This window comes from Corapipo altera, unplaced genomic scaffold (genome assembly GCF_003945725.1).
Source record: "Corapipo altera isolate COAL_440 unplaced genomic scaffold, ASM394572v1 212, whole genome shotgun sequence".
In the NCBI taxonomy this organism is placed as follows: Eukaryota; Metazoa; Chordata; class Aves; order Passeriformes; family Pipridae; genus Corapipo; species Corapipo altera.
The window spans coordinates 1,031,923-1,176,101 of record NW_020884944.1 but is presented as its reverse complement, the minus strand read 5'-3'; positions in this window follow the sequence as shown (position 1 = coordinate 1,176,101).

Genomic DNA, 144,179 nt, shown 5'->3' with positions numbered 1-144,179 from the left:
AAATTTGGCACAGGAAAAAATGAAAACTGAAAGCAAGCATAAGGATGTGATGGAACTAAGAAATGCTGGCATACCATGCAGAGGAGAATAGCTGAAGGAAAAGCAAATATGCCTAGCAAGCTAAATACAAAAACATGTGCTTGCTGGCAACACTAGCAAGTAGTGATGCTACTTGATTGGAGTGTTAAGGAAGCATTTTATGTCACACAGAAAAATGTCCTAGACATGTTGATATTACTGTATTTTTATTGAACTAATACAACAGTAACAATAAGAAAGATTTAACAGAGTACCTCAGAGAGTTAAAAAGGAATTTTCTGTTTCCAAAGCATTTTCAATTCCTCAAAAAAAAAATTACCACAAAAACATTTCCTGCAGGCATTTTTAATTTTTTTGTCTAAATACCTCCATTATATCTTAGATGGTGAAACATAAATCACTAGGACCAATTCAGGCTTTTTTCTCCTTTTGGTTGAACTTCTTGTCTGAAGGTGATATTTCATGAGAACTTCATTATTTGGGGTATTTAAAAGTAACACTATGAACTATGCATGCTCGTAAGATCATAATTGTAACCTGTCACCACCTGGTGGCATCTTTGGTGGAGTCTCTGAGTGTTCTTATTTGTTTAGGGAGACTTTGTCATCATATTTATTCCCATGTCCTAGTGAAGAAAGATAATCTTGGAATCTTTCAGAGGAGTGTCCTTGAGGAGCCAATCATCTAAGAAAGGAGAAAGTTTCAGTTTCTCTTTTGGAATCTTAAGCTTTCTCTACATTCACATGGTCCACTGAAAAATGGGGAATCAGCAGAGTCCTCAAATAGAAACTTCTATTTGAATGTAGACATCCAGCATGTACTTAAAAAAAAAAAAATACCCCTCCTCTACTTCTACAAACATCAGGGAAGCCGCAATTAAAAAAAAAAAAAAAAAACAACCAAAAAAACCAAATCAACTGCAACTCGCATAAGCGATTAATGAAAGCAACCAGGTGCAAAAATACTTAATCTATGTAATTTGATCCCTTTTAGCTGTTTTATAAAATAATTCAGGCAGAGCTAAGATAATAATTCCACTACAGACAATAAGGCAGTCATAAAACAGGGCAGGTAAAGCTATGGTAATAATGAAATGATCTAAGTAAAGCCTATTATCTTCATTAATTTTCACTCACTTTCCACCACAGTGGGAAGATATTAACATGCTAATATCTTCTATCCTATTCAAAAGGGAATGCATCCCTTGAGCAAATAAGCTAAATTATCAATTTCTTTGTATTAGGATTTAATAATAATAATAATAATAATAATAATAATAATAATAATAATAATAATGAATTAAATGTGTTCACAAAGTTCCTGGTTGAAGCCTTTAGATGCAAAATGTGACTAATTGCTGTTTAAGAGAGTATACCTGTCTGTTACTTTAGAAACTCTAAAGTGAGAACCTTGAAAAAACCAGATGGTTTTATAAAATACATCAGTAAAAAAGCTTGACTCATTTTACTAAACTTGTCTTACTATAAACCTTTAGATATCCTCAAACCTTTCCATTTTTATAGTAAAGCATGTCATACGTGTAGAATTGTCACTACCAGTTTATTCTGTTAAACAAACTGAATAATAACTGTTGTACCTAAAGGTACAAGAAATGACTCATGGTTATGCTAAGAAATGTTGTCAAACAGTTGTGACTGGGGCTCGAAAACCAGTTTCTAAAATTAAATAGTCAGAAGTCATACTCCTTCTGTGAAATCTCCAATACCCTCATCTGAGAATACAACATGAGGAACTTGATTGAAGCTATTCATTTCAGGTTTCAAAACATGAATTAATGAATAAATGAATAAATAAATGGAAAATTCCAGGAATTAATAAGCACAAATCAAAGATCTAAATCAATTTCCTTTTATACATAGATTAAAAGTGTTGCATACATGGGATTTTAGTGTTCACAGAGGAAAATTATTTTTCTGTAAGATTCCTTGGGCCTTGTAAACCTCTTGTTACATTTATGCTTGAGAATACATGCAAAGCTACAGACAAGCATTTAGTTTTGCAGGTTTTCTTTTTTTCACCTGCTTTTAAATTAGTTATTTTAAAAGAAACATTGTAAAGATGCGACAATCTTTAGAATAAGTTCTCAGATTGTTATGAAAATATTTAGAACTCCAATTTCTTTCATCCTTGTTTCATTATTATTCACAACTCTCACTCATTATACTTTTAGTGACTTTCAAAAGGAGTGTGTATCCACTCAAGTGAGGCATGCAAAAGAAAACAAGCCCAATTTTACTCAGACCACCTTAGAATGTAGAAGTTTCCCTCTACGTTCTAAAACCTGTAATATTACCACAAAAGCTGTTAAATTCCCACAGTACTTACAAGACCAGTTTTAGGACAGCACAAAAAAACTTACTATTTTTTATGAACACAAGAGAAAAGAAATAACAAAAAAAGCCTATTAAGAACTCATTCTCTTTTCCATAACTTACTAAGCAAAATGCACAATGTAATCCTCAAAAATCTCTGTTGAATAACTTGTCCAGCACCAAAAGGGGACACCAAAACCTATAGAGTTAGGAATCAACAGTATTCAAGGATCATATGCAATACCTGCAAACCAGTGATACCATGACAGTCAGAAACTACAATGACTTCAACTAAAATGCCTGTGTTAACCAGAAATGTAACTATAGGAAGGCAAAGTCTCTCATAAGATCTGTCTGCAGTAAATGATTACAAAAGTTTATCAAACTGTATATTTGATATACTAGAAAAAATATCACCAGAGAGTTCTCCTGGTTGTAAAATTTTATTTCTATTGCAGAATCCACTAAAACATGAGAGACTAGAATCAAGATAAATTTCAACTTCAATAACTATAAAAAGTTTAAATCTGTCACTTGGAAGCCATACAAAATAATGAACAGGATCACAGAAGGCATGTGAATTACACTGTGGACCCCAACTGACTAAAGTAGTTTTAACTGAATAACAATATAAACCCAAACCAGAAAATTAGACATATCCCAACATATTTTATATTCATGCTAACAATGCTGTTATTGCTGATTAATTCAAAGATATCTCAATTTCAGCATCTTTAAAAACAAAAATAGACAACTGAAAGGACATTTTGCAACTCTCTGTAATGTACTGAAATTTCCCACAGCAATATTAGGGATCAAGACTTAATTTTGTCTCGAATCTTACTCAGCAAGATTGGCAGAGGAAAGACAGCAGGCAATGGAAATAACTACTGTGAAGTATCAGAAGTTGATTTAAATTGCACTCTAAGCTACACGCATTGCAATTCAAAGCCACACATACCAGTGATTATATTCTTCAAAAGCTAAACCACATCAGAATGATGACCTTGTTTTTTTTGCATTGAGGGAAACAAAGCACAGTAAATGCTCCAAAGATATTCTTGATACCAAGAAAATCAAATGTGTCAAGTCCTTACTAGAACTTCCAAAGCCATAAATTTTGTATGGCTACAAAACCCAGATGAATAGATCTAGTTTTTCTCACAGGTTTTGCTACTTTAAACAGTAAAGGTTTGGATCTCATGTTGAGAGCATTAGACACAGTGACTTTAGGAGTGGACTAAGGAAATGGAATAAAAATAATTATCACTTTTGAAAATCTAGTGCCGTGTCCTCATGTAGGATCAAGTCTGATTTCTTTGTCCCAGGGGTTGGTATTTCCCGAACAGTTAAGACAGGAGGCAATGAAGAAGGCAAATATAGAATCAAACCATAGTTTAAAGTATAAAATAAGCTTACTTTATTTATAATTTAGACTTGATTGAGAACAAACCAGTTGCAGCTAACTTATTTCTTGAAGCAATTCTCTATTATGTCCCAAGTATAATGGGCTGGAGGTTTTTACCTTTGGTAGTTGGTCTAGTGAACGAGAACTCTTCAAATGCTGACTGTCTAATACAAAGTAAAAAACAAGAAAAAAACTACAGCCCAACATCAAACCACTAAAAGTGTGCAAGTAGCAAAAAAACTAACAAAATAACTACATACCCCCCTCCCCCAAAAAAAACAACCATACAACAGTTACCAAAACACCCCAAAAAAAACCACACCTAAAAGGCTGATGCATAGTCTTGGAACCATTTTGTCCCTGAGATTCCATATTTTTCATTAGACCTTCCAAATACCTACTTAGAAGAAGCCCTTACACTACCTCCTGTCTTTCTCCTTTACACTACACAGGTCATAATCCTGACAGACTCCTGCTTATTAATTTATTTTCTGTATTGGTTATCATTAAACATGGACCTACATGGCCAGCTAGCTAAATGAACCTTCTGTATACATAGTGATAAAGCATATCGTATTTCCTGAATTCTGAAAAGCAAGTACAAGTTATTTAATGCTAGTGCATGCTAAAATAATTTCCACAGAGCTATTAACTTGATATTATATAGATGTGCACTTTAAATCCTTGCATAAGGGCTGATTGGAAATAGTTGTAGATAGAGATGAAACTGAATAGATGAGAACTCCAACAAGGAATGAGGTAGACCTTTGACAAATTACCCTATAAAGATAACAGAAAAAGAAACTGAAATACTTTAACTTCATGTATTTGAGTTTTATTTTAAAGTGAATAATGTCAAAAATACAAGGAGAGGTTTTTGCCTGTTTAAACTAATAAAACTCCATGAAAATCAAGTACTCTAAGAGCTGGGGTTAGGAAAGACCACAAACCCAAACTGAACCAAACCAAACAACCTAGCAAAAGCTCACCAGAACATGAGGATCATCACGTCTATTTTAAATTAAGAAAGCAAAAGTTAAAGAAGAAAAGATAATTCCAACAGCTCTATCTGTACACCACCTCTCTGATCATACATGATCCAAACAGCCAGGAAAGGATTTGGGGCTCTGTGGTGCAATTCTGTTCCTGTTTACTGAGATGCAACTCTCCCTCAAGTCACCAGAGGCAAAGTCTGAGAGACAGAGGGCAAACTAACTCTTTAAAGACATCACAGACTACTCCTACCATTGATCTTTAAGAAATGCAGAATCAGGGAACTGTTACTGAGGATGAGTCTTGAAGCACAAGTTGGCAGCTGAAATTTTCTAAAATTGCCACAAAATACACATATTAAAAAAAACCCTAAAAACTTCTTCACCAACCGAAAGGATGAATGGGAAATTACACAGTGAAAGCTGCTGTTGCTGAATTGCAGTAAACGTGACCACATATGTAATATCATGGGATAATACACATAAAGCTCCTTCTAGAAAGTGGGAGGAAAGAAAATGAAAGAATTCACCATTGTGAACAAACATAGAAGTTCTTTTATCAAAACTTCAATGGAAGTAAAGTGATGAATTTCAAAAAGGAGTTTTGCTTGGCTAAGGAGAATTTAAATAAGAAATGAATAGTGGGTCAACACCTCCACTTCTTATTAGGTACTTCACTGCCAAAAAAAATCCTACCTTCCTTTGTTTGTACATTCTGCATTCTGAACACACATTCTGCACTCTGAACAGAATGAAAACCTGCGTGAAAATTATAAATTCTTTTAGTGCTGTTATTTTGAATTAATATGTTATGTTAGCCTTAAATTATCATAGTGGACAAACTAGCTGAGCTGTCTTTCTTTCAATACCGGTGTTCCCAAGGGGAAAATGCTGCTTGTTAAAGCTAAAATCTCTTAATGTTTCCTTGAATGAGATGTAGAAAGCATTTTTAAAGCCTTAACAATGTTCTTATTATCCCAATATAGTGTTTACACAGGATAATGAGTTACCATACACTAACATAATACACACGCTAATAAGAATGTATTATCTGCTAGGAAACTCAGAATATTCCTCACACTACATTTCCAATGCAAGCATACTGTCCAAAGACCGTTTATTCTCTTGTGAGCTCATGAATTGTTCAAACTGTGCTGTTTACTTGACACTTTTTGATACCTGGAAAGCAAAACCTTGGAAGGGAATATTTGCTAAGTGGGATTCAAGAGGAACTAAGCAGTGCTGTTGGCTTTGGCGTGCCCTGTGCCTCTCTGCAGGAGTGGCAGAACTGCTGGTGCAGAACAGTAGCATGGGAAGGAAGCGAGGGAGAACGCCCACACACAGCTCTCAAAACCTGGAATTTGCCTTTTTAGGTGCTGTCTAGATCTGCACTGATTCAATGAATATATTTTAAAAATAAATATTGCCTTCAGCTTCCTGGACGCCCATCAATAACAAGTCACTAACACTCTGTGGGTGGAAAGATTAAAAAAAAAATAATAATAAAGTAACTAAAATGGAACTAGAACAGAATGTGGGTGTTTAGCATAACAAGTATGCTCTGACAGGAATGTAAGCAGTTTTCAGAAAGTATTTAACTTGATTGGCAGAAATCTCTTTAGAAGCAAATTAGTGATGCAAACTATTTAAAGGAAAATTAGAAATACGATTTAAGCATATTGGATACCCATTAAGGATTGAATTATGTAAAACCCATCGTACAGTATGATCCAGCAGTCCTGAAATCCACTAATTTTACTTGGATCATTTATTTCCATCACAATTTAATCTAAGAACAGTAGTTAAAGAGCAGGTTTGATGTGTCTGTATAAATCATATTATGAATTAATGGCCAAACAACAATAGTAAGTGTTCATTGGTCTGTATAAAGTGACTTTTGTGTCTTCTGGAGTTTGACTTAAGATTTTGCCCTATATTAGAATATCTTCATTGGCCTGAGAATTTTCCACCTTGATATTTCAACAGTCTTTTTATTATATGTCAAACAATGTTAATTATAATGATGAGAGCAACATGAGGTTAACATCAGTACTCTAAAAACCATTTTTTTCCCTGAATAAGATGTCTTTTTATTTCTTCTTTGTCATTATAGAGCAATAACTCAAAAAGATTGCCAACCTCCATTTACAGGCTATCAATTTTTATTTTCTCAACAAATTCTGTATCAAATATTCCCATTTTTCTGGGTAGAAAAAACACCTGCATAATAGCCATGGAAACCTAACTGGATATCAGAATATTCAACCACTTCCTTTTACTTTTTTCTATTAAAAAAAAAATTAAATTTTTTTCCTATGTTTTGAAGAATTACTAATTCTGGTAGCATTGCCTAATTTAGCACTGGAAAGGCTTTATTTTTTGTTTGTTATTTTGTTGTTTACTTGTGGTATATTTATTAAAAAAAAAAAGAAAAACAACCAGAAACCCAAAACAACTTCAAACAAACCCAAATCTGCTCCATAAAATTCAGAGAATTTTTAACGAGTAAGAAAACACACAGATCTCAAATCTGAATGTATGAAAAGATATATAAAATAAAAATCTAATTTTTTTTTTGCCGGTGGATTAAAAGATGTTATAGATTTAAAAATATTTCTGAAAATTGTTCTTTACAGATGTTGTAACTGCAACATCAAAGAAATTCACCCAGCCAAAGGTGGGAAAAAAGGAGGAAAAGAAGACAAACCAGTAGTATCATAATCTTTGTTGATTGAGTTTCTGATAAAAAATAATAAAATACTAAGTCTTAAAACACAGATGGAAGACATCTCTAGGGAAGGATCCAGGTTAAGTAAGGACCAAAACATTTACAGGAATGACCATCAGGTGATTTGTCTCCTACCCACAGAAGCGGTAAACCTGAAGTAGTCTCTCATTAGCACTCCCATCAGATTACTGCTGATGAATCCCTGAACTGAAATATGTTGACTAAGAAACATGTTATTTTACTGCTTCACTGATTCTAAATGTTTGGAATGTCAGATTAAAATAATGCGATATTGTATTTAATATTCTAAATTGATAACCATGGTTTACCTGCTGTTCCAAATAAGAAATTCTTTATGATAAACCATAATACATTTGAAATTATATTATTTTTTTCTTCTTCAAGCAGAAGAAGAATAAAAGCTACGTGTACACAGCTACATGTACATAGCATTATGTACATGTTCATGTCAATACTACAAAATAAATTGGGCAATATATGCAATTCCTGACTTGTCATGTCATGCACCTATCTATAAACATATATTTATTATGTTTAATTAACAAACTGGGAACATGCATTTCATACAAACTCTTATTTATAGAAGTGCTTGTATAATTTGGGTATATAATTGAAGTCAGAAAGGCAGAAACATGTCAATCAAAGGAGAACTGAATGAGGTAAAATTCCCAGAGGATGTAGTAAATTTTAAGTCTTTGTATTCTTCCCTTTTTCAAAAAGTTGTCTGAAATAATTCCTTTAAATACATAGTTTCATGTTGAATTCTATTTCCTTGTTCCATAGAGTTTCTGCAAACAGCAAGTCTGCACATACACAAAGGGATCATCCCCTTCTTGTCTAATACTTCTGAACTTTTGTATCTGGTGAAAAATTACTACAAGAAAGTGGCATCTAATGCTAACGTTTTCTTCCTGTTTAAAAAAAAAATAATTTAAAAAAAAAAAAGAGAAAGAGATAAAGGCAATACAAGGCAAGAAGTTTTCAGAAGAAACAATTATTTTTTGATTCCTATATGAGGCATGGGTAGAGATTAGGCTACAAAGGTCAAGTTAGATAGGAGTCTCTGAAAAAAGGAGGAATCTATGGTGTTCAATCTTGCACAGCTCCTAAAAACCTCTCTAATTCGTGTGTTAAACTTTCCCATACAAAAATGTTTTTCAAGCACAACAGGCATTTGAAATAATTGCAGACAAATTCTAGATATACTAGATATATTAATATACTATTAGTAATATATTAATTATTCCACTTTCTGTAATATTAAAAAATGAAGATACTAGAATAAAACGTGTAATTTTAAACATGGAAGCATTTTAGCATGCTTTAAAGAGAGAGTGACTCTATATGAACTGATACACTAAGGATACAAAAATGAACACCTACATACCATTTATAATTCCTATGGTTCCCAAGCTGCCAAACACAAAAGCTCCTACTGCACTTCAAGTCAGCAGACTATTCTCTAAAAACACGTTATCAGCACATTACTGAAAAGACCTTTCTGTAATAAACATTAATATGTTAATATTCTCAATTTTATTTTTTAACTTCTGTCAGAATTCAAACAATTTTTTGACCAAGAAAAATGTAGGAAAGAAGAAAAAGGACAAAAATTGTGAACTGGAATGAGATAAATGCACAGTCTTGACAAATCTTCAGCGTTTTCTTGTTTAGCATGTCTGGGGCCACTTAGCAATTTAATGTAATCTCAAAGCTAGGCTTTTTAGTTCTACTTGTGAATACAACCATCAGAACACAAACTGAATCAATTATCCTGGAAAATCTATAACTCATACTGCCATGTCCAGTTATTTTAACAGGTTTCTAAGTTCATTTAAACGTTTCTCCACTTAGCTGTAACTGTTCTTATTTTTTAAGTTAAATTGGTAACCTTCTCTTATCCATACGAAGATGGATTTTCTAAAGCTGCTGACCACACACACTGTGACTCAAGGTTAACTTTATTAGTTTTACCTCGGACCTTAGCAGAAAGAAAAAAATGTTGGTCAGCTTGACAATCATATGCCTGCCATGGTTTTTTGTGAATTTACTATGAAAAAAGTGAGGTGATTTCTAACTTTCTTGAAAATGGATATAGACTAACTTAGTCAATGAATATGTAAAGGGAAGCAAAAGTGTTTTTATTCTGAGGGTAGACACTGCCTCAGCATGCCAGTTTAAGCCCATTTTAGCTAACAGATGCACATGCAGTGTAATACAGTATATACGCACAGAATTACAGTAAACACACTGTAGTTCAAAGATTAACACTATCACAAGCCCTTTCAAAACCTCAAAAATCAGAAGCTGACCATATTTTTGTCACGTGAAAGTTTTAAAGAGCCTCAAGATCCACAAATGAAAATAAACAAAAATAATGAGATTACCAAAAGTTTTACTAATAATCTGTTTTAGAAGGTTATGTAAATTAAGGAATAATTCTTCTTTTCAAAATAAGGGATTTTTTTTAAGCAGACTATCACCAATAATCAAAATTGAGTACCAATTCAATAGTTATCAACACAACTGAAGGAAGTATCATCCCCTTCATAAACCACCCCTAATGCTAATTTACCTGGGGTTTGGGTTTTCCAATGTTGCTTTTAACACACACATGACTACACATCTGACTGCTTCCATTCTCAGTATTTGCACAAGTTAAAATGAGAAAAATAGAGATTTTGCCACAAGTGCAGTTGTGCCAGGTAATGACCATTTCATTTACACCAATTATTGTATCTTCTCAAATGTAATGACATCAATCCCTTTATCTTGTCCATTACCACAGCTCATGAGAAAGTTCAACAGGAAGAATGGAATTACACATGCGTAATATTGATGGGAACATAGGATCAAGTGCAGCACAAAGGTGAGATCAGTAGTCTACGTCCAGATACTCATTAAGAAATCCTCAGAACAAATAATTGGAAAAGTATATCCTAATTAATGTAAGATATTCTTCCCCAAACCACAAACACTTTAAGCACTTAACATCATGAGTTAGTTTTTCCAGTAATAAAAAAAAAGAAATGTTCAGATATGAGGAAACTTCATCTTGGAAAATTTTATTACATTTGAACATCAGGTTCCTACTTTCAAAAGATATCCTACACCCCAAGTATAGAACCAGAATGTCCTGTTCTCTCACCTTGCATCCAATTCTTTGTTCTTTTCATGCCTATTTGTCCTGCAAAAACATTTCTTAAGTTCCAGCTGGTGTTAAGAGGACCATATAGGTCAAAGGACATGAACCTTCTGAAGTTAAATAAAACCTTGAAATTAAATAACTGAATGCCTAGGGCATGGAGAAGAAAAAAAACCTCACTCTCTATATTTTGTATTTTATGTATTCGCCTGCTCCCCTAACGATACATATCTCACTAATTGTACTAATTGTCACTAATACAGTACCAGCAAATTTATTCTCTGCTGGGAAAAGTTTTAAACACCTTTAATTTTTTTTTTTTTAAATACTCGTTCACCTTTTTTTTCTTCATTTCTTATTATAGTATAACCCTCTCAAATTTTAGTTTAAGACAGGAATGAATTTACAATAAAAATAACCAACTTCTAATTCTGTAAACATTAACACACACATGCAGTGCTAAGGACAGGGTAAACCCATAGATGCCAGAGAGTTGCTCACTTGAGGCCAAATATTTCCTGTAGCAAATCTCCTGAGTGGGAAAATGCAAGCCAAACATTTTATATTGCAATTATTTATATGCATGAATATCTAAAGGGAATAACTACTCACACATATGAAACTACTTCAAGTTAGGGGAAAAATAACCCAACCACAATTAATACCCACACTATTTATAAAATACTTATCTTCAATACATAGCATTTTATTAAATTTATAAATATGTATTCAAATTTAAAGACAGTACAAAATAGAAATTGTATTTTAATTAAAATATTTTTATTAAAATAGTGTTAGTTAAAACTACACAATAAATACATAGATCATACTTTGATTTAGATTATTGTGCTGGAAAATATTTTGAATAAATGAAATATATATATGTGAAAGACTACTCAAATGCTAACTAAAAATAGATATTGGAAGGAACCAACTCATTTTAAAAAACAGGTTCTTTAACATAGTTTAGGGGTTTTTTTTCTAATTACCTTTTTTTTTAGGTTTGTCTTTGAAAATAACATGATTACCCAGTCATATCACTTTGTGAAGAACTCAATCTCTAATAACACAAATGTCAAGACTAGTCCTGGTAAAATTAAAAATCAGTCAATATATGTAACAAAATAGTCTCTTTGCTGTGACATTTCTTTCAAAAATTGCTGCTTCTTCCTCTATGTGGTATTTTTGGAAATGAAGAACTAAACTCAAAGCAGTCATATGAATAAAGAACAATTAAAAAAAGGGCACGTTAATTTAGGGAAAGCAACATTAGAGACTGGCATCATTGTTCAGATAAACAGCACAACACGACAGCAACTAAAAATCTAGAAAAGAGGGGGAGGGGAAGAAAATAAGGAGGTAAAGAAAAAAAAGAGAAGCCCCGAGGATACGGAATTCAAATAGAAGCCTGAAGAAAATGAGTAAAAAACCCAAATGGAAAGTTGAGAGGAAAAAATTCATAGGACAGCCAGAAAGCAAGCACTGTATCCTGGGAGCAAAGAAGTGAAATGATGCATGCAAATAAAAACTAATTACTTGAAGACCTAGAAAGGACAATATGAACAAACATATAGAAAAGAATATCTGAAAATCTGGCACAAGCCTAGCATCAAGGCTTGGCCTTTGCAGCAAAATGAATGGTGTTCCATTAGGTTCCTGTAGAAGACAGTCCTCCAATTTTAAGTCATATAGTGGGTTTTCCTTTCAGAGATTTAGACTGAAAATAATTGTATCCTATAACCTCAGAAAAGGGACAAAGTATATAAAATAGGGGCTTTTGAGGAGAAATATTCTGTGCTGGTGAAATCTAGCAAAAATACAAAGCCTGCAGAATGTCTTAGGCTAAGTAGTAATAGGGAGAAGAGGGAAAAAGGAGCTTCAAGCTCTTTAGGCCAGAAATATTTTACTTGGGTTTTTGGTCCATTTCTGTTTCTCTGCGCCTCCAATGTTACTAAATTACAGGCACTGTAAGTAAAACAGGTTTAGCTGGTGATAAATGAGCAGGAAAAAAAAGGGAGTTTAATTTCTGTAGGATGCAGAGACAGGAAATGAAATTCAAAGTCTCAGAAACCTTAGGTCATTCCTTTGTAATAACTTTGGAAGTATTGCTAGCAACCATTTTTCAAATTCATCAGTGATGGTAGCTTAAAATGATCTAACCCACAGAGCAAGAGGTTTGGCTTTCTGTCAGAAGCTTTGTCTTGAACTGGGAAGAAAAAAAACAAAGAAAAAAAATCAGTGTATGCTCATGATGTACAACATGATTGCCATAGAATATACTTACATTCTGGATTCACAATATTGTCTCCAATGAAATCAAGGCTGACATATGGTAAGCTTGCTCTCTTTCTCTTAACATAGTTTAATCTTCTATCCCTAAAGAAACCAACCTAGATACATCTTCAAATTTGGAACAGAAAAGAAAAAGGATAAAAAAATAAATTAACAAACAAACAAAGAAAGAAACAAACCCACCCAAAAACCACCAAAAAAACCCCAAATTAAAACAAGTCAACTGATTCTGGCCACAGCTTAGTGTTGTGGAAAACGTGGAAGGCAAAGATCCTAATTAGCCAGCCCAACCACACATTGATAAATTAATGTTGAACATCCAAGAGCAACTCACAGTCACTGTCCGAGGCAATGATTCATAGAGGATTATTCCCACAGAAGAAACACTTTCAGAAATGTGAGGTATATGTTGGTTTTTTGAACTAGGAATTGCATGTAAAATGAATTATGAGTCACTAAAAAAACCCAACTTAGCAACTAAAAAGAATATTAATTTCTCCCTTACCATATTTGGATAGAGTTTGACCTAAAATAAAAATCTTCTTGTACATCAAATATTTTGTGACTGTACTTCTTGCTTTTTTTCTGTAGAGATTCCTACCAAGCATAAGCATCTTAGATCTCTTTGGTACCAGTAGATAAATTTATCGACATTTATGGAGAAACTTCCCCTTCACTCCATCAGTCCCATCATCTTATTTCAGATAAAATCTGAGATTGGAAAAATAAACACAGGAGAAATTCAAAAGCAACCAAAGCTCTACTTCTTGTTTAATCACAGAGGCAGAAGCACAGGAATTTCTCCAGGGACTGGGTTCAGGACTTTTCCGTGAGGCAAAACAATATTTTTACCGGGTTAAAGTACTCTGTTTATGTACCTGAAGAATGATAAATTAGAAGCCAGATCTACTGTGGAGTTTTTAAATACTCACTTAAGTTTTACTACCATGAAACAGAGTAAATGATAAAGCTGTTGACTTGACCTCTGTGCATAGAAGCATTTCTCCAACTATCAAAAAGCAAACTGGGAATAGTTTGGATGACAGCATAGTGGCATCTACACTGAATTGCCTGTAAACACTTGTGGGAAACACAAACGGGTAAGTTTTTTTGGGTTTTTTTGTGATCCAGTTCGTATCACCTTTATTCTGAAATTAGCAGTCCCGACCACGCTTTAACACTTAAAAAGTTTCACAGGTTACATCAAATTCAAAACTCCTGAAGAGTGTCAAAAAGGGTTAATCCCACTTATTAAAGATGCCTCAACACACAGAGGCAATACTTGTAGGATTTTATTTTTTCAAATGACTGTAGTGCTTTTAACTTCATATCATCAATTAACTGTTACCCTTTCAGCCACAGGAAATTTGTTTGACCCACAGTGATGGATTGATTTACTTCAGACATTGTGTGGTTTATGAGGGTACCAATGTGTACTTTATATGAGGTAAACTTTGTTTTTCCTCAATCCCCTACCACTCCTCAAGCTCATTTATAAAACAGCAATCACCACGCATACACATGAAATTCAGACCAGGTCAACAAGGCATTTGCTCTTTGTTGTCCATTTTTGTTATCAAAAAAATGATGCATGTGGTGGTGCACATAGCATGAAAAATGAAAATGAAGAACTTACAATAGAACATGGAATAGAATGGAAACAAGGGGGGAAAAAAGTCTATACCTGCATCTTGATGTATCTGAAATCGTGGCAAGGAAAGAGAATTCATTTTGGTAAAGGGCAACTGGTAACATCTGTTTTAAAAACACATTTTATTATTTTTTCCACATATCATAGGGAAACACAGAAATATTCAAAAACTATATGTTTGACTCTGTGAGCACAGGTAAGAGATTTTTTGATGTTTCAAGGAGAAATCACAACATTCAGTCAGGGTAATAATGACTTAATTACTCTAGTAGCATTTAATCAAGGGGTGCTGGTACCTCTTCTGCATAACGAGTTTAAATTTTCAAGCAACACTGTTTCCTTTTTTTCTCAGCCTGAAGCAAAACTGAAAGCAGATAGAAATTTTATACTTTGAAAAATATTTACTTTAGTTAGAAAAAAAGGAGTTTCTTGTGGCTTTTGTAATCAATTTCAGACATGTTAGTGATTGTAACCAAGAAAACATACATCGTCCTGCTTCTTCAGTCTAGAGTTGCTATCGAACAACAACAACAAAAAGCATCCCTGAATTGCCAAAAATGTATTTTGGCTTTCTGATTTTATTGAGTTGTCAAGAAACTGCAAGAACCTGAGAGCAGCCCTCTTAGAGGATAACAACACTTGACAGCAAATACTTGTCTTTCTTCAAATTGTTTTCCTCTTGCCGACAGCTTTCCAATCTTCTCCAGAATTAGATTGAATTGGTTTTCTTTCCTTACAGTTCCAGTTTTCTTCAGGCTTCTGCTTAGCTGAAAGATAGTATTTTCTATGGTAAACTACCCTAATGACTACCACAGGAAAAGCTGACATGACATTTGTAGTATCCCACAGTCCATGGATGTGGCATTTGATTGACCTGACCTCTCTATTCAGGTCATGAGAGGAACTGAGAAGCTGGGAGTGATACTTCTGAGGGTCACTGCAACTTGAGGTAACGTTTTGGGCCCTCCATGGCTTGAGCATCAGCCCTGCTGTTCCATAGGGCTGGGCATTGGTTAACGAGGGCCGGCAGCTCCACGTAACAACAAAAGAACTGAAAAGAAGGGCTCATCAATTCTCAGGTCTCCACTACACTCTGCACAAGCCTAGGAAACAAGGGAGATATTTACCTCCACCCAAAGAGCAGTATACTCAAAAGGGCCAGACTTCAGGGACAGAAGCATCTAATCTGTAGATGTGTCACTAGGGACATGGTTTAGTGGTGAACTTGGCAGTGCTAGCTTAATGGTTGGACTCAGTGACCTCAGTGGTCCTTTGCAACCTAAATGAATCTATGATTTCACGGTCTGCTAGGAAATTGTAACTAGAAAGACATATTTCAGAATTACAACTGTACTTGAGGTAAAATGGAAAAAAAATCCATTGTAAATAGATTTATTAAAATTTATGCATAAAGGAAGCTGCAAAAGTCAAATAGATAATGTAATACGCTAAAGTAGCAATGTAGAAACATCAAAGCAAAATACAGCATGAAAGATAAACAGCTCTATCAAATATTCAGTAACTAAAGGGTGAAATTGTAGAACCACATTCTGAAGCAAGTCTGAGAATACGCTTGCTTTTGGTGGAAACGAAACCCTTCACTGCAGCTAGGGAATCTAGTTAGTAACATTAGCTGGACACCTTAAATTAATTCAGATCACTGGAAATAAAGATCAAGATCATTGATAACCTTGCTCATAATCAGCCTTCTAAAACTGCAGTAAAAATTCAAAACATGAGGTAAGTGTCCACAAAAGGGCACTTTATTCAAAAGGTGATCGAGATTCTCTTGTAGTCTTAACAAGCATGAAATATGCCCCTATATTTTAGAAGGGAACATAAGAAAATATTCAGTGTTCCAGAAATAAGAGGAGAAAAGCACTTTCTTCTATACATTTTCTAAAAATAAAAGGATAAAACTGTTTGTAATACAATTCTATTTAATTATCATAAAAAACTTTATTACATTATATCAAAGATATTAATGTTAATTGATCCTAAGCTAAAAGGAGGTAGTGTGACTAGATAAAGCTTCCTGGGATTTTTCAGTGGTTTGTGTTTTTTTAATGTGGTAGACAAGATAAAGAGTAGCTCCAAAAAAGGAAAGCTTTGAAATAGCTTTTTTTTTTTTTTTTAAAGGAAGAAAAAAAGGACATTATTTTCTGTGAAAAAAAAAACCCCAGCAGATTAATAATATTTCAATCTTATTTTGTAAAGAGAATCTCTGACATGCAGAATTTCAGCACGAATCTTACTTGGTTCTGTTCAGCCTTTTATTTTGAAGCTTCTGGTTTCTTATTAAAGAAAATGTAAATTGCTCTGAAAGTGTTCTCTCAGTACATGAACAGGCAAATCTCCCAGGGAACAACCTACATCTCTCAGGATGTGACCAACCATTTGGCTCTTGAAATTAAAAGATACTACAAAGCCTCAACTTTATAGAAAATGACAAGCTCAACTTCAGAAATATAAATCACCAAATAGTTGGTGTTTATTTACCATGGAGGAAAACTAATTCTTTCCTGGTTTTGTTTTGTTTTTTTTTTTTTTTTTTTTTAATTTTATTTTATTTCCTTCATACCCCGAAGGATCTCTGGCATTTTTTACTGCATTGTATGCAATGCCCTGAGGGTACTTCTATTTGTATTATTATAGGTGGCTTTGAGAGCACAAAGGGAAGCTGAGCAGTTCTATCCCGGGTGAACTGCAAATGAGACGCCCTGTAATACAAACAGAGGCACCCTGAGGGCACTGCTGAATTTGTGTGTGTGTGCCTATGTATCCTCCTGCGTGCCTGCTTTAAAACATAACCAGGACAGAACCCTTTCAGATGAACTGATCTCTAAAGGTTGAAGCCTTGCAAGAACTTTTTTCTCTTTTTTTTTTTTCCCATATGTGCCTTGGCTTGCTTTCAGCATTACCAGTTTCTCTGATAACAAAACTACTTTTGTTTTTTTAATGTATTCAAGGCCTTATGGTTTGAAAAATTTTTCCTTACAGTGATTGATTGTCAAACTTGTCATAAAATGCAACCTTAAGAAAAGTGATTAGATTCAAATGAATTAGAAAATAGCTCTTCCATTAAAATTCAAAAGAGTCTCTAAAATGCTTGTATTGAAAGCAAGCGTTTATGTTTTATATTAACTATTTCCTTTCCTTTCAAGGACAAGACTTAACATTTACATCAGGATTGTTTGATAATATTAATGTAGACTCAACTTTTCCCATTGGACAAATTTTCTGCCCTCATTATAGGTATTTGTTAAATAATATTTGCCCTCATTATAGGTATTCATTAATAACATTTGTTCTACCCAAACAAATAGAAAAACAAAACACAAATACCTATACTGAAATCAAAAGTTACAATTATTTTGTTTAAAGGAAGGTTTATTTTTCATTTACATTACTAGACTGTTAAAAAAATTCAACTGAAAACACATGGCTTGTATGTTCTTTGTAACACTACAAAATAGCAGGGTTAAAAACAAATAAAAAAAAAGGTGAATTTGATCTTGCAAATGTCTATACTAATAGGAGCCTGACTCCTTCAAAAAAATTCAGTATGAATGAAACAAATGATCCCCTGCAGCACTTGCAGTTTGGACCCCAGGAGGAATTCTTCACATCTTTGATCTAGTCCACAAATATGGACTTGACTTTATTACCAGCATAAGTGGATGCTTTTAATCTATCAATAAAGAAAAATAATAAATCTGATATTTTTCTTTTCTATCGTGACCCAGTCAGCTTTGTAGCTCCAGCACTGTCTTACTGTGGAATTGGACAAAACCATGTGTCTCTACCAAATAATAATTTCCATGCCTTAGGTATTTATGATCTTGTTTCCTTAAACAACCAAGGCAAGATCATTTGTAAGTTTTCCATTTGCCCAGAGGTCCTAGTAATGCATCCTCTGTGAACAGAAACATATTAATGAAGCACATTGTGCCCTCCAGCTGAAAAAGGCCAATGGAAGGTGGAGCTGTTATCAACAGTGGCTAATGGGGGCATGCTGATTATAAGGTACCTCAAAATGTCTAATAGTCATTTAAAAATGGAACAATTTTAGGACTGAATTTTTGCAATTAACCTTCCTTGTAGGTTTATTTACATCATACATCACAAAACCATTAGTAAAAGAATCTGGGTAAAAAACCTTATGCTGAATTCAGGAAAAACTGCAGTAAATGTAACTCAATTACTTGTAGGTGAAAAAGGAAGATGTGAGTGGGGATTCTTACAAAACAGCTGACTGTTCCTATAAGAATGCTGAAGAGTTTCTAGGACACCTGAATAATGACAACAGTAGTAAAAAACCCATTCTAGGCTTTGTGGTTTTATATTAAAAAATTAATAAATGAGCATGAGAAGTTTGGTCAATAATCTCTGATTTTAACATTCATTCATTCAAAATAGCACCTTTTGCTTTGAGTTACAACATGCAGAGGTTAAAAACAAAACAGACATAAGTTTTTCCTTTCATTTTTCTTTGTTAAAAGTGCTGCATTGTTCAGAGTTTGACACAACGATTATACATCCATTACAAGGATGGACTTCAGTAGCATAGGACAATCACACTGCAGTACAGCTTACAGTCAGACCTGTTTAATTATTGTTCATCCTCATAAGAAAGGCTTCCTAAAAGGCTATAGAAATTTATTCAGAAACTCAAAGACTTCTGTTTTTTTCTTTTCTTTGACTGATTTTTTTATTGTCAATTAATGAAGAAAATAAATATTTAAAGACTGAATTTTTCTTTTAAGATAAAAGATCAGCAACCTTCAATTCCATAAATGTTTGGAATAATAACAATTTTATTTTATCTGATAGAAAACACAGTCAAACCCAACATTCAGCATATTTACAGGCCTTTTTTAAAAACAGCCTGAAACTTTAATTCACAATATGATTTTTTAAACTATATAGAGAAAGGTTTTGCTCATCTGTGTTGAAATTCATTCCGTGCAGAGTACTCATTTGTATTTCTCCTAAAATTTAAACTGAGCTTCTCCCTCTCCCCTTAAGGAATATAATTATTATCTTTCATTTTTTGTAATTTCCATGATGTGCCTGTCTTCCAAATAGAGAATAATGCATTATCTGTGCCCCAGGGAATTTATATTAGAGGATAAACCATATTATTGTCTGTAAAATGAATTATTTTAAATAAAAAAAAAAAGCTAAGATGCAATTACTATGTTCAAGAGGACACATTTAGTTCTGTTTAAATTGATGTTGAAAAATTCTGCTTGCCTAATGGCACAACTTGACTAATAATATGCTACAATAGGAACTATGTTCATAAAGTCAAATGTAATTTGCATGCAGATAAAATGTCTACTTTATCTACCACCAATATTCTAAAATAGAAACTATAGATTGATATTTGCTTCCAGTGTGACACAACTGTGGATAAAGACTTAAACCTTTCCTTGATACTCACTGATATGTTAAAAATCTATGGGGTTTTGTGCATCCTAAAACTCAAATAGAATTTCCAAAACACTAATGCTATCACATATAATTGCACACATGATTGCAAAAAACAAACTGATCTTTCCCCCCCAAAACCCAAAACAAAACAAAACAAAAACAACCAAACCAACAAAAAAACTCCCAAATAAACAAACAGAACAACAATAACAAAACCAAACCACAAAAAGAATCCCAACGACATTCCAAAACAAACCCCAACCAAACACCAAAACATATATTTAGGGTAATTTTACAATATTTTTAAAACCTCAACTATAAAAATTTAAGTACAAAACTGTAATAACGACATGCAATTTCTGCATTATAATAGAGGAAAAATAGAAGATAATGTAATATATTGGCATAGACCCACACAGATCTGTGCAATTTTTTAAATAATATAAATGTTTTAATTATTTCAGCTTGCTGTCCCGTCTCATAATATATACATTTTACATATCTAGTTAATGTTTCTGACTGCCTGTATTTATTTGATAAAGCAATACATTTCTCCATTTTCCTCCTAAACCTCTTCTTCTCTTTGTATAGAGTGATTAGGAAGTAAGATGTAAAAATGGATCTTCGTGTCCAGGTAAAACCCTATTTTTAAATAGGAGGATGGAAGATAGGAACATGAGGAGAAAAGGATGCAAAATGCTAAAAGTTAACTAGGAGTGGTTGAAGACTCCTTCAGCAGCAGCTGTTGTGAACAACTTAGTTATATCCAGCAGGTATTAGTTGCATCTGATTCTGTACTGAGGTAGATGGATGAACAGGGTGATTGTTGGAAGCTGTTGACAGGTATTCCTTACCCTTTTTCATCAGTATAAATTTCTGAATAGATTCTACCTTCTTAAGGTGAGATATGGCTCCAAATGAATGAATATGGCAACACATAAGACTAAATCCCATTTAAAATAGTATTTTATAATAACATTGTGCATATTTGGAGCAGTACGAAACCTCAGAGATCTTATTTACAATTTTGTTTTGTTTTATTTAGCCTGCCCTACGTGTCATAGCTGGAAATCCTTGGTTACTCATGCAAATCCTAGACTTGAAATTCTTCATTTTCAGGAAGCACTGATGTGCTGTTTTTTCTCATATACTAGAAAAATGTTAAATGAATTGACCTGTACAGGTTTCATTTGAGTGGACCTATGACAGCTACAATTGCAGTACAGTTTCAAGCCTGACAACACATCTGTATATTTTCTAAATGTTGTAGTATAAGGAGCATCAGCATATTTTTTCCACTTTCTTTTGGATTCCAATTAACCATTTACCTCTTTCTTCCACAGTTAACACAATTGAACCAGAATTAGCTGAACAGTCTTCACAAAAAAAAGGTGTTAAATTTTTTTGTATTAGAATGAGCAATGCTTTTAAATTGAGTATGTTTTTTCTATTGTGCATAAAACAAGATCACATTTCAGAATAATTCCATGTATTTTACATGTCTTCATTTATAATAGGGGCAAACTCCTTCCAGAAACTGCTGCTGCTGCTGAATGGATGTGTTTCCAGAAGATGACAGCATCAAGAATGGCTGAATCAAAACTTCTATGCAACTCTTCTAGGAGAAAAAGAGAGGTTTTGGCCTTACATACTTAGAGTGGTAAAAATTCAGTTTTGCCTACACTACTGGAAAGCCTTTAGCTGCCTCTAAGACAAAATAAAATATATAAAAAAAGAAAAAAACAACCAAACAAACAAACATGTAAAAGAAGTAAATGCTCTCCAGATAGGAAACTGAAGCAGAATGCCAAATTGTTTCCTCGTACTAGATGAAGAAAGATATTTACCAAGCTCCAAGGCACGTGTCGTGTGACACCAAACTCCTCAGATCACAGCAAAAGCTTATTCAGGCTTCTATTTGACCTATTTGACCAGTGCAGGGTTTAAATGCAGTTGAAATAAAATTGCAGTCAGCCATTTAATCTATGTTCCAATTTAATCCATCTTCCCAGTTTCAGAGTCAGTGGTGCTTATGATCTTATCAGAACTGCAAAGTCATACAGGCAGACTGCCTCTCACATTTCTGTAGAAAAAGATTAGTTAATGCTAAAAAACAGTTTTCCAAGTCTTAAGTTAAAGTTTCCAAGCACAAATGTAATCTATTTATGAACATATATACACAAATATATACATAAAATATATATGTTTGTGAAGAGTACTAGTTTGTCACATTCATTTTTCAATATAAGGATTAATCTATATTCCCTTCAAAGGTTTAGCAGGATCTAATGTCTTTTGATCAGAGACGAGTGCAATACTCCTACTTTATAAAAACAAAGATATTTTATGGAGTTACAGTAAGGTCACTTGACACACTTCAAACAAGTAACTCAGCTGAGAGAATGATTTAAATTTAGAGATTTTTGTTTTATTTCTGAGATTAATTAATTATCATTCAGAATTTTATAAATATCCTTTTAATATTGTTGGACAATAGCAAAGCTAAATAGTCTTCAAGAAGGGATTAAGTCCCAGGATTCTCTGTCAGAGTGACTTAATTAAAAAGGTTTAAGAAAAGAAAAGCTTTAATACAGGAAATGAGAACTATTTGACCCCCAGAGGTTGACTGAAAGTCATCCCTTTCTTGAAAATGAGTGATCAATAAGAAGTCAAAAGAGGAATTATCTTTAAAGGTGGTTAAGGAGTTGTTACTGCTAGAAAATAAGGGAAATAACTGGGTCTGTATGAGCTACAAGTGCCACAGAAAGCACCCACAGAAGTGCTGAGATGTTGCATTCAGCAGCAGCTCTACACTGAGCCTACACAATTTTTTCAGTCTTCTGAGGGCTACAAAGAATTAAATGCAAGATCTCTTAGAAATTATAGGTTTCCTCTCTGTCATTAGTTTGTCATTGCTTCCTTATGACAGATTCAGTTGCACACCTAGCCCTTAATTCCCAAAAATGTTGGTAAACCCATATCAGCTCATGGGATTCATCCTATCTCAATGAGACTAGCAAGGAAACCAGAGCCAGCATGGGCTTTGTGGTCCAGCACTGCTACGGTTCTGCAACAAATGATAAGGTTTGGATGTCAGTAAGTCAGAGAATTTATATCAAAGCCAAAGGAAAACCCCAGATCTCTAAGAAATCATCTAGAATATATAAAACCTTAGAAATAAAGAAAAGAGAAAAAACAAAGGCAGCCAGTAGTAATTCATGGAACTGAACAATCCAAGTTATTTTGTTCTAGCTAAAGAAAGTTTACTAAAACTGCTACAGATGCTGGTGAAAGCTCTGAATGAGAGAGAAACAAGGGGACTGAGAGGGAGCACTGTGGGATTAAATTAAACCAATTTAAACAGAATAAAGCAAATGGTTAAAAAGCAGCTAGAAATAATGAGACTTGTGTTGGAACCAGCCTGCTGATGGAAAGCTACCAGGAAATACCACGTTAATGAAGTATAACAACGCTAGTTTAACGAATATATCCCAAGAACAGTAAGGGAAAGAAATGTACAAATATAGATACAAATCTACTACATCAATAACAACCATGACTTGAGTGTCAGTCATATGAAAATACAGAAAAGCTACTTGTTATAAAGATTTCAGGGAAAACTCTGCATATGTGACCTGGGAGAAACGTTAGCTCAACATCTATTTAAACTGGTTATGGAATTGTTATCCACTGCCTTCCTGGTACACATGGATGGGGAAAAATACCAACTCCAAATGAGTTGGGCAGATCAACCTCAGGCAAAAATATAACCCAACTCCCTTGCTAGAAATAGACCCAGATTCTGTGAATCACACAGAGACATTTGCATAGCAAGCACAAAGTCTTGAACATTCAGACCTTTGAGAACAGCTTATAGTCATGTGGAGATCAGCTGCCACTGCTTGTCACCTGTATTTCTGAGAAATGTCACATACGCAGTCTGTCGATGTGCTGTAAATCGTTTTCAAGGAATTAGTCCCCTGCAGCTTGAAAAGAATCTGTTTTGTAGCAAGCTGACTTAACATTGCAACGGCCAGTTTGGGAACTGTTTCTTTCCACAAAGGTGGCTCTTTTGTGTGCCCAAGCACAGGAGAATGAGCAGTGTCCATATCAGAGCTGCAGTGTTTCCTAACAACAAACCCCAGAAACATATTGTAAATACACCACATTAGGGTATTCCCTGTTTTATTTTCAAGCCAGGCATGGTCCTGAAGGGACAGAAAAATCTTTTACCCTACTCTAAATCCAGATTTAATAAAAAGAAAGAGAGTCTGGTCTGCTCTTCTGAGGTTTTTATCCCTCTTTCCCAAGGTTTCTCCAACAGCAGGGGTTGGTGCTGCTAATCCCAGGGGCTGGGAGGAGGATGTGAATATATGTCACTGTGCTTAGAGAATAGTAACTTCTTAGGACTTAGCTGTAGATCAGTGGTTAGAAAGTTTAGATTTTATTAATACTTTGTAAGTGTCCAATATTTCGTCTTTCTTGTTGCTGCTATTGATCCTTAGTGTATAGTTCACCAATTGCCAGTTGATTTCCAGTCATTAATAAATTCATAAACCACTTTGATCCTGATTTTGGTTTGAGCTATTTGAACTGAGTAATTTTTCTCTGTACCCAAGGCTGCTGCCCAGTCAGGAGATACCACACTGCCTGTCCCAAGGTACTGGCTCATCTCAAACACCTTACCCAGCTACTTTGGGCTGTGTTTTTTCAGGGCAGTAGTTACATAAGTGTTTGGATGACTTAATGCAACGCAACCACATTTTGCATTTTATTACACAACAGAATAATCATTCTATAGACACTATTTATTCATTCAAACCAGAGAACATCAAGTTCTCTTGACTGTACAGCTTTTTATCACATTTTAGATGCAGATACAGCCTCAAAAATTACAACACTCTCAGTTTAACTTCTATTTCAATTTTGTTTTTCCTGCCTATAACCTTCAAACAATATTTTTAGTTTTCATTAAAAACACATTTACTAGTACCAAATATCTTTTCAAAGCTTTGGAAAAGGGCCTCTTCCTCCCAGCATTTAACATGAAAATAAAATTTAGTAGAATAAAAAGCTCATCATATATTTGGTAAAGTAAGACTTCTTTTACTTCTCATGCTTCATTTGAGAACTGAAAGTTACATGTATACATTTCTACTCACAGAACAAAACTGTTACAAAACTAGAAATACTTGACAGCAGAACGTTCTGGTTGCCAGAAATGTGACAAACTGTAGAAGTCAGAAGCAGCTCTGGATGTTTCTACACAGTCATGGATGGCATCTTGTCACCTGATAACACAGGAGCTGCCGCTATTTTAATGGCATTTCAACACAGACTTGTCCTAGCAAAGAATTTGAGCTTGTCCTTTTTCTCACTTTCATACATCTTATGTTATTTTTTAGAATATTTCTTAGATTCTTAGAACTGGTCTTGGTATTTTTTAGGATTTTGGGGTTTTTTTTGTATTAGGGGCACATAAAAAAGGAGTAATTACAAACAATCCTAAATGAAGACAAAATTATTGTTCTTCCCCAAACCAACAAATAAGTCATGTGAGGGACAAATAATATTGGGTGTTTCATTTAGAGGAATTTGTTTCTAATTGCGGAAGATCTGAGCTAAGTTTGATATGTGCATGATTTGTGCACTGGATAGGAAAGTCTCCTTGTGAAACAAGTGAAACCAAACTTCTTCCATCCCATTTCAGTTTTTTACAGTCTGAGCCATTAGGTAGAACATCTACAGCACAATTTCCATAATTTCTAACAGATACACTAACTTAAGCATGTGTTTCTTTGACACTTGTGGTATATCTAAGCAAAGATTGAGCTTCTAGGTATTTTCTTCTAAAGTAGAAACTTCTCTAAGTGTATCTTTCAAACTTTTTCAAAAATACTGTCACATCTCATTGCTGAAAATAGATTTTCATTCATCAAATAAGCATTTATCCATAGGGTTTGTCAATTTTTGCAATATTTGTATTTAATTTTTTTAAAGCTGTTTAAATTTAGGACTTTTAGTATGATACATATAAGGTTGTCATAAATCAGCTTATGAGATTACTCTTTAATTTCCTTTAGGAGAAGTTAACGAGATTGATTTGAAACATGATCCACTCCATTGGCAGAAAGGTGTGGTCTTTCCTACCAAAACAGCTGCACCTGAACAGGATTTTTGCTCAAAGTTAAAAAAAACCCAAAAACATTGAACATCTGATTGCTGGGATATTTAGACTTCACAAATAAAGATTCACATACTTCCACTAGGTGTCTAATTGCGCCAGAGAAACATGTGGAACAACATGAAATATAGTTAATCAGCTCTTATTTAATTTAAGGCTTTTAACTTAGAGCTTTTCTTTAAAAAAACAACCAAACAAAAAAAGCCCAAACAAACAAAAAACCAAAAATACAACACCACCAAAAAAGCTGTCTTTTCTCACCACCAAAAATGTAGCTATATTTTATACTAAAACATTGAACACAAAAAGAAGAATTAAAATTAAAAAAACAAACAAACAAACAAAAAAAAAACCCACACAAAAAAACCCCCCAGAAAGATAAAAGAGATAGAAACACCTGGAAGAAGAAATTCTCTATACTCATCATCTCTCTTGTATAGGAATAAGTATTTGCTCCAAGCAGCACTGTAGAGATTTATTTTTTGTTTCTCTTGGAAAACTAACATTTTCAGAGAATTACACTCTGGATTGGACTAGCAGAGAACAGGCTGTGAGAAGAAAATTATTAATTGAAAAGGATATTCTTAGCTGGAGTGAGATTACATACACAACCTCTGTACCAGTTTTTTTCTCTGCAGCAAAGAAAGACTTGGCTCAACAATATAATGTCTTCTCCTAAAACAAATCAAACAAATTTTATGGGGAAAGAGAAGACTTAAATGTTTCTTACATACCCCAAATTGCACAATTTTTCTCTTAGAACTAACGAGTTTAGATTGAAAATAAAGGGAAATTAATCTGAAACAGAATCACAAAATCATCAGTGTGCATACAACCTTCTTCAGAATCAGCTTGTAATGATTTTTCCAGGGATCTCTCTTTCCCATGTTGATTTCCCCTCCTTATACATCACTCAAGGTGTCCAGGCAGACATTCACTACTAGTTCATTGGTCCATCCCTGGTCACCCTTAACACACTGCCTCTCTCTTTTAGTTCTCAGGCACTTTAGAAGATTCATTCAATTCAGACAGAATGATTTTGGATCTATTTTAATGTCAGAGACTAAAAACAATAGTTATAAGGAAGAGAGAAGGGAAGTCTTCAGCTTTCTAACATATTCCTTCTCTGCTGCCTGCAAACCACAAAATTCTCTTAAATCAGGACCAATTGTGTCTTGAAAATCACCAGTGACCAAGAGCTCACTAGAACCCCGTGGAGAGGTTGAAGAGGCGTGAAAGTCTTCATGCTCTTCACCTGTATTACACAGGTGGAAACAATAAAGATTGAAGTCATAATTAAATCCTTACTCGGCATACATTAAATATATTTGTCCATACTGTTGTCCAAAGAGGCACATAGTAACAATAATATTTCATCACACAAGGAAGAAAGTCTTAAATTAGGCAAAGCAAATTATACCAAGAAGTCACTGCGCTTCTTGTTCTAATTTGTCATTAGGTGTAGACAAGCAATTCCTTTTCCTCTAGAGGTGACTACACAGAGAGGTTATGATATGTAATATTAAGATATTAAGGTAATCAGATCAGCTGAGTACAAGTAACCAGCAGTCATCTAGAAAATTAACATCTGTCTATTACTTCCAAATGTAAAATTGGATCTAGTATTTTTTAACTATGTAAACACAGATGATCCACTTTACATGGTTTTACCTCAGTCTCCTCCACTATAAAAACTAAGAAATCGACAATTTATTTCCTCTGGGAAGAACCAGGATACCCAAATATGTTCCCCCCCTTAACTGGTAAGTAGTATCAGTGACTTTAGCATATTTGGTGTTCTTTTCCAGAGGAGAAAAACAGTAGTATAAGTTTCCTGGGGAAAAATTTTGAAAAAAAAAAAAAAAAGTAAAATCATTTGTTGCTTGCAATCAAACATATGGTAAGAAAATCTGAGATATGAAATTTCATCTAAATTTTTGGAGCTACTTGGTGGTAGTGAGGTGCATGTCCTTCAATAAACAAAACAATATCACTCTGTGTTTTGGAGTTAAAAAAAACCCCTTAGTTCTATTATTTTATGGCCTTAAAAAAAATAAAAAATCAACCATTCAATCAAAAAAGCACCCCCAAAACTCCCACAAACACACAGAACAACCAACCAGGAATACTTCAAGAGTATCTTTGGCCAATTACCTTAACTGTCATCTCTTTGAAGGAATCAAGATTTCTGTCACCTTTTCTAAAGAAAAATAAGAACTATTTCAGTGAGACCATTTGTGGGTCTACTGCATATAATTTCTGAACTTTATTTATATGGTTTGGTTACTTTTTAAAATAAGAAAAAACATTTATTTGTATTTTCAGTGGGGAAAAAAAAATACACACATTAAAACGTGTCCACAAAAGTTTTATTTCTCAGGCCTTCTCTGAAAGTTTGGACATATAATAATATGCTTTTCACTGTAAAATTAATTACCAGAGATAATAAAGACCCTCTGGTTGAACTTCAACATTCTTTTCATTAGGCAAAAGGGAAAGAAGGGAAAATAGCAAAGCACCATTCAGGAAGATTACAGCATGATGTCTGCCAGAGAAATGAACTCCAGTAAGCAATTGTCTTCAAGATGGTGAGATCCCAGCTGTTCACCCATTTGGATCAAACTGATGAGTGCATAGAAAATCGTGCAACTGAGTTGCCAAACATTTCTCACCGCTCCAAGCAGAGAGCCAAGTGAGCTGCTGAAACCATAAGGTGATGCTCAAAATGAGCTCATTCACAATGTGCTCCTCTCTCCTCCTTGGTATGTGTGAGAGAGCATATATTTCAGCACTGAGAGACTTTGAGACACACTGAAACAGAGATAAAGAAAAACTAATTAAGCTCTCTGTGTGCTTGCAAGCACTGCTAGTCATTGTAAACAGCAAAATATCTTACTCACCAGCCTCATTTCAAAGAATCCCAGAGGGCTACTGCTATCACCCAGGTAGAAGAAAGGAAGGAAGATTGGAAGTGTGACCAACTGCATTCCCTATTTGCAGTGGAGAGATGGGATGCAAGGAAGAAGGAGGTGAAGGGAAACACTGCATTAGATTTCACAGAAGAAGAACTGCTAGAACAAACTGTTAATAAGAGCAGTTTGCTTAGTGCTATAACCAGAACTGATGCTAATAGACATTATTTTCTATAACCTTCATGTGATCTTCTCTAATTTTCTCCCCTTTAGTGTTACTTAAAACAGTTATTTAAACATCTTCTTGTAATTTCTGGTTATCTGATTGTATGCATAGCCTTCAACAGGAAAAAGCTATCATTTTACTAGACTGTAGGCATCATCTTTTCATTATTTCCTAACCTTTAAACTCTTGTCTTTATGTAGATTTCAGAGGCCATCTGTGCAGCTGGTTAGAATGGTAATGAGTGGAGAAAATCACCTCCAGACAATAGCTGAAACTCATCATTTAACTCAGACAAGGCCTTATGTCTTTTGTCCTTTCCTTATTTATAGTGGTTCCTTTGCTTCAAATTATTTTATGCTTCTACTTTTCTTACACATGGAAAGTTTAAGAGAATGGATTAATGAGACTGTATAAAGTTTTTATTTTTTTAAATTGTACTTGAATGATTGGTGCTTTCTGCTTATGTACCAGAGAAAACTGACAATTATTCTATGCTGCTTGCAAGGGAGACAAACGGAATCACTTAGAGCTTTGTTACAGAGGGGTAGAGAAACCAGACCATTATAAAGGAATTTTGGATATTACAAGAATGTATCTCCAGCTGTATCTATCTTACCTCACTGCTCGTAAAAGAGATACATACATACATATATATATTATATATATATATATATGGGTACATGTAGGTATCAAAGCTGTTCTCATAGCCTGAAAAAAACCCAAACAAACCCACAAAAATCCTTATGAAAGAGTCTCATATGAAGTTATGCTCTACAACATAATGGGAAATAGGGGCATTTAGGCCAGTTTTCAGCTTTTGCTCAGAAATTGCCTGGGTAAGTGTTTACCCATGGGATGTGGTGATTGCCATTACATCACTTGTTTTGGTTTCATTTGTCTCTCTTTTTATTTTTTGTATTTTCATTACAATTTATTATTATGTGATTTTATTACAATTATGAAACTGTTCTTAACCCACAAATTTTCTTAATTTTACCCTTCCAATTCTCTCCTCCATCCCACAAGGGGAGAATGAGCAAGCGGTTTTGTGGGACTTAGTTGCCAGTTGGGGTTAAACCATGACATCAGTGAAAAACAGCTACAACAATTTCTCTATAAAATAATTCAAACTGGTTGGAAAGACAGAAGTGTTTGATACATGTACCTGAAAAGACACTCCCTCAAATGGCAAAATGAGTAGCTACTAAGGAAGGGAAAGTAATGATGAATGACAGATTTTGAAGAAAAAAACTGCTGCTCCAAAGAGAGAAACATGCATGGACTTAAGGAAAGGTTTTATTCCACTGAAGACTGCAACATTTGTTTCTACAAACATTACTGAGAGGTTGTTGAGATGCAGCAGTGAGGAATGTTTGAAAACAGGTTAGAGCAAATCTTATTTTCATTAGTGAAACTACCTCTACTGGCAGTGAGGTTGAATGGCCACATTCCCAGTAACTGAAATAAACAGCCCTTTAAGGTTTTGGAGTTTTGATTTTTCACTTGTTTTAATCTGAGCAGCCCCATCTTTTGACTCTGTGTTGCAAAAAAAACCAGAAATAGCAGTTATCTCACTATAATCTTGCAGCACCAATGCAATTTTCCCACATATTCTGAAAATTAAAGGACAGAAAATTTTCTCTAAAGCCAGAGTAAATAACAGAGTTAAGCATTCTTTTCTAATGTGAGTACTGGTATGGAAGAACAATGTAGAAACAAAAGAGAAGACAGAAAAATGTGCAATTAAGATAACACAGCTCAAAGAATATGTCATAGCCAAAACACAGAAAAGTTTACTATGAAAACTTTCTAGCCTAACATGCAGAATGAAATTTAGCACACCTGAAAAAAATGGTTGATTGAAATATTTGATAACTGTGGCTGTTGCATTCATTCTGTGAATATTTAACCATTTTCTCTCTAGTCATCAAATTTCTTTTCCACAAAATAAATGCTTTCCAAGTTTCTTTTAAGGGGGTTTCTTGTCACCTTCCATTGTCATAATATTTTTCCCTTTCGGTATCCTATATATCTTAGGCTGCAACACAATTCATTCTTTTCTATAATCGAATGCCTCACCATCACATTTAATTCACCTGAAAGGAAACTGTCTTTGCACTAAGATCATAATCCCATTTGACTTCTACAATGCATTTCAGCTGATGTTTTTTTGCATAGAGGGGAAATATCTTTTTGTCATCCAAGAGCCTTCCTCTCCCTCCTTCCTATATGGCAGCTGCTATCCAACAATTTATGTACGTGTCCTGGTTGCAAATACTTTGCAAGGCAACATCCTGCAGTTACATGGCAAGTACTGTTGCCACAACATTAAGGAGAATAACTTTAACATGAGGACTGAACCTGTTTACTCACTGTTCTGAAGGGAAGGTACATTTAAACTAATGTGATTATTCTCTTTCCTATATCCACTAAGAGAATAGATTATTGAATTTACTAATATTTGTATTCATCTGATAGATTGATGTACATATTTAACCCTATAAAGTATATGATCTCAGATGATTCTGCTATTTAGCTTGCTTTCGTCTCTCCAATTTTAGTACCAACAGTATACTAAACTCAGATGTCCTTACAGCACAAAAATATTAAAGAACAAGAAACAAACTTCATTTTATGTCTGAAAATACTATAAAACAGTGAAATATAAGGGAATAGTGGCAATTCTTCTTGAAGCCACAACTCAAGTGAAATTTCCTTGGATAGAGGGTTCACCTTGTAATTTCAATTTTTCATCACCACTGCACAATTTTGAGAAAAGTAACTCCTCAGACTACATAGAAGTGTTCTACAGAGGACAGTATGAGAGTAATCAACCTAGATTACTGGCAAATGACAAATCCATATAATCTGAGAATTCTATTTCCTTAGAGAACTTTCTGCTTTCCCTTCATCTTTCTTAATTTGTGTTTTTACCCCTAAACTGCTTCTTTTTACATCTACAGTTCAGGGTATTCTTACTTTCAGTTCTAGAGATCCATTCCCAAAGAGAGTCTAGACCAAGCAAAAAACATGCCAGAAACTTTCACACACATAAAAAAGTTTGTTATATATCACAGAATTAAAATCAAGAACTTAGAGTTTTCTAAATCCTTGTGCTTTTTCGCATAGAGCACGTTTGATGAAGGCCCAACCTGCGCATTAGTACTTAGGAGAACAGCGTAAGGAGCAATAGACAAAGGAAAATAGAGCATGGCCTTTTAAATAATAGTAATAAAGAAGCATTTGGAATATGATGACACCAGAGTGAAATGAGAAAGAAAATTAAGTAAAATAGCCTAATCAAAATCATGTCAATATATTTGGGAACAGCAGTGCAGAAATTGTTCAGGTCCCCAAACTCCCACGAAGAAAAAGAAAAAGGTTAAGAGAATCTGAACTCTGGAAATGTTCACCCCTCATTATGCATCACACAGCTCTGGTCAAGCACACAACCAAATTACAGTCCTATCTGTCATGAAGTGAGGATTTCTCCTGACCTCTAAAAAGTTTCCTCTCCTATGAAATTTTCATAATAATTAGAGAAAGACAGAATGAAGTGGGATCTTGGATTCCCTCTCAAAAAAACCCCCAAAACAATAAAAAAAAAAATCCAATTCAGAAAACATTAAACAGTCACACAGTCGGGGAATACACCTATCTGAATCCCATAATTTAGAGATACAGTGATGGAATAATTTCAGCATATGAAAGAGGCAGTTTTGCTTCTTTTAGAGTCAATTCAAGAAAGATCAAAATTCATATCTCTCTAGAACTGCTGACACTAAATAAATACCTAATCTTGAAACTCAAACCTTGTTATATTTCTCTTTGGATTGGTGTTTGTTTCATTTAAAATTCCAGAAAGAGGCTATTATATTCTTATTTTTAAAAATTTGAAAGAAAAAAATACCAAAAAATATAATGAATAAGAAAAGTAAAATAAAATATCAATTATGTCTTTATCCTGCTACTCTTGTAAGTACCACTTCTCAAGATCTATTTTCATCATGATAGTTAAGCTGAACTAGCTGCACAATAAGATAGATTGGAATATTAGTAGATGACTTGGAACCAGTTGTTTAGAACACACAGTTATGAAATTACATATTTGCTTCATTATTCTTGTTCTTTCTTCCAATTCCATCATATTTATTTCATACCATTTTTTTTCCCCCAGACAAGACCACAACATCATCCTGTTTCGGTTAACAAAAGTCTAATTTAAAACCAAGACTGTACAAACCGAAATTACACTGATCACCTCAAAGTTAAAAGCAATATTTCCTCTTCTTCAAACCTACTGTCCTAACTCTATTTCTTAAAAGAATGCTTACAACACCAACAGAAACTGCAAGGCAGAAAAAAGACGATAGTTAAGAATGCAAGAAATGGCTTTCTTTTTTTTTATTATTTATAAAAATCACAGCAACACATGCTCCCCAGAACAATAAAAAGGTGCAAGATGAAAGTGTAAGAGGAGATAATCATAGAACAAAAGGCATAGCTAACATTATGGATAATATTTGCTTACAGGGAAAATATTTCATGGTGAGCAAAATAGCTAAAATTGTCTACATAGGTGTCACAGCTCCTTTAATCTTATTCCAAAAGAGTTATGGGAAAAAAAAAAAAGGTATCTTTAAGAGGAGAATGCTTGAACTTTCTGTTTAGGTCAGGTTTTCTCCTTTGGTAAGAAACTTTATATTCTGAACTGTCAGTCTGGCTGGGAATAGATAAAACAGAGTACTTAGAGTAGACTAGTAGTTCAGCATGATACTACCTAAAGTATCCATTAGCCTCTTGCTTTGCATTTTGATAGGTCAGAATTAAAAATAGATCAGAAACCAGATATCTTTATCAGAATGAAATTTGGTAATAACAGGAGTCCAGATTATATTTATATATATAAACTTTATTTCCTCCTCACCATTAGGATTAAAATAGTACAGATTCACATCTCTTGTTGGAAGACATAATTTTCAGAAACATTTAGAAATACATGGTTTCATGCTTTTAAAAAAAGTTTTAAACCTTTCAAGAGTAATTTTACTGCAAAATATCAGACTCTGTAAGAAAGTACAACCATTAATAATGCTTTGTTTTTGCAGATTATATGATTTACACTCCATCCTAATGGCTTGGAATATTTTTTTTTTTCAGTATGAACAAATTAGCTCTGTTTTCCTGCCATAATTAGTTGCAAGTCCTTCATTTTCATTCTGCTGAAAACTGAAGGACAAATCAGTGACAACAGAATCACTGGGTAGCACTTGGGTAGTCAGCTAAGATTGTTGTCTAGGAGCAATTTATCATGTAAATGGTGTCCGCTTTGTTTTATGGAAATCTGAAAACAGCTTTCTGCATGATTGAAGTCTTTGTCAATGAAAACCCCTTCAAAAATGTGACAAATGCTTTTTATCTCTGGGAGATGCTCAAAGGACTTAAGTGATAAAAACTATATATACACTTACTATTTTTATCCAGGTCAGACACATCTATAGCATTCTGAGGATTTAGCAGCCCTGATTTTCTTTATATTGAACCAATTCTATTTTAGGGGGAATCAATCCCATTCCAGAGGAGTCAAAAAAGATTGTTTGCTTTAGCCACGCTATGTATAAATATTAATTATTATAACAATAAATAAACAAAACACAGTATGAAGTGGTTTCTCAGAGCATATTACAGATGATTTCCAAGCCCTCTTGGAATGTGAACTGCATGCTTATTAATTGTCATACACCTATGTGTGTCAAAAGCCACTTGCAGGGTCTCATTATCTCACAAATCTCCTCCTTCCTGCTTTGCCAATCTGCAGACATTTTCCACTGAATGTCATGGCTACACTTCACCTCCCACAGGTGAATTAATATAAATTCCACTGTGAATAAATGACATAATTATGGAACCTTACATCTCTTATAAGACAGACTTATGGTATTTTTTAAATGAAATTTAGAAGTCTGCTTCACAAAGTCCCTTCAAACACATTTAGCTGGTGGGTCATTTAAAGAAATATTATTAAACCATCTGGGATAAAAAACAAGTTATCTATAAGCTGAGTATGAGCGCAATGTGAAAAACAGTTTTCAGGAACAGTAGTATCCAGCATAAACCTAAATTCAGCAAGTGATGTTGTGGAATAAACAGGAATTTCCTTCTAAAATATAGAAGATGCAAATAATTTGTTTTCAACACAAGCCATAGTATTTTAAAACTCCAGTGAGTTCCACCAGCAGACGAAATATGGCTTTATGTGTCCCTTTCACATTTGCTTGAAGAATCAAAAGATTGACAAAAAGACCTATCTCTTATTTTGTGTGTATTTGCTCAACATATGCAAAGGTGTTATTGACCTCATAAACGAAGATAAATTCCAAAATAAATCTGAATTCAACCTTTTTTTTCTTTTTAACAGCTTTTCTGAATTTTTTCTATGTCTCACTTTTCTAAGAAAATTTTGGTATTCAAGGAGGGTTTTTTTGTTTTGTTTTAGAATGTATACTGTGTGTACATACACAGATATAAATACCTTCTACTCACAGAGAAGGAAAAAACAGTCATAAGATTTTTTTTTTTTATTTTAGTGGGTGAAACTTCATATTCTTCATGGCATAACAGGCAAAGCATTCTGGTTGCTTATATCTGTTCCTATCATCATTTACTCCCTAAATCTACTCCTTTGAAAGTTTCTTCAATAACTGTTTGGGGTGGAGGTTGGGAGGATGGTAGGAATAGTCTTTGGTGCTTCTTTTGAACCACAAAAAACTCCACCAAATTGTTAGAGCAGCAAGGAAAATACCCATTATGTCTTTTATTTATCTGGAATCTCAGAAACAGAGGCCATCTGCCCAAGCCATAGACATTACCAGCATAAATTTGGACAAACTCTGGAAGTGGGCCCATGGGATTGTCCTGAGATTTAACAAGACCAAGTGCAAGGTGCTGCAGCTCAGTTGGGGCAACCCCTGGTATCAGTCAAGGCTGGGGGATGAACAGATCAAGAGCAGCCCTGCTGAGAAGGACCTGGGGGTGCTGGTGGGTGAGAGGCTGGACAGGAGCTGCAATGTGCACTTGCAGCACAGAAACCAAATGTGCCCTGGGCTGCATCCAAAGCATTGTGGGCAGCAGGTTGAGGGAGGTGATTCTGCCCCTTTGCTCCCCTCTGCTGAGATCCCACCTGCAGTGCTGCATCCAGCAATGGGGTCACCAGCAAAAGGAAGGATGTGGACCTGTTGGAGTGAGTCCAGATTAGGCCACCAAGACATCCAACAGGATGGAGCACCTTTCCTGTAAGAAAAGCATGAGAGAATTCTATTTGTTCAGCCTGCAAAACAGAAGGCTTCAGGGTGACCTAATTGTGGCTTTCCAGTGCCTGAAGGGAGCCCACAAGAAAGGTGGAGAAAGACTGTTTACAAAGACACATAGTGACAGGACAAGGAGGAATGGCTTCAACCAGAGTAGGTTTAGATCAAATATAAGGAAAAAATTCTTTCTGTGAGGGTCATTAGGCATTGGAACAGATTACCCGGAGAAGTTGGGTTTGGAATGAGATGGTCTCTAAGGTCCCTTCTAAGCTATTCTATGATTCCATGATAAAGACCTTGTCTCTCAACAAGATCTCTAGACAGCCCTAAGTTACCCATATAAATTACATAAAAGGTGCCATCGTTCCATTTTCCCCCTTCCAAGAAAGAAATCAGAATGAGTTCAGCTGTTCCTACCCACTCATTCCTGAAAAACAAAATGAAACCTCCACCAAGCCCCACCAAACTTTTCCTATCAGAAACAATGACATACATTAAACTGATAATATCTTTTGATAATCGACATTTCTGAACTTGCAATAGGAAAATGATAACCTCAAACTAGTTGGGTAGAAAAGTAATTTAAAGTTTCTTCATCAGCAATATGCAAAATACCAGGAAACCAGATCACTTGCACCTGGAATAGGTTGGAGACAGTTGTCCTGATACTGATACTTCTACTTGAGCAAGAAGGAGAGCATAGAGGGAGTAAGTGAAACAGAGGAAAAAGTAATAGAAGAAAAAATCTGAACTACTGCTTTAAAAAGTCATTGCAAAATTCTTCCTGTAGCACTGGTAAAATCCAAGATATTTCAGAATTCTGTGTTGTCTCATCAGGCAAAACATGGGTTGGGTGGGGAAGATTTCTGTGCTATAGTCCTATTCTCACACTCCACCTGGGACAAGTCATTCTGGCTGACCAGACTCCAGTTGTTTTGCTTATGATATTTAGTACCTTGAATTTCCTAGCCAGTCTTATCCACAATGCTCATCATATCCCATCATCATTTCTACACAGCCTCTGGTTCATCTGAAGTCTACTTAACAGAAGTATTTGTTTACTGACACTCCAGGGTGAACTGACAAGTCATGTGCTTCTTGAAATATTTACATTTATTGGTCACAGGTGTCCTGGAATGAGTACATGCTATGAGCCAAAACAACAAGTGAAACAAACCACACTGAGAAGTTATTCCTGATTGGATATCTGCTTTCCTTCGCTTCCAAGATTTGCTATTTCACCTATGAAGAAGTACGATGGAGGTGGTAGATATTAATAATGTGAAATCACTTAAGGTAATTTCAAGCCCTACCATCTTTACCACTTACTCATTTTCCTTCAAATCATTTTCTAACCTTAAACCATTTTTAATTTGGTTCTGGAACACAAAACTTTTATACAGGCTCATCTTGGCTGCCATTTTTTATACACTATCTCAGTGTTAGGCTTCATTTTAAAATTCATTTTTTTCCTTAGCTTCCAATATATTCAAGTTTGATAAAACCTAATAAGCTCAAAGGCAGTCAGATAAAAGTGCACATTTTTTGACACAAGCAATCTTCTTTAATAGAAGGCCCTTTTATTACCAACTTTGCATTTGCTTTCTGTGCAGGAAAAGAAAGTAATTTTAATTTCAATGGATACGGATTTTAATGGCACTCTCTAAAGCTTTACCAAATCTCCATCGGTCTGATAAATTTGGTCAAAAAGTTCATAGCAGTGAAGTCCCAACAGAGTGAGAAAATTTCCCTGGATTACATACAAGTCAGAAAGAATATTTTTGTATTTTCTTTAACTTTTCAGCAGAGATTTGATTTCCACCCTCAGGTCAGTATGACTAAAGACTCTGGGTGATGGGTTTCTAGCTCAAATTGAAAATAATGGTGGAAAAAGGCTGCTCAGGTAATTGGCTGTTTTTGCCTGCAGCTGTATTCTGTTCAGCCTTCATCAGACTTACAGTATCTCCAGATAAACCCTCTTAGTAAACCATTTTCATAATTTGAACCCACGTGTGCTAAGAGACTGGTAGCCAATTGAAATATATTTCAATAACCTGAATGCTCTTTTTCTGGTAAAATTTTGAGGTATGAGAGAAGGAAAAGCACTCCTGAACAATTCAGTTACAAAATATTCCTTAATAATGCCAAAGAACAGACTTATATCATCAAGTAGCTGCCGGGAGAATACCACCACAGAACAATTTGTTCCTAATTTCAAAGAAAATCAGAGTTAATTAAACCTTTAAGGATCAAATATAACTGAGTTTGATCAAAAATGCAAACAGTATTTTTTCAAATTTTATTATTCTTCCATCTAGCTTTGTCCCAAACGTTACTTAGCTGTTGGAAGCTCCAGGGGAAAGTGAAGATATATAGATACAGACATATATAGCTGAAACCTTTCTGTATCAAACGCTACAGCAACACTGCTTATTTGAAATGCTCTGTTGTTCTTTACATGAGCAGATAAAGTCACAGAAGCTGCCTGAAGCAAATTTTAAGTGAACATTAAATACTTCCACACTTCTAAACAGTAAAAACAAAGCTTGGAAAGCCTGATTTATTTAAAGGGAAAGGCAAATCGGTGTTGCTATAGTCTCTCATTTACAAATTTAGAGTAAACTACTACTAGTAAAAACATCTCAGTGACCTGTAGCCTGTTTAAACTGTTACTTTCCTTTTATTAAATGCAAAATGTTAGTACCTGCCCTCTCCAAACAAATAAACAAACAAACCACCCCCTGAGTCCTAATATATCCCAACACCATTAAAAGGGAAAATAAAAAAATCATGTCTTTTCCCCTGATAATATTTTTTATTTTTTGCAAGTGGGATGGTTGAAGTGGGAAGATAAAACTTATGAAGTAAAAAAGAAAACACTATTATGTTATTTTATAATAACATAAAGATTACACTTGACAAATTTTGTTGGGTTGAAACTGCACAAGAGGAGAATAAATTCCAACTCTTCCACCTGGAAGCTGATTACTTTGCACAGTAAGTGTACTGGGAGGAAAACAAACAAACAAACAAACAAACAAAAAAAACTTGTTTTTAAAGTTTCCTATATTTTAAATGCACTAGAAACCTTTTAATACTTCATTTCAAAAACGAGGGATCATAAAGTGATGTTTCATTGAGTACAAAAGGAGATTTAACCAGCTTGGTGACTCAATTTTTAAAATCAGAATATAACAACATTACCACCTAGTCTAACCTCCACTCTAATGGTGATTGCATTTCAGCCCACAGTTCCTCCATCACATACATGACTTCTGTTCTCTTTACTATGAAGTACCTCTATCTTTAGTACATAGATCCCAGAAAAGACACACATAAATATAAATGTATTAGAGGCTTAAAATCTGAATTCTGGATTTCTTTCTAAGTACAAAGTAGAACTGGAATGTTGGGGATGACTGCTTTTCCACTGCATAAAATTGCCATTTTTAGTCATGAAGAGAAGTACATTGTGGTAGACATTCAATTATCAGTAACTATAAAATTTACTGTTCAGAAAATTTATTTCTGCTTATGAATGTTAGAAAAAGTTTGCATTGCACTATCAAAGCCAAGCATTAAACCTGTAGGATATTTTCTTCTTTCTTTAAAAATTGTGATGGCTGGAAGATCTTTAAACTGCCTAGTGCAAACTTCAAGGACATAAAATCTGGGGCTACAGGGAAAGAGAAGTATCATGAGAACATAGTGAATTGATATCAGTATCCTATTTATACACAAGTCTTTCTTTAGATGCATCAGTAGCAAAAGAGGGACAAGGAAAACCTCCATTCTTTAGTGGACATGGGGGGGAACATAGTTATTAAAGATGAGGAAAAAGCTGAGATATTTAACGCCTTCTTTACCTCAGTCTTCAATGGTAGGACAGGTCTCTCTGAGGACAGTTGGCTTCTGGAGCATGTAGATAGGAATATGAAGCTGAATAGTCCCCCCGTAATCAAGGAGGAAACAATCAGCGACCTGCTGAGCCACTTGGATCCTCACAAGTCTATGAGACCAGGTGGGATCCACCCAAGGGTGATGAGGGAGCTGGTGGAAGAGCTCACCAAGCCACTCACCATCATTTACCAGCAGTCCTGGGTCACTGGGGAGGTCCCAGATGATTGGAAGTTGGCAAATGTCACACCCATTTTATTATCCACAAAAAGGGCCGGAAGGAGGACCCAGGAAACTCCAGGCCTGTCAGCCTGACCTCAGTGCCTGGCAAGGTTATGGAGCAGATCATCCTGGGTACAATCACACAACAGCTACAGGATGGACAAGTAAAGGATCTAGGATCTCTATCGATCATTTAGATGAGGGGATTGAGTCCATCATCAGCAAATTAGCAGATGACACTAAGTTGGGGGGGAGTGTCGATCAGCTGGAAGGCAGGAGGGCTCTGCAGAGGGACCTGGACAGACTGGAGAGTTGGGCTGATTCCAATGGGATGAGGTTCAACAAGGCCAAGTGCTGAGTCCTGCACTTTGGCCACAACAACCCCCTGCAGCGCTACTGGCTGGGCACAGAGTGGCTGGAGAGCAGCCAGGTAAAAAGGGACCTGGGAGTTTGGATTGACAGGAAGCTGAACATGAGCCAGTAGTGTGCCCAGGTGGCCAAGAAGGCCAATGGCATCCTGGTCTGTATCAGGAACAGTGTGGCCAGCAGGAGCAGGGAAGTGATTCTTCCGCTGTACTCAGTGCTGGTGAGGCCTCACCTGGAGTGCTGTGTCCAGTTCTGGGCCCCTCAGATCAGGAAGGATGTGGAGGTGCTGGAGCAGGTCCAGAGAAGAGCAACGAGGCTGGTGAAGGGATTGGAGCACAAGTGCTATGAGGAGAGGTTGAGGGAGCTGGGGTTGTTCAGCCTTGAGAAGAGAAGGCTCAGGGGAGACCTCCTCACTCTACAACTCCCTGACAGGAGGTTGTAGCCAGGTGGGGGTTGGTCTCTTCTCCCAGGCAATCAGCAGTAGGACAAGAGGGCATGACCTTAAGCTGCGCCAGGAGAGGTTTAGGTTAGACATTAGAAAGAAATTCTTTCCAGAGAGGGTAATCAGCCATTGGAATGGGCTGCCCAGAGAAGTGGTGGATTCTCCATCCCTGGAGGTTTTTAAGATGAGGCTGGATGTGGTACTTAGTGTCATGGTCTAGCAACTGTGGTGGTGTTGGATCAAGGGTTGGACTTGATGATCTCAGAGGTCCTTTCCAACCCATCTGATTCTATGATTCTATGATTCTATGATTCTATGAAGTTTTTCACAGTTATACATAGTATTTATTATTTTCTACCATATTTCTAAAAGATGCCAAGATCAGGACCCCAAGGTGGTTGAAATCTTATAAACAGGTTGAAAGTACAACTGTAGAGTCCACTGAAACTATAGAAAAGAGTCAAAATAAAATGAGAGTTAGAAATTGGTGTAGGTCATGTTAGAGAGCAGTGAAAATGTGCCAGAAATAGAGACTGAATATTCTAAGCCACAATCCAGTACCCTATACATTGAGCCTGCTTAAGTTAAAAACAATTAGTCTTCCCTAATTTCAAAGCATTTTTCAGCTGCTTAAAACACACAGAAATATGCAGAACTGAACAGCATTAAACTGCTCTGAATCCATTAAAATTAAAATATTAGTCTTTAGTCTTAGTTCTCTGACAATTAATGCTGTGCAGCTTTAGAATTTCATCACAGCGTATTAATCAAGCTGTAAAAATACAAATTATATCTTTAGTATAGAAAAATGCTTTCTAAAATTATTTTAATACTAATAAATTTCCTGTCTATGGTGTTTTAATTACATCTCTTAAATTACATTAATCTGTCTTATTCAACCTTCACGCTTGTGTTTATTCATATTTAATTATTAAATAAAGGTCCTGCATACATAGAAATGGCACACATGGAATAACAGTATTCTTCATAGAATGTGCATTGTTCTATCAGGGAGTCAGGACAATACTTTATATTTATTGTGATGAATAGGACAACATATTTATCATTATAAAGGTCATAGTTTTTGCCAAGCAATCTTTATCCCTCATCCTGATAGATTGGCTAGTGAAGACTATAACTTTAGGCAGCATTGCACTTTCCAAATGATGCTCAACACTGAGATAATAAAGTGATATGTGAGCAGGGCACAGGCAGGTCTGTGAGGCAGCAGCAAGGTAAAAGGTAATCCAGGAAAAATCCAAACAGGCTGTGGAAACAGAAGTACATAATCAGAAAAGGTGAGAGTGTTGCAAGAGGTGCAAAAGGTAGAGACATGACAACCAACATCAGCACAACGACCCATCCACACACTGCAGATGTTGGTGAGTGCAGAATTGGGAGCTACCACTGAGGGAATTACTTACTATGAGGCCACGAGTCACAGTCTGCATTGAGAAAACTTTTATTTATGTGATGTTTGGAGAATAAGATATTTATCCAGATCCTGGGGCAATACATTCAGAAAAGATCTTTAATGACAACTCTGTCACAGACTTATCCTTACCTGTATATTTTCATTTGAATATCATGAATAATAAATGTTACCAAGGCATTTGAAATGGTCAAAATTAGAGACATCATCAAAATATTCATAAAATATGACGTATTAAACTTTTAACCTCTTAAGTATATTGCACACATAAAATGAAGTAGAGAAAGGATTAGGTTGAGCAAACACTAATTTGCTGAAATAAAATAGCACTTCAGTTAAACCACCCCTTAGCTACATCAAAAGTGCATGTCTGAAAAACTTACCCTAAGACAGAAGATAACAAGCAACAGTGAGCACTCCTAGTACATCCTATAAAAGGTAAAAATTCCTCTTAAAAAACCTACCAGCCCTATGTTAATTTAACAGAGTTCTCACATGGTTATCAGGTTTCAGTAAAGGAGCAGTATTTATTAGCTGAGGTGCAGCAACTATCAAAAATGCTTAAATATTTTAAGAACTGAACTGTTATATTTTAAATGCTATGACAATGAATGGTTTTGTTTCCTTGCCTCTGTTTCACTGTTGTATTTCTACCTCTTTCCTCTTGGGTGACTGCAGGCCCTGAACACCTCCTTTCAATAGCAGATATCCTAATCACCTTAATGGTATGGGATAAGCCTGAAATACCATCCTGCAGCATGTACAAGAGGAAAGGGATTTTTTTGGGATTAACTAGGATAATGCTACAGGATCCACTACTGGGAGAAATCCACTCTTTCCAAATACAGTTCTCAAACCGTGTCCAGTTAGTACTTCAATATTTTTCTACAGGCTAGTAGACAGGAGGTGGAGCCTGGTGAAACTTCTAAAAAAAACCAAACCCCCCAAAATCTAAAAAAGCCACACTGTGATACAGAGAGTAGGAGTTACTTTATTTGTTAGCAAACATAAGCCATACAAGCACAACACTGTCCTTGAATCAAGGGTGGGTTTTTTGTTTATTTTTACAAGCACTGAGTTTGGTCAGGTTAAGCATTCAAGTGAATTTCCATCAGCTCTTCATACACCCAGGAGACACTCACTTCAACATTTTATTGTTCAGCTCACATGCATCATGCACTGCAGTCTTGGCAAGAGATTCAGTTCTGCTGTAAAGTCACCATTAACACACAGACTTCAAAAATATTTATTCATAGACACACCCCATATAAGTAACACTCTCAGACATGGACAATTCCCTAGTTAAATAAAACTACTTCATGTCTTGCTGAGCCTGCCACTGCATCAGTCATGCGTATCTGTGTCAATCAAAGAAGGTCAAGGACCTGAGCACAGTTTGGGGATCTGCCTTCTCACTTCACTGTGGCTGATAACGGATTTGAAAAGTACATTTTGCCTCTCCTGTGTATCAGAATTACAAGGTACGTTACAGAGTAAGTGGAATGGATTTATGATTTGGCCACTACAAAGTAAAATAGCAAATTTGGTAAGATGAGCACAATTATGACTTTCCTCTCAGGTCCACTAGTATCCTAGGGCACATCGGGAAGAGTGCGACCAGCAGGTCGAGGATGGTGATCCTCCCCCTGTACCTGACCCTAGGGAGGCCATACCTGGAGTGTTGTGTCCAGTTCTGGGCTCTTCAGTACAAGAAATACAAGGAGCTGCTGGAAAGGGTCTAGCAGAGGCCACAGAGGGGTCTGGAGCATCTCTCTTATGAGAAGAAACTACTGGAGCTGGGCCTGTGTAGTCTAGAGAAGAGAAGACAGATTTCATTAATGCATGTAAATATCTCAAAGTCAGGTACCAAGGGGATGGTGCCAGACTCTTTTCAGTGTTGCCCAGCAACAGGATGAGGAGCAATGGTCATAAACTAAAACACAAGAAGTTTCCTTTCAATGTGAGGAAGAACTTTATGCTGAGGGTGGTAGAGCACTGGAACAGGCTGCCCAGGGAGATCCTGGAGTCTCCCTCTCTGGAGACATTCCAAACTCACCTGGAGGCATTCCTGTGTCAACTACCTCCAGAGATCTCTTCCAGCCCTAATAATTCTGTGATTTCTTCTACTTGAAGGGAGAGATTGTACTAGGATATTTAATAGAAAAAAAAATCATAAATGAATGAGAAATGGCTAGTTTTATACAAAAAGTTATAGAATTCTGCTGCTAGAAGTATTTAAAACACTTTCTTTTTATGTTGTAATGACAAAAGGATAAGGAATTTTGTTTTAAAAGAATCCTTTTTAGACAAGTGAGTTCACCAGAGCTTTGGACTGTAGAGTTTTGTCATCTAGTGATTTCCCTGTGAAAAGTGAGCAATAATAAGTATAAATAATAAATTTAAACTATCAGCTAAAGGTGGGTTCAGCCTAAACACAGATGAAACTTTTACAAACATCAGAAGATGGACCTTCCTCTTTTCCATACTCAGCTAGAAACTCCCTCCCCTGTCTGTAGAGAAACGTTTTCCATTTTTATACTTGTTTACTCTCACCTGTCAGCATGACTCAGACAGAGCCTTGCAGGTTCTAACACTTCAGATTAGTGTTTCTTCTGAAAAACTCAAGTCTTTTTTACAAGCAAACAAAAATGGAAAGGAACTGCTGAATTTATACTGTGGGTCTACCTTGCTTCAAATGTCATGATGAAAAAATCTCACTTTCTCCTGTAATTTATGAAGTCACTTATGCCATTATAGAACTGATGTAAAAGAAGACCATTCTGATTTAAATAGCATTTTAAATGTCTTTTTACTTATTTTGTACCAGCTAAGTTACTTTGTAAGGTTCAAGGCAATGACAGGCAGGCCCACTGGGCACTGATGAATTTGTATAATCTGAGGGAAAAGATTAAGCAATTGACCTTGTAGAGAAAGAAAGGGATGTTCTTTCTGGTTTATTTATACTGGTTTTTTAATACTTATTATTTAGGCATAGTCTAGTCCACCTTCTGCTTCTCAGAAATGAATGGGAGACTTACATTTAGCCAGAATAAGATAGCAATGCCTAGCAGATAGACTCAAACACAAGAAAAAAAAAAACAAAACCAAAAACAAAAAACAAAACAAGCAAAAAAAAAAAAACCACACCACAAAAAAAACCCCAGTGCATCCTCAGAATTTTAAGAAGTTGCTTCTACAGTGATGCAAGAGAACAATAGAAAGAAATTATTTTATTTATTCAGAAAACAAACAACTATTTATGAAATTAGTCCTATATTTCATAGTGTTCTTTTGTTGCAAGGTTTTATTTAATGTAGGAGTTGCTCTCATGCATGAGTAAAACACACATGATGGAATATTTTAGATCAGATCTGCAAATACACTCTATTTACATAAAACCAAACATGATATGCAAACAAATCAAATGACAGTGTGGACTTCTCTGCTGATTTTGGCTGGGGTGGAGTTAACTTTCTTCACAGTGGCTGGTATGGGGCAGTGTTTTGGATTTGTGCTGAACACAGGATTGATAATATAGAGTGGTTTTGTTATTACTGAGCAGAGCTCACACAGAGCCAAGGCCTTTTCTGCTTTTCACGCTGACACACTGCTGAGGAAGTTGGGGGTGCAGGGGAGGTTGAGAGGAGACATAACCAGGACAGGTGACCCCAACTGACCAAAGGGATATTCCAAACAATAGGACATCATGCTCAGTATATAAAGTGAGGGGAAGCAGGTGGAAAGGAGGAACATTTGGAGTGATGGCATTTGTCTTCTCAAGTAATCACTACACGTGATGGGGCCCTGCTCTCCTGGAGATGGCTGAACACCTGCCTGACCATGGGAAACAGGGAATGAATTCCTTGTTTTGCTTTGTTTGTGTGCGTGGCTTTTGCTTTCCCTATTAAACTACCTTTATCTCAGCCCACCAGTTTTCTGGTTTTTACCCTTCAGATTCTCTCCCTGGTCCTCCTAGTGGGGGAGAGAGTGAGCAGCTGTGTGGGATTCCTAGCTGGGATTAAACCCTGAAACTTTATTGGAAAGAAATACAGAATTTCACAAGGAAGTGATTATTTTTGTCTTTCCTCACAGAACTCACAACTGAAGTACATTTGCTGAAAGATCTGTTTAATTGTATAAACAAAATAACTCAGAATTTTTCATAACATAGTTCTGACATGTTTCACAATAGTTAAGAGTCATGTCTTACCAAAACTATCTGTAGACATATTCTAGAGAAAGCAATTAAAGAGAGAATACAGTTCTCTCACATATACTAATAACTCCTCCCCTTTTTTATCTACTCTATCCCTGACCCCCTTCAAATCTAGATAAAAAGCAAATCAAGTGAATAAATCCAGCAAAATGTTTCCAAACAAAAAGAGAGAGTAAAAGTAAAAAAAAAAAAAAAAAAAGAACCTTATGGAGTATGTGAATTGGTACCAGCAGAATTAAAATGCACTGTGTGTTTCCCAGGAACTCCCAATTTGAAAAAAGCTACATGATTGCAAGAGGCATAAATTACCAATCTCCTATAGACACAAGAGCATGCAAGGCATTTTTATCTTAATCCCTCAGTCATGGTTCTATTTAGTGAATATTAATTATGTTAAAATAACAATTAATTTGATCAAACCACTTTTGATTGCATGGTTCTGAGCTAATATAGTTTACAGCACTCCAACAGATAACTGGAAATCAGAAAGCCAGAGAAAGGACAGGGAAGGAAATAAGAAGTAAAATACAAAGTCTTTGTTTGAAATACATTCTTAACACAATCAAAACTTACATTGTTTTTCATTGTCTTTGATGTTGTTGCCAAGTTATTAAAGGTGCTAAAACATCACCTTTCTAAAATATTTTCCCCTCACCCTGATGTACATATTCTATTTATAAGCCACTGTGACATGCAGAAATTGGTGGCATTCCAGGGTGATTATTGTCCACAGATGTGGGACCTACATAAGGTAGGTTTCAATAATAATTTAAAAGTTCATCACTCAGACTGACTGCTTAAAGTTCTTTCATGGAACACACGCTCAAAAAACAAAAAAAAAAATCTTAGTACCCTCCATAAAACATGAATCATAAGACAGAACTTTACAGATTTCCTAACAATCACAAAGTATTCTTACAAATATTCATTTGCCTAAATTTTTTAGCTGCATCTACCCTCATCTTCTTCTCAAAAACAAAACACAAGAAAAGAAAAAAGTGAATGTAAAGTAGTATCTGTTAATCACAAACTGTTTGTGCAAGAGGATTGAGAATAGAAAGGTGGAAGACACGGAGAGATCTGTAGATCTCTCTACTTACTAAATTTTGAAACTTCTAAATGATACTACCTTGAATCCTCATATTTTTCTCTCTCCCTTTCAGAACCTGGGCAAGAAGTAAGCAACACTTACTTTCAGAATAAGCATTTGAGTTCTAGCAAAGGGAAAGGAGTTAAGAGAGAAAACAAATCCAAACAGCAACATACAAACTTGCAAGAAGACAACACTAGCACCCCAGAGAACATCAACCATGTACCTGACATCAGCAAAAATGAACACACCTTTATCTCCTTTATTCCACTGGTTCTTGTCTCACTTCTTTATCACAGAACTGGCAAATTATTATTTTCATATCCTGGAGACAAGGAATGAGACAGTCAATGTATAGCAGCCATGAAGAAACAGATCCATGAGCAAGCTAAATCTCACCTTCCTCCCAAAACTGACTGGAAAAAAAAGAGAACAACTGCTTCATCTTGTCTCCACTTCATCTGTTTTTCATTCACACTCACTGTTCAGCTGTCCTTTGAAAACCTTCTCTTACTATCTTGCATGCACTTGAAGATTTCCAAGTGCCATGCTTTGTGGGGTTTTAAGCATTTCTTTCAATTCCCCCCCTCCCAAGTTACATCCCTCTTAGGAGTTGGTGTCTAGTTTCTAAGAAATACAGCTCATGGCTGGGTTGATTTGCTACCCCGAGGAAGAGCTTAAATTAACTTTTAGAAACTCATTGTTCCACAGTTAGGTAGAAATGTAATACTCTCTGGTCTTGCCCAGTAACTAATCAAATTAATGTTAGCCACTCGTGATAAGTACATTGGTGTCCAGGTGCTCCTGTCATTGAATTCAGCATTAATCTATACACTATGCAAGGAGCAACAGGTTAACCTTCAAATTAATAAGAATTTCTCTGCTGCATCTCTAATCTTTTACCCAAAGTACCCACATCCCTCCCTTTCTCATCTGCTATGTCATTTAGGTATCTTTTCAGACAGGCTCAATGATTTGCTAGCTGCATGCAGTTTATGAAGCCAAAGGAGGACTTGCAGAACTGGATATACTCTGTGCTTTCAAAAAACTTTAAAATTCTAGTTTCTCCAAGACTGCTAACTGTAGTCTATGAGTTATTGACTATAACTATGAGTTATTGACTAATAACTCCTCTAATAGTATCATAACAAATGTATTGCATCAACAGTACCCCTTACCTGATTAATTTGAAATGTGCAAGTACAAAAATTCTGGTCAAAATATTAGCATAAATAAAAAGCCAAAGATAACAGTACTACACTAATACAGTGACCTGTGAACATTTATAAATATCCACACGTGGTGCAGATGCAACAGGGAATCAGCAGCACCCTTCCTTCTCTACAACACCACAGGTCAACATAAAGAGCATGAGAGCAGTGGTTGGAAAGAACTTCTAGGGATGAAGGTGTTTTGTAGGACCAGTGAAGGAACCAGTTGAGAACTGATATATTCAGTTCAGGTAGTAAAATGTTCTCTACTGCTAAATTTGTGGACGTTAATGGTGGCTACAGTTACAATTTATTTTCCAAACACAGAAAATTTACAGATACAATCTGACAAGTTTTGGTATAATAAAATGATTTCTCAGTCCTGTGAGAGAAATGTAGGAATATCTTTAGTGGAAAAGTTTTCTGCATAGATGCACGGAGAACTACAGGGAGGGAACTTAATTTTTTGAGCACATTTCTGAAGCCCACAGGAGTCTCTCCTGCTAAAAGCATCAGAAATAAATATAAGTGATGCATTACACGAGCCTTACTAGCCTACTGATTCTTTTCCTCTGGTTCTCCAATGATTAGGGAATTTCTTATTAACAGAGATTGTCACAAGCAAGTATGTGGCAGACATATTTTCCATATAAATTTCACAGCTTATATCAAATACCAGAGATTCTCAAACCTTCACGTTGAATTGAGAGTAAATCCACACAACCTGATAGTCCAATAAGAGACTCAAGTGGATTTGTGACAAAAACACAGCCTAACACCAAAACAACTTCTATATACCTGAACTAACTTGACTATGGACAGAGGACTAAGAAGTAGGATTTTGGGCTATTCCAGTCTCATCTGCGATACCTCAGTAGCATTTCAGAATTTCATAATTGTAATTAAGAAATAAATATGAGGAAACCTGCGCATGACTGAACCCATAGTGGAATCCCACCTAGTTTACAACAAAAGATAAAGTAAATTAGACATTTTGTGTAGGTGACTTGTTTATCAATAAACAAGGTTTAAATCATATCTTCTGTTGCCAGCAGCTTGGAGAAAAAACAGAAAAGTATTAAAAACTTTCAAGACTGTCCTTCTTTGTTTCTTGGAAAAGCACTGCACACTTATCTAGTTGTATATGAATATAACACAATATCTATTTGAGGGAAATACTCTATCAAACTTATACTCTCATAAATGATCTATTTAACCATATTCTACCTATGACAATATTGAATTAAATAAAAAAAGTTACTTTTCTCTTACTACCTCCAAAAAGTCTTGCAGTTTTTGAATTGATGTTAAAACAAATTACTGGAACAGGGGGTTTAGGGTTTTGAGGGTTTGGGGGAAAGGTGTCTGTGTTTGTTTTCCTATGCACCTGATTTATGACTTCTAATAAATTAGATGCATCTAGTTTATGAATTTTTCTTGAGTGTCAAATATTTTGGCATTACCTCTAGAACAGAGAGAGACATATCAACAACCTAGAAACAAAATCGAATTGTTTTCAAGTCTGTGAAAAGCTGATTACCTGAATTATTAGTATGTCTATAGCAATAAATACCACTTACTCAATGAAAACTGAAATTGTACAGTTTCAGGTAATAAAAAACCTGTTTAAATCAGATAAAAAAAAGAGAAATCTAACATTTGGATTCTTTTACAGATCACCTATTGTTGATGTATCTCAAGATGTAGTGGTGTGAGTTGTTCAGTGGGACCCTGTAATCCTGGCAAAGAGAATTATTCAACTCTTTCAGTGCTAAAGCATTCCATGCTACAAAACTTTCCCTTGGCAAAACAGCAAACATTTTAATAGTCTCTAATAGCTCTTCATTCTACCTAAAAAGAGATGCTGCAGCTGAACAAGAATATGAACTTTGTGCAGAAATTACCCAATAATGCTTTAAATCAACCAAATGACTGTAATGGTACCTTATGTGTATGCATGCATTTATACATTTTGCTTTTTGCTATAAATTTACAATATTATTCTTTATTTTAAACTTACCATTCAAATTATTTTACTGTATATTATGATAAATGAGTTCAGCCAAAACTCAATTTGCTTGTCTTGCATCACCCCCATTGTTGTCAGTGGACTAGGGAAATGTTTCAAATTTCGTCCACTTAAAACAAGCAGAAATAAACCACCTTATCTAACAGTATTTTATGTCTTGCATCTAATTATAATTCTACTTATTTTACTGTTGAAACTTCAATGGATACTAGGAATAAAAAAAGACTTCTTGAAATATGTCATAAACTATATACTTAATTTGCCCAATATTTTATGTCTGGAAGGAAACATATGACATAGCTAAGCATTGAACAAATAAGTTAATCTAAACAAATCAGAATTGATTTTTTTGGACCTTCCTGAGAAAGCTTCCAGGAGGCATAAGAACATAGGAGAAATGTTCTACATGGTTTACAACTCCTACATCTTCAGCAAAATCTCACAGCTAAAAAGCATTCCTGAGTTGTAATGTGGTGGTAAACAAGGGTAGGAGATAAAATATCAACTGGAGTTTGTTAATCTCTTATTGTGATACTATTAAAATAATTCACTTTCTACTTCACAGTGGTGATGTGAAGTATTTAATTAAGAGCAAGAAAACCAAACAAAACATGGTGGACAAAAGAAATATTAATTCATTGTGAATGTTATCTTTGCCAGAGGGCTAGAAATTATCATGCAAGCTCCAGATTATTTTTCTCTTATGTTTTCCTTTAAAATCAGTAAAAGTAGATTTTTTTACAATAGCTTAGGAGCCTAAATATAAAAGTACATGCTGGGAACTCTGTGTCTCAAAGTACTCTTTAAAAATTCTGTGTCTGTTTTCAGGGGGTCCCAAGAAAGTGGAGATTTTTTTGTAATGTCCTGAACACTCTTTTATTCGTATACAATCTGAAACATACTGATACACTTAATTGTGATTTGAAACAATAGTCAAAGATTCTAAAAGAAATACGACCAGTAACAATTACAAGGTAATAATCTAGACTAGAAACTTGCAATGAACCTGAAGTAACATTTGCTTTTCTGCAAATATATGTTGTTCTAGTTATATCATTGTATTCACATATAGAGTTTTGTATAACAAGTGAAAGATAAAATATTTGTAAAAATGTTTGATGCAGTTAACTCATTTTAGGAGAAGAATCACCTAAAATGGAGGTTTTTAGACAGCAAATGCCTAAACCTAATATCATAAAAGAGATAGTAAAGAATTCCCAAAATTTTCCTTATTTTAAAAAATTGACAGTACAATTTACAACACTCATACTTTTAAGATGCATGCTCTTTTGTCATCATCTATAGGAGATGACTTCACTTACCAGAATCACAGTTCATATGCTTTCATCTGTGATGCTCCTTACTATTACTCATGCAAATGTAAACACTGTGATATAATGCCAAATTAAGCAACAATATACTGATTTTATTTCCAACTTTTTTAAGATGATATCAATATTCTAAAACTCATTCTCTGCCAGAGATTCAGAATAACAAATAAGCACATAAAAAAAAAGTTCTATGCAAATTTAGAAGATATTTAAAAGATTTCTAGTAACGATGCAGCATCTCAGCTCTGCTATGGTGATGGTAAATGAAAATTTAAATTTCTTAAAGGGAATTATGTAAATAACATGTTTCAAAATACTCTTAAATTCTCACCCTCAGTAATACACTCTAAATCTATAGAGAAAAATCACGGGCAAACACAAAATCGCCGTTTTCCATCCCATTTGTTTTACTTCTTTCTACATCTGGACTCTTCTTTACAGATCTGCTGTTTGCTGTACTGATTTATTGAGTCACAGTTGACAGTACTGTCCAGGTTACAGCTGAAGTAACACAAACAGCAATAAATCCATGAGATGACCAGAAGATAAAACATGTGAGGAAGTGACAGTCTGAGACTCCTTCTGGACAACTTGCCTAATAAGAGAAAACATTAAGTACAAGATAAAGTTTACACATCTGGAATATTTTTTTCTTCTGTCTATAAGAATGATTCAACCCTGTCTCTGTAAAAAGATTTTACCAAAAAAGACTAAGTCATCTAATTTTTATAAAAAAGAATAGGCAAGTCACATATGTTTTCATTATTATATGATATAAGCCTGAGTAAAGTATCTCTCAGATTACATAAACTTCCCCCTCTAAAAACCATAAAAATATAAATTTGCAATTTTCTTCTAGAAATGGAGAATTAGTATTGTCTGAATGTTTCTTTTATCTTAAAGCAATTTTAAAAGTGTTTTTAATGACAAGCACAATGGAGTCTTCTGTAAATAGTGCTGGAGATATATCCCTTCTTTGCATTGTCAGGAAGCTCTCAGGAATTCAACTTTTCGTTGTGAGGGACTTGGTCTAAGAAAACCAAGCAGCACTGAACAGCTTTATGATTTGTGATGTTTTTTTCCCTTGGAAATCACTGCAGAGGAATACAGTGTTCAAATCTTGACTTACCATTTTGATATATTACCTATCTAGTTTCTGATATATATTACCGAGTGACCAGGAAAAAAAGAAAAAAGCTAAAGCAAATGAATGAATTTTTTATACCTACAAGTAGATACAGACTGAGATTTGGGAGATTTGTAGCATTACTGACACTGTAATTTTATTCTTAGTTGGTAGAACATTTCATGTGTCTGCAGGAGGTGCCTCTTTAATGCCAACTTAAATGTTAAAACAACTAACTAAATGAAACAAACTTAGTTATAAATTTCCTCCAAATTTTTGGACAATGACAGAATAGAATCTAGACTGCAAGTAATCTTAAATAAAAGAAAACTGAATTAGCTAAATATTTTATCATGTTAGTTGAAAGCCTAAGACAGTTATTTGCAGGTCCTGTTTCTCATTCTTGTCATTTCCAGTAATGTCTGGAAGATACATAGAAAAAAACATTTTAATGTTTCTTCCTTTGTTTTGTTTTGTTTTCTGACTTCACTTTAGATTCATAAAACACCAGAAATCTTGTATTTGAGGTTTGACTGTGTTTGGTGAGAAATCCAGGTAAATTGATAAATTATTTACATTCAAAAGTTTGGGATTTTTTTGAAAAGAGATTAAAGTCATTGATATGCTTTACAGAGAGAGAGAAGAGACAAACCATTTAGGGAGCCCACTGTATGCAATCCATTTCCACTTTATCCCTTAGAATTCATGCTGAATTAGGGACATAAATGATACAAGCTTGCCTGCTCCTGCTAGTACTATCCATGTCTAACCCTGCCTCGAATCTACTGATCGTGTTTACTCTGCAACATGCTGTGGGCACAAATTGCAGAGGTTTGCTGCCCACTGAGAAAAAATGGTTTTCTTGTCTAATGTAATCATTTTTCTTAGTAGTTTCAGTGATTACCCTCTACTTTTAGTTCCGTGAAATTCTGTGAACAACAGTTCTCCATTTACCATCTTCCCAATTTTGTAAGTCTTGATAGTATCCTTTATTAGCTTTCTTTTTCTCAACCAGAAACTTCCCCCAGAGTGCCTTAACCAAACCAGAATAGAAAGAGTGTTGAACTAAGACACTTTTGCATAAAAATATCTTTAAGTGCTAGGAATACAGATTTAAAAAGAAAAAAAACCACGCAAAACTATGAAAGTAATTTGGCTAATACAATAACATGTAGTGTCCAAAAGATTTAAAAACAAATCTCAGTTTAATTCAGCATTTCCAAACTCACATATTCTGGAATTGTAGAAAGAAAGGAAATGAGCAAAAATTATTAAAAGTTTGGTTCTGTTTGCTGTAATTTGATTTTACTTAATTCAGGGCTAGACATCTCCTTTGCCTCTCAGGACTGCACAAACTTCCCGAACAGATTTCCACAGTTGAAACTGGAACGTTTTGTAATGCTCCCAAAATTCTGGTTCCAGGGATGCAGTATGTGGGGGCCACTATTTCATATTTCATTCAGACTTTTAATTTTGGCTCCACATTTGATCTACCCACTGAATTTTCCTTGGTCAATTTGCCTCTATTCAGTTTTCTCTTCCTTTCCCCTTTCATTTCAGTTCTCTACAGTGTCTCTTAAAAAATCCCTAAATTGAATTTTCTTTTTATATTACAATGTATCTGAAATTTAACAGAATTAGTAGTTGGCATAGTTTAAAAAATTAGTAATGCACAAGAAGCTGATGACAACTCTATGAGTACATACCTATTGTAGGCTAATGAGTTTCATTTGGAACTCTAGCAGACAGCTACATTCTCTTTGGAAAAAATGAAACTATGGAAGACTAAAATCCATGATATCAGATAAGACAAGAAGTCTCCCACACATTTAGCTGGTATCCCACAGAGTTTGGAGCCAAAGAAAGGAATATTCTTTGATGGATTTGATCCCTATCCCTCCTGACTGTTTGGCTGGGACGTATTTTCTTCGTTTTGTTTCCTGCCACATAGGAGTCGTTAGAGTGCTTATGAGAAATTACTCAAGACTTAAGAGAGAACCCCAGCAATGTACAATTCATAGAAACAAAAAATGAAATTGAAACCAGCCTAAGGACAAAAAAGAAAATCAAGACAAAAGAACAAGGAAGGACAAAGAAAAAATCTTTATCCTCTCTTCCTCCTTGCTGTTGTGATCAGGTTGCTGGATGAGCAGTAATAAAAAGGCTGAAATCAGCCCCCAGGGTTATTCTATAGCCAAGGACCAAAATACAGATTATACATATCTGGCAACTTTCAGCCTCCATTTCTTCAATACAGATACAGAAACAGCATATGTTTTGTTCTAAGATTAAACTGAACATTTTTGGGTTTGATTCAATTTTTTTTTTTCATTTCCAATCCAAAACTTAATTAATTGTAAAAACTCTAATAATCGCCCATTAAAACTGTTCCTCTCAGCCTGAGTTAGAATTTCTGTTGCTGCATTTTATTTTTTTTTTAAATTCATAATAGAAGTTTAACTTTTTCCTCTAAAAGATCTGCCTGAAAAAATAAAACATAAGGAGGAATCTTATGGTTTGTGATATTCAGGACCTCTGAATTGATCATTGTGACTACTCTAGTTTCATAAATAAGGACTTTCTGATTTATACATTGTACCTTAATTAGTGTCCACTACCACTCAACAAACAGATCTATAAAGCCTAATTGTTTCATATTATCTCCTACATCTGAACAGACTCTTCTAACTCTGAATAGGATGAATGCATGAAATCATGAGAAAGGGTTAAATTGTCCTTATACTGTTCAAGAAATTAAAGCATTAGAAAAAACAACACTGAGTCTTCTTAGTTGCTTGTTATTTTATTTTTTTCATTTATTACTGATTTTCTTTCCTAGAACTAGGTATATCTCCTCTCGTACACTTATTAAATATTTGGTCCTATTGTTTCTCCTTATTTTAATCTATGTTAGAATGGTGGATGACCAGTTATCTTATTTTTACAGTTTATTTATATGACTTGGGTTTACTCTGTGCAGATACCATTTTAAACACACATCCCTTTGCTGTTTTTATTGAGAGACAGCTTTGCTGTTCTGACAGATATTTCCTAACAAAGGCAACATAGGTTACATCTAGGATACTATATTTATGTGCAATAGTATAGTTCAAACACTTCATTTTATTCATTCAGTTTCCAATCAAGGTCCTTGGAAAAACACTAGCAATCACAAACCCACAGATGTTTATGGGGACATTTGGGATAATTTAAAGAATTCTGGGCAAGAATTACAGCTACTGCTTGGACAGAAAAGACTCTAAATGATTTGTTTCCCTTTGTGTGCAATATAGTGACTACTGAGTGCTTTCAGGCTCACCTGCAGGAAGAGAAGGCTTGTTTTCCTTCTCTTGACAGAAGGAGAGTTAGCAAACCAAGGTGCACTCACCAGACCGTCTGCCAGCATTAGTAAACTCCAGCTTTAAGGTAACTTTTCTCTGTATGAAGTGATAGTTAGTAGTTAGTCTTCATACCAGTTAACTTCCTCCAGAACTGCCAAATGTACAACAATTGATGCCAACTATGATGATATTTCTGATATAGACGCTATTTTGGGGGAGTTGGAGTGAGTCCATTATAGTCATTTAATAAGGAAAAATGAACAGGTGGTGGAAAGTTTTAGCCAATTTGTGTTGGTCTTTAACCAAGAAGTTAACTGTCTTTTAATCCATTAACATTCGCTTAAACTATCCTTTGGGAAAAGATTTTGTTGCTGCCTCAAGAGTGAAGAAGTACCAGCTAAGAAGGTGGAAGATATTTTCCTTGTGTTGTAGGAAAAAAATATTGCCTAGATATTTTCCAGTAGTGAGAATTTCACCTATATATATATAAAGAATATCATTTATTATGAAACAAGTTTTTTCCTTTATAGTGTTTTAGTGTTTGTAGTTTAGATTTGCCTAGTCATGTTTAATTACAGTTTATGAAACATAAATTTCATCGCTTTTGGTTTTGGAGTGGATTATCCTGGAAACATATTATTTTGTCCAGATGACAGAAATGTATCATACACATTTAGATGGTGCAAACAACTGACAATATTTAAAAGTACTCATGCCAAGTAGGTAAGACACTGTGAAATTTTTAAAGAAGGAGAATAAGAAGTAAGGCTACTCTTTTATGAGTGCAATTTAACCTCAATTACTGTTTTTTTCTTTTTAAATCAAAATGTCATGTCTTTGTCACTTTTAGTGGTTACATTTACTGTATCAGCAATAAAGCCTTCTTTAGTTTTGTCAGGTTTAAGCAGAATAGAGAAATAACATCCATTTTAGATTTTTAATAGGAGAAGATGAAATCAATAGAAATAAAAATGATAATTTGTGCAGTATAGCACAAGATATTGCATCAGCTTCATCAATAAAATAGTACGTCCTTATATATGGCCATCATTTTACTTTATTAAATCAACACCCATGATCTAAAGCTCTATTGAATTGTTGTGATGGTCATACATATTTCAGATGTTTAAAAATGAAATTCAGCTTCACTAAGTCTTGACCAGTCAACCACACTGTTAATATAATCGCAAACTTTATTGGCTTGAGTGTCACTTACATGGTATTTAAACAAGGAGAGAAAAAAAATATGAGGACCATGTGGTAACTGCCTTAGCTTGAACTAATATAAAAAAAAGCTATGCTTCTAAGAACAGCAAATATTGATATATTGTAACGGGACAGGAAATTAGTTTTATGATTTATCTTTTAAAATGATAGGTCAGTTCCGGACTGAAGATGAGCAAGGGAAATGTCAAAGAAATAACATATCTTCATCTTAAACATGCAACACTACATGAAATACTTTATAAAAATTACCAATGAGCTACAACATTCACAATATATAGAAAATATTTACAGCTGACTCAACATTAAGTTAGTTAAGGTAATTTGTTCAGCTTTTCCTGCCATTAGCATGAAATTCTATGATGATAAAGAATAATACATAACTACAACAATAGTAAAGTAAAACCAACAAAATAGAATATTTTATAACCATTAAGAAATGTCTTTAGTAACATCTGTAATGGGGCAGTATTTTCTATGGAAGTAATGTAGGATTTGCTACCTGAGACACAAGATTATTAATGACTAATTAATTTCTAAAAAAATCTGTCTTTCAATGTAACAATTTTTTAAATACCTCATAGAATTCTCTCATCTCATACTCCTTTTTTTTTAATTTCGAAAGAGTGGACTTCTTTCTTTGTTTAACCAATTTCTTTTATTTTTTAAAGCAAATATTATAGCACTGTACATTATTTCAAAACAAGAAAAAACACATTATGAAGGAAGTATGCTAATAATGAGAATACAGACTTCAGAATAGTAAGACTCAGAGCACATATTCCATAACACTCCACTCACAACTCTTCTTTAGCATCCAAGTTGTAGAATCAATTGACTCCCTGAAAGCTTAAAAAAAATCATTTAAGTATGAACATTCCAGTCCGACTCCCAAAATTGAAAAGGGATGAAGATTCCTCCTGGACAAAAGGTGCCACACCAGAAAGCTCTTGCTGCCCATGGAGTGCTCAGGCTGGCCCACCAAGTGCACCAGAAAGCCAAAGGTTCCAGGCTTTCTTTCTTGGGGATAAGGGCTCTTGTTCTCTTTTTGCAGCCCCGCACTGAAACTGCCAGTGAGACTACCAAAATTCTATATGGATGAAGCTTCCTCCCAGACAAAAGTTGCCAGGACAGAAAACTCTTGCCTTCTACAGAGTGCCCAGACTGGCCCACCAACTGCACCTGAAACCCAAAGGTTCTAGGCTTTCTTTCCTTGGGATAAGGGCTGTTGTTCTCTTTTTTCAGCCCTGCACTGATACTTCCAGTCTGATTCCCAAAATTCCATATGGACAAGGATTCCTCCCAGACAAAAGGTGCCACACCAGAAAGCTCTTGCTGCCCATGGAGTACCCCGGCTGGCCCACCAGCTGCACTTGAAAGCCAAAGGTTCCAGGTTTTCTTTCCTGGGGATAAGGGCTGTTCTTTTTCTTCAGCCCTGTGGGGTAAAGTCAGATTCCCAGCAACTCTAGTTATCGATGAAGTATTTAACCTATAATTTGCATATGAAGTACTGGTTTTATTTACTTTTTTTTTCTGCTACTCTTTCCTCCTTTTCTTTTCAAGCTCTTAAAAACCTGTAAAACCAACTAGTGTGTGCAGCTTCCTTGTCTTTCCCTTCTCTTCCAAGCTTTTTTTTTTGTTTGCCTATATGAGAGGCACAGTAGATTTTGAAATGCTCATTCAACAGGGGTGAGTAGACTTGGACCTCTCTGCTGTTTGAAATGCTTTCCTGATTTCAGCAGACTGGGACATCTTCAAACTGCAGAGATGCTTCTGTGTGATGAGGTCTCACCACTCCCCCGTGATGTTCAGGTGACAGGTTATGGGAGGGGGCAGGTAACTGAATTCATTTCGTGTGGCATATGCACAGAAGGTGACATATTTAGTATCTCCTGACTCTTTCTTCTGATGTTCCTACTTACTTGTTCCAAATTTCAGAAAATTTTTATTGATGTTAAGGTCTATAACCCTTCACCATGCCTAAATAAGATGCTGTTTACTTTTCTTTCTCTAAACGAATATTTTAGAATTGTTATTCAGATTTTATTACATCCTTTTTCCTCCCTGCCCTCTTCTTGTGAATACAAGAGGCAAGTATATGAATATCTTGTGCTATGAAGCCTGGTTTTTGTAAACAAAATAACAGAATAAAATTTAACTTAAAATTGTGTAAATATCTGCATATAGTCTTACCCATCCTCTGTCAGTGTCTCTCTGGACAAGAATATATAATTTCTCTTACAAAAGTGAAATTCCCTTGGCAGGAACAACAAGAGAGGGCTCCTCACCCTTGAATAGGTTAGGCAGGCAGACTATTGAGCCCTCTGTGAATGTAGGCTCCCTCAAAATCAGGAAGAGTTGAATCCCTAGACTTCAAAGTGAATTAAACCCCACATCCCATATAAATTTTGCCTTTCTACTATACAGGTATTTATTCCTCTTCTACTTTCAGGGTTTCAGTTTTTGTAAATCATTGGAACTTTTTTTTCTTACTGAAAAGGTGAGCTAGGTGTCTGACCTGTTGGATATTTACTCAATGCCCATTAACTACATTTTTTCCCATGCCATGTTGCATATAGTTTTAAATTTAGAATCATCTTTGCCATCAGTTTTTTAGGCAAATAAAATTACCACATCTTTCATAAATAAGCTACTTGTACTCAGACAAGTGTTGAACAAGTTTCTGCTACATAAAGAGGTAAGTTCAAACAGCAAAATAAACTCAAATATGTACATCATCCAGTATAATATTTCCTGAAAAAAAAAGAAGGATGAAAAATCTCACTGAAATAAATAAGACAGAGCAGGAAGTTTTGTTTTTAGAGCTTGCTCATCGTGAGTAAAAAAGGTGAGCAGCATGACAACCTTGTAGGTTAGTAAAGTTAATGCCCTTTTTTAAATTTTCTTTTTCACATTTCAGGAACATTAAGTCAAATTTTACCCTCACATGCATCACTGAGCTCAACAGGAGACCTCCTTATGCTTCCAGGGGCAAGGTTTGTCCTATGATACTTTTGGACACTTTTTAATATATGATTTTACATGCTTTTGCTTCGCTGTCTTTAACACAGAATTTTTCATTAATTTTTGAATGCTCAACTTCTTCTGTCATTAATAATTCATGGTTTATTGTGCTCCCCTAAATTTACATTCCCATCAGTATTATCAAAAGATCTACAATTAACAGCTTTTATTCAGCAGCCAGTGAAAATAAAAGTGCAATAAAAAACTTCAATGTCTTCTAAATGATTAAAATTTCTTAAAGTCTTATTTCCTCCATAAAAGAATATTTGAATATGTAAAACTTGCTTACAATTCTTGACTGATCTCTTACATTGCTATACTGAAAGGACAACTAAATCAAAGTATATAAATACGTCTTTTTGATCATATGAAGCAAGCTGTTTTCAGATGTAAAAGCCTAGAAATTCTTTTCTTTGAACTGCAAGTGACATTCAAAGACATTTTTAAGGAGGAAAGTGCAATAAATATCAAATTTACATGTTTCTAAACAAACACTGATGTCTATTCTCTCTGGAGCAAATATATGACAGAATATGCACTTAGAACACAACTAACACTTCTGTATTTATATACTTTGACACATAAAATTGATACAGGGAGCTTTACTAAGGCAAAATAAATTCCCTGTCAGCTGCTTATGATAAACATGCAGCATACTAATTTGATACCCTTTTCTGTTGGTAGGTTATGAAGTTTAACATTAAATAATTTAATTTTGAGAAATTTCTGCAGATACATTTACACAAAAAAATCCTCTTGTACTGCCTTTAACTCCTTTTTGAAAAAAAGCTATTAAATACACACAGCAATAAGAGATTTTCTAATACTTTTTAAAACCCATGGTGTTCTTTATTATTTTGTTTTGCTGGATGTCTCACTTTTAGTCATGACAGCAGTTAGAAACTGTAGTGGTTTTGCCAAAAGTGGGAGTTAAGACTCCACACTGATCAGCTAAAGGTGGAGACAGGCACTGAAGGTTCAGCTCGTAACACCAAGATGTTTAGGTAGATCTTTTGATCTTTTAAAATGACCTTTCAAAATACCTCTGCCATTCTCCAACTGTTCCATACAGTCATTATGGGAAATTCTTGGTGAACTCCAGGTTACATGTTCACTGCCATATCAAAATCCTAGCAAATGAGGAAAAGAAGCCTAACCCTATGTTGTTTAATAAGATCTATTTCACTGTTGCAGCAAATAGTGGTCTATTATGCTACATGAAAGAAACAGAGTTTTGATAAATAATTCTATTAGTAGAAGAAAAAACCAAACTCAACACTTTTCAACTACTATTACTTTTATAGCCTTCTATTAAAAGCATAAAAAGGGAATTTCCAAGTAGTTTCTTCCTTACAAAGGTGTATATTTTCCAAGCACTTCACGATACAATGACTACTACGGAAAATAATACAAATATTTCTCAGGCTGATCATCACATCTCTGCTTGGCCAAATGTAGGATGCTGAGGTTCTTCCCTTCCAAAAAGTGAGATACATAGTGAAAAGTCTTTTACCAGCTCATTAAACATTTTGTGAGCATCACATAATGCAATTTGCATTCCCTGGCATAATGCAAAAAATTTGTCGAAGAGATTGCCTGGATGTAAAAATATTTTTAGTGGAAAGATGCTGGTGCCAACAGAAAAAAATGTGACTCTTGTTTTCACATATTCACTGGTTATGGACTTTTGCAGATAGATGTAAGATATCACTTGCAACAATTTAGGACAATTAGGACAATGGGATTAGAAAACAAAGCTATGTGTGACCACAGGAACAGTTTCTTGAATATTTAACTGAGTGTTTCACAACAATCAGAAGAGACAAATGCATTCAGTTGCAGGAGAAATCTTGATTTTATTTATTTTAACAGGAAAGAAGTGATATATTCTAGAGAAATAGCCCACAAACTGACTGTCCCCGGCAGAAGTGTTTTGGAGAACAACTTTACTAATACTGAAGTCATGTTGGGGTCTGATAGTCCTGTGAACAGAAGTCAGAGATCATAAGAGTCATGAGAATATTTTCTTTGCTGTGTCTTTATAGACAATAAACTTTTAGGTTGCCACAAGCCTGCAAGATGACAGTGTGATTGCCAACACTTATTCTCAGTTTCAGTCATATATTGGCAGAATGCAACCTAGTAGTAAGAACAGTAATAAAATTATGACAGTCCTTGTTCATGACTCATCAAGAGTTAGTTCTCCTGTCCGACCCATCTTCCATAATCTGTTTCGAAAAACTGCAATCTTCATGGGGAAGAAAAATTCACAGTGTAGAAATGCTTTTGGTGAGAGTGGGAAATATTAAAGTAAGTAATTTATTTGGCTGGTAATAAAAAAAAAAAAAAATAGTATATTTCCGAGAACTTATTCAACAGCTGAGAAGTAGCATCTATTTAAATTCTTTTGGTTTTTATTTTGGAGGTGTGTGTTCAAATATTATCAAGTATTCCATTAGAAAGAATGCAAATATTGTATCAGACACATACAGTAACACTGCATTATGAGCTCTTAATCTTTCTCAATTAGAAATATATTTACACAGGAGCTCATTGTTGACTTAGTTCTGATCCCACAGAAGTCAGTATGAATCTCCCCATTGTTATACCAACATAACTAATTTGAAAACCCATCTTTAATTAATAGATGATGAGGAGGAGGAGGATGGTGATGTAGGAAAGCTCAGTACCCGAATATTGACTCTAATGAGATAAGAATCTTTATAATAGTCCAGTACTTTTCTATATTGGGAAGAAGCTTCCCTTTCTTTCTCTTTTCTTCCTTTTCCTTTTCTCATTTCCTCCCTTTCCTTTTTCTCTTTCTCTTTCCTTTTTTTCTCTCTCCTTTCTCTCTTTTTCTCAGCATGCTCACCTATTCCACTGTCAGGCAGAAAACTTGCCAATTGAATGATCTGAATGATTAAACATACAGAAGAACATGTAGTTTTTCCCTTAGGATTGAATGCCTTCATGAAACATGCAAATGGTGAAACAAATTTTTTAAGAGCATATTTTCACAGAAACATCACACTCTACAGCAATGATATAAGACCACTTTACTCATTACTTTCACAATAATGTTTCATTAAAAGTTACTCGTGTAAATTGCAGGACTGACTCTGTACCATTTTAAAATATTACTTTTGTATGTTTTATAAAAATATAAACTATTTCATTGTTCTGATCAAAGAAAACATGAGCAGTCTGTGAGACAAGAAGAAATTAATCCCGCAGTGCCTGACTCAGGAGGCATCAGATATTTTACCTTTGTAGACAGAGTGAAATGAAAACTAACAGCAATCATACAACAGCAAATTTGAAGATGGTGGGCATATAGCTATTAGACACTAAGCCAGGAAATTGGCACTGAGTGTCAAACAAATTAATTTTTGCACTACAATAGAAATGGATTACATTTGTATGAAAATCCCTTTTGTATAACTACTAAGTAAAGACAGTGAAGAATCAAAATAACTGGGTCACAATGATGGAACTATTTGAGGATAACTGTTCTTTCGTATGACTTATTTGCCAAAGGGCAAGATGTGATTATTCTATTAGTGGGCAAATATTAAACCAGATAAAGAATTATTAGAAATTAGTGATTGATAACTAAAGTGTCGCACAAAGAAACTCTTCTCAGGAGACCTTTGAAGTGGAAGGCGACTGGCACATTGATATCATTAATTGTGTGCCTCCTGTGAGCTGAGATTTGTTCAGCAGATGTTTTAATTACAGCTGGGGGCTCGTTGATGTTTTTGTGCAGTCAGGGAGAAAAATCCTCCATGATGTTACAGGAGAAAGACTGGAACTGATCTGAAGACTGACACAGTCTATCCTCCAGTGAATCGTGATTAGATAGACTCAGACTACCTCTGACAGATGTTTGTTTTGAAAAGATCTTATTAAAGGTAAGATTTCATACCTTCCCCAGGGAAGCTATTTCCTCCTGTTTAATTATCCTTTTTTGCAAAAAGGTTTTCCCTGATTTGTAACATAAATTTTCTCCCCTACAGAATAAACCTATTTTGTTGTATCCTAAGTCTTGTGGAACCAGAAGTAAATATTTCCATATGAGAAGACTTATCTGCCCCTTCTTTCTCTTTTAAAGCATTCAAATTCCCCAAACAGCTCAAGTTTTCTGAGCCTGCAGTCACTTTTGATGTGTGCTAGACAGCAACCTGTGACACCAGTATTGTCCACTTTAGATACAAAAAGGAAAATATTTATTTTGGTAACAAGTCTCACCAATGCCCAGGTGCAATCTAATGTAGAGAGAGAGTTAAGCAATTACAGAAGAAAAGTAAGAATACCTAAACATAGTTAGTATGTTTATATTCTTTGTCCTTCTCTTTCTTAAAACTGAAACGCTCAAAAACACAATCCATCATTAAAATTGTTACAAAGATCAACAAGATTTCAGTAATACTGCCAATACATCAATCCAACACTCCTGTGAAATATAACTGAGTTATGCATCTCACAATAAAATCTTAGGCCATTTTCTTAAATACTCTGTGGTGAACTAAAGAACCGACCTTACTTCACTGCTTTAATTCATTCAACTCACGTAAATGTTCCCTCACCTGCCTTTCAGTACTCCAGCTTGTCTTCTGTTTCTCTTGTTAACCATACTGGTCCATATTAAACAATGAAACTGCATCTCTTTTGTCTTCCTCTAATTTCTCATGTATCTATGTGTGTCTTAATAAGTCTTAATAAGTCTTTTGCTCATTTTCCTTTGTAGCACTTCTTTGACTTCTGGTTATCCTCTCATAGTTATACTAGCCTTAATTTTTATACTTGATCATATTTTATTTGTGTCTACTCTTGTATGATTCCTTTGGTTTCCTTTCGAGATTCCAAGAGACCTTAATGCTTCCCTCACCTTCTGCTCAGCCTCCTCCTGTAACCACCTTTTCGTCTTTACTTTCCTCTCAAATCCCTCTCAGAGGGCCACAGTGTTAAGTAAATATTGTACTGATGGGTACTTGGAAGAGAACACTTTTGCACAGTAGTTACAAGTGAGAGGGTTCTATCCCAGTTTAAATCCTCAAGACAGTATTGAAAAAAATTTAAGCGAATTATCCCCATCTCGCTGCTCTTCTTTTTCATTTCCTAAAACTATGAACTGTATCATATCACATCATGTGACAATTATTTCATTTCAGCCTCCACATGATCAACCTACTCTCCCTTACCTTTGCAGTGAACATTAGATCACTGAGCACCTAAGTTGCCCCCTGAGATAAGAAATTGGCCTCCACAATTTCCAGAACTTATTTGTGTCTACTGTGCTAACAGTAAATATTGAATTCAAATGCTTTCTTGTGGTTTGCTGAGCTTGGTAGGATGTCAGGTGTCCACCAAAGCTACTCTATCACTTTCCTTCTCAGCTGAACAGGGGAGATAAATACAACAAAAAGCTCATGGGTTGAGATGAGGGCAGGGAGAGACCACTCACCAATTACTGTCAGGGATAAAACACACTCCACTTGGGGAAGTTAGATTAATTTATTATCAATCAAATCACAGTAGGATAATGAAAAACTGAATCTCGAAATACCTTCCCCCCACCCCTTCCTTCTTCCATTCCCCATTTTCTCTTCCTTCTCTGCAGTGGCACAGGGGTCGGAGAATGGGGGCTGCAGTCAGTTCACCACATGTTGTATCTGCTGGTCCTTCCTCCTAGAGGGGAGGACGACTCACACTCTTCCTCTACCCCAGTGTGGGGTTTCTCCCACAGGAGACAGCCTTCCATGAACTTCTCCAATGTGAGTCCTTCCCACAGGTTGCAGTTTTTCATGCACTGCTCCAGTGTGGGTTCTCCAGCCCACACAGAATACCTGCTCCAGCATGGGCTCTTCTCTCCATGGGATCACAGGTCCCTGCCAGGAGCCTGTTCCAGCAGAGGCTTCCTGCAGTATCACAGCTTCTTTCAGGCATCCACCTGCTCCGGTGTGGGGTCCTCCAAGGGCCACAGGTGGATTTTTGTTTCACCATGGACCTTCATGGGCTGCAGGGGCACAACTGCCTCACCACGGGCTGCAGTGGAATTGCTACTCCAGGTCAGGCAGCACCACCTTCCCCTCCTGCTTTGCCGACCTTAGTGTCTGCAGAGCTGTTTCTCTCACATGTTCTCACTCCTCTCTTCTCTGGCTGCAATTTGCTCTTGTGCAGTAGCTCTTTCCCCTTTTTAAGTCTGTTACCCCGGAGGCACTACCCCTGTCACTGACGGGTTTGGCCTTGTCCAGTGGAGGGTCCATCCTGGAGCCAACTGGCATTGGCTCCATCCAACACAGGGGAAGCTCCTGGTAACTTCTCCCTGCACGCTCCCTGCTACCAAAACCTTGCCATGCAAAAACAATATACTCTCATTCATTAGAACACGATCTGTTCTTTGAATGCCAACTAGAGTATCTCCAAACCCTCATTCACCACTCTAATTCCGTGATGCAGGATTCCTAGTCTTTTCTTTCTGTTACTTTAACATTGACTTTCTACCTCAAGTTTAGGTAATCAAACTGTCTCACCTCACTGAGAATTTGCTTTAGTTTTCTGGCCAGCATTAAAGAATTGGCTTACTGACTGTTACACGGTGTATTCATAGAGATTATAGCTCAGAAGGGTGTTTCAAACCCATTCCTCAGTGACCTGCTGAAAAAGGATTAAACTGTTATGAGATGATTATTTTTATGATCACATTAGCAGCAATAAAACATCAAGTAGCCTACAAGGCTGAGGAATGGACAAGGCCAGATATCATGGAACCTTGAATGAAAAAACAGCAATCAAGTTTCTCAAAATGTCATCAATGTAATACATTTTGTAATAATTAAAGTGTTCAGCTTTCCCTTATTTTATTCCCTGGAATATCTAGCTATTCCATTGGAATATTCCATTTTCCAATACAAAATAATCTCTCCGTACAAGCTGACAATCTGATTCACCGTCGTTTCTTCCCCTGCTGCTTACAACCCCCTCTCCCTAACCTTCGATCCTTCCACACAGTGAGCTCTCTAAATAGGTTACAAAGTGAATTAATTTTCATTTGTTGTACAAAAAGTGTCATCTACTCACATCTTATCTACTGACTGTATCACCACATTTCACTTCAGATCTCTTTAAACAGGGACCACCAGAAGCAATTTATTTTTTTCAGACTGAGTTCAGAATCTTGATTGTTGCTTGTAAAGAAGTAAAAAGAAGTATTTATCACATTATTATTACTAGTAGTACATTTATCTGGAAGATAGATTTAATCCTATGAAGTGTTAAGAGCCCCAATAAAGGATCTGTCAAGTATTTTCACATGCTTTGATAAATGCCATTACGTGCATGCCAAATGAATACTATTAATACGGATGATTAAAAAATTAAGAACTTATTTGTTCATCATTCATCATCAAGAGATGAATTTGCATTTTGATTTTTGCATTTTGGAAAGGACTTTTTATTGAGATAGAAAATATCTAAAACAAAATGAGATAAAGCAAAATAACAATTCTGACCTTCATAGAAAGAGTGATAATCTTTTGATTCTTTTTGGGTCTCCAGCATAGCATTTGACTATTGAAATTTTAATGATAAAAATCTACAAAGAGAAATGGAGCTGATTCCTATGACAATCAAAGAGGCAGTACCATCTAGTTGCTCCTATATTTTTATCAGAACATGAACCACCTTAGTTCTAGCTTCTTCTTACAAAAAAAAAAAAAAACAACAAAACAAAACCAAACTTGGGAGCACACAACAGCTGAATATGCAGTAAATGGTCCAACATAAATTGCAGACAAGGTGGATAATTTCAGCAGGAAATCTTTGCCATAAGTAGTAAGTTTCCTAATGTGAGATATTAAAGTATTAATTAAAGAGTTGCAGACTTCCCCAGGCTTTAAAAGGTCACCTCTGCAGTGGGAAGTGAGCAATGTGGTCAACAGATGGTATTGATATCTCTCTATAAAATCTAATATTCTATGGACACTAAGACTAAAAGTGGGCTGCACTATCTTATATTAGAAGGAAAAAATTTATTACTATATATATATGTCTTCGAATGTTCATTAAATGAAAAAGTACCCAAATTTTCACATGCTATGAATTGTCACTCAGATATGGCCTTGAATAGAAAACACTCAACCACACAGGACAAGTTTTTGTAGTTTTCCTTTTCTCCTGTTCTCTAAGTTTTTCAGAACATGCTAATGACTTATATGGAAAAGTACTTCCAGGCTGTAGAGTTTGAGTGCTAAATTTAATGGAAGCACTCAGTCAAGAAGCAAAACACACCAAAAAGCAGGAACTAGTATTAAATAGAGAAAGGTTTTTGCATTTTCTCTTCCCCTTATTCTTGTTGTGGACAAACAGTATCAAAACACCTCAGATTAGCTAAAAATTAGTACTTAAAATCAGATTATGTTAATGAGAACACCATAAATCAGATCAAATTAGTTTTGAAAGAACAGTTCTGGATTATAGTTCCCATTTAAATACTTGCGTTTAGCCAACTGTACAGATTACAAATGTTGAACATAACTTGATACACATTGTATGTCCACATATTCTGAATTTGAAATTTGTTCCTTGGCAGACAAAGAAAGATGCCTATTTTACAGTCAAAATGACTGAGAAAACCAGTGGTAGCTCAGCTATTACTAGGGGATTTCTAATTTACTCTCTTCATAAAAGTGTAACGTTTGACTTTAATTTTATGGTTTCTAAATTCACAAGGAGGCAGTCAGAATTTTAAACCTGATATATATTTTCTTTTCCTAGAAGAAAATATTTATGAATATGTTTATCTTTCCTTCTTCAGTATAAATGGCCTTTCTACAGACCTTCAAAGTAATACTGCTTCAAATATTTCAAGAAGTCCATTTTATAATGCTGACATAAAATGCTGGCATTTTGCCAGGTAAAACTTTGTTCTAATGACCAGTTACTTTGTATTCTCCTTAAGAAAATTAACATAGCCCTCAAAATGCAGTTAAATCTTTTTGGTATTTAAACTATCAAATACATATGTGAAACGAACTTGATTTAAACAAATATGTTTTAAACAAACAGTAAGACGGAGCTTTATAATGGTTTTCCTTTTTAAGAAACTCTCCGTGAACTTGAAGGTTCTCTAAAACCTTAGGATAAAGACCTTATTATTATAATCCAAGTAACTGCAATTCTAAGTTCACACACATATATAATCCCCATTTGTTTTCAGGCAGCTAGTTTATCACTAGCTTAGCAGTATAATACACAAATCTACTCTTCATGTATGGGTACAAATATTAGAAACAAAAAGGTCTGGAGTTTGAGTGCAAAAGAATAAGCCACAAACATATTTTAATTTTCAGTGGGAAATACCTCCTCATCACACTTTCTTCTTTGTTGAAAAGCAACTAAACATTTTTTTCATAGTATTTAATGAAAAATCAGAAGAGACAGCTCCAGTTGCAAAATGAAAGTTGTCGTTAAATGTGATTATTAAAGAGAAAAGGTGTCTCTGATAATATGCATCAACTTTTCAGGGAAGTTTAATATTGTGACTAAATAGATTCTAGTATTTCTCCATTCTGACGTGCCCTCAGAGATAAACACCAGAAAAATCTTTCTTCAGAATTGTGCAGTAAAATGATTTCTATTCAAATGCCAAGCATTTCTGAAGCCATTTTTTTTATTATGCTGATTTCAAAAAAAAAAAAAGTTTTCACTGTAACTCAATTAAATTCCTTATTAAATTCCTGGAGTTGACAAAAGGAATTCCAGAATAGCCAACTAAACTTTATGGTACTCACATTGACAGCAACAGACACCTGTATCTGCACCACCAGCCATCTTGCAAAGTGCCTGGTGACACTGGAGGTGACACACCAGTTCTATTATCTTCCAGTTGTATCTCTAAGGGCTCTTCTAAAATCACTGTGGCTTTCTCAGCATTCATCATCACCCAGTTTCTCAAACAAGATAATTCTAAGTTGCTCATTTCTTTGTTGTTCAGATCATCTGCAAAAATCAGTACAGAAGAATAAGGAAAAGCTAATAAATGGTATAACTCTACACGGTGTTTCAGATTTGCACATGAATCTCTCTTGCAAATTATATACAAAAGCAAATCAAAAGAATACCTTGACAAGGGAAAGGATGTTAGTCTGTTCTGATACTTCTGAAAGTACATGGAACAATTAAACACTAAATTTTCTTTATTGCTTATTAATTGATAAAAAGTGCACTGACACTTCCAGTGAGTGGGTGTTTGAAAAACAACATAGAATTTTCTATCTTTTTTGGTATGGTAACAACCTCCATCAGGCTGAGCTCAAGTGCAACCATCATTGCTGCAGTATTCACGTTAGTTTTCCTTTTTCCCTGAAAACTCCTCATTTGACTCTCTTAGTTTAGTTCTTTCCTTTTTTTTTAGCTATTTTTTCTAATCATGTGGTGGTGTGCCTTGTGTCTCTTCTCTTAGTATTAAAAAATTCAAATTATGAATCTGCAAGAGAAAAAGAAACAACATTCTAAGCCTTTGTGGTGTTCTGGTTTGGTTTTTTTTCTCCCTATGTCCTCATACTCTCCTTTCATCTTTAGGGAATCAGTATTGCTCCCCAAATATAAAAATAAGAATATAATCTCAAGGTTACATCTCCTAAAGTTTCTTGCAGTTGAAATATTTCTGACTAATCCTCAACTGGAATCATAATCTGCATTCTAAAAAAATTCTATTAAAAACTCTTACCCAGAGAGAGAAAATAAAGCTGATATTAATTCCTGTTCAATTCAGAAATAATTATTTTGTTATTCCGCTTAATATTTTTTTTGTAAAGATGGTTATTCCAAAGAGTTTTCATTCCTTCCAAAGGCAGTTTTCATTCCTTTCTCACTATGCAATTACATGAATGGAGAAATTAACACATTGTTGAGGGGATGGTTCTTTCTGGACATGTTCTGTTTATGCTACATTTTTGTACTATTGGTACCATAGTATTTCTTTGTTCTAAATTCTAATCTTAATTAGTCTCCTTTACCAGATCTATCCTAATTTTTAGAGTATAATTATCTTGACATATTTTTTTTATAAAAACAGAATCAATTTTAACATGGAAAATTAACTCTGCAGAAAGAGAGAATTTCAATATATTAATATTTCCAAGGTAATTTTAAAAAAGAAAATATGACAATTGAGATTGGAAATCTACTTAGTTATACAGATTATGTGTTATCTGCAGTCATGTGTTAAAAATTACCAGTAGTTTCCTGGATGTTGCAAAACATTTGTTGAAATGCAAAGCATATTGGTTCTTTAAGGAAATAATAAACCCAGTAGCTAATAAGAGGTACATCACAAACATTTATCCTCACTACCTTTCTGAATTTCCTGTCTGAAATTCACTATCAGCTCCTGAAAAAAAACATCCTTAACCTGCTCCAACTTTTCTCATGTTCCAAAGGAAAGAGGTGCATACAGAAATAAGGTCCAAGAGCAGCAGTCTGGAAAGTCTTATTTCAAGATTTATGAAGTTAATATGAAGTGCACCAGGCTAGAGCAGTTGTCATCACACTGTGCAGAACTCACTCATAATTTGTTACTTGAGAGTTCTCATGGTGTCATCTCGAATAAGTTCATAGTTTTCATGCTTTCAACCTGATAAAGGTTACATAAATCCAGAGTATAATGTACTGATGTCACCTTCACCCTGAGAGTTTGTTCAAGTTATGGCCAACAGGTTCCATATTTTCAGAAGTATCACCAAACTGCTTAGCTAAATCTGGTGTGTTGAATCCACCATCTTAAAAAATGGTAAGAAAGAGAAGTCAAGCAACAAATATTTATCGTCTCTCTGTGTGTGTGAAAGTAATAATTAGAAATACCCTGAGTATGTGGCAGAAAAAGAAACAAAAATAATCCCTAGATAATAGATCCAAGGAATGAATTTGTGTGCAGCTGTTACGGGTGACAATTAAGAAGGAAAATGAAAAATTTTGTTCTAGCCACAATTCTGTCCTTGACCTCAAAGATGAAAAAGTTAAAATGTTGGACTGCCTGAAAATATGTGATGTAGTGACTCAGTATGTAAGGACAACACCATTTCCTTCTCAGTAAATAGCAGGAGCTTTCTATGGTAACCTAACACTATTTTAAGGATCATGACTTCCCATAAGCGGTGAATTGTATGCTTTCTACTTCTCTAAACAACACTTAGTCCATGAAATCTCTTGATTGTAAAAAGTTCACTTAATATATATATTTGATCTATCAATTTCTGAGTTTACCTATGTATTAATAACAGGCATGTTTATCTATGGAAGCTACAAAGTATTTGGCCAGCTGTGGGGATATCTGAATCCAGAAAGAAATAAAATTAGTAGAAATGTTTCAGAAGAGAAATATTCTTTTATACTTCCATCTGGTGAGATCTTGGTTTACCACACAAACACTGTGTGGTGTCTTCTGTGTGCTAAACCATAATGATTTAGACTGCTCTTAACATTTGTGTTTCTATTTAATTTAATTTGATTTAATTATGCAATGACATAAATCACCTTTATTCAATTCTACTAAAACAGAAAAAGAGTTTTAATAGAATTGAATAAATACAATTTATTTTCGTTACTCTGCACCTTCATACCAAAAGACTGACTAGTATCAAACTGAGAATTATTTATAATATGTAACTGTAGGAGTTACAAATAATCATCCATGGTTGTTTTGTTTTATTTATACATTTTTATTTTTCATAGCCTTAATATTTATCTTTAAAAGTTGGAAAGGGAAGTAGGGAGATGAGAAATCACAGAATTAGTTGGTGGGTAATATATCCACTATTAGCTTCCTTCCTATCTGGCAACTACACAAATAAACAATATGATAATTTCTTCTACTCCTACCTTGAAATCTAAAGGTTGGACGTTTTTCTAGAATTTGATCACATTTTGTTAAATTTTTCTTTCCCAAGTCTCTCTTTTTCTAACTTTCATTGTTTGTTCATATCCTCAAGTCCCAACGTTCAGGATTAGTTCAAAAACTCCATTTAAATATGTTTTTTTTTCACAGTACTGTAAATGTTATCCAGCTCTAATAAGTCCCTGAAGCGCCACAGTATTTTTTCAACTTACGTTTGTAGCATCATATATGGATGAATTCAGATAGTATCGACCTTTCCATTAATGCATCGTGCTTTTAAGTTGTACTTGTTCTTAATTTTATCTTCATAATTGACCTTAATTCATCTCCATACCATTGCATGAACTGTAGATAGGCACAGAATCATGGTTTATATTTCATATAAAGATTTGTATGTCTTAAGCCTCATCGGGACTATTAAAATCAATTTTGAGCTTACGCGTAGTGCATGTCAAATAAACAGTTCTTCGAATTTTTGATTGAACTCAGAACACAACCTCTACAAAGATACACTTCCCAGATTTAATATTCTGCTGGGTGGGGAATTCGCTTCGTGATTTATTACCATCACTGGAAAAACCCTGTAATAGTACTTCTAGTTTAACCAGAGAACCATTGGTTGTCATTCACTTAATTTTGCTGTGACTTTTTCTTCAGATTAAAGAGCTATCTGTCCTCAAAAAGTTTTTCCCCTCACACTTGTGTTAATATATCATAATCAGATTATCTCCCGAAATAATTTTGAACAGATGAAATAGAGCAAAAGACAAACCCTTTGACCTGTACTACTAGAATTTTTGGAGCTTGAATCATTCAGATGACCTTCCCCCCCCTTCCAAATGATTTCTGATTTGTGGACTTCCTTTCTGTACTGCAGGTTCTGTACCCCAGCAAACAGCCTATGGACTTGTTTATCCACTTTAGCAGAATATGCTATCCACCTGATTTGACTTAATGTTTTCTTCAGTTTCAGGTTGACCTTTGCCTTCTCAAAACAGTATTTCAACAGCAATATCTATAACCAGCACATCTAAGACATTTTCTAAATCATTATGCAACAGACAGTCTCCCTCCCTGTAATTCCATTACACATTAGTCTGTTTATGCAACTGTACCTACAGCACTACGACAGTCTGAAAGGCACATGATAAATTCAGAGTTGACCTTCAAACATGACTCAGTAGATACACTTCCTAGGTAAGCTTCCAGAATCTTTCCTTAAGCAAGACATATTTGCCTAAAATTTGTGGTAGTCTTAAAGTTCAAACCTTTTCAAGCCTGTATGTAAGAAAACCTGGAATAAGAAAAAGCAGGCAAGTTCTCACATACACATGTCAAGTTTTGAAGACTGAAAAAAAAAAAAAAAAGAAGATATAGATGTGAGTCTTGATTTTTTCTTTGTTCTCCCAGTAATAGAAAGGAGTGTCTCTGGAATATATTCTGCTTCATATGTATTGCTAGACTTTTCTTTTAACAGCCGTTTTAGGGAATTCAGCATCCTTTTCCATACACTTTGCTTTTCCAATAAGTTTCAGAGCAGACCAGCTGTCAGAGAAAGAGGCTTGCAAGCACCACAAGGCTATAGGAATTTTTTCAGTGATTGATTTATAGACCACGTCTGCTTCTTCAAAGTTATGTTTGCAGCCTTTTGGATGGAATATAATTGAAAGACAGTTTGATAGCAGTTAAATAGTCCTTTGTTTTTAATAAGGAGTCATTGTAAAGATTAGAAAAATAAAGAATTACATAAAACAATTCCCAGGTTCAAGTTCTTTGGATAATTAAAAATCAGGAAAAACAATTATTTCTTTTCCTTTCCTTTTCCTCATTTCACTGTTCTTTGAGACTTCCTTGTTAAGATCACCTGCATCTACTCACAAGGTAGTGCAGGGGATTCCTATCTAGGAAGGGTAAAACAATGACAATAAACTACTCAGAAAGTGGCACAAAAAGTTTGAGTCTTAGAAAAAGACTTTTTCTTAACTGAAAAAGCAATGGAAAAGCAGGGCTTGCTTAAAAAATAAACAACAAAAAAACACCCACATAACAAATTGTGGTGGTGCAGGGGGAGGTATACCCTTTTTTGCTGCTTTTTATCACATTTTAATTCTGGTTCAGGGAACTACTATATTTGTTGTCTAACTTGCCTAAACAAAAGAGGAAGACAAGACTAAGAACAGCAACTGTGTAGTGGTGTGATTTAGCCTTCCTTTCTCCCTTCCTATATATTCATAACCCACCAAACATCATCTGAAGAGGGAGTAACAATCCTCTGTTCTCTTCTCTCTTCACTACTCAAAAAAGGACACGGTGCAAAAAGTGACCTTCTGGGTTCAAAAAGTTAATTTGTTTTCATTTCTTGACTTCACTGTGAACATGGTAAGCTTTTTGCCTTCTTTACCCAGGCTACCTGTAAACCATCACCTGACTGTTACTCTTACACAGTGTTCCCATAAAGAATTACCTGATCTTTCAGTAGTAGATGCAAATCAAGCTTGTCTTTCCTAAAGCCAGATTCTGTCTTAGTCACTTTGCATGGTGGTATATAACACATATTTAACATAATTATACCTCTTAAATATTATATTTAATTAACACATTTATTCATCAGAGAGAAGAAAAAAATCATTCTTTCCTTCATGGCATTGTTTCACATCCATGCTCTTTATGCATGTAATGTAAATCTTTCTCATTTAATCTCTTTGAAGCAAGCCCTGAAGAAGGGCTTATTAATATCTTAATGTTATTCCTCAATAATAATTATTTTATAAACTGATGCTTCATTCGAGTAGAATTAGTTGAATTCCCTCTGTAATGACAGTGATACAAGCAATAAGATCTCACTCTCAGCAAAATCAATTGTATCTCTTAGGAACACATTCTGTAAGTGTCTATCATGATTAATGTGCTACTATGTGATCTAGGTTGGGGTTTTTTCCCTTTAAACAATCCACCATCCTCTCTATGTGACCCTTAGAGTGTCAAGTTCCTCAGGATATTGGGTTAATCAGAATTATACTGAATTATTGGGGCATGGGGAGGGAATGTACTTCTGCTAAACAATAAATATCTACTTTTTTTTCCACCCTCTCATAAATATAAAATAAGGGATTAAACAAGGATGAACATACAACCAGCCTGATGTAGTACCATTTTTTTCACATTAAATTCCACTCTCTTTTTTTGAGTAAAGGCTGATTTGAGACAGATGAAGTGCAGCAGAAAGAGCTCAACAAGGGAGTAAGGCATAAATTACTCCACTTTTATTTGACCAGTGAAAGGGAAAGTAAAAAAATGTTATTTACTGTACATTATTCAAACTTATTAAATGAAATATCTTTCATTATTTTTCAATGCCTCCACAACAATGCAACGAAGTTCTTCTAGACCTCAGATCTAGAGGATGGATGTCAAAGGTACTCCTATAACACAGGGGCAAGATTGTGTTTTAAAAATAAGTTCTTCATGTAAACACTCTCTTTGCTCACTTCAGTGAAAAAAATAACTCATTACAGACTTCTTTTTCTTTACATCCCCCACATCAAAGTTATTTTTAATCTTGAAAGCACAGACCATAATTCAAAAAGATACTCAACTTAGTCTCCTAAATCTATACTTGGTTTTCAGATTTATAATTTTATAGATTTTATATGCATATAAATTTACACACCTTTATGCTCATGTATAAATTATACACATCTAAAAAATTGTACATGAAAAATTGAAACTAGGGAAGTTTCTCTATGATAATGTATGCATAGATTTGCTTAATTACACACCAGTTGAATACAAAGCAGCTTTCACTTGAGTTAATATTTTGCCTTTAGAAATCAATGCAAATCAGTGCTTGAACATGTTTTGAACATCAAATCATTCTAAGATATGTAGATCTGAACCTAAGAATCTATCACTAAAAGTGCACTTTTTAAAGCTAGTCCAGCACACAACAGTGAATTTATCTCTCATTTGAAACCATAGCATTATATGAGATATTCTGAAATATTTTTTAAGCAGTTTCACACTCCTTTTATTTTGATGTTATTGTCTATGCCAACTATGAAGATGATAGTTAAGATAAGAAAAATTAAACTGTTTCTGTGATAATGAATGACTCAGCTAAGGTACAGAAAGACTTCCTTATTTCTATTAACAAGGTAACCAGTTTTGGTTTCTTTAAAGAATGTTTTTTTAGATTTTTCCTTATATGAGAGAAAGCTAGAAAGAATAAGGCATTTGTTACCACTAAATAATACAGTCTTCATTTTTAAGCAATATTCAATCTCAGTTTTTTTTCTTCCACCATTTCAGTATTACATACATAATCTAGAAAATAAGTTTCCGTAAAGAGCAATGGGATTTTCATTATATTTATATTTTTACACAGACTAGAGATGGAATTTTTACCTAAATGTCAAGTATACTTTCTGTATTAGTTTCAGATTTGCCAGTCTGCTGTAATGAATTGCTGTCTTGAGCACAGTAATGTAATTATCACTCAGGACTGGTTCCAGTAGTATCAGACACACAAAAAAGCACACTATGTAGTAAAAAAATGATACATATTTCTCCTCCTACAACCATACACAGTTACTTCTATTCCCTCTATGTCTGCAGCATTAGGATTTTGTGAATCTATAAGAGACTTCATAAAAATTAAATTATACCAGTCAAATTTCTTGTAGTCTGTAAGGTCTAAATCTTAATACTTCAACACTGAAATACTATGTAGGAAGAACTTCCTAAAGGGTAAGTCGTAAAAAAAAGCTCTGAGCATCAGTTTATCTCAAGAGGTTTCTATTCTATGAATCTTCTGATTCTTCAAATCTTGTTTTATCTTGGTTACAGAAATCAAGAGAACTTAAAAGTTCTTAAATCTTTTATCTTCTACCAGTCCATTAGAATTTTATCAAGGTTACTCAAAACTATCATATTTAACTTTTTTTTTTTTTGCTACGAGAACACAAGATAACTTTGAGAATAGCGAAGGTCATAATATTTTCAACAAAAGTAAACCTTGGAAATTCTAGGAAAAGCCCAAGATTTCAACTGATATGTGTTACATTTCAGCCTGATACCAAGCCTGCATTTAAGCAGTAGATGACCCACCATTAGATAGACTGACACAGGCCATCTTCAAGGGATAACACTGGATGTCAATCACAAACCACTGGACAAGACCAGTGCCTTTCTGTGAGAGTGATTGGGGTTTAACTATGTGGAATGAAACCAGAGACTTGGAGACACACAGTGTGGAGGGGAAAATCACAGCATCGTGTTGAAACAGAGAGAGAGAGCAGAACCACCTCCTAGGATGCAGAGAGAGAAAGCAGAGCAGGGCTGTGTGCTGCTCTGCAAGTCTGTGTGGAGGCTGAGGAACAACATAGAGGGATCCACTGTAGTGAGGGGAAAAAAGAAAACAAACACAAAAAGACTCCATCCACACTGAATGCAGAAATATTGGAAATGTTTGCTTTCACCAAGGACATCGAAAACTGCAGTGAAACTAATTTGTTATCTGAACACCTCTGATTCAGAGAGTGCTTTTCAGCAATATCCAAATTACATTATCACCACTTGAAAAATTTATCCAGATTGGTTGTTACAGAAGATAAGATAATTTCTTTCCTTAGCAGAAATAAACAACAGCAGTTCTCACATTGTCACATCCCCTATACAGAGTTGGAGGTTTTTTTCATTTGTTTTGAATTTGTGCTATTTTTTTAAAGACAGTTCTTAGATTTTAAGCCTTGCAAAAAAAAAGTAACCTAATAATTTCTGTACAGGGTGCTATTTTTACGGTGGGAGCTATGACTGTAAAAGAGTTTCTATACTAATCATCTGCTAGATTTTAAGTTTACAAGTTTACATGTACACAGTATTCAAAAGTGGGTTTAAATCGCTACTGTCTCTAATAGAAGTACAGTTTTGTTAGTAATCACTTGTTCCTTTTGTTTTCTCATAAGAAAAAGAAGGTATCAGCATTTTTTGCTCTACTTTGTCTCAATGAAAGTTCTCAGCTATGTTTAAAATACATCTAACATGTCTGTTCTTTGGAAAAAAGTTTTTAGAATTAATCCAGGAAAAATGCAGTGAGGTACTTCTTTACTTGGTAACTATAACCTAGTATGTGACCTGTCAACAAAGTAATAGTTTAAAATGGTACCTGTGGCAGAATATAATATTATAGTATGCTTTTGCTCAATGTTTTAGTTGAGCAAAACTAGTTTCATCAATGTTTTTAAGAAACACTTTAAACAAAGCAGTGTTTCAAGGAATACATTAGCCGAAGGATAAAGATGATGATGATGCAGAGATCCTTAGGTATGGGAGAAGATTCAAAAGATTACAGAAGGTTTTTGATAACTAGATCTAATATTTGCAAATTACATCACTTTTTAAGTAAAATCACAGTGTATAGATCTTTGGGTTATTGAAAAACTAATTTCTGAATTTCTTTTACAAAAATAGTGACAAAGAGTAGAAGAAATGCTTAAGTAGTTGACGGGTAATACTGCATCTTCCTTAAGGGTTCCACTATCACTATTTACAAATATGGTTTAAAAATGTTAAAAAACTCATATTTCAGTCCAAAAATACTCTCCCATCCCCTAGTTACTTATAAAGTTATATTCTGATATAATGAACTCTGACTTTTTAATGTGCCTCCTATAATACATTAGAGTACCTTGAGTCCTGTGTGCAGTTTTGGGCACCACAATACAAAAAAGACATTAAGTTCTTAGAGAGTGTCCAAAGGAGGGTACCAAAGATGGGGAAGGGCCTTGAGAGGAAGCTGTATGAGGAGTGGCTGAGAGTACTTGGTGTGTTGTCTGGAGGAGACTGAGGGAAGACCTCACTGCAGTTACAACTTCCTTGGGAGGGGCAGAGGAGGAGCAGGCACTGATCTCTGCTCTGTGGTGACCAGGGACAGGACCCGAGGGAATGGCCTGAAGTTGTGTCAGGGGAGGTTTAAGTTGGAGATTAGAAAAAGGTTCTTCTCCCAGAGAGTGGCTGAGCACTGGAACAGGCTCCCCAGGACAGTGGTCACAGTACCAAGGCTGAGAGAGTTCAAGAGCATTTGGACAATACCCTCAGGTATATGGTGTCATTCTAGGGGTGTCCTGTGCAGGGCCAGGAACTGGACTCGATCCTTGTAGGTCCCTTCCAACTCAGAGTATTCTGTGATTCTATGAATCTATGAATTAATTATAAGAGCAGTTCACTGATAAGGTCCAAGTATTGCATCACTCATCCTTATTTCACATTTCTTGCCTTATTCTGTTGAGGTAAAATAATTTCCCCCCTTTTAAGGAATATTTAATGAAAAACAAGTTTTTATCTAACTCTTCTCTGACTTTGTGCATTTTATGTACTTACTTTTGTTTTAAACAGAGCTCTAAGTAACTATAAAATAATCAATACAAGAGGTAGAAACAACAATGCACGTATTGGAATTTTAGTGTCACGCTTGGGATCATCTAATCAAGAAATATGCAGTGCATTCTATTAGTTAATTGGTCTTGACTGACTCAGATGTAATGGTCAAGGAACAGATTTCCATACTGTGCTGACAGGGCATCCCTCCTCCTCCTTGTTATTAGCCATGGACATAACTAACCCAGATACTTGAAAATTAAAAAGAGTTACAATTTAATTTGCATTGATTGGCACTTCTTATTTGGTAGACTCATAGGCTAGTTTTCTTTGCCTAAGGTGCTTACACTGAAAAAAGCCACAAACTTTATCAGTGCAACATACAGTACCATGAACAGCATAAGTTTAATAATACTTTTACTTTCCTTGAGATTTCTCTTTGTAGTTCAGTCATTTCATTCCCTTTTAATTTCACAGAAAAGACTGTGAGACCATGTTAGAACAACTTGGGATTGTTTTGTGTTTGTTTGTAGGTTTTTGCCTTTCTTTTTTTATATGTATATATAAAACTTCTTATTCTATGGTGCATCCTTTCAGTTTCTAGCACTTGTGGCCGTTAATTCCGAGACAATGTAAATTCTCACTGTGCTTGTGAAATAAAATATTAAAACTACATTGCAACCTTTCCATCTTGACAACCACCAATACCTAGGCTCTATTAAGAGTAGGATTCTGTTATACTAACTCCTCTACAAACATATAATCTCTGCCATAAAGAATCATTTAACAAAAATTTATTAGAGAAAAGCTACAGAGCTAAGAGGAGTTCAGGAATTTGAGCAAAAAAACCCACAAAAACCTTACCTTACATGACTTTTCTGATAAACTCTGTCGCAAAGAACAGAAGTTTGATATTCAAACTGCTCTTTTTCAACTGATTAATGGTAATCCTGTGATTTAATTTGTGCAGTAAGATAGCAGAGGCTACATTTTGTTTGTATTTGTGCAATAACTGGCTAATCAAATGTTTCTTGACAGAGATCTCCCAAGCTGCAAGACAAAATTAAATTTCAACTGTATATGGTGAATAAAATTGTTCACTAAGGGAGCGATTCCCAGGCCTTCTCTCCTTTCTTAATCCTAGAAGAAATGTTTTAGTAAAAATAATCTGTTTAATAAAATAGCATAAGTAATAATCTATGGAAGTAAAATTCCTAAGAATTGCATAGTTGGATATTTTTCAAATTTCGTGAACAATTTCTTTGTTTTTAATTCATGACGGTATGAAAAAAAAACCAAATAATTAATTGTCCTTTGAAAGACAGACCATAATACTGAAATTTAAGCCCCTTGTTCATTTAAATTGATAGTAGACTGGGTACAGAGACTGTATATCTTGCAGACTGATAACTGAGCAAAAAAAGTATTTTGCTGAAGGGTAAGACTCACTCAGAGACCACTGGCTCTTATTCTCCCAGAGTTACCTACATGAACTTTGACTATATGCTTTCAAAAACCTCACAGCCTTTAGTTTATTCGGATGATAAATCCCTTATGAGCAATATAAATCCCTATCACCTCTAACTCCTCATTTTCAATTGAAAATATAAGTTGTATAATGTCAAATTCAGTTCAAACTACTTAGAGAACTTTTCGAATATTAACTTTGCAACGAACATGACTGTTTTTCTCTATGATAGCTCTCCTGCATGCAAAGCTACAGTGATGGCAATGTTGCACTTTACAAAGGTGCTAATGAGCTTCTTTAAATAACAACAATTATTAAACTTGCTTCTGTACTGATTTTACAGTGGTAGAGGAGTTTCACACAATGTGAGAGAGCACCATAATTTGCTTTTCTATTTTTTTTCTCAGAATCCCTGTCCCACTACACCATTACTAGTCTCCATAATAATATGATCAGTCTTCATGGTGTTTTCATATGCAACAGAAGTTTTGCAGTTTCATTTTCTTTGATTTCCCTTCCTTCTCCTCCTACCACCTATGACTGTTGCTACAGAGTGGTTCAATATTAGTCCTCTGGCCCTCCCTCCCCAAATTTCAGCAGCCACTACAGGTAGAATTTGGTCATGAAGGCACCCATCAGGTAGAGTTTGGACCAACACTGTGGTAGGAGAATCAAATTTATTCTAAATTGCATCACTACGTGCAATTTAAATTTCATTATTCAGTGGCAACCATATCTTAAATACATAAATAAATAATCTGTTTGTTTGGGTTTTGGTTTGTTGTTTGTTTGTTTGTTTTTGGTTGTTGGTTTTACTTTGTTTCTTTTAATGCAAAATATAAAGAGGTCTCATCACAAAAAATAATTACTAGGTATTTATCAAAAATCAAGCTTGGTAAATACTCAGGTATGCCCTAAATATTCTGTGTCCTCAGGAGATATAAAGTTTCAAGTATTTTCCTTTTCCTAGAATAGCTACCTCTCATTTTAAATTAGGCATTCAAAGGCAGTTTTGGAAGTTCCACCGGAAGACTAATTTCTGCAAAACTATTCAAGAAACACGAGTAAGTAAGATGTTTGAGAACAGATTGGGACTCTGAGAAATCATGTATGACAATAGTAATGTGAAACCTATTGGATAATCACATTGTACTTTGAAATTCCCCAAATACCAGCTCTGGAAAAAAAATTATTTCACAGGTTTTCACGGTTTTATTCAGTTGTCATTGAAATCCAGTACAACCACAGAAAACAGATGGAGAAACAATTAGAAAAGCAACAAAAATATAAATATGAAATTTCACACAATTTAAAATATTTGGTAGATTTACCAAAGGAATACTTTGTTGTTTTTGCAACTGTTAAAAGAACATCTAGATTAGGGGTGCAAATTAAACATCTTCTTTGCATACTGTGGTTTCTATAATTGTTAGTTATTCTTTAAATAGGTTTGAAAAACCAAACCAAAGAACTTGATTTAGAATCACAGGAAACTACCTATCTACAGAGCATTCCTTGAAATTCATCTTTCAAGAAAACCATTATTTTTTTTTTTATCCTAGTTGGTTAAAAATTTCTGAAACTGGTTGAGACTTCGAGAATCCAAGTAAAAGAATACCGATATTCCTATTCTCATTAATATTTTTTCTTAGTTAGTAAACTAAAATTTATCAGCACAGGGAGAGAACAATCCGCATAATAAAATGTAAGTGTAATTGAGATTTAACATCAATGTTTTCTAGAACCCTCAATCAAAAGCATTTTGACACTCATTTCAACTGAGTGTACAAGTTCCATGGGGGACAAAAATATGTGAGCTTCAGTGAGACAGCACCAGACTCAAAAATATCAACAACAATTGAAAGCTAGTGTGGGAATGCTATGTTGCAGAAGTGAGATTGTGGAAAAACACAAAGCTTACTCCATCCCTGCTAAGTAGATAATAATTTCCTTTCGTAAAAGTGATTTTTCAAGCAAAAATTGTTTTTCACAGGAAAAAAAAATCATTAGTCCTTCGGTTTCTAAATTCTTTTTCTCGTTTTCAAACATCCCCGTGTCTAAGAATAATATATTTCAGAGTACTTTTTGTTGTTGTCTTTAGTCCATGTGATAAACACTTCTTATCTATCACATACCTTTTTTATGAACCACATAAATGTTTTCCTGATGCTAAAGCTCTGAAGATTTTAAATCTGAGAGTCTTCTGATCACTAAGCTCAGAAGGTTTCAGAACACGAGTAGGTCAAGGATGAACTCACATGCTTCATAACTGGGGGGTTGGGGTGGTGATGTTGTAGTTATTTGTGTTCTTCTTTAGAACAGATATTCTTTGCATTTTGTGTATAAGAACAGCCTTTACATTATTTCCTTCAGCCTCAGTCAGATGCAGAAGTTATACCACATTGCTTTCTTCATTTAATTAATTTGAGATATCCTTAGGATACAAGCCCACATGACTTACATTCTTGGCACTGATATGCAAAGAAACAATGCTTATTTCTTAATAATATATGCCATCATTACATGCATCCCTTCCCATCTTTCTTTCTAATCCTCTTGTTTTTTTTTTAATAAAGTTGATTAACTTTTTTTTTTTCAGGTTTGCCTGTGGGTTTGGACACATCAATTGCTTTCTCGCAATTGTATTCTTACATCTGTCATTCTTCTTGATCTAATTTAATCAGTAAGACAGTGCACTTAAGCATTATCTCTTTAATATTCTGACCTTAATACTCTCATAAGTATAAGACATAATAAATTCCTCTATCATTTCAGCATCATTTTTGCGTGTGTATGAAGGTATATGTTACGATATTTCCAGTCTCTACTTTTAAGTTAATATATTGATTTTTTGACAAAATTTTCAGTATCTTTCTAGTCCTTTAAGTCCTTAAGTACAACATTAAATTACATTTCACCTTCTCCTATTGTCTTGCCCAGTGTTCAATGATGCCTTGGGTATTGTCTAAATAATAATAATAGTAATAATAATAATAATAATAATAAAACAATTGTGTTTCATTAAAAGTCTGAGAGAAAATATACTTTAACTGAGTTTTGATGTGATTGTCCCTTCCTTTTTTTCCCAGACTTTTTAAAATTTATGTCTGCAGAACATCTTAAAAATTATCTCACTTACTCTTCTATTACATTGCCAATGTATATGATTTCCACATATTATGCGTAATAGAAAAGTTCTTCCGCATTAATTTTGAAATGACTGTGAAGATTTCATTTTCATAGAGTAATTTGATAAAGATGAAGCAGAAACACTAGATTTCATTTTTTGTTTTAAATTTGGAACTCAGAATTCTTGGTGGTATCAGCACCAGCTTGTTGTAAACTACGAAAAAATATAATAATTCCAAGAATTTGAAAACTTAATATTTTCTCTTTCATGATTTCAGTGTCAATTTGGTAACGGTTTTGCTGCTTACATCCCATGACAGGTTCCAAGCCATGTACTAGTCAAATTTCACTAAAACCTTCTAAGAGTTTACTTTAGTCTTGTCAATTCAGAAGATTAACAGGAAAAAAAGAGTACCAAACAATACAAGAAAGTCTTTCAGTGCCTGATTTCTAGTGAGTAAACACGTTTCAATTTAATCTCCTTCCTTCAACACGATAATTTCAATTTTATAGTTTTCTAGTCATGATTACTTAGTGTTTGGAACATTCTCATGCTGCAAAGTCTTGTCCACGTGCCTTGAAGAAAGGTATATGCTTGAAATCTTGAAAGTGTGTGTTCATAAATGTCATAGAGAATAAAATACCACACATCTTGGGTGTTTCAAGAAGCTTTTCACAGACCTTTTTTTTAAAGAAACCTCAGATACCAACTGAAGTCCCTTAGAAGTCCTCAGCTAAACAGTCTTCAGTTTTAGGGGATCTTATTGTCAAATACAATTTTGTTACATCCACGAAAAATTAAAGCCCACACTTCCCCTCTGGGTATATCATTGCTTATATCTACCAGCTCCCTTCTAACTCTAAATCCTTATTTCCAGTTCTAGGACTTTACACTGCCTTGGAAAATTGTTTCTTCACTGCTAAATTCAGGGTGGAGGTTAACTCATTCAACCTTGCAGCATGGAGCACAGAGGAACTGAAGCATCTTGAACAGAAATGGATTTCCCGAGTTATTTGGTCACATCAGATACCCATGTCACAAAACTACCTTCACAAAACTATTGATCCTTGTCTTAGGAACCTCTTATTGTTTGACTTTTGTTTCCTGTATTTTCAGTGAAAAATTCCATCTTCTTGTATTTCCTATAAATTCCTGTATTTCCAGCTTTTACTTTCTAGGAAGATTTAGCAAGGCATTAAGGACTTTGTAATTTAGTTATTTTTATTCATGACCAGCTTATAACTATTCATAGAATCATAGAATGATTTGGGTTAGAAGGGACCTTAAAGATCATCTAGTTCCAATTCCCTTGCCATGGGCAGGGACACCTTTCTTCAGGTTGCTCATTCAGCCTGGCCTTGAACATCTCCAGAAATGGGATGTCCACAACTTCTCTGACCAACCTGTTCCAGTGCCTCATGAACCTCACAGTAACATCTAATTACTAACATCTAATCTAAACTTTCTGTCAATTTGAATCCATTCCACCTTGCTCTGTCAGTACATGCTCTTGTAAAAAGTTCTCTGCCTTTCTTGAAGGCTCCCTTCAGGTACTGGAAGGATGTGATTAGGTCACCCCGAAGCCTTCTCTTTTGCAGGATGAACAAATACAATTCTCTCAGCCTTTCCTCACAGGAAAGGTGCTCCATCTCTCTGATCAACTTGGAGCCCCTCCTCTGGACTCACTCCAAGAGGTTCGCGTTCTTCTTGTGTTGGGGATACCAGAGGTGGACTCCAGGTGGGGTCTCACCAGAGCAGAGTAGGGGGTCAGAACCACCTCCCTCAACCTGCTGCCCACAATGCTTTTGATGCAGCTCAGGACATGTTTGGTTTCAGGGCTGCAAGTGCACATTGCAGCTCCTGTCCAGCCTCTTACTCACCAGCATCCTCAAGTCCTTCTCAGCAGGGCTGCTCTTGATCTGTTCATCCACCAGCCTGGATTGATACCGGGATTTGCCATGACTCAGGTCATCTTGCACTTGGTCTTATTACACATCATGAGGTTCCTGTGAGCCCTCTTCTTGAGCTTGACCAGATCCCTCTGGGTGGCAGCCCCTCCTTCAGGTGTGTCAACTGAATGACTCAGCTTAGTGTCATGAGCAAATTTGCTACCGGTGCCCTCAATCCCTTCATATTCACCATTGGTGATGATATACAGTAACAGTGGTCCCCATACAGAACACTGAGGGACACCACTTGTCGCTGGTGCCCACTGGGACTCTGAGTCATTGAACACAACCCTCTGGATGTGACCATCCAACCACTTTCTCATCAATATAACAATCCATTCATCAAATCTGTCTCTCCAATTTAGAGAGAAGGAGTTTGTGGGGGACCATGTCAAAGGCTTTAGAAGAATCCAGATAAATGACATCTGTAACCCTTCCCTTGCCCACTGGTGTAGTCACCTTATCACATAAGGCCACTCGGTAGGTCCAGCAGGACTCGCCCTTGGTGAAACCGCGCTGGCTGTCCCAAATCATCTCCCTATCACCTCCTATATATCTTCCTGTAATATTTTGTTTAGTTCTCTCCCTTTCTCGGTGAGTAACCCTGTTTATATTTAAATACAGCAATCAATCAATTCTCCTTGCTATGTCAATCATGCTGAGTTATTCACACATATGAAAGACATTCCTCTCCTTCAAGTTTTTGCTAAGAACTTTCACTTTTCTGGGGTATCAAGACTCTCTACATTTGATCTACCACAAGATACATCTTGATAGGGTGAGGTGAATAAATCAGCCACAAGCCCCTAATCTTGGTGTTTAGACACCTCTATTAGAGCTATAAGCAAATTGCTTACTCAACTGAAATGTGACATCTCACAAGGAAGGTGCAGGTGACAGTCCAGAAGGGAAATTTTATGAGGAAAAAAGGAGAGTAGGCTATATGGACTGCAGACTCCTGGTGTCAACCTACTCCTCTGCAACTGGAGGAAACTCTACCTTTGGTCAGTGCTAACAGCAGGCAGCTCCTGTGAAGGCCATTCTCCAGGAAAAGTACCCTGTCTCCAGCCAAGGAAGGCAGCCACAGACCCTGAAAATCACTAAAGCAGCACAAAACCCACTTAGTTATTTCTTTCTCATAATCAAAGCTCTTAATCCAACAGCTCTTTTTCCATTAGCATTAGCAAGTTTATCTTTGCCGACTTCAGCAGTCTTGATCTCATAAAATTGTCAGACTTTATGGAAGTTCCAGTAGCAAAACAGTATTTATTTTTAGTATACATGGAATGGAAAAAAACCACGCAAATAAACCAAACACAAACATATGTTTTTTCTTACTCAGAGAAGTAGAACATGCTATATATTTGTATTAAGAATGGAGAAACTTAATTCTAATAACTCCAATCAGAAGTAGGTCATGTTTAGTATTTTGTTTTGTCATAAGCCTGATTTTTTCAGTGGAATTCCTTGTGAAAAAAAAAAAAAAAATGCCTTCATCAAGACAAAATTTTGATCATTTCCAAAATTAAAACCATATAATATTTTTTTTTTTTGTGATCATTAATCAACAATAAACAGTCTTTGGTGCATTTCAGCTCTCCAGAGGTACAAGTGCATTACTGAGAATAAATATTGTCCTGTTGCTACAACATGAATAATTCATCATGACTAAAATCTCTTCATCTTTATTTTCTACTATGCCCCTTCCAAAATGCAGTCTTTGGAACATAATTTATAGAAAGTGTACATTTCTTATGTACTTTATCTTACTCTGTGCAATGTCACTATCTAAACACTGAAAATGGTATGCCCATTAAATTTAATTATAAGGTATCCATTTCAATAAATATGCTCAGAACCTGTGTGTTTATCAATATGTTATTTGCCATTATCATCTGGAGCAGCAGGCTATTTATTTACAGGACCGTTGTGTTTTGTACCCTTTCTTTACTGGCAGTGTCCATGACAAGCACAAAATCATATATAATGTAGCAAGTAAAGTAATAAAAATTAATTTACTCACCATCTAATATTTGTGCTACCTAAAAGAGAAATGGCTGTCACTTAATGTAATGGTAGTTTTTTTAATACTCCAGAAATGGAAAATACAGTGAGCTTTTACCTGGGTCATTATTTTAAATTCTAAACATATTTTCTGAGAAGTCATTTCTTCCCTTTACTTAGTGGTTGTTTATCATAGATTCAATTTATTCACTCTCTAAATCAAGGAATTTTTCTATTGAATTGTATTGTATTGAGTTTTGTATTGTTATTCTTTACTGCAAAGATCAAAGTCTTTTTTCTCCTACATCGCAGTCTGTGTTTGATCAGAGGTCTATTACTAAAACGCATTTTTGTTTTATGGAAAATATTTGCAGTCATATATAAAGTCAGAGTTGTCTTACTATAAAAAATTTGCTCTGAAACAAAGGTGCTTTTTTTTTTTTTTTTTTTTTTTTTTTTAATTTAGCAGACAATAAACTTTTCTGGTTTTGGGAGATTCAGGTTTTCCAAGAAGAGAGAAAGAAAAAATTGATGATTATTTAAAATAAACCCTCAACACAATATTGAATCCATTTCTATAGGGAAATATTAAATGTTCAAGCTGTATATCCTTGTTTAGGTTTTTATGACTCAATGAATAAAAACCACAATTCATGATAATTGCTCAATAGCCTTCTCTATTCTTAGGCTTTAGGTTTTTAAGCTCATGCTAAAATATTAGAAAAACAGACAGAAAAATTTACTCTAGATTTCAATACAGAACAATGAACTGCACTTTTTTACTCCTGAGAAAATAATGTAAATTGCTTTCCATTCTGACACATTTGGAAACTGATGCTTCTTAACAAGTGTATATAATAGAAATAAATGAGAAAAACAAGTGATTGTTGGTAGAAACAGTAGGTTAGTGAATTATCTGCATAGTTTAGGAGTGTTACCATATGTTCAAATTTGCCTTTGGTCCTTAGCAGAATGTACTGATCTCAAAGCTGTCCCGAGCAAATGAATAAGCAGAAGAGAATATGAGAGTGTGACATTTGAAAGTCAAAACAGTTTATTCAGTATAACTTGTGAACAAAAAGGGGAAAAACCACCAGAACGGAGAAGGTGAAAGGAAATTTACTTTCTGTGTCGAAAAAGTCGTAGAAAAAATAAATGGAGATGTTTTAAGATGACACTAACTACTGATCAAAGCACTGTTGGATGCATGGAAAGGAAAAATTACACTTAAATTTGAATGAAAATCAAAACGAAATCTGGGAAAAGCAATGAAAAAGATGAAAAACAAGATAAGAAATAAAAATGTATTTGATAGTCTAATGACTAGTAAAAATCTAAAAAGGAAAAGTCTTCAAAATCTTTCTTTCTGCACTCATTGGGTGGGAGTTTAAAACAGTAAGATGGTGATTGGTGCTTTTTTCTCTGTTTCATAGAACAGGTGCTTAATTCTGCAAGTGTTTTTAAAATCACAGCCCAAAGAATTTTCAGCACCTGAAAAACTAGGCCCAGAGTAACAGGCACAGAGGTCTGCAAAAGAAACAATGACAACTTGCCCTTTCATCTTCATTTTAAAGTATTACCTACTAAAAAAAATACCAATTCATTTCTATACAGCACTTCCAAGTATAGGATGGGGCTATTGCTTACAACTGTGCATTTGATAAAAATGAAATGTGCACTTTTACCAGTATAAGCAGCAGTTTTACTGCCCACACAGCAATGCTATTTATCATGATTTGTTCATCTGAGCTGATCAAAGTTTCATCTGTACCATTAGAAAAGCAAAACAACAATAATCAATTATCAAACCCCATTAAAAGTGAAAATGAGGATTAACCTCATGTTACAGCAGCCTCTCTGACTCTCATATTCTTAATCATGTTTTATAAACAGTCATCAAATTTATGGTCCAGTATGGATGTGGAAACCTCCTCACAAAGTATTCAGTGTGCTCATTAATTCTTTTCCTTCTGTTCTGAATATAGGGACATGTTCATATTCCACATTTAAATGATTTCAATTTAGAAATCTGGAAAATCCTGGGATAAAATACTAATTTGAGTTAATGAACCAATAAACTGTTTATCTCTCCAAAACAAAAAAGTGTGGGTGGCATAATTGTGTTTCTGTAGATAGGAATGTTGGGGTTTTTTAACTGTGTATTCTCAAAGGGAGTACAAAGTACTCTTCTGTTGTCTTTTCACTACACTAGGGTGTTTGAAAGCTTGATATAACCAAATGGCCTCTTCCCAATATTTCCATGCCTAAATCATAAAGAAGCCATTATTTAGAACTGTAATGCTAGCAACTTGCTAATACCAGGGTGAAAGAACTATTTTACATAGAAGTAAGAGTGTCACTAATAGCAGAAAAACATAGAAGCGGAGAAGAGAAGGTAGGAGGTGTCTCAAAATACTATTTTTACTTGTTCATGTCAATTTATCAGGAATAAACCAAAGGCAGGGGTGCTTAATTCTTACAGGAATTACAGTGTAATGAGAACTTAAGACCTTTTTCTTTTCCCTCTGACATTTTTCCCATGATACACATCTCTTTAAGATCCACAAGTTCCAAGTCAACACATCTACTTTGCTATGGCTTTTCCAGAGACTGCCTTCAACAACCTGCACAAAAGAAAATGGAATGCAGCTGAGATTCGCTCATGAAATTAGTTTTTACTTCAAAGCTAAAAAAATATTCCTAGATTTTTGGTGTACATCATGGTACAACCATTCCTGTCCAGCTGGATGCCATTAAGAATCACAATCAGATTACCACAGGGCATCCTGACAATGGATATTTAAAAACAGATTAAGACAAACCTTTAGTGCAACTGAGAGTTTATGGAATTAAATTAAGAGGGAAAAAGGCTCACTTCCAATTTAAAATAGCAGGAAAAAAAGCTTTGCAAATTGTTCCAAAGAAGTTTATATAAGACCATTTGACTATTTCATTCTTTTGTTTGTTTGTTTATTATCATTATTATTGCTTTACAGTTGTGGACAGTCGGTGGGGAAGAGGGAGGGCAGTGCAGGGAAGAGGAGGAAAACAAAAGTAGTAACATAACCTTGTAAAATGAACATGTTGTTTGCAAGATATAAATAATATTAGAATTCAAAGAAAATATGATCAAAATGGGTCATTTCATTTTTAAAAGACCTGTACACTCAACAATAAAAAGTATGTTTCATATTTATAATGAATATGTAAATTTAAAAATACCCAGAAAGTTACCATTAATTACTAAGAATTTATTTCAATGAAAGAGGAAAATTCAATTATTCTTTTCATGAAATTATTGCAGAAGCCATGATCACTGCCTTATAAACTTCCTCGTAGTATTGGATATAAGACAAGTCAATAACAAACAGAAAGATATGGTGGAGTCACAAAATCAAATTTTATGGATGTATGATGTGAATTTCTAGTACTGGCAATTTGAACAGATTTTCTCTTGTAATGTTTTTGGATAATGTGGAATTAAAGAGCATACCAGAGGCTCATGTCTAGAAATTAGATAACACAAACCAAATTATCTGATTAAAATAAGCAAAGATGTCATCATCATGGCCGGGCTTCGCGAACGAAGATTTGGGGAGGGCTCTACCCACATTTGTTACAAGTGCACTGGTGGCTAAAAAGGCCAATACGAGACAGACACGTCCAGTTGCAAAAGGCACAGCAGAAAGACTCCTTAGGTGGTATATTCTGCAAGGTACAATTCTTTCTGCGTTGTCTTTTCTCCTCAAGGGTGATCCTTCTGTGTTCTCTAAAGCATCAGCAGCGTTATAGATGGTGTGTTTCCAGACCTCTCAATTTGAGGCCAGAGTAGACCAGTTATGGTGATCAATATGGCCAAGGCTGAGATGTTGTTTCAGGGAGTCCTTGTATCTTCTCTTCGGGGCTCCTCTCTTGTGGCAGCCGGTGGTAAGTTCACCATAGAGCAAGATCTTAGGGAGGCGGTGGTCCTTCATCCTGGAGACGTGTCCTGCCCAGCACAGCTGTGTTCTCAGCAACATGACCTCAATACTTGTGACTGCTGCTTGTTCTAGAACAGATGTATTGGTCACATAATCTGACCAGTAGATGTTTAGGATAAGCAAAGATGTACCTCATACCTAACATACAGATTTATAAAGCTGGCACAGTTGCACTTCTTTGTTACTAGGAGTTTCCCTCATATCACACTCAGATGAAGCATCTTCTTCAGCCTCTCCTTTCTTCATTTTATATTTCATATTATTTAATAGTATTTATCCCAGAGGTTTTTACTGATTAACAGACAGTCTACAACCTCTGTTTTTAATAAACAAAAGAATTCACAGGAAGGAAGCAGCTTGTCAGGCTCTGACTCCATTAACACAGACTGCATGTGTAGCAAAAGAAGTCTGAGATGCAATATTTGCTATAAATATGATACATCAGGGGAAAATAATCATGTTAAATTTATGCTCTAGAATTTTGAACAGAATCTGCTAAGTACTAAGGGAAGTTAAATAGGCCAATAAATTGAAAATAAAAAAACCCATGTAAACCACAAAAAGATAAAATACTAAAAACCACTGAACTTTACAAGGTAATCAAATACAGCAAAACCATTTTATTTAATCCTGATATTTATTATTTCATATTAAATCCTCCTAACACTTCCTTAGAAATTATATGTTTATTCTAAAGTATATTCTAAAGTATATTTGAAAATTTAGAATATCCATCACTATATGACAGAAAACATTAAATTAATTTGAGATGATGACTAAAAACAGTCAACAATATGAAACTGAATTGTTACTGTTTGAAAATTTTGTTGGCAACGTGATTGAAATATATTTCAATTAAACATAACAGGTTGAATCTCATTCAAAATATGAAAATTCTCCACTTTTCATCATGACTCTATGTGAAAGCAAGTATGTCTAAGCCTACTAATTTTAGAAGCTGCATAACTGGGTTTTAATTTCATTCAACTCTTTAAGTACAGAAAAAAATTAATTAATTTCTTCATATCTAAAATTACAGTATGTAAACTCTTGGATAAGCTTAAGTTGTACATGTATAAACTGGTGTATGTCATGTCACAGACATAAACTTCAGTTCTGCCAGACAGTTGTAGCTTAAAAAAGGACGTGAAAAAATATGAAATGTCAAGTATATATTTTACATTTTCAAACAGATTTTTTCTATTCTGTTTCATCATTTTCCAAATGAAACAGGTCTTTATCTCAAAACACCTATGTTCCAGACTCCAATTTAAATTGAAATAGCAATACAACCTGCAAACAAACTAAACTATTTTAAATTATTGGTCAACTACAACCCTTGAGTATATCTCCTCTTTTCTTGTTTTGCAGTTGAACTGTCTTTCCTTTCTCTTACAAATCGTCTTTACATCTCCTGCCAAAAGCATTTCCTAACTTTTCATGCCCCTCAGGCCTAGACAATTCCTCACCTACTCAGTTCTCCAGCGTGTTGAACTGCCAAACTGCCAAAGCTGAGGTTATAGACAAAAAAATAAAGAGAAAATGAGTTCTAAGTGAAATTTTCTTTTGTGACGACATATAGATATATTTTTATACTGTGCCTTACGGCAGGCGAATAAACACCTAATTCTAACACCTTTTATGCTGTCTCTATTAAAAAATAAAAAATCATGAGTAAAAAATGATAGAAGTATTTGTATATATACTAAAATTTTAAAAAATCCAGTATATCACATTTATCCATTTATCCCCTAGGCTTTATGAAAACAAATTTTCCTAATTGCTGATTGTTTCCATACATTTATTTAAGAGTTTATCTTTTATTATTTGAGCACATTGCTCTGGGCATTCAAAGGCTATGTATAGCTTTCATAGATGGAGACAAGAAGCAGTGAAGCATAGAGAGAAAGCAGGAGAGATTCTCACATGACTAACTCTGCTCTGCTTCTCATTTCATGTGAAACATCCCATGATAACTAAGAGTTGCAGAACGTGCACATCCATATTTCACTTTTGACAACATCAGTATTTTGATCAGCCAACAGAATATTCAAATACATTCAAGAAAGTAGATCCCCAGTGACCTGTGGTAAGGTGTCAGAACTCCTGCTGTTTATTGGCATAAGAGACAGTTGAGTAAATACAATCTGGTGTTTTCAGTGAAGAAAAAAAGCAAGGGGACAGACAATTATATCTGTCACTTGGATATATATATTAGGTCTCAGCCAGGGGGGCTTTTCTCATTTAAGGGGTATAAAATCGGATATTTATATTAATGAGGGTAGAGATACAAAGGTAAGGAATAGCTAACTTGATAAAAATTGTGGGGATTTTATGCCTTTGGATATATGACTCACTACAAACAGAGTGCAACATGTGAAATTCCTTTTATTTTGATCAAAAAGAGTTCCCCAATACACCACTTTTACACATAAAATAAATATACATTGAAACTTCTTCAATAAATGTAGGATGAGACCCTTAGTTTCAGTTCTTTCAGGGATCACAGTTAATTTTGAAGCTATTTGTTTTCTCTTCAGAGTGTTAGCAACCATTTGGTTGAGACCAAAGCACGGCTTATTTATAGCAGAGAGCATTCAGCAAAATATGACTACTATCCCAAAGAGCCTGTCACCTAATTTATCAAAAGATACAGCAAATGAGAAGGAAAACAGTAATAGCAACAACATAAATGAAGAAGAGAAATAATGATAAACACAGGTTAAAGTTAGAATCACTGACAATATTGTGAATTACATCCCAGAAGGTAATAATTTGCTATGTACTAGGATATGCTTCATCTATAAATAGGAAAATAATGAATGTCAAGCACTGTTTTTCATCTGTGTAACTTCATTGTACATCTCTTTCTTTTCTTATAGACCACAACTTGAGCACTGAAGCAGCAACCTCATCTTCTACCAAAATGACTTTACACAGTCTAGTAAAAGAACCAATTTTCAGGGATAGTGAAGTAGTAATGCAAGTCTTCCTACATTTTACAATCAAATATGACAAAGTCCACTGTCCTTGCTGGAAATTTCCTTTATCATCCTTTGATGGTCTCTTGAGAAGGAGACCTGAGACATATTCTATCTGTTAGAAACATATTCTATCTCATTTGAAAGAATCACTCAGTCATTTCTCATCTGTGGTGATCAGTCTCTCTTTCTATCTGCATCCTCAGATCATTGTCAATACAAAGAGAATTTCCTGCATTCGTATGATTTTGCATTTCTCATACTGTTCACCTATATTATTGTCTCATTATTTTATAGTGTAGCTGAAGAATACATGTATATGAGGAATGACAAACAGCAGAAGAGTTAAAAATAACACCTAGAAAAATGAATCTGGACCTTCAAGGAGTTTACCAAATGGAAGTCCACCATTTTTTGTAGATGGATTGCATGATATAGAAACCTTATAGGCAGATTCACATATGTACAGATATCTGCAGTTTTTTCGCTACCTTATTTCATTTGACAGTGGGGAGGGGAAGGAGGAATGACTAGAACTTAGCTTTTCTATATCCTCATGTATGATTAAGTCAGATCCTTTAGTACTGTGAAATAAAATAACTAAGTTCCTTGATGGCTACAACATTAAGCTACTCTATCCAGAGAAAAACCTAACCTCCTATTCTCATTTACGCTCCAAATGCAGAGCCAGAGTCCTTCACAATTTCTGGTCATCAGGAGATACTTACTGTTCTCTGGAAATCAGTTAATTTGGTTAATTTGACTGAATCCAGAAGAGCACTGTGTCTGGCAGTACTGAGTAAGAGTCTGATCTTGATGCTTTCATAGCTTCTTCAGAAAAGGAAGTATGGGACAAATTCCAATGGCAAGGATCTCCTGCTTTCAAAGAACGATACCTTCCTGGGTGCAAGTCAGGCCTAAGTCTCTGATGACTTTCAGCTGTGATTCTTTACATGGAAAATATCTCAGGGAGTGAAGAGCTATAGAAAAATTAGTAGGAAAACATTTAAGCCGACCAGATCCATCAACTAATCTAGGAAAACTCTAAAAATCTTGAAATAAGTTTACAGTGACTTCCTATTATAAGGTGAAACGGAGTACTTACATTAATTGCAACGTTAGTACCATATTTCAGGTATAGACAGTGATTGAATTCAGAATTATGGTCACAATGGATAATTATTCTTTCATAAAATAAGACCCCCAATTCTAGCATTTTTTCAGAGGCTTCAGTCATGAATATACAAATTTTATTAATGATAAAAAGTATACTGACTCAATTACAGAAAATAATTATAACCATTTGTTAGAGTAATAGTTCATAAACAATGTACATATCCTATGCAGACCAAAGTGAATTGAGGTGAATAGTATATTATGGTTTTATGTGGTCAACAGCAGTTTAAACTAGTTCCATGACTAAACCAGGCACTAAAGTACCCTACTGTAGTCTACATGCTTTTAGTGCAGTTAATACAAGTGCAAATTCATCTTTTCTAGGGTATCTTCTTGTTTTGTCTTCTTAACATAGAATATACATACATAAATCTTCCTGGAAAAACTAAGTAAACCTGAAGTCTACTACTGCACTTTCAATTGATCAGCTTCAGAAATCTTACATTTCTCTGCCTGTAAATGAGTCCAGTTTACACGGCACAGAGAAAATTTTTCACGTAAGTGATAAGAGAAATGTTTCTTTTACTAAATGGTGAATAAACAACACCTCTTTGGTTATCTTGTAAGTCTTTTTCAGGGTGATGACAACTGTTTCAGAGGGTTTTTTATTATGATTGTCATATAAGAGATTTAGGAGTCAGGACTGAAAAATAAACTTACTGTAGCAAATATAATCCTTCCTATCCAGCCTGTGATAAAGAGGTTGTGCTACTTTCTGCTGATTCCTGAGGACTTAGCCTTTTCCCTAATGTTCAACTGTTAAATTTAGTAAAGCATTGAATTCTTAGAAGCATAACATTTATTTCTTAAGGTTGTTTTCAAGTTGTTTTATTATTAATCTTTCAAACTCTCTAATACCTCTTTCTCCTCCATCTCTTTAACATCCTCCACCCCCTTTTATGCTCCATAATTTTGCTGAAACCACTGTTTTTTTCTGGATTCATTAGTATTTCTGACTAGTTACTCTGATACAGCTCTAGTCGTCTGCTAAACCACATTGACTTATTGGAATGAACACAACTTGAAACCTCTCCTCCTCTTAGCTGATTTCAATCAGTTTTCTTCCACTTGGCCTATAGTCTAATGCTTTTCAAGTCTTATTTCAGTTTTTATAGTATTGTCTCAGTAAAAACAACTAAATGTGTTTCTGAAACGGAATAAGAAACAGATCTGTTGAAATTGTGGAATGTGGGACAATGTTTTTGCAGCTCAGGATTGATTCTTTTGTGGTTTGTAACATGTCTCTGCAGGAAATGTGAAAAAATAATCTTAGCCTGAGTTAATAACTTCTTTTCTGGTTTACCTTTTTTTTTTTTTCAGTGGGGTTTCAGTTTTTCTATTCTACCTGACAAAATGAGAAAGGATAGCTAGAGGATAGAAGTAAACATATTGTTTGAGACAGGAAAAATGTAATGGAATACTGTTCTGACAAAAGAACTGTTGTTTTATTGACAGCAAGTATTACCCTCTTTGAAAAACACTGACTAGCAAGATAAGAGAAATAAAATTACTTTGGGCTACTTGCTATTTTGATGTCACGTTCTACTTTTTTCCCAGTTGCTTCAAAGGAAATCCCAGACCTTTCTATGCAGGAAGGAGTGACTATCTTCCTTCACCTATACTTGCTTCACTGAGCTTTTGACCCTGGAATTCACCACTGTATCCTGTAGCACAGTAAGGCAGAAGTCATGCTTTGCACACTCAGGCATCCCACTGCAGTGCTTTTTAGGCTTGTTTCTGAGTAGAATAAGCAAGGCTAGAGAGTGAGTAAGTAATTAAATAAGTAAAAAAAAAAAGTAAATAAATAAATAAGTAAAAAGAATCAGGATTACAGGTAAACCAAAGCCTTGTGGAATTAACACAACACACGTTCTTTAAAAAGTTGCAGAGAAAAGAACCTCAGAAAATTTGGATGCAGATGGAAGAACTACACACAAAGCAGGGAGGAAGTATGTGGTACTCTGAAGAGAGTGAGGAAATTGTCAGCAAAGGAGATGGGTGGAAAAAGCTACAAGGATTGCCTGAAAAAGGTGGTGATGGAAAGATTGCATGCAAAAGACCTAAAGAAGGAGAAATGCAGATGGAGAGATGATTTGTTTGTACAGCCAGCTTGGCACTAGGAAGTAAAAGGCCTGTACCTTTCAGTAGGGCATGCATTTTCCCCAAAAGGCTGGAACCTTCAATCTCATTGCATGTGAACCTGCCAGTGACCTAACAGGTTTACCTTTTCAAAATGGATATACAATCATGCATGGAATTTAGCGTTCTGTATTCCCGAGAAGTGATTTTATTTGATTCTATAATGTAATTTAACCAATCCAATATTCAGGTATAAATCCTTTTTCCCCTTTTAATATTTGTACATTCATTTGTGGAATCAGTATATGCAGTAGGTTTTTATCCAAAGGCAAAGTAACATTATTAAAAAGACTAAGCTGCCATAGCCTGGAAGGACTGTTGGAAACCACAGAAAACTAAATAAACTTCACTGTTTATTCATTGGGGTCAAACCTGCAGGCACGAAATCCATATTAAATTTCATCCTTATTTTTTAAATTCCCTACTATCTGTCAATACATTAAAAATCACAATATCTTTTTTCAGAACAACAACTATATACATATATAGTGAAAGAGTATACCTACATGTCAGGGTATTTAAAACTTCTTTTAAATATTGGCCAGGAAAAATAATGTTGAAAAAAACTCCAGGGTTTCTGTGGCAAAACAGAATCTGTACAAGCCAATTTTGGTTCACATTTCATTAAGAGATTTATATGCCTTAAAGTGCAAAAATATGAATAAAACAACAAATTCCAGCACTGAAAATGTCAATTCTTTTGTGACTTGCTCCAACAGTAAAAGAAATACCTTTATTTTTACCTTTTGGACTGCTGCTTGTCATTTGTTCTCCATCTTGCATCAAGAAAAGAAGATGACTGGAGTGCAGCAGACAGAAAAGCAGCCGCTTTATATGCTTTCACTGCAGCGTACTGTACATAATTTCTGGGGTCTCTTTCATTGCCAAAGGAATGTACTTAGAGACTGTGACAACACTGCAGCCTTTTTTCTACCATCAAGTACATCTGAATTATCAAACAAAAGATTTGAGATTATAGCTGTCTGAAAAAGTAAACGAAAGCCTTACAGAGAAGCAGATGCTACAGTATTATATATTCTGCCTGTACACTGTGCTATGCATGGCCAGCTGGAACAGGAGAACTGCTTATTTTAATGTTACACATTGGTCTTCAGTGCAGTGTCACAACATTACAACATCTGGCTTTCCTCCTCTCTCTGCACTATTTGCTGTAGCCACCTCCCACACCTATTTACTGACATTCTCTGCTCTCTGGAAGCATCGTTTTCTGTTTGTTTACATGCACTGCACACTTCATAACCGTGGTTGCCCCTCAGCACAATTCAATTTTCTCAAACAACCTTAGTGCTTGAGCTACCAGTTACTGCAGAGATCATTTTCACTGCTTATTGAAAAAAAAAAAAAAACAACACACAACAACTTGATATTAAACCATAATATTTTGAGCAAGTGTTACAATGGGGAAAACTCTACATATGAAAACATGCAGGAGGTAGAGAGTTTACCCATTGTTTTCAATAGTCATGAGGAAATAATTCTGTTATCTTTTTCTGCTGTAGTGACATACAGTAAAGAACATTATGCATACCCCAGTACAGCCTTGAAACAACTGATATTCATAAATTCAAATTCCATCCATGCCTGGATAAGGGCAATGGAAATTTTCTGCCATATTATGACCTTAAATAGGAATTTGAACCAAGCCTTATTTAAAAAAGATGAAGAATACCACATATTCATTTTGTCTCATCATCTTATTCATGATCACATTTTTGAAAAAGATTATCATGTATAGGTATTGCAACCTAGAAAATAAATAGCACAGAAAGCTTTTCTATTAAAAAAAAAAAAAAAAAAAAGGATCATTAACCCTGCATATTGAAGAAAAACTTTTCATTATATTTGCACCAAGCATCAGGTTGGATTATGACTATAATGCCTGAAAATGACGTGCTGCCCAATTTAATCTTTGGAATTCCTTCTGCCTAATGAAAACCTTTCTGTGAAGGGATGAAGGAGGTAGACACCTCCTCTAGCAGCTCTGGCCCAGGACTTCCTCCTTTTCCAGCCTCTGTAGTTACACGGAGTGTAACTCAGGGGTCCCTGCCCAGGCTGTGGGACACAGCAGCTCCTCATTTCCCATTTGCAGGTTTAACCCATAGTGAAGTTGAGCATGTAACCACCAGCTCAAATCTGTTCACACTGGTACCCCCCCAGTAGCTGACACCCAGTCCTTGCAGCACTCAGACATGGGACAGATAATGAGACTATACAGAGAAATAGTTAGGAAAGGATTGAACAGGAAGATGGGACAGACTGGGGGGATCAGGCACAGAGCTTAGTCAAATAAGCATAGTCACTGACCCCAAATAAGCATAATGACTGGACAGCATACATGACTAGCCCCTTTATCCCACTTTTTCCTCTTTGTTCCTCTTCATTCCCTTCCCCTGCATTTTCTCTCATCAGTTTGCCTAGTCCTGCTGAGATTTCCCCCTCACTGTTTTGGACCCTCAGATTTCCATCCTAGTTTACATGCAGTTTCTTGATAGACCATCAATTAATGTGACTGACAAGGTTTGTTTCTTGGGTTTGTCTCTACATTACTCCATCAAGTAGTCACATGCCACACCTAGCAAAAGAATAAAAGGTCTGTCAGGTGCTTCTGCTGACACTGTCCTCTGGCATCCAAAAATCACCATGGAAAATGTTGCTCACTTCAAATGTAAAGAAACAAAAACTTGGTCATAGAAAGGAACACAAAGATAAATGGGATCTAGGGCAAGATGTCTTGTGGAAGAGAAAGGAAAATAGTAGGGACCTGGTGAGTGAGAACTAAGGTTGTAGGGGAAGAAAGTTGGTATTCAGACTAAGGACAAAGTTAGCATGTAATAGCTGTAACCTTCTGATTACAGTGAGAATCCCTCGCGGTTCCCAAGTGAAACCTGGTACTCCAGTGTCCTCCATCAGTAGAGAAGATATGTGGATCCTTCTAGCAACACTTATAGTTCACGACTGCCAAAGAACTGACTGCTACATTCAGAGGATGAAGCTACTAGCACTACATCTGCTCTGTTGGTTCAAAGACCAGAGGCCTGTTTTGGGGATTTAAAAACTCCAGCACTGGTGATGAGATGCTTATGCGATATGAGGGAATGCTTTTCTGTTCTCTGTTTTAATATATGTCCAAAATGTATATATTACATAGTTATTTGATATTAATGTAGCCAATAAATATAAATGTAATAAAATCTTCTGTTCCAACCATGAACATAAGCTTGCTCAAAGATCTGCAGAAAATCAATTTTAAAGTGACAGAAAAATTGAGATAATGTCCACTACTAAAATTTAATCTCGTTGTTCATGTCTGCTATTAAAGTGCTTGCTGTTGTCAATTGATATCCCATTTTTCACTTCAGAAAATCACTCTTATTCACAATATCTTTACAGATTATGTAATAACACTGCATATTCATATAGATCTTTAAGCCATCTATTTACTTTTTGTTGAATATATAGTAAAGGGAAGAAGGAGCTTCAGAAGTAAAAATAAGGCAGCTGTATCTGCACTGCAGATCTGGATTAGACGTTAACCTTTTCCTTAGCAGCCCTGTGAAAAAGTTTTATTACAAAATTTTTTAAGATTTTTTAAAGGCTTTTCTTTACCAGTTTTTAATCTTTGTTTTGGAGTTTTTTTCACTGCATATCCCAAGTCAAATTCATGGCTATTTAGAAGAAACAGAGAATTCAGCAGGTTCCAGATTCTGAGTTTGTACAGAATTACACTGAAGAATAAGAGGTTACAAACACCCCAAACTGGGCACCTAAATCTGGTGAATACATTTAGGTTTAATTTCTCTGCATGGCCATTACCCATCTGTAAAATGGAGATAATAAAATCCTTTAACCTTATGAGGATTTTATGAATATAAAGTAATGCCTGACATTATATTAATGAGTTCCATTTAAAAAATAGCACAGAAAAATCAATAATTTCTGCTTAAGAGTGCAGTCTGAATAATTTGAAGTCAATAAGGCATGTCCACATACTGAAGAAGAACAAGAGAATGAAGCACTGAATACTTCTAATTAAGGAAGTACCATCTCTGACTGATGGAGCCAGGGATCCCATGTAAAAAGATACTCTGTGGTGATGTAATTAAAGACCATTATAATGCATATGCCCAAGGGAGCCAAATGAAGGCTGCATGGACAACTTTAATTTTAATGTTTTCTAATTTGAGTGCTTGACTTTGTGACCTTAATTTTTTTTTAATATAATTTTCTGGATGTAATAATAATTACTTGAGTAGGAAGAGAGAAATTAAAGAGTTATGCAAGATTTTCATTTGTGACCTGAAAAGCAATGGGTCCTAGACAAGAAAGAAGAGAGCCTTACAGCTGTCTGACATTTCAAAGACACTGAGGAGACACTACTATTGCCAGGAGAATGTATGTAAAAGGACAAGTGTAACACAAAGAGCTTCTCAGTCGTCTGATTTTTGAGTGTTTATGATGATGACATGAAATATATTTTAATATTTTCTTCCCAACCATCACGTTCAGTCAGACTCATGATGCTCCATCTAAAATAGAAATGAAGTCCACTCACACCTGTCAGAGACTAAAACAGTTAATGGCTTCAACATTGTAAAATCACCAGAAGACTTTCGTCCACTCTAACCTACTGCTAAGAAACTGCTTCTCATCCAGCAAAGCCCACCCCTCCCTGAACATGCCTACTGGGAAAGGACCTTCAGATCAGGTAAGTGGGTGCCACTGCCCAACTGTCCCAGGTGCCAAAGGACCTGCATTACTGAAGCTACAAACTGGATTGCCTAATAAGGGAAGAGGTAAATCCTGCAAAGTGGGATAATCCTTCTTATCATGCCAATGTCCTCCCTCACATGATGGCTCTGTTGTGAAGACCCCTCTGAGGAGCATGGAAGACTCACGATATGTCCCCTGAGGTGATCCATTATAAAACTCCCCGCCCCAGGAGAGTGTTCCTACCTAGGTTTGAATTGTATAACAGTAACTCATGAAATTTTTGAGTCTGGGAGGAGCTTTGCCCAGCCTCAACGGATCAAGACCATCACTTCAATAGGACTGTAACCACCACTTCAACCAACAGACATTGAAGCTGCAACTACCAAGTTTCATTGCTGGATACAGCGGGTGGTGACTACATATGTCTTAGCACCCTTATGTTTTCTTTCCCTTTCTCTCCCTTATACACTTAAGTGTTATTTTTGTGCTTTAATATTGCTGTATTACTATAGATGATAACACCCGAAATGGCAACATACCTGTTTCCTTTGAAACAAAACCATTCTAAAATAAACCCTATATATTATATGTTTGAAAACACTGATTATTCAGTGTCGTTTCACTCTAATACACCCTAAGGTATTTATTATTAAGAACCTGGGTTACCCTCCCCTTCTGGGATGGGTCATAACAACACCCGATATTTTCCTATAAGCAAGGTTTATAGGAATTTTTCAAGAAATATCTTCCTGAGGAGGGAACAATTACAGTTTGCCACCTATTTTTGTTACCTTTTGGTATCATAGGACATTGATAAAACTTTTGGTTCTGACTTAAAGTGCTCCTCAACAGTGTTAATGATGACTGGATCTTACAGACGAGTTTTCATGAACTCATTACTAGTATCAGAACTTCTAATGTATTGTAGATTTTTTTGTATCACCACAAATTTTGATCCAATTGTAAAAAAGGGAGTGAAAAGAGTGATCAGCCCACTTTTTAGTGGCTGCTATTTTTTCAGGAGCACAGAAAGAGAAAACAACTTATTTTTAAATTTTCTTATATTTTTTCAGGGTAACAAACTATTACTTTGTGGGACAACAAATAAAAATTACAGTTATTCTACTCTGTGTTGCTTAAAACTCAGAAGAAGCTTTAAACAGTAGTGGATATTTAATAAAGGAGTCTCAAAACTGTTTCTCAAATGTGTCTGGTATTTACAATATTTTCTATGTTTCTAGCACGTTCAAATGCCAACAACATATTGTTTTTTCCACTTGTTTCAGAACTGTATAACATATATTAACTAAGGATCAAGCCTAATACTGATTCCTGGCACACCACTGATAGTTCCAGACAAACTGAGTAGATCTTAGAGCTAAGAAAACAAAAGGCTGTGGCGCAGTTGTTCTCCAAGAAAAGTCAGCACATGACTGCGTGAACAGTTGTGTTAAGACAGTGGTGTTGCACATTACATGAAAAGAAGTCTGTATTCCTTTCTGAGATGTAAAATATACTCAAATCAGCTCTTTCCCCTTCTCTATTCCCTGCCTGCCCTGTGTCCCTCACCCGCCTGCCTGACTCCCAGGAATTCAGGAAAGGACTGTTTCTTTCCACTATAGCACCTGGTTATACCACCTTACAACTCACACAGAAACAGAGACTGAAAATTACAGTACCAAGAAACAAAGCCATTGCATTCATTAGGATGATTTATCCTTTATGAATTCTCTGCACTAAAATATATCCAGATTCTTGCACAGTAAATATACCCTGGGCAGCAAAGTAAAAGGGTAGATATAAGCATTATAGAAGGAAAGTTACCTATTTGTTGGATCTGGCAAAAAGAGAACCCAGATTTGAAATGAGATGAATTCAGTCTAATCAGGCACAAATCCAAAGCCAAGTAGTACCTAAAATATAATGTCCATGCTTGAATTAACTTCTGTTCACAACATGTGTTCCCTAATAATAGTACTTTCATTAACAGGCACTGCTGAGGTAGGAGGACTCCCTAAAGGAACTGAGAGCATACACTGAAGAGAATGTTGTATTTGAACATCCACACCTGTCCTGGTTCTAGAAACTGGAAAAGAGAGCTTGGGAAATATCCCAGCTATTACAGAAATGATACAGAGGATGTTAAGACCCCAGTGTAGTTATACACTTATATGTGTCAATGTAAACATAAATTTAGGTCTTGTGACTTTGGACAAAATTAATATTCAAAAGACATCTCGAATCTTCTCCAAGTAGTTAAATATTACTAAGATGTTTAATGTTTTCTGTTCCAAGAAAGTGGCTTTCAAACTTTGACAATTGTGAGCAGTTTAAAAAGTTCTCTCATTTCTTGTGAAATGTAATAATTACCACAGTGAACTCCTTGGCAGTTATATCCTCAAGAAAAACCACCATGTCCTCAAAAAAACCAAACTCGTGTTATTGTGACTCCTACTAAACAAATTCCATGCCAATCCATGTGAAATACGCAGAGAAGAAGATACTGCAGTAATTGCTAAGGATACTTAAACTGCAGTTAGATTCAATATGATTCAGTAGATCATGTTGAGTGATTTTGACTTTGCGCTTCATGAGAGAAAATAACAGAAGACCTAAGATGCTGTTAATTAATCTCTTAACCTTAATCTGATTCTCTTCATGAGCTCTGTGAACAAGGTGGAAAAAGACTGGACTAAAAACCAGAGCACTTAGAGAGATAATCCTGGTTTTCTTAATAATTCCCTGAATAGCCTTAAGCACTTCTCCTAATCTTTTTACAACCCAGCCTCCCCGTCATTTAAAAGATGCCAGAATACTTCCTCACCTGTCTTTTACACCTGCAATTTGGCTTTGAAAACACACTAAGTGAAAACATAAGTACTACTTATTTTCTTTCAAATTTCTGTACTGTTTCTTGTTCAGGAATAACATTTTTTTTTTCCATAATGATAAAATTTTGTGAGAACAGAAGGTGTACTCTATGAATAACTGAAGACTCAAAAACATCTGGTTTTATTTAAGCGAAATCAAGAAGCAATTCATATCAAAGTCACATAATACAGTTTGTGAATTAAATATTAATGCAATTAAAAATATCAAGAAAGTGAGAGGAATGGAGTTTTCAGAGTTTACAGTTTTCAGGATTTTCCTAAACCCAAAAGCACACAATATGCTGGAGGGAGTTTTTAAATCTTGTGGTGACTATCAGAATGGCAATATGAAGTGCTACTCACAGTCTTCAAATGCAAACTTTGCATCTGCACATTTATTTCTTGCAGTCTGCTCTTCATGAGGAAGATTTCCTTACAGTAGCATGGCACAGAAACTTTGCAATGACTGATGATTGATTCAATTTGTCTTAGTTATGAACACCAACATGTAGTTTGAAAACCAGCTAAAAGGATGTAAGCAGAAATAGTACTAAAATCTGAAAAAAGTCTTGCCAATTTGGATGAGGATATTGTATTTCATTTTATTTACCATTTGAAGTCCTGTAATAAAGAATGAACAGCATGTTGGTGACATTTATAATTGATACTGAGCTGCAAAGATCTGTAATCATTACTGAAGTTGGAAAAATTATTTAGAAGAGATCTAGTTATCCTGGAAACCTGGTAGACAGAGAAATTAGAATTTCTTGTGAGATGGTGCAGGTACAGAATATTCCTCAATTCTAGGAAGAGATATTTTAGAATTTTGATTTCTCTGTAGCAAAACAGGTAATCAGTTAAGGCATTTGTTTCATCTTTGCTCAACAGCAACAAAAGTGATTGTCTTTCAGCTTAATTTTTAAAATGTCAGAGAAACATTTGAAAGACATTATCTGAATTACTATTTTATACAGGGTGCTGAGAAATTAATATATTGTCAAGGCAAGGCAATAAGCTATGTACTGTTGATTGTTTTTCTCAGTACCTAAAGAGAATTTTGGCTTTTCCAAAGGCTAATATTTAGAACAATTATTGCATTGTTTTATCAATTTATTAAATCTAAAAATAATATTTTCTTATTAGGTGTAGTGAACCTTAATACAACAAACATCAAAGAAGCAAAGAGCAATTGACTTCATTGTCATGAAACTTTCACTTCACAATCTGCACCATATTTGTTTAAGATCCTTACATATTACTAAACCGTAAGCTGGTAGGTTTGTTTCAAATGAGGGGGTTTTGGGTTTGTTTGTTTGTTGTTTGTTTTTTTGTTTGGTTGGTTGGGGTTTTTTGTTTGGTTTTTGGGTTTTTTTAGCAAAAGGCCTTTTCCATATTCAGCTTTTTTCCAGTGATATAAACAAATCCTCAAATTACTATTTCATTCACTGTCATAAAATTATCTCCTCACATACTCTTTCATCATATATTACTTATCTCAAGACAGATAATTTATCAGAAAAGACTAATCAGGAAAAGAACACTGCTAGCACAGCACTGCTGTACAACACCACCTGAAGAACTATGCAATTTATTATAGAAGCAGATGGACAACAAAAGCAAATTTTCAGTTTTGCCCCACATTCTTTAATTCATCCACAAAATATTTGCAACTTTTTATAGTTATAATGCTATCTTATGGTAACTGATAGAAATATCAGCATTTGGATACATAAGGGATTGCACCTGAGTAATGGATTGCACGTGTTGGACTCATCAAAAGTGTCTTTCAGAAATAAAAGTTTTCAATTAATTGATATTTATATTCTATAAATGATATCGTTGTTGTCCACAATAAAAGTTGTCAAAATATCACTCACTACTAAGAAACCTGATGTATTTATGCTGAGATTCAGATTTGATTTTTTCCATAAAAATCAGATGTAAATTGCTGAATACACTTATTTCACTCAGTAGTGAAATAACATTATTTGCTTAATTTTTAAAATGCAAATTTAATACCTAGATTGCACAGTATTCAATGAAAATGTATGAATTTTTTTGCACCTGAATGGACACAACAACAATAAAAATGATAATTACAGGAATATTTCCTAAAATATTTATAAAATATGTGCTTGAAATTATTTTGTATACATTTAAACCAACATATATATGGATCTATCAAAGGAGTACTTCAAAGGAACAATGCTTGTCTACTACTTTTTAGTAGTTTAAGAAGATGACATTAAAGAAAAGCTAAATCCTCCTCTTCTGAAGTATTCCAATGGCTCATTTAAAAAATTTTGACAGTTGATCTACTAAGGGTGGTTCTCAGTAAAGACAGAAAGTAAGCCTAGTTATTCTTCTGTCTGAGCTTTTACCAAGACCGTTTCTACCTTTTACAGATCCAGTAATCCAAAACCAGATAAATCTCAGTATCACAAACAGGATTAGAGTTTAACACTGAGCCTTCAACACTGTAATATGAGACTCTCACTTCATAAGGAAACTATTTCATCTCATTAACTACAACAAGATGTCTATTACCCAGACCATCAGCATTTAAAAGGATTTAGGGTTTCCATATCCAAGGTGTCTGGTTAATAACAGTCCCTAGAGATTACATTAACTAAAAATACACCAGTTTAGTCTTCTATTACTCTAGGGAGAGAAAAGGGCACTGTGATTTATAGGATTAAGGATTGAATATAAGTTAACTCAAAATCTTGATTCTAAGGCTTTTTACGAGAAATTGCGTAACACTCTTTCAATTTTTTTCATGTGATTATTATTTTACCAAGACAACACTTTTGAAGAACCAACACCGTGAATCTCCTTTTAGCTCTGCCTTCCTGAGAAAATCATTATGAACTTCTAGAAAAAAAATTCTTCAACAATTTCCAACTAGCTACTAAGCAGATACCATGTATTGACATCTTTACAGCGTCACTTGTTATATTTACAGGAATACTTGCTCCTCCATAATGATTTAACCTGGTACTGAAACCTTAACGTTCATCAAATTCTGGTGTAAATACCTTCATGTGAGTGCATCTACATCAAAACTCACATACCACTAGGCAACTAGATGAACTATTGCTAACACTTTAAATTTAATCATGGAAAATGTGCATTTTTTTCCAAAGCCTTGGCTTCTAGAATAAGAATGCCTGTCTTTAAAAAGCTTTCAGTATTCAAAATTCAGAAGAAATATCCAAAAATGTTGCACAAATTAATCTTATGTATTTCTTGCACACCATTATAAAGCAAGTTAATAATCTTAGATGTCCAGAATCATGATTAATCTTTAATATCTGATTTCAACAATACTCTGCATTGACCATCTACTATTACCAAAACTGCAACAAAATAATCCCCCCGAAAAAAATAAAGGATGTTTTTGCTGGAGGAAGAATTGTGATTGCTTTAAACAGGGACTATACAGATTCATTTCAATGCTTTCTCTAGAAATTTGTGGCATATCATTTCTTGAAGAGCCCTTACCAAGGCACGGTTAAAAAAAAAATCACTTATAAAGCATCTACTTTTTTCTTTAAACATATGTTACCTTCATTTAAAAGATAATGTAATAAGTTTAACTTGATTTCTTCTTGATATTCCTTGTTAGTTCTTACTCATAAAGCTGTTTTTCTTCCTAGGTGCTAATAAGGAGTTTAATTATTCTCATAAATTAAGTTATATTGACAGCACTACAATTTTCTTGCAGTTCCTTAAAGCAAAAAGGTTCTTTTTCAAGTTTTCTGTAACCTTGCCTGTAGTCTTTGAGTGATAATCAGTCAACCTCTGAGACTGTTTCAATCATACTTTGGAAACCTTTGAATCAATTTTATCTCTTTTAGCCCATTCAAAACATAATTTGTTCAAGCATCCAAATCCATCTTTCTTTTATTTCTTTAGTCTGATAGAAAATATTTGTGGTTGATAATAACTATGTCACATATATTGAGAATGTCTAACTGCATAAACTGGAGAAGACTTAAACAAGAAAATATTTATTAGTTTTGTTTTGTTTTCTTTTTTTTTTTTTTCAGAGAGCTTTCCTTGATTGCTGAGCAGCAGACGACACTTTACTTAGTTTTCCTTTTACTGCTAGTGCACTCATAGCATTATTTATTATCTTTTCTGTGCCCTGGTAGTTATATTTAATTTTGTGCTTTGGCCTTTCTGTGTCTTAGTCCATGCATGGTCTTAAAGAGAATTCCACTATCAAAAAGAGTTTTATTATTTCTATGCAATCTCCTTGCATTTAGGTGGTGGTAGGAAGAATAGCTGTAAATGAGGTGGAACAGGAAACTCGGTGTCACGTGAAAAGGGGAGATATCTTCAAACACTTTGCATTTTATTAGTCTGTCAGCACCCCAGGAAAGTCAAGATCCTTGTGCCTGATCAGTCTGTCAATGTCACAACACGGGGACCCTTCACTGAGCATTCCACTGGATCAAAGGCTGGCTCAACTAACTCGTGGAACATGCCAACAGAATGAGTGACCTCCTCCAAGCTCTCCACAGATGAGTATGTTACTCTCTGATGGCAACTGCCAGCACCCTTGAAGGACTCACTAACAGTTTATGGAATAACCTTGTTTATTAATATAATAGAAAATTGTGACAGGTTAAGGTTCAAAGATCACTGGTGATAGTAGCTGGCTGCAAAAATGTATTCAAAGCAATATATGGATAAGCTCTAATTCCTAACAAAAGCTAGCTCAAAATAATCAATCAACATGCACAGAGTATGATTCTTACCCAACAGCCATTCCTGTGGGGAAGAAGGTGAGTTCAGCCTGTCAACAGATCCCAGAAGTTACAATGGAGTCTTCCCTTTCTTCTCCCCGTTTTTAACTTCCGATTATACTCTTTTTTAATGTCTAGGTGGAGCTTGAGTGACTCTAGTCATACATCATGTTTAGTGAGGGGTGGTTGTACCTTGGAGGTAACATCAGTATTACCCTTGCAATGGAAATGTGCATTAGTATTACAGCTGTGATCTCACCAGAGTTTCTGGTTCAGCAGCAAGAAGTCTTTTTTTGCCTTTGTTGACAGCTGCTGTGAGGCTTAGCTGCTATCAGGTACCACTGAGTTCCCCCTGTTGCAAAGATTTCAATATTCTGGCTTTTGTGTCTCCAATATACTCCAAACCCCTTTTAGTCCCCCTTAGCATGTGTCTGTTGTGTGTGGGAAGTCAGGCATGTTCCTATCCAGGGAGTAGCAACTGTATTTCATGCAGGGAGTGGTAACCAGTTTCACTCATTTTGCTACTGTTATAACTTCTGTTAGAATGTGAATATAACTTCCTGGTTTTTTCAGATTTTTTTCCCCAATCATTTTTCCACACTTGGTATATTGGCTCTATACATACCATAAAATTCTCTTTCCTTCTGAGGCAAGATAGTTGCATCCAAGCTGCTTACTGCAAGTTTGGCCAATGCCAAACCCTAACCTCTGCATGGTCAAGAGCTGTGACAATGGCCACTGGAATAGCAGGAACAGCAATTTAACAGATCTGGCTTTATGCAGATCACCATACCCAAGTATTCTGGAGTGTTAATTAGTGTAGAAATAGGGATGCTCTTTATTACAGTATTTCATTCAAGAAGGACAAAGGACCACTTTGAAGGCCTCTGATTGCATATCAGAAAATATACAGTTAGATTGTGGGATTTCTGAGGCATATTCTGGAAAACCAGGGCTGAATGGCACAAAATAACTTATTATTTCCAGATTCAATTTAAAAAAACGCTTATTTTATAAATTGAGAATAGGGAAACTATTTACCTTCGATGTCTTAAATCAAATCACACATCCTAAAGGACCTCCTAAGGAAAAGAAAAAAAGTATCTTAACATCTTACTTCAAACAGTTGCTTTATACTAAAAAATGAGACTATTGTAATACCCTTCTGGTTTGCTTCTTTATCCTTTTCTAGTAGAAATCCTATAGCTAGAAAAGAAAATGAATTAACAGAAACAAAAAGCATAAGGATGTAAGCTCTTTCATCCGTAGTATAGCAAACCCATTATTGTCATCAGACTTCCAACAGAACTGTTTAAGAGCAGAATGAGTTCTGCATGTACCATAATGCAGTTCATAAAAAGTTTGGCTTTCATCATTACTTAACTCATAGGCAAAGAGTAACTAACTCTGGACTTCAGCTTTAGGGGGAAAAAACATACAAAGGAAAACTAGGGGGAAAAAAAAAAGTCCAACCCCCAGAAGCTAATTTAAAAGTTACATTGAAGGAATGGATAAACATAGGTCAGACTCCATAGTGTCCATTCCACTTGCTCCATGGTCTCCACTATCAGTGATTAGACTATTGTAGCCCTACTACTCCTTTGGAATAGACTATTACAACTGAAAGGTACCTACAACGATCATCTGCTCCAGCTGCCAACCACTGAGCCACTCATGTTTCATCAGGTATTCTAAAAATTCACTGGTTGTCAAAGTTTTATCAAGGTAAACCTACATCATTCACACATTTCTGCCACTGGTCTTATGGATAATATAGGTTTATAATGCTGATATCTCTGAGCAGCCTGATAAACAGGCTCAACAAGGTATGAAAACCAAGTTACCTTTAACTACAGTATGAACCATCAAACATGTCGAGAGTATATTTAATGATTTTCATCCCAGTCTCCTTCTACACTCCCTCTTCTTCCCTAACAGCTGGAATTTACGTATCTGTTCAAAATTAACCTCAAGGGAATGCTCAAGCCTAGCTGCAGGGAGATTTTTTATTTGATTTGTTGATTTATTTTCAATGAAAAAAGATTTAAAAAAATTCCTTGCATTAGGTAAAAAGAATTTCACAGGGGTGACTTCCAAAGTGGGATAAGCACTTCTGTATGCTCGAGAATGAACTTTGTCCTTTGAGAGTGTTTTGCTGTCTCCTCCTCACAACTATCTTCAAAGGTTCTCCAGTGAACTGTTTGACTTACACGAAGTCTAGTCAAGTTTCCTGGACAGGTGAGTATGGATACCAAACACAAATTTTAGGGAATATTGGGTACCTCAAATTAAATTTTGTAATACAGTGTTTCATTGTCATTGTCCTTTGTATGAACTTAGTCCACGGCACCTAAATACTCGATTTGCATAGATACAGGTTTATAAATGGAAAAAAGTGCACTCACACAATTGTCTGAAAATTGCTCAGTATCAATAGAAGTTAGGATCAAAGAAAGTGGCTGTAGGAAAGAAAACAGAATTGAAGCATATGCTCCAAGTGCATTAAGAAAGGCAGACATAAAAATGCTAAAGGCAAAAAACCTAGGTAAAAAAAAGAAAGCACCCCACAAGGGGAAGAAAAAGTTTTAATAAGTTAAGCAAATGAGATTGAAAATGGTGTTAATTATGCCTAGCATCATAAATGGCAATTTAAAAAAAAAACAGAAACAGTGGATGCAATACAGTTGTTTTAAGTTGTTAGTGTAGTAGAAACTGCAGCACATCCCATCATCCAGGAACGATTACCAGCTGCTGCCATCAGGGAAATCATCCTTTCTTCGCTATGCTACTGTACAAAACCTATGTCCAAAACAGCCAGATATGATTATGAGGGAGAGTGCAACTCAGAATACTTAAGTTCCACTTTATTGTTCTTTCTCGCTTTTTTGCAGTCAGAATCCCATCACATCTTTTTCTTTCTCTGGTACCTTTCTGAAGTATTTCTTCCCTAAACTCTTGGTCCGTCCTATCTGCCTTACTGTTATCATTACATTTTATTCTGTGCAAAATGTTTTGCACAGATTTCCAGTAATTATACATAGGCAAAATTAAACAAAACAAACTATTATATTTTGGAAATTATTCGGGGGGGAGAGGGAGGTGTATCAACAAAAATACATATCTAGTCACTGGAAAAAAGAGAAATGGAGAGGGCAGACTGTGGCAGAGGATAATCTGCATTCTGGAGCTGGTATGGACCTTGACAGGAGTAAAAAACTGCCTTTTCTCCTAGTTTTAAAAAACAAAAATCCTTTTGAGGACCATAATCTATGATGGTATTTTAACCATTACTCAGCAAGATATAGAAGAGTATAACAACATAGGGCAGGATGTCACTGATATAATCAGCACCATTAATACCATGATGATTTGACATTAAATACAATTAGGAGGGGAGATTTTCATGTGGCTGCTTTTTGCTGCTATTGTTCACTTAATAATCTCATCTTTGATAGGCATGTTTACTCATACAGACTTTGTGTCTCTGTGCTATGGAATGGCAATCTGACATTCAGACACAGATCCAGTTGCTTGCATTTTGCTCTAATGGAGTTACAGCCCTTTCAGATCAATTTATGTTCTCATATAGCATTGTCTTAAAGAAGATAAATTAGTATTCTTGCATTAAATCTACTTTCTAAGACTAGCCATTTATTTTTTTATATATATCTATATATATACCTATATCCATAGTAGGTTAGCAGAGAATGACTGCCAAAGAGCTTTTTACATAGAGGGACTTTTGAAGATTTGCTCAAATAATTATGAGAGATTGTCATAGATAAGCATAAATATGAAAAAACATTCAATAAAGAATTTCCTGAAAAAAACAACTCACAAAAATAAGCTTGAGAAGACTACTGTTGAACACAGACATGCATAATTTATTTGTTTTTCTAATAAGTTAATTAAACTTTGGTCAGGAATTATACCTACTGCTTGCTTACATTTTATCAATACTAAAGGTTAAGGATGTTTATGTGTAGTATTGCATATAACAAGTAACAGCCACAACATGCAGATGAAAAGAAATAAAAAAATATTAAAAATAAATACATACAAGAAAAAAAAGTGAAACACACAGGAAATGTTGAGAAGTTCTTAGAAATAAAGAAGTCTGTGAGAGAGAAGGAATAGGTTGACTATTCGGCCTTTAAGTACAAGAAAAATCACTGAGAGATTAAACTCTCAATCTCAGACTAGTAAGAGTCAGTCTGCTCCTATAAAGGAGATTCAGAGCATTCTGATTACTCTGAGAGAAATTAGTCAGGCAGCCAGGGATTTTCAGAGCACAGCTATGGGCTTGGGCAGTGATGTAAAGCTGTCTATATTGCACCTGCAGATCCTCCACATTCCCTTCTGCCAAAGAATTTCTCAACCAGCTAAAAACTATTCATCTGAAAAACCTACAATCTATTCCCACTTCTATCACAGATTTCCTCTATGACTGTGGACTTCTTGGTCTATATGGTACGTGTAAATGGCAGAAAATGGGAGCATTTCACAGCTGCCAGGTTCAGAAGCATCCTGGGAGGTAGGTGAGATAATGTGGATCTGTTGACCCTTTGTCCTTATCATTCAACCTATCTCAGAAGGAAACCAAACTCAGAGACCAAGGGTCGCTATGGGGGTGAGGAAACCTGGGTGTACTGGCTCTGCAGTCTTCCCTCACAACCTCAAGGCTATATTTCAACGCATACTTTATGGGGTAGCCTTTTAATGATCTTAACCACTTCTTTTTCCTAGTACACTGTATCTTCATTGCACTGACATAGTGACAGTGTAAATGGGACAGGGAAACCAGATAGACTGAAAAAAAAAAATAAAATTTTCTATAATGTTTTAAAGTTAAAGCACTTCCATGATCAACCAGAGAAAACAATGTACCAGCTCAGCCAGGGTTGAAATAGGGTGTTTACAGGTCAGGGTTGGGAAAAGATCAAAACTAAGAGACCCTAAGCTATGCAAAGACCTACTGCCACAAAAAGCCTGAGTGCCTCTCCAGCACCTATTTTCCCCAGACACAGCAGAGCCTCAGTTATTAGTTTTTACTGTATGGACAAAATGGTACATTAATAGGTAAGCAATAATTCAGGGACACAAAATGGGATTTGTTCCAGAGGTTGGAATTTCCTTATTATGACTGGTCATCGACTAGACTAGACTAGACTAGACTAGAACATTTCAGTTGGAGGGAACCTAGAAGGACCATCCAGTTCAACTGCCTGACCAATTCAGGGCTGAACAAAAGTCAAAGTATGCCATTAAAGTCATGTCCAAATAATGTGTTGCGTGTTTTCACCATTCCACAAACATGACCCTATAAAAATTTGAAATGCAAGTATGAAACAAAGACTGGACAAACCCCTAATTTTTTCAGGACAATTAAGAGAATTACAAACTACTCAGATGCTAACCACATCCATACAAGTTTTGTTCAGCTGCAGTAAGACGCCTTTAACACCCACACTGGCAGGATCTACAGAAGAATTGTGCTCTCCTGTCCTGTTAGTGTTTAAAAGGGACTTACTGTGTTACATAAGCTGGATCCAGACACCTACACTATGGCATCCACACTGCTTTAGCTACATCCTAATTCCATCTAGCAGTATAATGCTCAGTTAGGCTAGAAAGATGTAATTGCTTATCTCTGAATCACTCCTGGTGATACATCAAGAGAGTAATTTTGGTTTTGGCCTTTGTTCACCATTACATTTTCTCTTTCAGATACTCCAAGAGCAAGAAGCAATATTGAAGCAAAAAAAACCCAAACCACTTTTTAAATTACAATAGAATAAAACAAACATTTTAATGTAAACATACAAAATTCAAAAGAATTTTTTTTAAAAAACTATTTTCTGAGTTGGCTAACAATACCCTTTTACACATTCCTGAAGAAAGTCAGAGCTAGACTTTCAATCTGCTTATTACTGAAATCCACAAAGAACTGATGGTTTTCAAAGGAAAATAAACATCTGTTTAATGTGAGCAGTCTCTCATCCTTGTTTCAGTTGTTCTTTCTGATTATTTTGCGAAACCACACATTGATGTTTTTCCTTTTTTTTCTCCCTTTCTTCATTCTTTTCAGAGGTGTTTTAGGTAATCAAGTTTTACAGGAGGGAAAAAAACATTTCAAGACTTGATCACACAGTTATATTCACTAGGCAAAGTTCCTTTGTAGGTGATTGTTTGTCTGCACAAAGGTTTAGGTTTCCAATGAGTTTTGAGCTGCGGGATCTGTATTTCTGTGACAAGGTATGCAATCTCACATCATGGCATACGGACTCATGGTTTGACAAGTATTAAGAATTGAATAGGTATGCCAAAAATTCTCCAGGAAAAGTGAAAATAAAGCTGCTTTCTTTCAGAACACATCTATGTGTATCATATTCAGAAGAAAGTATTCCAAAGTATTACATTTTCATGTTATTACATTTGCTATAAGGATAATTTTGGAGTTCAAAATATTATTAATTCTATTCACTAGAAGCATTTTGAACTGTAAATTTTCCCAAAACTCTTTATAAACCAAGAATAGGGAATAATAATCATAGTAGAATTATGACCAAAGCTGTATTTTAATGGACAGGTCTCCGTAAATGGAAAAATTCAGTTTACACATATAGAGGCATGCACCTATATGTAGAATTGTTAACTTCAATTAAACTTTCCCCTTTTAAAATGTAATTGGGACATCAAGGACCGCTTTGAGTAGGGTGGAGGTTTTTTTATCCCAACTGCCTAAAATGAGATCTAACAATCCTACAGCTTGAATGGTAAACAGTTATTTAAAATTTCTACCAGCTTTTCTCCAACCTACCATCCAGCTCTAAGCAATTAACTACCCATTATCTTGATTAGACTAATTAAAGTGAAGATGAAATTATGCTTTCAGTAGAGTGTGTCATTTGAAAGGAATTTGCCAATTCCCCATTTCACTCACTTTTTTTAAAGGCAGCTGCTACTTCCGCTTTTACTTGTTGCACACTCTTGGTTATACTGCCATTTATCAGGGTCTTTTTTAAACAGCTGACATTTTTCACATGTTAAATAGTTCTAAGAGTTTAGGTTTTAGATTCATAACTAGACATAGGATTACATTTCCTCACAAACCCAGTATTTTTTCCACTAGAGAAAAAATAACTGGGTAATGAGAAAATGTTCTGTTAACTTGAAATAACTCACATTTGCCACCGTCTAATAGCACCCCATTAGTTGTTGCTGTGGATTGTTGGCTGATTCTTGTTGACTTAATGCTTTGAACAGCTGAGTATTTCCTGGGAAAAGGTGGACAAAACTGACTTTGTAGAACTTTCTTTCAGACGCTGAGCACATGGACTTGCATTGAAAAGACTGTTTTCTCTGTTTCAGAGCAGCTGCTCAATTCTTCTGCTGCCTTTAACAAGATCCAAAATCAGGTGTCCCCATGGTCCATAATGCCCTATTTCAAAAGGAAATAGCTATCCATTGTAAAATGAAAAAATTGGAAGAGCTTTGTTTGATCTTTGGCACAGAAGGTAATGGTTTAAGTACAGAAAAATTAATGCGACAGGCAAATAATTTTCTTCACAGTTCAACTTTTTTTACTATGTTTAGTAAGAACTGAAATATACAGATCACAAGGTTCATGAATTGTCTATACTGGTATAGTTCAGATCTTCAAATTACACTGAGTCTTAAGAAAGAGATGTGTTTGCTAAGTAAAAGTAATTTTCTATTGCTCTCTATTTCATTTCCTTGCTTATATTTTCTGTATTGATTTTGGTCTTGCAGTCTTGCTTCATTTTACCATGATATGATACATATCTCACATCAGTTTTACCCTCTTCTGTGTTTAGAAAAGTTTATGCATTTAAAAGTATAATCTCAAAGGATTTTCTAAATATAGACGGTGTCCAGCAATTACATTAATTTACCTACTTGTCTCAGTGAATTTGAGTTATACTTCACCTTTCCAAAAATATTTTCTGTTTGATTGTTTTTAATAGTTGCCTTAGGTAACCTTAAGTTATTTTCAGTCCTCTTGCTTTCTTCTGATTTTGAAGTCTCAATAATTCTTTTTTTTTCCTGTGTTTTTAGTTTTTGATTTATAATTTTGAACACTGACCACTGAGGCAAATTATTTTATTTTGCTTTCCATAGAGAGCTTTGATTGGTTCTTGTGATATCTCTGGTTAGCATATTATGTTAAATAGGCTTTCTGCCTTCAGAGTAAGAGATTATAATATATTTCTTAATTTGGTATGATACAGACTCTACCCTTTGAAGCTTGTAGAACACAGAATTTATCTCCCTGATTTATCTTCTTCCACAGAGGGAAGAATCCTGTTGAGGAGAGGTAGCAGCAAAATATCTTGAGCTATTTTTTTCCTCCTACCTTGAAATTTCCTTCCAAAACCAGACGTTAGCAATGCAGGTTTTCATGGCACTCACCCACTACTTCAGTGGAAGGTGGGGAAGCAAATGTGGGAAGATCCTGAGGGTGCTGACACTCCAATTCCCACTCATTTCTTGTTCTACTGAGAATGGCAACCATTTCATGTTTGCAGCTCTCCCTTGCAGCACAGAGCTGAAATGACAGTTCAGCTGAGTTGGTGACTGCTTCTGTAATTTATCTGGTAATAAAGAAATGACAAACAGACGTACTTTTTTTTCTCTCCTCCTGAAATCCCCTGCATGTTGAGGCATGAAAACACCTGGTACCATCTTTCACCAATGTTTAACACAGTCTCTTCTGTCTAGTGTTACCTTCCCTTCTCCTAGCTCAAGAAGAGCTCTCAAAACAGCACCCAGTTTCTTTCTCCAGCTTCTATTATTTACTAGTATTGTCTCTACTACAGAGTGCAATTTCTTGAAGAATAGAGGGTTCCACCCGGCCAAACATCACAACAGAAATCTAGTGCTCTTCTCAGTCACATCTAGCTTTTTACAAACCATCCCACTAAGCACAGCTATGTGAATTTTGGTGTCTTTCATACATCCTAGAGCAAATAGATGGTTTTTAATTGCTGCTTAGAGAGTTCATAGTTGACAGTTCTAACTTCAAAAGCATTTCTGCAGAAAATGTGATCGTTTTGGAAGTAGAATAGCGTGCATATGGCATAAAAATATCCAAGTTCCATTTAGATATAAATGGAGAAGAAAACATTTCAACACTTTTGTATCTTTGTAAGTTGGAAACCTTACATATCTTTTAATTTCAGATGATTCCACAACACAGTCTGGAGCCTTTTGGATAATTCAAAAGAGTTTAAGTGATACTATAAAATATCCATATTTACAAATGTATTATTAAAAACTTCTAAGTAAAGTAATATTTCCTGTAATAGTATAATTTTTAATGAGTAATAACCATTATGATATTTATCAAATAGCAGAATTAAACAGGAAGTCAGTGTACTACAGCCATATATATTTAACAAGGACCTTACTGCTTTCTTTCTGATGCTTCTTACAGGACATGTGAGAGTTGCATACCTTTTCAGCTAATGAAAAAACAAAATAAGACATAAACTCTCACTTGGCTGAAGATAAAAGGAATGAAAGTAAAATAATTAACACACTCTTGCCATGTAAAGCTTGTGAGCATGCAGAGATGTTCTCCTATTAAGTGCTTCTGGAAAAAACAGAAATTGCTGCTCATAATGTATGTTAACCAGTTTAGGTAACTGTGTTTATATATGATTTATACTAGTTTTAACTAAGTATTTAGACACACAGGTTATTTCATTGTTCTTATATTAGGTAGAAAGTGCTTCTAAACTTTCCTTTTGGGGCCAAGAAAAGAAGTTCTTTCTGACTCAGTGTGCCATAAATTCAGCCGACCCGGTGGATTTATTCAATGGAACAGCCTAGAGATGAATTCTCCAGCTGACTGCAAGACTGAAATTGACAGATGCCTCAAGCATCCATCAGTTCAGAGGGACCTGGACAAGCTGGAGAGATGGTCTGATTCCAGTGGGATGGAATCAAGTGCTGAGTCCTGCACTTTGGCCACAACAACCCCCTGCAGCGCTACCGGCTGGGCACAGAGTGGTTGGAGAGCAGCCAGGCAGAAAGGGACCTGGGAGTTTGGATTGACAGGAAGCTGAACATGAACCAGCAGTGTGCCCAGGTGGCCAAGAAGGCCAATGGATCCTGGCCTGGATCAGGAACAGTGTGGCCAAGAGGTCCAGGGAAGTGATTCTTCCCCTGTACTCAGCACTGAGGAGGCCACACCTGGAGTGCTGTGTCCAGTTCTGGGCCCCTCAGTTCAGGAAGGATGTGGAGGTGCTGGAGCAGGTCCAGAGAAGAGCAACAAGGCTGGTGAAGGGACTGGAGCACAAGTGCTATGAGGAGAGGCTGAGGGAACTGGGGTTGTTCAGCCTGGAGAAGAGGAGGTTCAGGGGAGACCTCATCACTCTCTACAACTCCCTGACAGGAGCTTGTAGCCAGGTGGGGGTTGGTCTCTTCTCCCAGGTAGCTCTCAGTAAGACAAGAGGGCATGGTCTTAAGCTCTGCCAGGGGAGGTTTAGGTTAGATATTAGAAAGAAATTCTTTCCAGAGAGGGTAATCAGGCATTGGAATGGGCTACCCAGAGAAGTGGTGGATTCTCCATCCCTGGAGATGTGACTGGATATAAGACTGGATGTGGCACTCAATGCCATGGTCCAATAACCATGGTGGTGTTGGATCAAGGGTTGGACTTGATGATTTCGGAGGTCTTTTCCAACCTGGTTGATTCTATGATTCTGTGATTCTATGATAAACACATTCTCCAGATCAAGCATGGTCTTATCTCAGTAGGGCTTAGATCCTTTTTTTCCTCTCCTGAGATTTTAATTTCATATTATAAAATAGTATTAAAATATTTTAAAAATCAAGTTAATAATATCTTCCAAAGGAATTATTATTCCATAGACAAAATTATTTTCAAAAATTCAGTGAGAAGCAGATTTATTTTTTGGCCTGTTGACACATTTTCTCAAAGAAATTCTCTATCTCAAGTCTTCTGGTAACTTATAACTGGTAACATATTTGTCTCATACCACCAAGGCTTGATTACTGGTAAAAAAAGTCCTAAAATTGCAATGGAGTTTTAGAACTGTTTCTTTTTCCTGTAAATGATGCAACCACAATTATTTGGAAACATAAATTCGAAAGTATGTAGTTTGATGAAAAGTCCTAATGAAAAAACACAGATATATTCTATTCATGTCTCAACACCTGCAAAAAATTTTCTGACATCCCTATGAGTATCTTTCTATTACTCTACTAAAATCTTTGAGAGAAAAAACAAAACTCTGGACTCCCTGAACACTTTCAGGTGTGGGAATAGTAAGGAATAAAGGATTAGAAAATACTTTATTAGTAAAGTTGATTTCTATATTGTTCTACACTGATTTCTTACTATGTAGTTTTGTATTTGAGGACATACCAAGGGCAAAAGGGCTTTCAGAGACTCATTACAAGATGGATCTAGTTTAAGGATTGCTCAGTCCTTGCTATGGTTGTGTAACATCTGGCCTGAAACATGTAAGGGTTCAGTCCCACTGTCACAATCACTTGAATCTTCCTTACAGGTTCTCCACTCACAGTCATGTATGTGGGACTCAGTATATTGAAAGAAAGTGAAGAAAAAGTTTTTCACTAATTCAATGCTGTTGTTGTCTAGTTTACGTAATTCCACAGATTATCTAAATTTGTAAAGGAACTACGTTTTTAAAAATTATTCTACTTTCACACTTTTGGAACATCTTCAAACACTGTTTTCTAAAAAAGCAAAAAAACACACCATATTTTCTCTTCTACAACTGTTGATAGGCCTTTTTCTTGAATTCTATGGGAAGTGTATCAAACATCTTTTAGATACCACGTATGATGGCATCATTATTGCTATAGACAATATAGACAAAGATCTTGCTGACAGATCTACAGTACATTAGGCAGCATAAATTAATAATACCCTCAACAAATGATATTTAGAGAATCTATCCAAGCTTACAGTTGAATCTTCCAGCTATTTACAACCATTTTCCTTTCTAACAAAGGAAAGAGCTGAAGAACAATTCTAGACAGAAGGTCAATTAGCTTTAACCCCCAGATTCTACAGGAGAGCTTTACTGTAGCTATAATAAAAATGTCATGCTTGGAGCTCTATTAAATTTATTAACAAAGCACAGTACTTAGGTGACATAGACATAGAAACACTTAGACATTTTTAAGACTCCAAGGTTGTAGGTAGTGCTAATAAAACAGGACAGTAGCTTCTGATAAAAGATTATTTTAAACATTAAGAAGTAGACAGATTGTCTGAGAAGAAATATCCTTTCCTTGGTTTGCTCTGATTCACTTTTGTTTGTACAGAGGAAAGAAAGCTGAAGATTTGGCTATTTTTTGAAAGTTTGGGGTTTCTTAGTTTGTGGCAGTTGTTCATGTAACATTAGTTAGTACTTTATAAATACAGGTTATTCCTCTGTGGCTTGTCTTAATTTTGTGTGTAACACAATAGTAAAAAAAGAGATTGTCCCTTTAAAAACAATTATGCATCAGGTTTATTAGAATACCATGTAATGAGGTCATAATACATCTGTTCAATACTTTCACTTCAAATACAGATATGTAGTCACCTTCCCTCATCATAAATGGAGCTGCATGGAAAATGATGTAAATGTTAACACTACTTCCTTACATTTCTTCACTGCATTGCGGCAGCCTCTGGGGTGCCCATGACATTTAAACACACTTTCTTTTCATTTGACTCCTGAGAACATCCAACTACCATCAAGGAAGCAAGCTGTAAACAAATTCACAGAACAATGCACTAGCTTAGCTATTTAGAAAGGTGAAGATATTAAGAGCACTAATACATTGTAATGGCATAAAATCCATATGATGGAGAGCAAAATGAGCATATGCCAATTAGAAGTGTGGTCTAGCGGTAATACAGTGCACTGCCTCATGGGGAACAGGGAGTAGCAGTGCCACGGAGGCCAGAGATCCCCAGGGAAGGAACCACTAATGGGAATCACTAATGGGAATCTGAAATCTTGCTGACTGAAGCAATGTCATTGATGTGCTCCTGGAGAAATCAGTCTATTTTTAAAAGAGATGGTAAGCAAAAGAACTGTGATGTAGGGCTTTTGAGGTACAAATGTTAGAAAGGAGTTTTCAAAAATGGGATGTCTGTTAGTCTCCAAAGTAAATATGTACTTTACTGTAGTGGGAATATTTTTATTTAGAATATTTGCATACTGATAGTGGTAATTAGAATTGAAATGGTCTTCATTTGGATAGCACGGGTTACAATTTGTCCCACAGAGCTTGCAGTGGGGACATAACTTCCTAAGGACTGATAGCTGTCATTTTCCTTTCTTCTGCATTTTCTAATTTCACCCACCAATGGAACAAGTAGTGTTTTATTCATAAAGCAAGGTCACAGAGAGGATTTCACAGCTTAATCTTCCATAACATTTTAACAAGCAAGACCACCCTTTATCCCTGTTATGCTTTTGTTATATTTTATCTCACAGAAATATCTGTAGATTCAAAATGTCTGGAGAGGCATTTAAGATGAGCAGTTTTTATTAATTTCATGGGGTCTGACAAACCTATGTGCAAAACAACAATTCTGTGTTGGCACAAGACCATAAAATCTATTGCTTTTTCTCACTAATGTGCAGGATTTTTTTTGCAGAACCAAATATAGCAGCATTCACATCCTAGTTGTCATATTTAAAATACAGAGAGCCTGAAAAGTGCATTGCATTCAATACACTTAAATCACATCTTTGATCTGTTCTGAAGTTGAACAAGCTGCTTACAATCTTTTATAGGAACATTCTTCAGATGAGGCAGTAAATTACATGGACCTGCCCGTCATTCAGTAACGGTGCTGCTGTGTCTCCCCAGTAGTTCCCAGGATTTCATAACTTCACTTCCCTAAGTACTCCTCAGTCATTATCTGTGAGAGAGGTAGCTCTGTGGGCAAGGATCAGAATTTCTTTACCCATAAATGCACGTGAAGGAATCTTAAGAAACATGACCCTTCTGGGAAAAAAAACTTTGCTCCCACAGCCAAGGAGTCAGTAAATTCCATTTCCAAAGGAAGGGATTTTCCAGAAATCTGAAATTTAAGTGGTCTACAGTGTCTTCTGCCACAGCATTATCACTTCTTCAAAGTACTGACATCTTTTTTGGACCTGTGTGATCAACAGCCCACTCAGACAACCTGCACCTGAGCACAGGTGGAACAGCTCTGCAGAAAACTCAGCAGGAAAGGCTATATGATCCTGCTCACCCAAGGTCAGGTTCTGAAGGACAATGATGATTTCTCCTCTGGCTCTAGCCCTATTATTCTCTCTCTTTGTCTCTTTCTCTCCTCCAAGGATCTGCAGAGTCTGGAAAAACATATAAATGTAGCCAACAGAATGGAGCTTTGATTCTGGAGGGTGGTTATCTGGGTTAATTGCTACAGTGGGAATTACCGTTGGGAAAGGGCACACATAAATTGCTGGTGATATGATCTGAGATAGAGTATCTGGGCTGTTTGTGATTCACCTTTAAAAAGATCTTTCACTAATACAAAAAAAGCATAGCTTGTGCTCCTCCTAAGACTACTTAAATTATGGGTAAGAAGAACAGACATCTCAAAACCCCAGTGCTATTATCTGTTATGTCACACAGGAACCACTTTAGCAGAATATTCAGGGAATGACATCAAGCCAGTTGCTTAAGGATAGGTTGCATTCCCTTAAGTATAGCCAAAGAGTAATTTAGAAAAACAATACAATCTTTTCAGATCTTTTCTTGGTCCCTTTCCTGCAAACTGTCTGGCTTGCAAGACTCATGAGTAAAAGGGGCAATAAAAGCAGATAACCCGCGATTTATATATTAGATTCTTAAACAGCTGTCTTTGCAGTGAGATTTCCCATTGGAACCAATGCAGCTAAAAGAGTCTGTCTTAAGACAATACATAACTTGTGACAGTAAAGGTTCTGCACGTTTGGTAGGCATAATTTGCTGTTTTTCTAACATCTGAAGTCAAAATGTCACATCAGAGTGACAGTTCCTTTGTACTTACAGCTAAATGAATACAGAAAGTAAACAACAAATTGTTAGGCTGAAAGCAAACAGAAGATGTTTGCTGTCCTCTCATAAATCTCCAAATTAGTATTTTTAAATGCCAACAAATAAGGTACATATGTAGTGCAGTTAAAGATAAATCAATACTGACCCACTTTATGTTTTGCAGAATTTTGGTGAGCTTTCTCCTGCAATGTTGAGGTTTTATAGAGAGACTTTTTTTTTTAATAATAATTTTCTATATTTATTATTCATGTGTCTTAAGACAGTAAGAGATTATACAATAAACAGATTAATTATTGTGACAATGGTACTTAAAACGAAAATGCCAAGCATTTTTAAAGTGTTGATATTTTGACTAGATTGATGGAGAGAAAAATAAAATAATTATATGGGTATTATCTTACTGAAAATTATTGTTTATTATAATGTGGAACTGTATAATAAAGTCTACAGTGTACACATCTTCAATAAGCAGATCACAGATTTAGACAGAGTATCACCTCCACTTAACTGTTCCAAAGATCTGACATACACAGTTCACTTTTGACATTATTAAGAAACTAATTATTCCCAGAGAAAATCATGCTAGTGCTCCAATGATACTCTTTGGACTACCAATATCTAGCTCCAACGGTATAGGTTGTTTTTCTCAGTTCCAAATGTTAACGTTAGAAACTAAAAATGCAAAGGTCTTTGTTGTTGTTGGGATTTTTTTTCCCCAAATCCACCCCTTCATACAGTGATATATCCACAAGAGATACCTTCTAGTTTATCTTCATCCAAAAGGAATCCAATTCAGGACACTGAGTGTGCAGCAGGTTCTAATCCAGCTAGTCCAACTGGCTTCTGAAAATAGCTCCATGGCACTGAATACGTAACTCATTATCAAACTGGCAACACCTTAAAATATTAAACATCCTAAAAGATTAAATTTCCTTTAATATCCTTAAAATACTAAGGAAAGTCTTTAAGATCATTGGTATGTATCTTCTCTGCTTTCACAAATATAATCATCTGAGGGGGTTATAAGTAATTTTGGAACTCATCCCGTGCAGAACTACAATTATAAACTGATGAATATGAATAGGTTGTCTGCAGACAAATTCACCAAATGAAATGGCACATTCTTTAACTGTACTCAAACAGTTTTTATTTTCATTTTGAATAAATGGCAAATTCAGAGTGATATGAAATTTATAATGAAGTTCACATATAAAACACTTAAAGTTATTCACTAATGTGTCTATTTTCTTGAGTGACAATGTTCAGTACATCCAAAATGTGGAAGAAAAGACTGCTTATTATTCCCAATAAATATTCTAAAGATCATCTGAACTTTCTGCTACTTTCCCTGTTTTTATCTCCAGTAAGGAAACTATTTCAAGATTTAACAACAATAGGAAACTTTCCTCAATTTTTAAAAATGTTGATTCTTTCAAGACTTGATTTATAGCAATTTGCAACTATTAAAACACTTACAACTTTATTATATAATAAAGTTTGGTATCTATAAACACAAAATAAAAATCTCATTGATTTTTTTATTAGTCAGAGAGGTCCAAAAGAATTTATGAAGCAATTTCTCTTAAAGGCAGCATAATGATTGGAAAAGTTATCTAAATGCATCACCTCAGCAGAAACTCACTGATTGCTACATAGAGACCCAATTTAAGAGCAAAACAGGGTACCAAGATTAAAATCTCAAGCTTTTGAAAAGTAAAACTGAGAATTCATTGTAAGTTAGCCAAATTATAAACAACCTCTATAGAACTAGGATGCTGTTTTAAAAATTATAGCTTTAAATGCAGCATTTTCCTTTAAAAACAATCAGACAATTTTTAAGATAAAAGGTGCTGAAAAAATATATTCAGCATATTGCAAATATTCAAAATATACATGTTGTATCTTTCATGTCACTTCTCCACTGATCTGAGAGCATATTGAGATAAATTTAATCAATTTCAAGCCTAATTTATAAAAAAACCTGAGATGAACAATAAATGAATCGAGAAAATTATTGAAAATTAAAATTAGATCCACCAAGCCTTCCAACGGAAATCATGTGCTTCTTTGAAAGTCTGGCTGATCCATGGCTTCCTCTGTGTGTGTGTGTGAAATACATTCAGGAGCTCTAAATCAGCCTACAGTTCTTTCAAAACACGCAAAGAGGAGAAGGATATCACTCTGTCTAGATTGGGTTTTGTGTTATTAGGCAGTTCTCCAAGGGGAGCTCAACCACTCCCTTCCCCAGGGCCCAAGGAACACCTCTTGTCAGCTCTCAATCATTACAGACAGAGTGTGTCCCCAAGAAGACTTGTGAGATCAAACTGTGTGTGTGCACGCTGATTTTGCTGTGTCTTCAGACCAGTGACATGCTTTCACTTGTAAATATGTATTGCAAGTAAATATGGGGTATTAGTAAATGAAATAATTGTAAGAATTGCTGGCATTGTGGAGCTTACATCTGCTTTCAACTATCACAAATCATTTGTAGTCTCAGTAGTTTGGGTTTTTTCCTAAGTTTTAATTCAGAGCCTTTTTCTGGCTCAGCTTAGTACATGGAGCAGGCTTGCATGCCAAAGCTGTGATTAACTTTGTAGATGTAGTGGAATTATGGAAATGCATCATGCAAAAGTGCGTAGTTGCCAAAATTATTCCATGACCTTGTGCTTTGCTGAGTTTTAAATAATTCAGTGATGTATTGAATGAATAAATTTGTGCTGCTTGTTACTCTAAACAGTCACTTTCCTTGCCATTTTTAATAAAGCCTCACTTTCTAATATTCATGAAATATTGCATTTCAATTAAATTACATACGTACCGAGGAAATAGTTTTCCCTAAGCTGTTTAGTGTTGACACCAACTGTCATTTGCCTTTTCTTTTTGCACAATAACCAAGAAGGTTTTATGTACAGGCAATATAAAGCACTGTCACACTTTAATGAGAAACTTTTTTGATCATGTGTAGCATAAGAGGGAATAAACCTAAACTATTAATAAACCTAAGCTATTAATGTAGGTTAAATAGCCCTTACTCAATCCAAACTTAAGTTTTCCATTCCAGTATTTCGGGTGCTCAGTAAAAACAGCAGAACCAGGTTTATGAGCTGATTCAGTTTGGGCTGAATCTGGTTTTAAAGTGCAAAGATAACAGAAGTTAAAGGTTAGTGTTTTAGACAGCATTAGAAGGTAAAAGAATATGCAAATACAAAGTTCTAACAAATTGAAGCAGGAAAATACTGTTCTCCAATTTGTCATTATTTCATTGCAGGTAAATTGATTAAAATTCTCATGGCTAAGGGCATTTCCGTTTTAAAATGGAACTCCTGTCTTCTTATTTGTAGGAAGTAATTGAATATTTTTAATTTGAAATAAACTTATCAAGCAATAGGATGAGAGGAAACAGCCTCAAGTTACAACAGGTGAGGTTTAGATGGGATATTAGGAAAAAGTTCTTCACTGAAAGGGTCGTCAAGCGTTGGAACAGGCTGCCCAGGGAAGTGATTGAGTTACCATCCCTGGTAATATTTAACAGACATTTAGATGTGGCACTTAAGGATGTGGTTTAGTGGTGAGCTTGGCAGTGTTGGGTTAACAGTTGGATTCGATAATCTTAAAGGGTTTTTCCAACCTAAAGAATTATATGATTCTATGATATGGTCCTCCCAGTCTACCCAATTTAATTCCCCACCATTTGGCCAAAATGAACCACAATTTTTCAACAAGACCAGAATGATCCCATGAAGCACATATTGCATATCACCCTCTATGACAAATGCAGAGACAGAAAATTTGTTACAGAGCTCAAAAACAACCCCTTGTTCTCATGTAGAAGCTGGAAAGGCTTCTCTGTTTGATTTGGAGACCCAAGCCATTGCTACTGCACAGCTGCAATGTGCTCACTGGTTGCAGACAGCAAATACCACAGACACTTATTCCCAGAGGGCAAGTGAATAGATATTATGAAGAAAAAGCAAATAGGAAATAAATGTCCCATTAGTACATGCTCAAAAGGCCAGTAAACTCCTCACAACTCTTCTTTGTCATTTCTTGCTGGTTTCAAATAGCAGGGGCAAATTTGCGAGCTTCACCTGCTTGATGAAGATTTCTCATTAATGTCTGTAACCAAATGCAGTAGTTACTACATGGGATCTCCAACTATCTTAACTTTATATTGATCCTGAAACACTGATAATCATCACCTGCTAGTGAAGCAACTACCAGCCCCATTTGTCATAATGTTTTCAGCAAATTATACCAAATTGTTCTGGTTGCCTCAGTGTAAGTAGGAGGCCACAAATGTTTGCCCTGAAGCATTTACAACCAGTCTTACAAAGACAATAGCAGAATTACTGCAAAGAGCTAGACAAAAAAAAAAAGTACATTCAAAAGCTTTTGATTAATGAATCTATTTTGCAGTATATAGAGGAAAGTTTTAAATAAACAACCTAAACATCATTTATTTCTTATAATTTTAAGAAAGGTGGTTGTCTGCAGCAGAAGTACTCAAACTGCCAGTACCGAAGTTTAAAATGAGACAGATCATGAGCCTTCTCACATAAATATCTTCTGGGAAAATGTGGGAGTTTTCTTGGCACCTAGTTTCTTGTCTAGGCATCACAATTACTTATGTGGCAGATGAAAGAAGGCCTGCACAAAAACATCCAGCATTTTTTTACCTTTACCTTCACTTTAATGTCCTGTAAATAAAGAGGAACATTTTAGTTGATTTTAGCAAGTAGAAGTGCTCAAGACTGAAAGAAAAAATTGACATAATGACTGAGAATATCTCCACTATAGACAGGATTTATACTGCTTCCTTCCATTTGTTCTAAATCAAAATGCAGTTTTATAAACACTGCAATCTTAATATCAACAGTACTATCTGGAATGAGACAAAGCTATGATTTTTTTTTTAAGCAACAATATTTCATTCCAAATCAATAAGGTATCTATCAATATTTAAAACCAAAGCAATGCAAAGAAACATATATCTAAGAATATAATTAAATTAAAGCTGAAGTTAAACAAGGCACTTGATTTGTTTTCTTTCCTGAGATCACAAATTTGAAGGATTTTAGAATCTACCTTAGTCAAAATAGTACTTTGAGCTTAGACAGTATGTTTCTCGTCTTCTAAAATTTTAATTCAGATCATTAATTTTACTTTAAATTTTTGTAACTCTTAAATAATTCCTTATTATCCAAACACCATAACTCATATTGTACACCATTCGTATTTACACTAGAGATTTAAGCCTTACAAGAATCATTGCTCTCTCTAAAACTAATAGTCATTTGGGTAATCTTTAAAGTATTCTCAAAGATTTCTGGTTTTCAATACATATTTGGTGTTTGAAAACCAGTATGGTGTCCTTCATCACTGATGTAAAAGAATTGTGAAAAAAAAATAAGAGAGACAGATGAAGAAAAAAATCCACTTAAGCAGCTAAAAGCAGGTACTGGCAAACCACAGCACTAATGCTTATGTCTCAAGCACCGAGTCTAAGCTCATCCTTTTCCCTCAGTCTTCCCTTCTTTCAACCTTTGTATACATCATTGAGACTGCGAAATTAAGTCTTTCCTTGACATAGATGTCTTTGTGTATATGATCATTTCTGTGGGTAGTAAATCCTTTTGTGTGAGTACTCTGGAGTGGAGTGTGCACCCTCCTTTCTCTTTGGTTACAGACTCGCTGTGCATAACGCCTACAGCAGCCTTTTTGTGCTGCCCTCCATTATAATATCTGTCAAACATTCAATGCAGCTTTGCCTGGTGTATGGGCTGATGAGTCCTAAGTGCTGGGCTATGAAGATGTGAAATGAAAATGCACTCTAAGTTATCTAAGCATAACGCTTCTTTTCAATTCCTACACAGGAACTCATATCATATCATATCTACTACGTTAGTGCTGTCCTCAGACCTGTGTTACCCATAGCTTTAAAAAAGTACAAAAGAATATTTTCTCCCATGAAAAATTGCATTAAAACCCAATCTTATTTTCTCTTCCTTTTTCAGAAGTCCAGTGTGGAGTGCTGGGGCCAGCAAGTCACTAAGCAGAGAGTCTCAGCCTCAGGTTCTATGATACATGCCAAGTGAACTGCAATGAAGGAGGGAAATTTGAGGAGACTGGCAGCCACACAAGCTGAACAAGATGGTACCAATAGTCTCTACACGACTTCCAATTTAGATTTGCTGTTTAAAATTCGTTCTAGCATCTAGCATTTGTAAAACAACCAGCTTTATTCCTGGTAGTCCAGGGCTTTCACAATGAACCTGAAATAATTTTTCTTACCTCATCAATGAAACCATTCACATTCTTCTTTGTTCTTAATAAAAAAAAAAACAAACATCCATTTTCAATGAATCTACCATACCACTAAAAATTTACTGTGAAATGAGGACATAACATTCCCAAATTTTTTTCACGACCTATAACCTTTCACTGAAGGTGCTTTGCTACCCTCAAAATCTCTCTAGTCACAAAACATGAAGCAAGAAACAAATAGTACAGACTTATGTAAGTCTCTGTCAAATTAGAGGACTAATTTATTTTCACAGTTCTTTTCTGCATTATTCCAATTTGCCAATATAAATAAATATAAAGTGAGAAAACCTGACTTCAAAAGTGAGATTGTTCAAGCAATTCCAAACATGTTAACAGAATAATAATAATTTCAGCTTCACAATTTTGATTTTTTTTGCTGTTTCTATTACTAATAGTTGGTTCTCTTCAGTTACAAAATCTCCAGAAAACACAAAGAAAAAAGGTAGAACCAAATACAAATATAAAGAAGGTAATATAACATTTATCCACACAGCCCTGCAGTACAGTACTGCAGCAGCTAAAAACAGACCATAAGCTTCGTATTGAATTTGCAAGGCCTTAGGACTGAGACTTGTCAGATCTGCTCTGTCTGAACTTCTCTTGACCTTCTGAAGCTTTGTTTTACTTGGTTGAGCTGCAGCACCAATGTCTCTGGCTGACTGGGTGCCAATAGCCAATTCATGCTATGTGTGTTTATCATCAAATGGTAAAACCACAGGATTACACAGGCAGCACTAACAATGAGTTATACTGCATAGTGTGGGATATTAAAGGCTCTAACCCACTCAGGCAGTGCAGAGAAATCCCAGGGATTTCCAAGAGAAATGCCTTGGGACATGGGGACACCAGACATGGAACACAGGAGTGCAGGCATGGGAGATCCCATGGTTATAAACAACTCCCCACAGTCACTCAAAAAACATGCACATCTAGACTTGGACACACCCTGGTTTTAGGGACAACAACAAAGAAATCATATCTAACATAAGTAGAAGGCAACGCACCTAGTAAATTTGGGTGTTATGTAGAGCTATGGTAGGTGTAAAAGCAAGTTAGCAAACATTAGAAAATTATACCCAGTGGATTGTGAAGGGAAAATGAACAATTCCTTGACATGCACATCATATGCCTCAGGGTGAAGGACTTGATATGTTCCCTTCATGTGTCCCCTTCATGTTGTTTCACCAGTATGAAACCTCCAACCTTATGGCTCAAAGGGGTGAGAGAAGGGTGAGCATAGCGTGAGGAAAAGAGATAGAAACTAAGTTTCTGAAACGTTTTCTGCATAGATATGTTCTTTCTTGCTCACTTGAAATTGTCTCTGGACTAGTTATGATTCTTTCATTAGACTAGTAACATTTTAATTCAGTTATTTTAAATAAATTCTTGGGTTTGTATGTTACATGTGTTACATGTGTTTCATGTGTTTCCTGTGCTACGCAAGGAAGGGGGGATTTGTGTTACGTAGACATTACTTAAGAACTTTATATTTATATGTTTTAATTTTCTCAGTTAATAGTGAGAGGTTCCATAAGCCTACAAAAGGTCTGGCTTCACGTTTTTATGGCAGTCACATCCCCTAATGGGGGATACTTTCTAAGGGGCACTGGAAGGATCTTCACAAATTTCCTCTATCGATCACTACTGGAAATTTATGTATGGAGGAAAGATGAGATAAAAGACCATTTTCTTTGATAGCAGAGGCTTCAAAAAGACTTTTCTGATTAAAAACCTCTGGGGTCAGAGAATGCCAAATGCTTCCTTAGCTCACTCTGACTTCACAGAGTTACGTTTTTATAACAGAACAAAATGGATGAAGAAAGGAAGCCCATGTAACTTACCTCTATTTTATATAAGAAAAATATCCATAGGTACATAATCTAATACAAATTGCTAAACCAGGTATTTTTATTTAAAGATCTGGGCTATAGTAAAATAGGGGCTACTTTGGAGATGGAATAACTAACGTCACCAGTTGTAAATGTAAAAATGTAAGGGGGAGATAATCAAAATAGAGTGTTGTACTTTATGTAAATGCTCTCCATAGTATGACTCTGCAGTTAGACAAATCAGAGAAAGGGCTAAATATGTCAAGGACAGTAGCAGTACTGCAGAATTTAAATTCTGACATATATGTCATGATCATGGAGGATTTGTAGAACACATAAGTCCCAAGGTGATGTTTGCTTGTAACTCAAGTCTGTGTAAGATGAATATTGTGGCATGGTGGCACTTGTTAAGTCAAGTTCAATATGTTCACTTTCATGATGCTCAAGTAAGACATTTGAAAGGATTCAGCATTGATCCTGTGCATAAAAGCAGATCTGTGTTTTCAACATGTTAAAAAAAGCTGCTTGTATTTGATGCTTTAAAGTCTTCAGCATAGTCTCAGTATTTATTCAATTTTTTGTCTAATTTACAAAGATGAGCATAGCTAGGATGAACTACTGTATTAGTGATTCACACAAAATTTGAAACCATTAATAAAGCATGACAGAGAATGCAACATCTTAGTGTTTGAATAGGTACAAGTTCTACTGACATGTCACTTGTGTACTGGAATCTCACAGAAAAGATAGAAATGATATCCGAGAATTCTCACATTCTATGTGTTATCACTGCCCAAGACATTTGTGCTGCTTTTACTTGAGTGGAGTTGATTTTCTTCATAGTGGCTGGTATGGGGCTGGGTTTTGGATTTGTGATTTTTTGTGTTTTCAGAAAACACTGTTAATAACACAAGGATGTTTTTGTGCTGAGCAGCACTTATACAATGTCAAGACCTTCTCGGCTCCTCAGCCTGCCAGCAATTGGGCTCGGGGAGGAGACACATCTAGGACAGCTAACCCCAACAGACCTAAGGAATATTCCATACCACAGGATATCACGTTCAGCACATAAAACTGGGGGAGGAATGCAAGGTGTGTTGGGGGGTGTGGTGTCTTCAAGTGATGCTGTTTATCTTTGCAAGTCACTGTTGCACATGATGGAGTCCTGCTTTCCTAGGGATGGCTGAACACCTGCCTGCCCATGGGAAGTGCTGAATGAGCTCCTCGCTTTCCTTTGCCTGCATGTACACCTTTTGATTTACCTGTTAAACAGTCCTTATTTCAACCCAAGTGTTTTCTCAATTTTACTCTTCCAATTCTCTTCCCCACCCCACTGTGGGGGAGAGAGTGAGTATCTGTGTGGGGCTGAGTTGCTGGCTGGAGTTAAACCACAACAGAATTCATAGCCTTTCATGCTTGAATACCACAGAAAGGCACTTGTCCTTGTCTTTTAATAAAGTATACATACGAACAGTTTTACCAAAGCAGGTCAAAGGTCCTCTGAATTCCCTACCCAACAGTGGTCGCTGGAAATGCCTAAGAGCCAGTTATGCACACAGAAAAACTTCTCCAGCATATTTTCTCAGTCTCTAGTATCTCCATATTCAAGTTATCTTCAACCCAAAATACACATATTGTGACAATTTTCTATCTAAATATTTCTCAGGTTTTACTCTATCCATGTGGTGTACAGTAAATAGCAAATCAAGAGCAACTGCCCAAAGATGCAATTGTCTGATACCAACAAAAGAATTGTTGGGTTTACTGTTCATTTCTTCCCTATGTTTCAGTGAATTTTAATTTTCAGTATGCAACACACACAGGATTTTTTACAGTTGTAGAAGTGCAATATCCATTTAATCAAAGTACTTATAACTTATATTAAAGCACATCTAAGCACGTTCATATAGTTTTTTACATTGCATATTGAAGTTAACATGCTTAACTTCCATTTGTATTTGGTTAACAAAAACCTTCAACATGGTAATACACAGCTGCAAGCTAAAAATTCATAGGCACAGTAAAAATAAATATAAATAGTATTTTACAAAAGGGTTTTTTTGCAAATAAGAGAAGAAAACGAACCATTATGAAGGTTTGGGAATTTTCAGGGGCATTTCAAAGTAAAACACCTTTGAATTGAGTATTTTAATTAGATACCCAATGTGGTTTCATCATTTGAACCAGTCTCTTTCTTTCTTGAGTCTACAATGTTCATCTTAAAACAAAATAATACAAAATTATTGGCTTGTCAAAAAAAGTGTATTTTAAAACAATTCATGACAATAAGCTCTATGAATTATTATTGTTTTTAAAGCCCAGTTTTGCCCTTTTTAAATTCAGTGTCATATATTCAGTTTATTCCAGGGGAGTGAGAGTGAACCCTTGATTCATTCATTTGCATATAATCTAACAGAGCTACATGCTTTTGAATACAAAGTAAAATCAATCTGATTTTTTTTGCAGCTACTCAGGATAAAGGACTCCCAGGGTAAAGAACTGATGAATAAGGTTAGTTTGTCAAAACTTAAATTACTATTGTAAAAAAAAATCCCTTAAATTCTTTTAAAGAGTAAAGTCCAGTAAACATTTTCTTTATGAACTCTGACTGTGCAGTTGGTGTAGACAAAGTTTCCAAAAGTGATTATCAGAGTGATACAAATAGCTTATGATCCATTCCCAGATGTAAAAACCTCTTGTCTATTCTGTGGCCCAATAAAGAACAAAATATTATTTAAAGCAATAACTAAGCCAAAATAAATTCAATTCCCTCCTTTTAAAAACTAGATCAAATACAGTTCTTATATTCTATTGTCTAAGTGTGTGTATATGACCACAGAATTTAAGGAGTGGAATATTCATTATTATGCTGAAAACAACTAAGTAATTACTTAGACCAGAGTCTATCTTTCAGTGTGTGAATGGAGATACAAAAGTTGGAGTTAGTCTCTTGCACAAACATTTGTCTCAGTCCCATCTAAAAATAAAGCCTACAAAAATTAGGTGCAAGAATAATAGTTCTTTATGACTTTTTCATCAAGCAAATCAGAAGGAAATGGAAGTGTATGTATGCATGTAATTCATTTTTCAGAAAGTAAACCAATGTAGGGAAAAGTCACATAAATGGATACTAGTTCTACTTAACTTTAAAAAATGGTAGCTAAGGTTGATGGAAATTGAGTTACACAGATTAATTAACACAGATTGATAAAATTAATTAAATTAAATTAATTAAAAAATCTCTATAACAGAGATCACTAAAGGACCCCATTTTGTTCACCTCTAATTAGAGCAAGTTTAATGGTCAATTAAAAAAAAAAAAGAACAAGAAAAACATTTTAGTTTCACTTCTTTGACTGGGATTTCATAAATAAAAATAAGTAAAAAAGTGGTTTAAAAATAGAATTTAGGTCAATATATTATGTGGGCAAATGGATTTCTGATAGAGACAATGTTGTTCCATTCCCCCTGTTTGAAAATATTCTCTGCCTTTTAGACATCAGGCACATGCACTGTCTTTTCAAAGAGCACTGAAGGATATCATACAGATGAGATGCTCACTGATATCCTGGACAAGCTCCACTGGTTTTTCCAAGTACTCTGTATTAGCACTGAAGAGTCAAGGAAAGTCTCTATATCACTGTTAGTTTTCCCAGTGTCCTCTGAGCAATTTATACTACTTGTCTATTGAAACACTGCAGTATAAGGAAGACAGAAATAACATGCATCTAAAGAAACAAGACACTAACCTCAAGCATCTCGTATAAAACATACTGAACTTTAAACCCAGCACTGTAAGTTCTGTTGCCATTAAATTAATACACAAAAAAACCCCAGAAAAAAATCAAACCAGGTGTTACCTAGTCTAGCAATATCCATAATACTTTACATTTTTATCGGGTTTATTTCTACGCAGAAGTGTGGGAGTTGCACCGAAATGGTGCAGAGGTAAATGAACTGTCCTGGCTTCAGTAAACCCTCTCTATGAGCATCCCTTCTGCATCTTTTCCACGTCTCCTCACCACCTCTAGCGTTACCCACACACACACCTGATATGGTTTGAAGCTGGCTCCCTGCCAAGTCTCCAAACCTTACCACTAGAAGTCCCCCGCCCCCCCCCCAAAAAAAAACCTCAGGGAGAAGAGGGAGAAAAAACAACCAACTAAGAAAAACCCGAAACGAGAGAGACAGCTAAAGTGATATATATAAATATATTTACACTTATATATACAATTTAAAATATATACAATTTTCACAAGGGAAGGGGAAGGGGAAAGGGGAAGGGAACAAAACCAAAAATAAAATATATATATATATCCCAAATCAGTAGCCCGAGATCTAGTAACTAAAGAGTTAGCAAAGGAAATATATCACCACTCTCCTTGGGACAACCGAGAGTTGCTCCGGGACGATCGCCGGCAACCTCCGTCTCCCAAGGTCGACAAGGCCTTACCAGGCCTCGCTCCCCAACACGGCAGACTCAACAACAGGGAACCTGCACCTCCAAGCCGCCGGAAGGAAAGAGGACCAAAGCCTCTCCTCCTTTCTTCTTATAGTCTGGCTTACGTAAAAATTGTAGGGAATACTGGGTAAATCTGGCCCCTTCCTTGGTTACAAACTGGTCACCAAGGAAGGCCTAGCCCAAACCACCACAACACCTATCCCCCATATTTTGCATCTGTTTGAAGCTTTTCATTCTCATCTTTGAAAGACTCGAAGCCTATTTAATTTCATTGCTGTCCTGAACTCTCATTTTCTCCATTTCTCACATGTTTACTCCTACTTGACCAGCCCTCTTGTCATTCCTGTCTCTGTGTGTCACATTAACACTACAAATCCTTTTTTTCTCAAAAGGTATTGTTTTTTTATGAAACACGCTGTTACTAAATCGATATGCACAGGCATATCTATATAATATGTATGTATATAGAGACACACCAATCTTGGTAAACTATCTGTCTCCTGTCGATTCAATGGATTAAACATTATTGATAGGTTTGTAAGTATGTTCTTAGACAAAGAGTTTGTCTCCCCCCTGTTTTGTACAGAAACAGAAATTCCAGTAGCATTCAACTGATAACTATATACTGAATTTAATAGCAGTCACCCCAATGTGCCCTAGAAATTAATCATGAAAAGGATTATTCATGTATTACCCTAACATGTGTCACTCAGTCAGAAGTGACACCTGACTTAACTGAAAGTATTGATTTGCTACCCTGAAATTAATTTTTCTTCAAAAGTCATTTACAAAGTATTACATAGCACCAGTCACAGAAGCTGGAGCATTTGAGCTTTAATCAGCATTTAAGTTCACCCCTGCTCTTCTGTCATCCTATCATTCATAGATAAATAAAGACATATTCAGGAGCCCTTGAGGAGAGCATGGCTGTGACTTTTGGAGTCTACTCCACAGCATAGAGCAGCTTTTATCTGATGTGATGTCTCAGGCATCATTGAGATGGCATGTCAGCAATAGACCCAATAACAATTCAAGAAATTATCAAGAAAACACATGAAGAATCTGGAGCACAAGTTTAGTTTCCATAAGTCTGCCTGTGGCAAAATAATATTGCGAAATCATCTTCTATATAGGCCTAAATTTTTTTGAACTAGGTCCCCTGGGGTCTAGACTGGTGACTTTATTGAACAAATTATCTAACTTCAGTATACTGCTGAAGTTGTGATTACCTAGTGATTACCTAGGTAATAAAATAACTTCATTACCTAGTGTTTAAACCTTTCATTTTTAGGTTCTAACTTCCAAACTTGCAATCTTCAGACCAACGCATATATGAAGTTTAATTCTCTCTACATCATATGGGAAACCCAGATACCTAATTCTGGACTTTGTAGAAAATTATTAATAGTTATTCTCTGTAGTATTCTCCCGCAAGTTCTCGTCTCCCACTCATCAAACAATTATTCCTGGTTGTAGGGTGCTGTGGTTTTTTTATGTGTATCTTTAAACTTCCTTTAATGACTTACCCATATCTGTGCTTACCTGATCATTGAGATCACAAGCTACAGTTGGCAAACATGACTTTAGCTTGCCATCAAACCAGATGCTAAAAGCTGATTTAACAGAGTGTGTGTTACAATCAACCATGTTTCTCAGGGCAAGGAAAACTTACAAGAAATCATATGCTTTGGAATGGTCTCATTCTGGTCACTGATCAGGTGTTTCTGGATCACAGAGCTGTCTACATTGATTATACAGTAGCATTCAGCAAACAAGGAACATACCAGGTGTGTACATACCATAACAGCTTTGAAAATAAATCTCTGATACTAACAGAAAATATTTATTTCCTAAGAATATTTGGTCTGTGTCAATGCATATTGTGCTGATAGGACCTTTAGTCAATTATAAATTCTGTCTCCTTTATCACAAAATAAAAGTACAGATCACAGTTATTAGTATAAGAAATTTCATTTTGTTAGTAATTTAAACCCAAATGGTAACTTGTTTCAACAAGTAATAAAATTAATTTCTAGACTAACTACCAGATTTTCTTAGTCATTCTGAAGTAGGATAAAATCATAAAATATAGTTCAATTAATAAAATTATCCTATACAAGTATATTTCCTCACCTGGCCCATAGTTGTCATGATTCTGAATTTCACAGTTTGCTGTGAGTCAGGCAGAGTCAGTACAGGGTCAGTAATGCAGGACAAGAGCATGACTGTCATGAGCAACCACTGCAGAAATTGCTCCTCGATGTTGCTCATGTCCTGGTTAATTCCCACCCAAGAGTGGACTCAATTGCAAATTCCCCTGACAGTTCCAAGAAAATAAATATCAGCAGTTTCCTCTTAACTTCCTTGGAGGCAAATTGAACCAAGACAAGCTTCAATCTGGACCTTCAACCCCAGCTGTGACGGCAGTGGGTCGTCAGGCTTAGAGGTTAAAGTTCAGCACTTAAACATCTAATACATACATAACACAAGCATAAGTCAGAGAAGTTTGAATAAAGTTGCATCACTTGTCTTTTTATGTCTTGAAACATTCTTGAAAAGCAAACAAGAAAACCCCAGGAGAGAGAAACAAGGATGCTACAGAAGCCTAATTTTTAAGCTGCATTTTTAAGTAGTTAAACTCACAAACTAATACAGTTGGATATTTACTTTGCTTTTTTGCTTGTGTTTTTTGTTTGGTTGGTTTTTAACTGCAGAAAATAGGCACATAAGAGCATTTCCACATACAGACTATATGTTTTTCTGGGTAGGATACTTGTACATATTCCAGAAGGCTGGCAGGCAATGACAGAAACTGAGGGAAGAGAAGAATTTCTGATATAGCGCAGCATGAAATAATTTACCACTTACTTCAAATATTCAGCTTACTTGAAGAAAATGAACAGTGTCTGATTATTCCTAATGACAAATTATTCTGTATCACTGAAAGAAAAATGTAAAAGCACAGGTAGGTAGTTATTCCTTAAAAGCAATCCAGACTCACATTTATAAACGACAGCATTAATCACATGCATTCACTATAAGTGAAAAAAGCATGATGAACTAGAGCAAATGTTTTTCATGCACATGAAAACAGAGTCAGCAAGCAGAAATTTTCAGAGTATGATTTCTTATTTAGAATTGCATAACTATCCGTTTTTATTAGCCCTAAATGCTTTCAGTTGTCTTTTGATTTTCTGCATCCAACTGCCACTCGGAGGAGATTACTCTCTATTCAGCAGTGAAAACATACAACCTAACATGGTTTCCAATGCAAATACTAGGAAGCTGACTTGTTTGCAGATATTTACATTCTGTAGCTAACCAACGTCGTACAACAGGTAGGAAAAAAAAATTAAATAGCCCACACAGAATATGAAAAAAAAAGAAATTTACATCAGTGTTTTCTCCCTCTCCCTTTG